We start from the raw sequence: 144,179 nt of genomic DNA, 5'->3' as shown, positions 1-144,179 counted from the left end.
CAACCACATACACATTATATGTATATATATATATATATATATATATATATATATATATATATATATATATATATATATATATATATATATATATCATATTACCATAGGTGAAAAGTAGACTATTTCCAAGGCAATGGCTTGAAAATAAAGTCGAAACCGGTCAGGACCTACACCCCACTTATTTTCCACCAATGGTAACGTGTGATAAGATGAATCAAGTCTAAACCGATTATATATATATATATATATATATATATATATATATATTTTATATATATATGTAATATATATAAATGAATCACATGTATATGATATATATGTATATATATATATATATATATATATATATATATATATGTATATATATATATATATATATATATATATATATATATATATATATATATATATATATATATATATATATATATATATATATAATCTGTCCATTAAATTCTAACCCTGAAAAATTCACATTCTTGCAAAAACAGAAAGTCACGCATTTCAGCTAAACTGATTACCCTTCCATCCGTCGTTCAGAAACAAGCAACCAACTCACATCTTTGTGGCTGGCGACAACGTATCCGTTCTCGAGATTGTTGCCGTAAGTGGACGAAGGTCCCAGCAACGTCGGGGGCCCGATCTCCAAACGGTGGTTGGGGTTGCTGAAGTGGTGGTGGTGGTGATACCCGTAGGGTATCGGCGGTTGTTCTATGAACCTGTTCCTGTTGGTGTACTCGATTGCGTTCCCTTCTTCGTCGGGATAGATGATAAATCTGGAACGATTAGAAATAAAGGGTTGTGGATATGATGGAGAAAGTGCAACAGTACTGGGGGCGGGGGGCGGTCTGCTTGCAACGATCCCAATTATAGTTAAGGATGCTTGTGTTAGGTTAGGCTATGCTGCACTTCATATATCTGGAATGATCAGAAGTAAAGGATTATGGATATGATGGGGAAACTGCAGCAGTGCTGCAGTTCTGTAACTTGGGGGAGAGGTCAGGGTGAGAAGGCAAATATAAAAAGGAACTAAAGACTCCCCTATTCTGCAGGAGCTACGATACTGACGAGAAAACACTGAATGACAATTACAACACATAAGAAGCACTTTATTTTGAGAACGTACAAGGGCCCGCCAGAGAGGGAATTATCTATGTGGAGGGCTGTACATAAAACCAAACAAAGTGAACAAAGGGAACCTAGCTGAGGATGCTTGGGTTAGGTGAGGCGAAGCTATACTAGATTCGGTCAAGTTATGGTGCTAATATAATACATAGTTACTCCTTTTTTGTAATACCTATATTTATGCTCCAGATAAAAGAGGAGGGTTGAGCACTGGTCAAAGCCTTACTCTTGGAAAAAGAAACTTGTTACTGGAGTTTACAGATCTTGGATCCTGCGTGCAACTATGAGCCACAGTGAGGCCTGCAAATACGCACTTTGAATCGCTAATAATCAACCACAGCTGGGACTTTCAATTTGTTCACTTTTGTTACAGACTGAAGGAATCACTGTGACTCAGTAATGAAACTTTCCAGAATCCCTTTCAACTGCCATGCTAGCAAACGTTACTATGTAAAACTCACACGGCTCTGTTCCCTCTCCCAATATGCTTTGGATTTTTTTCCTGCTATATAGGGATTTAGGGGAAGTGAAAGTTAAATGGTGTCACATTTGTCTTGTGCAGTGATCAAATCAACATGGATTTTGTAATAATAGTAATAATTGAGTGATATAAAATTTAGGCACTGGGGAACTTTCTGCCATTCAGCACTTAAGACGTGAAAAGAAGGAGTTGGGGCGGTTGGAGGATTGGATAGCAAGATAAAGGGATCCAGAAAATAAAAGATATGAAGTAAAAGGACCTAAAGGTGGAACTGGGAGAAAACTTCATAATTCTACTGAGAAGTAACAGTTAGAGGTGTTGGACAGCAAGAGTGAAGAAAGAAAGAGGGAGAGAAGGTTACGTAAAAGTATACTGCGTCATTTGAGATGCAATGGCGACGCCATCCCCCTACGGGATAAAAAATCTAATGACTACATAAATTACTTAGACAACTGAAGCAATCTTCAAGTCCACAATTGTCTGCTGGAAAAAACACAGACTCAAGAGAATTGTAATTTGTTACCGATATATTATATCAGTAACAATAAAACTACTGACAAACGAAATATTTATAGCCAGGCAAGGTAGAATCCAACGTACAGAGGACCTCGCCTAGAATATAACAATCATTATCCATCCTAAAGGTTAAAAACCATAGGACAGTACAAACCATGCTAAAATTTAGGTGATTATGTTTCGTAACAACAGCTAAGCTAATATATTTCACCTGTGGATAATTTGCATGCAGCAAAATTAATATCTGTGCACTTCGTAGATGTCCTGCATATTATTATTATTCTTATTATTATTATTATTATTATTATTATTATTATTATTATTATTATTCAAGCTACAGCAGCAGTTAGATAAGAGAATGCTACAAGCACAAGGGCTCCACACCCCAGTGCAGAAAAAAAATGTATAAGTCAATAAATATACGAAGAAAATATTGAATAACAATCTTTATAAAAATAAAACATCACGATTATACAGATAAACTATGAAATGAGACTCGTTTCAGGCTGCTCAACAAACAAAGCACTTGCACCCAGTTTAAACTTCCAATGATTCAACTACGTGAATAGGAAGACCATTCCAAAACTTTCAGAAAACTGGCATTGAACTTCGTAAAAGAAAAAGGATTTTCTTTTATGATGTTCAATGCCAGTTTTCTTAAAGTTTTGGAATGGTCTTCCTATTCACATAGTTGAATGCCCTTTTCTTTTATGAAGTTCAATGCCAGTTTTCTGAAAGTTTTGGAATGGTCTTCCTATTCACATAGTTGAATCATTGGAAATTTAAACTGGGTGCAAGTGTTTTGTTTGTTGAGCAGCCTGAAACGAGTCTCATTTCATAGTTTATTTGTATAATCTAAAAATTTTAGAACGAACTGCATATCGAGTACTACGATGTGCACGGTATAGCCAGGGAAAACTTGCAGCATTGCCCCTTGTACGACTCTGCCACAGATCGATGCTACGATCTAGAATAAGAAATTCAAGAGACCTCAAGTTCTTTATCCGAAGATTCAAGATGAGAATAAGCTCTTGGAGACAATAAGGAGAACACTTATTAATACGTGGCTGAATAAAGGAATAAAAAATATCCTCAGGATACACTGATCTTCAGAACTCTTCATAAACTTTCATAGTATAACGATTACCTTCCTTGATGATCTGACGGTATTTATGTCTGGACATCACAAATTGCCTGCCGATTTGACGATGTTTTAGATGTCACAATAAAAAAATCTTAATACTTGTTAAATTTTACACATGCTTGCATGTCTGGCTATCACAGATTGCTTGATGTCTCGTATATATTCTACGTCTGGATATCAAGGATTCCTTGTTATTTCGTCAATATTATCCGTGTCTGGATAACACTAATTAATCTGCTCGTTTTCCAGAGGCTCTGCCCATGCATAAATCAAACCTCCCTTTATAAACATCTGGCTACCACGGCTTCCTATTCAAAATGTCTGGATATCACGAACGGCAATGATAAAACCAGGGATATCGTCACGAATGCCGTGTAGGTTCGTGGATGTATTGCGCGGGAGAATTCTTTGATGTTCCGCGCGTTATGCGTGTCTGGATATCAGCCGAGCGCGACCGCGGAAGAAGAACTGTTACAAATTCGGGGAAATCTTAAGGGTTCTCCCTCGATCCACACGATCGGTTCAACGAAGGCGTTGCAGGTTCGCATTGTTTCGATCTGGGTTCTTCGTGGATAGGCTCAACCGAGGAATCAATTTTGCACTTGTTAACAAGACTGATTTAACTGGTGGATTCGCTGTTGAGAGGTAGGTTAATACGTAGCACATAGACATTAGCGAACACTCAAACGTAAACAAAACGCAATATAAAGACAATGCTAAGAAATATAATGTACATGCAATGCAGATAAATACTGTATACACATCATCAAACACAAGTCAAAGGAAGTATGTATATAGCTATTGAGAGAGAGAGAGAGAGAGAGAGAGAGAGAGAGAGAGAGAGAGAGAGAGAGAGAGAGAGAGAGAGAGAGAGAGTATTAACTAATCACCGTACTGGTGGCCCGAGTTAGTAGTTTTAACGAGCAAATGGTTAGAAAGTACTGAAATAGCAGACAGCGGAACCCAATCGCTACGCAACACGAGCAGTTATGCCATTGCCTTCCAGCATGCAAATTATCACACATTCCCACTTAGTACCAAAATCATTTATGTAGTTGCGTAATGGAGAACAAATATAGTTAACGACCTCTCTCTCTCTCTCTCTCTCTCTCTCTCTCTCTCTATCTTCATTACAAAAACGAAAGCAATCTCGTTTTAAAGAGAAGTTATGAGCAGATATCTTTCATAGGAAATTATGGGTGAGTCTACCGACTTTCCAGATACTGACCCAGACACAAACTTGTAAACATGACAAACAAGTGTTCTTTCCGTGGGAATTAAAGCCTAACAAAATCAAGGATGATTAAAGGGGTGCTACGACACGTAGAAGTTTGGATAAAAAAACACGATTCCACAGCTGTACAATAATTAATCTAATCCTTTGTGAAAGGAAACACGCGAGCCCCGAATCTAGTTAGGCTATACTGAGCAGGTATATACGCCACACCTCACCAAGTTCATCAAGATACTACCATTATTATTATTATTATTATTATTATTATTATTATTATTATTATTATTATTATTATTATTCAAAATACACACATTCGTACAGAACAAGCCCAAGCAATTTACTTGCTGTCTATAGCGGTATTTTCAAAAGAGAATGGCACGTATAAGAGAACAAAATCGAGCCAAAGACAAATGAAGGACTTAAAAATAAATATGAAATTACATGAACTGGCAAAAGAAGAAAATAAAAACCTAAGTCTGAATATTAGGCCGAATCTCGAAACGCTTCCCTACTTTGGAAAGGTTTCAAGGAAGGAACTAAATTATCTCTGTAATGTAACTCATAACGACCCCAGAAACTTGAATACGGATTGTCTGTAACTTTTTACTTTTTCTCGTCAGATAACTCGAGTTTCGGTACTGGAAATAGAGCGACAACCGTCCCGGAATCAAAATGTGAGCTCCTGGTATCGGAAGAGTAAGTCAAAATTCAAGCCGAAGATAGGAATCAAAAAGGAAACGGAAATTCGCAAAGTAGCCTCTCGTAAGGGAGATCTCAAACAAGCATCAGCCTTCACAAAATATCCTGCTATATCCAGATCATGGATAAATACTAATATACCACCATGCATAGAAGACCATAGTAGACTCACTAAGTACGCTAAGTAACTATTTGCTATGGTCTTCAAAAAAGTCTATTTCTAGCCAACACAAGGCCTCTTAAGTTTTTTCTCTATTGTCTGCTTTAGAAAGCCTTGGTAACTCTCATGCACGGTGATTACAGCACAGGGTGAAACACATTGTTTTCATACACCTTTAGCTGTTGCGCTAAAGGTGTAACCAGGTAGAAACGAGTCCCATGAAACGTCTAGGAGTTGCTGACACACCTGCTAACATCATATGCGAGATCTTCCATCTTTAGAAATAAAATCAAATTTAATTTCTTTAACATTCACAGAGAAAACTGCACAACCAAATGAATTACTTGCCAAGAAACAGAGTTAGTTATGAATACAATGAATAATACAAAATATGGTAATTTGAGGGGATAATTATAATGTAAAAGTAGAAATAAATTCCACAAATAGCAACTCCATATGAGAACTGGCTCCGTCTTGCTTATTCAAATGACAATGTTGTTTGGTATTTTGAAACTAATGAATGGAAATATCAGTTATTCTCACTTTTTGCATATATTGTTAAATGAAACTGAAAATGAGATTACTATACTTATTCGAAGTAATGAATAATTTCTTTCATAAAACATTTGAGACAAAAATTGGAACTCAATCTACAAAAAGTAGTATTTTATGAAGAATATTCAATGAAAAATATGTGAAATGACTACATTTCAAGAAGCGAGCAAACAACGTCGATTTGTTACATTTCTCATAATGGAAACGGTTCCGAATCTACCTACAAATACAAAACTAAAATTTAAACTAGAACAATAAGGAACCATATTCCTCGTTTTCAAATCCTTCCTTCGTCTGCATGTAAGTATACAATTATTCTTCCACCCAATTCGCTGGGCCAAGAGAGTGATATGCCTCTCACAGCACAGAATAAATCAAATTAGTAAAATAAATAAAAGCTCAACAGAGGCACGCGATAAAGACTTAGCAAACACTGGGAACAGAAGAGGATCTTCCCTCTTTATTTGCTGTGCAAATAATGGAGTACATCCTTCCCCATTTTCATTAAGTTTAATTCTCTCTCTCTCTCTCTGATACGAGCATTCACAGCTCAGAGCAAGAGTTGTGGTTTATAAATCATACAACGAATTTTCCTTGACAAAAGCATTCTTTAAAAGTTCTGGCTTAAAATTATAATTCGGTAAAAAAATATTGTTGCTTTAAATTATTTAACGATTTTAGTCACCACAATGTCAGGAGCTTGTCGAACAAAACGTATTTACAAGGTCTGTTATATTCTTTCAGTTGTCTTACTCTAAAATGAGTAAAACCATTTTACAAAGAATAATTAGCATCCAAATATAATGTTGAGTTTATGTATTACAAAATTATTTGTTTTCCAGCCCGTAAAGGATTCCACCAAACGAAAGAAAATGCAGTTTCACAAAAACGTCATCTAAAATTATAATTTTAACCACCAGCATCAGTACTACTACTATTAATATCACAATAAGCATAATTTCTCTTCTTGGCAAATTAAGTTCAGTTCCCAGATGTAAAGAATGAGATTTTCCCAAGAAGAAGAATCCAATTATCCTGATGTGGTAGAATCTAGGAACGAGTGAGGAAATTTCTAACCGTTACGGATTTAAGGATGCGTATCCTTGGCCAGTAGGTCATCCGTGTCTCCCTCCTTACGGGCAACAAAAGGAGTTGTGGGTAAACACTGACTTTTTTTTTAACTTCTAGTTTTGGGTGGAAATTGCTGGGAAATCGTATATCTATGACAATAACCCGCAAACACACAAAGAAAACACACACACACATAAATATACATATAGTGTGTGTTCTCTATTTTCTCTTAGCAAAAGAGGCGCCAGATTCCCTATTGTCTCTTAGCAAAAGAGGCTCCAGAAAGTGTAACCCTTCCAGCCAGAGTTTGTATATCTTACTGAAATAAAGTTACTATCCTCATGGCATATTTCACAAATAACGAGGGCTCTACGTGCCAAGGAGGTCGGTCTGGTATATCTTGGCGGTTACCGATCTAAGCAATTAGACCCAACTGTGCTTAATTTCGTATAGAGGCTCCCTAATGGGTTCCTTTTTTTTGTTTCTGTCCTAAATAATGGATAACCAACCGCATTCTGCATGCATCTACAAACAATGCACGGTAAATTTATAAGGAAGAATTTCACCATGATTGCAATGGTCAAAGCAGTCAGCCTAGTTATTACATACAAAGGTAATCAACAATCAACACTCATTCAGGATAAATTTCCAAAAAAAAAACGCCATTATTTGTAAGATAATGAGTGTCTCAGATGTAGCCGGTTTTGCAAAAGAAACGACACTTGATTATAAACTTAGGTCAAGATTTTAATAAAAGTTTTCCCTTATATGTGACTCGTCATCTCCCTCACACACAGAGCAAGCAGAACTGCATAACAACATCCATAATAATAATATAATCTAAGGTAGGCCTAGATCTGTCAGCAATTGGTCTAGATTTCAGCTTAACTTCAGGAGGTTTATTACCTATCATACTTTCTCTTTCCTTCCTATTTTCTATCAATTCAGTTTTGACGCCAAGTCATGAACTCTACCCATCTATTTCAACTGGGACGAAGCATAACTATACTAACAAAAAGAAAAACAGTCTGAGACCTTGGCACTTATCCCAATATATGTCAGAGTACAAAGAAATTCCTGATGAAAAAATTATAAATCTTCATGTGTTGACATACTTGTTGAATTACAGATTCCATTTTGCAAGTATTGTGAAATTTTCGAATGGTCAACCCAGGCAAAGGAAAACCCACAGTGACTTTACGATTCTCTCTCTCTCCCTATCACAAGAGAGCCCATCAGGGATAACGTCTGCACAACTGTCCTAATATTAATTACCATTCTATTTTTTTTATTTAAACTTCTGCTTACTGTAAATCTCAGTATTTTTACAAATTGTTTCCTTTCTCATCTGACCTAATGTAGCCATGGGTATCTTATCCGAAAAAAAAATCGTTTACCTTTTCAATGAATAGTGCAGATATCGTACCATTCTACATCTGAAGAGCTCTAAAACTTTCCTTATCACCTTTACCTGTCGACAAAGAAGACTCATGTGCCTTTTGACTAAAGTACCTATTAGAAAACCACGAAGAAATGCATCGGTAACCTTAAAGATATATAAGCTGTAGTAGCCATCGAGGATAAAGTAGCATCCTAAGTAAGACTATCCACCAGCTAGGCAAATGTTGGACCTACCTGGAGGCCTATGTCTAACAGGTTACAACTTAGGGTCACGTAAGGCACTAATATCTTGAAAAAAAATCCAAAGCACCATACTGGCGTTGCTAAAGCTCTCACGAGTCTGCATTTGGCAAAAAGAATGACAAAGCAATATGCAAATCATGGGAAGGTCTTCAGTTTTACAATTTGTTTCACAGGTAATGAGAAAAACAGAAATAAAAAGGTTCTGGTTCAAGTCATTCTCTATGTCACAGACAACTGATGGAGTAGAACTATGATACTTGAAGCATCACTTCGCACCCATAGGTCTATTGGAGATGTGGTGAGGCTCGCTGATTCACAGTCTTTAAATCATCCAAATCGAGATAGTCGATTTCAGCCTAAGAACACTAGCACTGGTGATGACAAAACGGAAATTTTCAGCTTTCTTCAAATCTTCAGTTGAAAACCCTTATGGATAGAGTCAACAGACCATAAACCCAAGAGGGCTCTAAAGGAAAATCAGCCTAAAGAGAGGAAAGTTATAGGAAATGGAGATAAATAAATAAGTATGAGGGAATAGGAAAATAAAACCGATGCACTTGAAATTAAAGACTTCAGCAGCGAGCAAGAATGAATTTGCTCTTCGGTTTCTTTGGAGATCAGAAGATTCCACAACCGCACAAGACAAACGTTTCCACATTCTAGTTGTGGCCATGATAAAACTCCTAGCAAACGCTACAATATGTCCTTAATGTCTCCAACTTGATGTTCAACTTCTTCTGTGTTACAGCTACCAAGAGACAAGGTCATGCTGTGTCTTTCAATTACATAATGTCATTAGAAATTCACAGTGAAAATTCAGTGAAATGGGACATTTTACTTAAAGGAAGCAAACGTTCAGCTATTAACAGGTAAAAGACATTTCCTGCAGAAAATTCGTTTTTAATACTAATGTATTCGTGTATTATTTATTTGAGTGGAGGATACGAGGATGTGAAATGTAAAAGAAAGGCAACTATGAGCAGGAACAAGTCAGTTTTTGGAGAGAGAGAGAGAGAGAGAGAGAGAGAGAGAGAGAGAGAGAGAGAATGATGAAATTAACGTGAATGGTTCCAAAACACAAATAGTTTCTTAGTTGGGGTAATTTCTTTTTATAACTGTGTTGATAATCATGATAGTGTACTAGTACACATTCTGAAGGAACACTCAGCACTCTCTCTCTCTCTCTCTCTCTCTCTCTCTCTCTCTCTCTCTCTCTCTCGATTTCGTGATCGGAACTCCCTGCACGACGAACAGAAGTGAAAACGTCTTGAACAAATAAGAGCATCCGCCTATAAGACCCTTTGTTCTCGGTCGTTTTCTAAATTTTCTGCACCGAAAGGAAATTCCTGTTCACGAGAAAAAAAAAAAAAAAACAACCGAAACGGGAGTTGGGAGAAAGTGTGACTCAGCCTCCAACAAAGGTACAGGTGATACCGACAAGAAAATTAATTTAACGCAAATTACATGCAGGAGTTCTCAGGTACATTATAAGCAAACAAACGTTCAAGAATTTCGTCAGCAACTTTAAAGTAGCCTGTTAATACTTATATAGGCTTTCCTATCACATGAATTCTTGTATTGCTGTTTACAATGATTGTGATGAAGACACAATCTGAGCTTCTTTTGCTGGTCTCGGTTCACCACAAGCAAAGCGATCTTTGAATGAATCGTATTTCACCAGTAGGCCAATGGTATAAGTCTATTCCAAACGTCCTGATTCACCCACAGGTATTACTGAAATCACGACTTGATTCTAGTTATAATAAAAATATCGGACTTATGAGACAAAAGAGCATCTATTAACCACAGAACAAGGAAAAAGACAAAAGAAAAAAGGTTAGATCAGAGGAAGTGACATGGGCGGGGAATAATGGAAGGAGTCTGAAGCAGAACGCTTCCTGTCCAAGGGAAAACGAGACACGGAGAGATAAGCATCGCTGGGATGCTCCGTCGTGTACTTTCTCACTGGGGAGGCGTTTCAAAGGAAAGTACCGACTACTGCTTGTACTAAGTCATTTCCGTTCTTTCGTGGCAAACACTGCAACGCCAGTTTCCGTAAATCAAGAAATAAATCACACAGAAATAATGTGAACTGCGTTACTTATTTTTAGCGTCTTAGCGTTGCTTAGAATTTGTTCAAATAATTAATTTTCATTTGTTTGTCAGATAAAAAGATTTGCTGGTTCTCTTGTTTAATCTACTGTTTTTGTTTGTTCGTTGTGTAGAACCATGCCACTCTGCTTCCCGTCGTAAGCTCAAAGAATTATAGTGTTATTATATTCCATTAAGATCATTTACTCTATGTTATTTCTGTCACAGACAAAAGGAGTTAGAGAGTACTAATACAGATTCTATAGTTGTTAATCCTACAACTGGAAAGTATGGACTCAAGTAGGAGAAAACGAGATAAAAACGAATAAAACTCAAAATCAAGAGAGAATTATCTATCTTTTCCGAAGTCATCTTGCAAGTTCTTCATGAGGTCTATGTTTAATAACTTACAGTATAAACTAGAGCCTGGTGTCTACTTAGAGTTGTAGGAGGATAGCCTGGTGGTTTAATAAAAAAATAATGTAGGAAAGAGTATGACAGATTATTTTAATCAATCACTTTGCAATTATACAAATCCTAGTCGGATTCAAAAAAGCGTTGCCTAGTTTTTGGCCTGATATGACAAGTACCATCAAAAACAGGAAAACAAAGTTTTTAAATGTTCGAGGTTTAGTAGAAGTAACAGGTTAATCAAGCATCAATTTTGTATGAAAAATGAAAGAACTTTGCTCAGGTTTAATTAACTGATTCCAGCTCCCTAACTGAGGGAGCAAATGTCAGCCAAGCCCTCCTACTGGGACAATAACTATCGCGGAAGCACTTCCTCGCTCCGTGCACTCGAAAACATGAAAGGAGGCGCGGCCCTGAACCCTAGCGATAGTTCAGACCAAGGACATCGTGACGCTAATGACTTCGTATGAAAAGCTCTCAAATTCAGGAAGGTATTTGACCGCCTCGCCCAAAAGAGCTCACGATTCTTTCCAAACATGAACTTCAATTGCCGTTTTGATAAATTTCCTTTTCATCACGCGGAAATATCCCAGTGAGTGTGGCAAATGTAACTATAATTGAACTTCAGTTATATCAGGATTGTGAGGTTATATAGATTATGGAAAAAAATCAGGGAATATAAAACCCATCAGTATAAGAGGATTCATCGCAACATTGAAAGTCGTTTAAAATACTACTAACGAAGAAGAGAACGGAACATTTTCTACCAAGCACCCATTTATTTCGGAGGTTTCGACAAAAGTTGTAGACATTATGGAAAATTGTCACTGTTACTTTTATACTATCATGCCACTACTGGGTATCTGAGGTGGTACAATCTACCGTATTAAAAATAAGCAAAAGAAAATAAAATTTTAAATAAACAAGCTTGCACACGAGTTCAAGTCTCCAAAGCAAGCCTGGAAAGAGACTTAAGGCTCCATGTATCTTGGCTTAATTTTTCCGTCATTTATTTCAAAAGTCCTGGTTATTTGCGCATGAATGACTGGCTACTAACTTGTTCATTCATATACGCTTCTGAATTTCACCTGCATTCAGCTTTACTTAGTAAAAAGCAAAGTGCACCCATTTACAATTTTACCCAGTCCACAGGAAAGACTCAGTCTAAACTTCATGTCCCTACCCTGCCTTATATTACCGTAGTCTTTTACTATATGGGTAACCTACACCAGTAATGATAATCATATTTATTATCATCAACATCATCATCATCCTCACCTTGCAAGATGCTAATTGCTACCATCAAGAGATTTATCAATAAGTATAATTCGTTCTAAAATGCCTATTACATATGGGAACACTTTCAAAAATCAGTTCCACAACTTTGTTGGGTTCTGGTCTTCTCGCGATCCTTTGCTGTTTGGCAAGTTTCTTAGTGTGGGATGAGATTTCTAGTCCTATGCCCATCTCCCAGCAGATGGTCACGGGAGCTTATTTACCAACAAAGTTGGTAAATAAGCTCCCATCCAAATACTGGCCACACCCAAAATAGCAAGCGTTCTGCTGCCTTCGAACTCATTACTGGAAAAGAACTAGAGACTACGCAACAAGGTGATTAGACCAGAGAGAATTCGGCGATTTCGTAAGTCACTGAAAAACTTAAAAGATTCCATGACGTAATTCAGGTCTCTTGGTCGGGGAGTTGTCTATTTTTCCCTTTCCGGTTCACGGGAAGATCACAACGAAAAGCGAAACCGGGAGAGGGAGGTCCATGCAAGGGGCAATAAACGTAACAGGGCTCCCACCAGCCTTCGATACAAAAAGACGGTGAAAGTGAGACTAAGAAGAAGAAGAGTTTGTTGTGATGACGTCACCCAGAGAAGCACAATGGACCTTACTTCCGCTGCTGATGACGGCCGTCCTTTGTACGAAATTAGTCATCGTGACGACAGTTCGGAGTCAAAGGTCTTTTTCTTAAAATTTCCCCGGCATTTTAGCCGTGAGAGGCGTGTTGCTCGGTGGCAGAGAAGACAAGAAAACCAGATGAACATCTAGCAGTTTATTTTGGTGTTCGTCAATGTGAAAATGCAATGAAACAACAGCTGTCAACCTTTTATTGCATAATGAAAATGTTTTCATGTTGAGTGTAATGAAAAGGACTACGCAAAATATAGCTAAATAAACATCAGAAGATCAGTCATAAGACACCTCAAAAGCAGCTAAAAGGCAGCAGAAAACCAAAGCAGGGAGAAAGTTCCCGTAAAGAAAATTCCCTAAAGGCTCATTCAGTGAAATGTAACTTATACTAAAATCCCTCTTTCAATAATTAATTGATTTTCCACTACTACTTGTCTTTTCTTAAACCAACCATGTATTTTTTGACGATTTATATATATATATATATATATATATATATCTCTACCAATATGTATTTTGGTAAATATATATATATTATATATATATATATATATATATATATATATATATATATTATATATATATATATTATATATATATATATATATATATATATATATATATATATATATATATATATATATATATATATATATATATATATATATATATATATATATATATATATATATATATATATATATTATATATATATATATATATATATATATATATTATATATATATATATATTATATATATATTATTATATATATATATATATATATATATATATATATATATATTATATATATATATATAATTATATATTGATTTTATCACTAATTTGTTTAAGTAATGAGCTAAAGAAATATCAAAAACTGTGCTATAGATCAAGGCCGAAATTAAATTACTGTACAATACAATGATAAGAGTAACCGTTGAAAGTTCTTCCACAGCTCAGAGATTATATCGAGAAGTTAGAACGCAAAGGGACCACCGGGTCTTTTTAATCCTTTTAAGAACAATTCATTAATCTCCTGTTAAGAATAATTAGATAATCGGTGATATTTTAAGTTGCATAATATGATTACCACTCTGAAGGAACAAAAACAGACCAAGGACCTAAATTACATCTGATTTTCGTTCAAAAGGTCAAAAGACAACGATTTTTAACGCAATTCCCCCAGTGAAAAAAAGCTATCGTCACATTGACGTGGACAAATAAAGCATTTTACAAAGCTTATTTAACAAACAAACAAAAATACTCTGCTTACGGCATACTCCTTCCAGTATCTTCCCGTGGCCTCTCCACTGGAACGGTCTTATAGCGGCCGATGTAGAATCTTGCTTCGACGCACAGAGGCAAGAGGATGAGCGCTTGTGACAGCATTGCAAACACCACATTTTGGTGGACTCGGAGCCACATGGCTATTAATCTGCCAGATCTGGAACAGAAGGATAAATAAATGAAACTGTAACTGGACAGCGGTTAGTCATGATGTTCTATTTGGTTTTGGAGGTTTAACTGCATTTAAATTGAAGATATGATAAGTTATGGGGAAATTCTTCGAACAAACACGGTATGAAATATGGATCACCCTTTGTTCGCTGACCTTCACAGATATTCATGAAGTGGAAAATACTTTGCACATTGACCAAACGCGCATAGTAAAGTTTGCGCACCGGTTACCTGCATCATTTATCTAACTTACCCTAAAGTACCGTGTCGTGGTCTGACCAGGCACCCAGGTTCTTGTTGCATATCATCGTAACTTGTAAGGCTGACTTAAAGTTTTGTCAATATAGTCAAGATCAAATTAGGTTTCTACTGTCTTTGAAACCAACACCTGCATCTGTTTCAGCAACAGCTCTCTCTCCATAACAAATTTATAAGCAAAAGGAATAAAAAAGGAGACAGAATCCCACCCTGGACTACAAAACTCATAACTTCAAATCGTTCAATTGTCCACCATTTATTACGTTACACAAATTACCTTCATACAACTCAATCGAAATATCTAAAAGCTTTGGAGGGAAGCTTAAAATCCCAAGAGACTGGGAATTTGGAAATTTTTTTTGCCTGTCTATGGACATAAGATTCTATTTTTCCCAAAAACTCTGGTTACAGAGGATTTAAGATGAGATGGAACAATAAGATCTGACTTTCTCCAGTTTTAGCTTGAAACGAAAAAGGTTTTTTTTTACTGTATTCTCAAAGCAAATTCCCATGGTTGGACCCCTCTTGCTATCCACCAGTAGAACCAGCTGTGGTTAGGCACCTGTGACAGCTAGTTGGTGGTAGGTTTAGATCAAACCAAGTTTTATGCCAACACGGGCCCTTGTCTAAAGGCGGACTGTGCGTGTGGCAAATTCGATAGAGCGTAAGAGACCTATTGAGGGCTTAAGCTCTGCCAAAACGACAAAGACGAAACTGACAGCTGGGAATAAAGTAAAGGCAGAAAAGCAAAGAACGATCATACTACTGCACAAAACTGCGGCTCCCGTGCACGTCCCCCATGGCCGTTCGATGGTCTTGAACCAACTTTGACTTAGGGCACAAAAAGCTATAAAAAACAAAAACAAAAAAGGAGATAAAATAATTGCGATGAATAATATAGAAGACCGACTATGCAAAAGGAGTTAACTTAGCTTCTTATGGTAAGCTGTAACCCTTAATTAAGATTTATCGTCTATGAAATCTCTGTCATGCTTGCAAATGGACGAATTTCTTCATAAATTCAAGCTGATGCAGATGCTTTGGTTCTATTGTACCTCTTGGAATAATATGAAAGATGAGCTATGCAGAGGGAAGAAGACTACCTCAATATATTATGCTGAGTCGCTTGATTAAAATTTTCTTGTGTAAGATCTTTGCCACGCGAAAAAATGGTTCAAAACAGATCTATGCTTTCAGAAGTCGTGAGGTTTCATTGGACTGAGTGCCACTGATTCATCATTTGAATTTTGCTGGCGTTTCAGGGTGGTGCGAGTGATTACCCAACAATAGTTCTTCCCTAAACACAAGCAGTGTCGCTAATGAATTCCCGACGCCGTTGGTACGCAAGATAGCTATCTCATCCCAAACACAAAACTTGGTAACGTGCAAAGAGCTTGGGGGTCTATTGTTAGTGTTAATGGGCCACAAAGAGTTTCAAAAACATGTGTTTTAGATTCAATATTAAGAAAAGAGATTAAAAGACTGTATTTGTAAACTGGACTAAACAAGTAAAAATGCGCCGAAGTTTCTTCGGCGCAATCGAGTTTTTTGTACAGCAGCTACAGCGTATAATTAAGACCACCGAAAATAGATATATCTTTCGGTGGCCTCGGTATAATGCTGTATGAACCGCGACCTATGAAACTTTAACCACTGCCCGGTGGTGGCCTATCCTATATCCAGAACCACGATCATGGCTAACTTTAACCTTAAATGAAATAAAAACTAATGAGGCTACAGGGCTGCAATTTAGTATGTTTGATGATTGGATAGTGGATGATCAACATACCAATTTGCAGCCCTCTAGCCTCAGTGGTTTTTAAGGTCTGAAGGCGAACAGAAAAAGTGCGGACAGAATAAAGTGCGGACGGACCGACAAAGCCGGCACAGTAGTTTTCTTCGACAGAAAACTAAAATGAAATAAAATAAAACTGAAATTATATCCACCTAACAAATTACATCATGGGCATATAAAACAATTTCAAATTCTTTCAAAATAAAGTTTCGGAAGTATAGCGCAGTATTAATATTAGACCACTTTTTCCCCAACAGAAAACCAACGAGTTTAAGGGAAACTTTGGGCTGAATGACCCCAAGTCCAGAGGGCTATTCAAAAATTATGTAACTCCCTCAGAGGCGTCTGGGGCGTTTCTCCTTGTGTTACAGGGTGTTATATAGTAATGGGGCGTCTTTTCAAGTGTTACACAAAAGATTTTCTGAGAGATCTGTGAACTGTTTTCGAAGAAATGTGGAAAAACATGTTACCAAACCTGGATAAACAAAGGGGGTTGGAGTCAGGAAGGGCATCCGTCCGTAAAACATCTACCATCTGTCAAAATGAAAACGTATTTCTTTTAAATACTGGGACAGTATTACATGCAACAACTTCACGGACGTGCTAAGAGGAAAATTCATTTATTCAGGAAAAATGAAGAGTAATTTAAAATGTGAACTTGGGCTAACAATCTCAACCGACAGGTAACATGAGGCTGCACATGTACCTTAACCTAAGTCATATTCTGGAGGTCTTTTGACTTTGGAAACGTCTACACATATTTTAATTTTTTTTAAGGAACAGAAAAATAGTGTCTCATCGAGCTGCATAATTCTACAGGGGGTCGTGTCTATTTTTTGCATGAAGTTACAAGGGGTGAGGTGTGTCAACATTTTGGAGCAATTTTTTTTTTTGTGCTAATGGTTAAAAATCTACAAGAAAAAATGTAGAACTAAACCACGTCTGTCCACAATAAAATAAACTATGGTGATTCATTCTTAGTCAAAAGGCGACACGTAACTGTCCTGGGAGTGAAAGCTAATTATACTCCGTTCCCAGAAGGCAAACGAAGCCTCCCCCATATAGGAATGGAATGGAATATAGAATTTTGGTCAAAGGCAAAGCGCTGGGACCTTTGAAGTCATTCAGCGCTGAAAGGAAAATTGGGAGTAGAAAGGTTTGAAAGGTGGAACTGGATGAAAACCTGGCATCGCACTATGAAACAATTGTTAGGAGACGGGTGGAAAGGAAGATGGAAGAAAGAGAATACGAACGGAGATACAGTTAAAGGAATGAAAGGGGTTGCAGCCAGGGTCCGAAGGGGTGCTGCAAAGAACCTTAAGTTATGCCTACAGTGCACCGCATGAGGTGTACTGACGGCACTACCCCCCTACGGGGCCTCCCCCATATAATTTTAAAGATGAAGAGTCACTTGAAAAAGCCTTTAACCAGCTGCAATATCATCTCAGAAGAGGTAATCTAAAACTGACAGATTGGACGTTTCGTATCAAAATCACGAAAACTTTCCGCCTAGAAAATACAATGATTTTGGATCCTCTGCTTGGATGAACACAAGCCTCATCATCAAGGTTCATACTCCTCTTCTGACTCACGTAAAGAGATGAAGGTTTTATCAGGGATGTAGTACTTAATTTCTCATTTAAGAAAGGATGAACAGGGAATATGTAACTGACTCATGAGGAGATTATTTACCAACTGATGTACTAAAACGTTCTTTAAATTGTTGCTTTGTTCTACTAATTATTACGAAGCCACTTACTCTTCTGTTACATGTGGGATAATTCTCAAATAAGCAATATTCATTTCTGATCATTATCTTACAATTAAAGCTATCATTATCTAAAATTAACATCATCTTACTGTGCCTCATATTTCTTACATCTGAAGCTTCTCCGTTCGTTTCGCTCTCGCACATAATATTCCTTTGTACGATCTCCGGAGCTCTGAGCAGGTTTCCTTACTGGATCTGTACCAAGTTTTCACTGTCACATACAAGATGGCCGTTGACAAACAAAGGATCAAAGGACAATTCTAAAATTCTTTGTTAACTTCGCACAAAGTTTCATCGTGCTATAAAAAGTAAGATAGGCTAATCACTCGGCAACATGGCGAACACTAGTCAAATATGCATGATCTAATATTGCGAAAAGGAGAGCCGGAATGCAAATTCCTGAGGTGTATGCCAGTATTGCACCAGCCCCAGTTTTTTTTTTTTTTGCCATGCCCCTAGATTACTACCTCTAGAGTAATTTGGGTGTGGGAATGAGATTATTTTCAAGAAAATTCTATGGTTAGTTTTTAAGATATGGCGTCCCGCTTTTTTCAGGGAAAGGTCCCAATACTCGGTTGCCTCTCGGGAAATTGCAGCCGGAATTCGACGCCATCTTGTCCCTTGTAGTAAGGAATGCAGTGCACTGCTCTTTATGTTCCGCGAATGTACCTCGTTATTATTAATACCTCATTATTATTAATACTAAAGTTATTATTAACGTTTTGTTATCGTGAAACAGTTCTTGCATGATTATGACTGTCCTCTGTTAGTCTTATAATGTTTTTTTTTTTAACTATTATTATGTAATACTTTATTACTGAGGGTTGGAAGAACGTTCAGAATGCATTAATCACATAATAAATTTTCTTTATTCTTATCACTGAGTGGCAAAAGACTATGTAGAATGCATTTAATTACACTGCAAAAAATCTAAATCACACTATAATTGCAGGAAAAGCGGTCAAAAAAGGCCAAAAGTTCCTATGACCCATTCGTAAAATGTTGACATTTTGTTCCTTTAGTACAAACCATATTGCTCTGGAACTTAAAATCACAAAAAAATTTAAAAACTCATTATCAACAATGAGTTTCCATCAATTTAAGCCTAAGTAAGTGAAGGTTCTAGCTTCAAAATGACCGTAGTTGTGGTTGTTGAAACTTTGCCAAACTATCTGGAACAGTTCAAATTTGGCGCGATTGTACCTCCTTTACAAGGGACGCCTCCGTGTATGTATACCAGACCTTGGTATACACATTAATTCTTTTGCTGATCAACCTGCTCTGCTTATCTGTTATTCTCCTACCTCTGTTTTCACTGTTTCATTTGTAAATATTCTGTTTCGAAGAATCTTGGTATGCAATAAAATGAAATTTTAGATTTGGTCCATAAAAATGACACACTGTGCATTAACAAAAACAATAATAATGACGACAGAAAACCCGTGCTAGCATAGGTCTAGCTCAGTGGTTCTCAAACTGGCGGTAATGAAGCCGTTTCTGTGGGGTAACGAGGCACTTCAATTCCAATTTGTAATAAAAATGAACAATGCTTTAATTTCAATTTTCTGTCAAAGGAATAATGTCTAAATTCTAAAATCTTTATTTCTTAAGACTTGAGTTAAAGTAAAATTAATTTCTTACATATAAAATGAATTAGAAATTAAGCATTCCAATGTTTTTCTTTCCTTTATATAGATAACTTCACTTAACTGAAGAGGAATGGGATAGGGATAATGGTAATCTATCACACCAATGCCGGGGGTAACGATACCAAAAAATTAAAGAACCGCTGGTCTAGCTTAATTTAATATTCACCATCACAATTTCTGATACTTTCCCCCGGGATTCTTCAACCGCAGAGTCCTCGGGAGGGGTGGAACCCGTTCTGGTACTTGGAGAGGCATCCACGAAACCAGTAAACCAGGTACGGAAAAGACTCATTAACTCTTCCCATCTATATCACCTACTTTGATAAGAGGAGCTGGTTTAATAGGTCTAAGCGCTGGGCTTAATCTCCTATGCTAATACAGGGGAATTTATCTATAAACAATCTAAAATGCTCTCTCTCTCTCATTCATATACTGTATATATATATATATATATATATATATATATATATATATATATATATATATATATATATATATATATATTTAATTATATATATAATGTATAAACAAAAGTCCACTTATTTATCTATGTTTTGTTCTATGTTGTACAGACCTAAATACTCGTTTTTTCCCTTGCAAACGTATATGCAAATATTCTATGGGATTAGATACACAGACAAACAAGTTTTCTTTTGCACTGGACATTCTAAAACTTCAAGAGAGCCAAATACAATGAATATTGTGTCCCTTCTAGCAAAGCCTTTCGCCTTAATCGCTTGAAAATTTTGCAAGGTGGTTTCTCGAGAGAATTTTCTCAATACTTCTGCCACTTATTTTCTTTCGGAGAGAGAGAGAGAGAGAGAGAGAGAGAGAGAGAGAGAGAGAGAGAGAGAGAGAGATCCCACGAACTGGTATACTGCATTTATAGAAAAATCCCACCAAGGATTACAAAAGCAGTAAATTATATTTAATAAAGTAGACTTATGAGAACAGGCTCTCACAAGGCACAGGTTGCAAAATACACAAAAAATATTAAAAGCCATAAGTTTCTTATCTGTGAAAATCAATGTAATTTTCTCATGAATTCAAATGCACGGACAATGGTTCTAGCTTGTGGACAAGAGTCTGTGAATGTACCTTTACGTGTGCACAAACTATCCATTTGAGAATAACTTTCGTAAAAAGCTGGAAGAAATTTTTGCATTGTTTGGGTCAAGAAATTTGATGCAAAAATATGCTATATCTGATTTTAAATGTAATGTCTGATCGTTAAGTTAATGACTTCCCAGACGACCCTAGCGGCCCATTTACACTGAAATTGCCTTTTACAGTCTGTTTGTGAAGTAGGGTGAGTCGCTTGGAATTTCTGAAGTTGCAGAACAGCCAGTTATTTTTTATTATTTTTAAGGTAGGAACCTTAGGAATGGTGACTTGAATACAGTTTAAAAAATAAAAAAATCTAAAGAGCCCACTGAATACTAAAAAAGGGTTGAATGAAGGATATGCAACTTCCTCCATAACTATACTTACACAAGAGATTTTACGAATCAAGGACACAGTGCAATAAATTCTAGAAATTACAAAATAGAGTTCAGAAGTACACTCAAAGGCATAGCTTTTGAGTCACCCGAGTCTTCCCACAGCTACACCTAACTTTTATCAAGTATCTCTGTAGACAGAATATATAATTTAGGCCGAAGGCCAAGCGCTGGGACCTATGAGGTCATTCAGGGCTGAAAGGAAAATTAACAGTAAGAGGGGTCTAAAAGTTTAACGGGAGGAAAACCTCGCAGTTGCACTATGAACCAATTGTTAGAAGAAGGTGGAAATTAAGATGGAAGAAAAAATATGAATGGAGGCACAGAATAAGGAGTACCCCGGTAAATACAGCAAGTGATGATACTAGATTCTCGTGGCTTCCCAGCCAGGTGATAAAAGAAACAGCAAATGTTTAGTGACGCAAAAAATCCAAAAACGTGACTACTGAACCAGTCTGTCACGCTTGCACCAGCGTCCGTTTACAAGTTTCACTCACAACACATTTAGTTAAGTCCTTTAAATTTGTTCGGTTGGTTGGTTTTTAAGCAGACCTTACGCCAGCACACGCCCTTGCGGGATAAGGTGTGAAAGAATCCAGGAGGCTTGGTGTGGGCCTTCAGACTCAGATGTTATGGAATCCTACATTCTGGCGGTCTCTTAACACACGTCAGGCTATTTCTTCCGACATAAACTCCATGAAAATTTGTAATCATCTTTGGATTACACATCTCGTTGGATTACACATCTCGGTGATTTTTTTTTTTCGTCTGCTGTCATGCTTTGGGATTCTCATCGCGCTTGTTTTCCTGACTTATTACAACATCCCTCCCTTTAAAAAGCAGGTCCATTATTGCTTCCGCAAATGAAGTCTTGCTATTCTTCCTTACAATCTTGTGCTCTCTGAACCGGAGCTAGAAAAGGGCATTTGAGTACTCGGTTTGCTAGGCTATTGGTCTAAATAAATTCTGAGGTACACTGTTCTTTCCGTTATCTTGGAACAGAGACCGATTCCCATAGCATCTTCCGAGTCCCGTTTTCCTGAATTTGACAAAACTATCAGGAACAACAGACGTGGAAAAACACGGGGGCAATACTTTCATAACAAAATTTTTTTACTAAAATCTAAATTCCAGGTAAAAGAATGCTGCCGTCACCATCCATCAACCGAGAGCGTATCTAAGCTAACCACCTAGCGGGATGCACCAAGCAGAAAAGACGAGGTTCTTCTCCTACTGTCGACGAAGACGACGATTTCTCGACACCCGCTAGCAATACGGACATGCAAAGAGACGATGTTATGGAATCCTCGGTAATACAGCTGACTTTTTTTTGGTTTCCCCAGCGGGTAGGCGTGTGAGAAGTGAACGACCCTCCCAGCCAGTATGTCATGCTCTGATACCCTCCCCTTTCCTTTGACAGATGCTATGCAAGGATAGATCGATAATCGCCAATGCATTGATTTTTCAAGCATATATTTTTTATCTTTAGTTTTCTTACATTATTTTGTATCTTTAATCTTGTTTTTACTGGTGTATGTCACTAAATGGGAATGTCCTTAGTCTCTTCTTAAGCATTAAATACTCTTACTGGATTCTTGCAGCAATTTATTGAACAATTTTGGTGCAGATTTCTACAAGCTCCTGAAAGCCCATATGCAAATTGCATTTGAAAATCGCCATCTTATACTGCTCAGACCTAAGCCTTAGTTGTATAACTTTTCTCAGTTTAAAGTCCTCTAACAAATTCCATATATATATACTGTATATATATATACATATAATATATACTGTGTGCATTTATATATATCCATGTATGCATGTATGTATGTGTGTATGTATGCATATATATATATATATATATATATATATATATATATATATATATATATATATATATATATATATATATATATATATATATATATGTGTGTGTGTGTGTGTGTGTGTGTGTGTGTGTGTGTGTGTGCATCTTGGTTTTTCTATATCTTTTTATTTTTGCCTTAATAGGTACCCAGTGCAATTCTGAATACCGGTGCTATTCTTTAATATGATGGGAGTCTTAATTAATTTTGCCGCTCTGTTCGTAATATTTCGTATTTTTTTGGTTGGCAATGTCGAAGGCCACAGTAAACCAGATTACATTAATCTAACACATCTCAGACAATTATGAAAGAGCCTTTTGAAACTACACTCGTCTGTTTATCTCTTCGTGCCTGCAATTATCCGCAGGTGATATCCCGTTACTTCACCAATTTATTGATCTGATTACTTGGACGCTGAGGCTCGAGACAGCCTCCCCCTCCCCCGCCCTACTTCATAAGCATACCCTTTTACCCAACCGTCAGACGTCTAGTCTCATCCCCATTTAATTTGAACAGTTTCATTTCCATCCATTACTTAAAATCGCCTATGATCGCATTCAGTTTTTTCTCTTTATAGCTTAAGTCAGAGAAAACTCTGAGTCGTCGGCAATAGGTTTATTTTGCCAGATAACAAAGGAGGAATAATGGACACAGAGAACGATACGGCTGTTGGCGGTGTTAAACGGTGTTGTTGCGGTCAATCCTGCACATCAGGTGCTCAAAAGGTGAGCTGAATGGGACTTTTGACTTCAAGCGCATTGCTCACGGTAAACTCCAAAGTGCACAGGAATTACTTCTTAAGTACTGAGAATTGCATTCGCCGTTCTCCAATACAGTTTTTCACGAGTTTTAAGGTTACTTTACAATAAAATTTGCAAACATGTTTGTTTAAATTTTAGTAAGTTTCACAGACATAACTCGTTTTGATGGACAATAATAAAGGAACAAGAAAAGACGAGGGGTGTCTTCACCCACATACACACACACAATATACATACACATAAACACACACACACACACACATATATATATATATATATATATATATACATATATACACATATATACATATATACATATATATATATATATATATATATATATATATATATATATATATATATATATATATATATATATATATATATTTCTGACTCACATCGGGACCGAACTCCGATCTTTCAAGTGAGAGTCCAGGGCGTTAGCAATTCATCCGCACACGTCGCATAAAAAACAGTAAAAAAGATTTTTAAACACGCTTTTCTTAAAATGCACTAAAAAGTGAAAAATAAATTTTTTGAGACAAGGATTTTCTTACATTTAATCATGTCTACAAAAATAAAAGCGTGGGTACCAAACATGGAAGGAAACGCTACAAGAAAATAAATATATATTTTTTTTCATTTTTGTAGCATTTCCTTCCATGTGTGGCGCCCAAGCTTTTATTTTTAAGGACGATTAAATGTAAGAAACTCCTTGTCTCAAAAATTTTATTTTGCACTTTTTAGTGCATTTTAATAAAAGCATGTTTAAAAGTGTTTTTTAATATTTTTTATGCGACGTGTGCGGATGAATTGCTAACGCCCTGGACTCTCACTTGAAAGATCGGAGTTCGGTCCCGATGTGAGTCAGAAATATATTTGTGTGTGTGTGTGTGTGTGTGTGTGTGTGTGTGTGTGTGTGTGTGTGTGTGTGTGTGTGTGGGTGAAGACACCCCTCGTCTTTTCTTGTTCCTTTTTTATGGCCCATCAAAACGAGTTATGTCTCTGAAACGTACTAAAATTTAAACATGCTTGCAAATATTATTGTGAAGTAATCTAAAAACTCGTGAAAAACTGTACTGGAGAACGGCGAATGCAATTCTCAGTACTTAAGAAGTAATTCCTGTAAGAAAATCCTGGTGTGCCTCATAAGAATTATTTTTCACTTTTTAGTGCATTTTAATAAAAGTGTTTAAATTTTTTTTAATATTTTTTTATTTTATACATTTCAGTTTTGACTGAAATTGTAACCAATTTATGATTGTAGCCAACATAATTGATATCCTGTCGAGCCAACGAAGGTTTGAAAAATCCGAAGTGTTATGTACCGAGTCAAAGAAGTTGTGAAAAATCCGAAGAGTTTCATACAAATCCTGAGATACTGGGAGAGGTCACTGTAGGGTCACTAAAGGTCACCGCTGACCTACTGATCATGTAAGGTTGTATTGTTACCGGGACTGAGTAACCATGCAAAATTTCAAGTCCATCAGACGAAGGGAACAGGTCGAAAAATTGAGTTGCAAGATTTGACGACAGACGCAAAGTCAAGTTAAATAAACGCTTGTATTAAAATACTACATACCTGTGCTTTTTCCCGGGCAGGCGCCTAGCACCCAACGTACCAGCGAATTTTACCCAACTTCCCGACCCAGCAGCGAGTGAACTGCTAGCATTTCATTCAACTTACGCCTTCTCCGTGAGATATGATGGAAATGAACACATGGGAACATGTTTCACAGAAATAAGTATCTGAATCACATCGGGACTTAACTCCGGATGAATTGCTAATGTGCTGGACTCTCACATGAAAGACCAGGGTTCGGTCCCAATGTAATTCAGAAATTTATTTCTGTGAAACACGTTCCCATGTGTTTATTTCCATATCTAACTATATATATATATATATATATATATATATATATATATATATATATATATATATACTGTATATATATATATATATATATATATATATATATATATATATATATATATATATATGTATGTGTGTGTGTACATATACATATACTGAGCCCGTTTCCTGATACCTTGTTGACATGAGCAGAAGATAAAGTACCTGGTAGTTAGTCGACTTTAGTGAGGCAAATCCAAAGTGAAAAAAAGCTTGGGACTAGCGACCTCACCCCAAACAGACATGCTGATAAATAAGAAAGGCTAACACACCATGAAGTCAATCTCTGAGAGGAAAAGGTGAGTGTGTGTGTGTGTGTGTCTGTGCGTGTGTATGTATATATATATATATATATATATATATAATGTATATGTATATATACATATAAGATGGGAATATACATATATAGTTTCCTTAAAGGAAATGCTTGCGGAATCATTAGCTTTCCACATAAAACATTGCATTTTCATAACAATGATAATGATATAGTACCACAGGTGCCCGACATGGAGGTCAACACAGTGTCTCAGCTAAACGAGTTGACAATGATCCTTGGAGACTGCTAAGATCGGTGTTGAAATACACAGAGGCAACAAAATGAATTTAGTTGTTTTGTAGTTTTAGTTTTCTGAAAAGAAAACTGTTGTACCGTCTTTGACTGTCCGTCCGCACTTTTTTCTGTCCGCCCTCAGATCTTAAAAACTACTGAGGCTAGAGGGCTGCAAATTGGTGTGTTGATCATCCGGCCACCAATCATCAAGCATACCAGATTACAGCTCTCTAGCCTCAGGAGTTTTTATTTTATTAAAGGTTAAAGTTAGCCATGATTGTGCTTCTGGCAACGCAACAACATAGGCCATCACGGTTGGCTGAGAGTTTCATGGCCGCGGCTCATACAGCATTAAACCGAGACCACCGAACGATAGATCTATTTTCGGTGGCCTTCATTATAAGCTGTACAGAAAACTCGATTGAGCATTTTTACTTGTTTACAATTACAACTAGGGTACCTTTCCCTGGGACTGTCAAGGTCTTCTGAAAATTGCGACTACAGAAACAAATGGACCGGCATTGAATCAAAGTTTAGTTATAATTGCACAAAACAATACTCTTATTTTCCTCATACTGGTATTGAATTCCGAGCGCTCGCAACAATAATCCAGTTTTGTTCCCCTCTGTTATTTTCCTCTTTTTATATCTCGTCTTAAAATAGATTACCACCAGCTGGGAGCACTAAGCCCTGATTACTTTAATGGCCGGAATGTAGCGCAGCATCATTATGATCTGAAAATATAGATATCCCGTAAACAAATAGGCCTAATTCATAGCCAGCCAACCGTTCGAAACTACTGGGTTTAGCCTATCGTAATCTATTCGGCCCACTCGGTGCTTTATCGTCTGCTCTATTCTAACTTCCTTTCAGTTACTTTTGCAGTTCCTTGTTTATTAACCGTAGAGTCACTTTAGAAATGTAATAAATGAGAATTCTTTTGAGCAAGAGTACTGTACCCAAGCGCCTAGCAGCGAAAGCGGAATGGCGTCAAAGGGAAAAGTTTATCCCGTCGATGTCCAGCCGAACACAGATCGTTTTATCCACTCCAAAATCTTGGAACTCTCTCTTGTGTTTTCTTTCAATTTAAGTAAAAAAAAAAGAAAAATTAGGCCGCCATTTAAATAAAATGCATAATGCTTCTACTGTAAACGTCCATTGATACTTGGTCTTAAGGAAAAATATAACACTTTTAGCAAAAGAGGCATCTTAAAAAATAATCCAAAGAATACCATGAGGACTTATCACATGACACAATGAACTCTGCTCAAAGGCTCGAGCACGAAAGAATATAGAAAAAACATGATATACATAACTAATAAATAATAAAACAACTACTTTTCCCTAAAACTACTTGGGATTTGTCAAGATACTGGGAGTTCTAGTTAGGTCTTGCGTAGGCCGAACCCTTAGATCTTGCCTTTACTAAGTAATAGGCGGATTTACACAGCGATACGAAAATCAAGACTGAATGCACAAATTGCAGTAAAGCCTCTGAAGAAGCAAATGCTCCTTTAACAAGTACACTTCTACAGGAACGAATGCTCAGATTACAAGGTCTGCTTCTATAGGAGCAAATGGTCCTATAAGTCTCATGCTCAAATTATAGGTACGCTCCTACAGAACATCCTGACGTTCACTCAGCTGTTTACAAAAATTACTTGGTTGATCATTTCATAGTCCATACATTCATATAATGCCAATTATTAGCCAGGGAAAGGAAAGCATCACCGGTTATTTGTTCTTGTTCCTGTTATCTCTACATGACAATCTTCAAGTATTCTTGTGCGCGTTCCCACAAAATAGAAATGGTCGCATTGCATTAGAATAATTTAAGAGATATCGGCTTTTGCAGAATGGAACAGAAGATAAAATTTTGGCCAAAGACCAAGATCTGGGACGTATGAGGTCATTCAGCGTTGAAACGGAAATTGAAAGCAAAAAGGTTTGAAAGGTGTAACAGGAGGAAAACCTAGCAGTTGCACTACGAATCAGTTGTTTAGAGTGGGTCGAAAGTAATAAGGAAGAAAGAGAATATGAACGGAGATAGTGTAAAAGGAATGAGAGGGGTTGCAGCTAGCGTCCGAAGGGACGCTGCAATGATCGGCTCCTGTAAAAATCTTGGTTTATTTTCATACATCTCTCTCTCTCTTTTAACTAGGTTAAATAGCAATGAGGTAAAAATCTAGGCCAGTGCTCGCCTCTGTATGTCACTTCGGACAGTGTAAGCGCCCTTTAGGCCAAGGGGCGTCGCCTCAACTTGTGGTTAAGGGAGCGAAGCTCCTCGTCCTTTGGGCCGAGACAAGGACCCTCCCAGATAACTGATCTCTTACAAGATTCCAGCGGCTTTAACGCCTCACTCTGACACACAGCCGTTCGCACCAGATACCTGTGGTGTGTTGAATATTTCCACGAAGATACATTTTTTGTATTCTGGACTCCCTTATAAAACTTACAGACTTTCAACAGCCAATCATTTTGATGCACTGCTGCTTGCACATGAGCCAGTTTCATTTATTTGTTTCTTATTTATTTATTTATATTTTGAAGGTAGAGGTGTTGACAAGTGATCAAATCTCTCATATACACGGATTTGGGACTAGGATGAGGGAAGGAGAGACTATCCTGTTCTTAACTTCCTCTCTCCCCACGTGAAAAAGAAGACTACCAGAATCTAACCTTTAAATGAGAGCTTTTTAAGTAGGAGGAAGTCTTTGTGATAAACGACAGCCTGCAGCAGGTAAGCTTTAGCTCAGCCCGCTAGACTAAAAACCAAAATTTCTAATGTATTTTTTGGTTTTATGTGACCGTCAATTCTAGAAAAAATGGTCCCTGCGGAAAACTGCAACTCACGCTATATAAAAGCAGATTTCTAATACTGTATATACCAAGTTAGAAGCAATCCAGATGGACAAAAATACAATAGCCATTTTTTGTGTAAACCGCTCCTCTTCGGTGAACTTCAGCGTAAAAGAGGTGCCCATTTTCGGCATGCCTTAAAGCAAGAAATACCCACAAGCAATGTAGCGCCGAAAAACCCTCAACGGACGGGAATTCTATTTACCAAAGAAAGAATTATTATTGATTTTCTTTTCGATATAGTCTATATCTTCTTGATAAACGCTAGTCTGAGTTTCATTTCAAATTTGAAACATTCATGTCCATTTGGAACCTGGATAGTGAAAAATGTTTAATTAAAATTCATCAGCATTACTGAGGAAAGGATAATAACTAAAACCATATGCTATACACGAACTTGTGGAATACATGCAACACAAAGTGGGACTAAACGCACCTAGCTTCAGCACACGAGGGATTAGGACACGAGAAGATAATAAAACTTGGTAAAGCGGCATAAATGTAAAAGGTTTCTGTAATCATGGCAGGGTGGTTTAATGGCTTAAATGCGCCCTTCCAGATGAAAAAGCCTCGTATGCGTTGTTATTGGTCCGGGTCTAACCATAACTCACTCCTACTCTGTTTAAAGACTCAAGAAGTGATTCGAAGTCGCAAATACAAAAAATAAGGTCATCAAAGGTGGCTGTACGAGGAACTCAGCTTTACATTAAACAAGTAAAAAATGCGGCCAAGTTTCTTCGGGGCAGTGGAGTTTTCTGTACAGCTGCTACAGCGTATAATCAAGACCACCCTAAACAGATCTATCTTTCGATGATCTCGGTATAATGCTGTATGAACTGCGGCCCATGAAACTTTAACCACGGCCCGGTGGTGGCCTATCCTATATCGTTGCCAGAAGCACGATTATGGCTAACTTTAACCTTAAATAAAATAAAAACTACTGAGGCTAGAGGGCTGCAATTTGTTATGTTTGATGATAGGAGGGTGGATGATCAACATACCAATTTGCAGCCTCTAGCCTCAGTGGTTTTTAAGATCTGAGGGTAGACAGAAAAAGTGCGTACAGAAAAAAGTGCGGACAGAAAAAATTGCGGACAGAATAACGTGCGGACGGACAGACAAAGCCGGCACAATAGTTTTCATTTACATAAAACTAAAATGAGGCAACGAAATTTAAATTAGAAGAGCATGGCAAGAGCTTAGCCGCACCCCCAAACCCTTGAGCTCGTCTTCACAACTGGGTTCTTTTAGGAATCGACGTTTGTTTATAAGATACTTATAAGCTGATTATGCGAGTGATGGGAATTTTAAAAGAATACAGACTTCCTAGAATGTTTTTACCAATTCAGATTTATAATGTTTCTTAAAACAACATATGAATTAATAATATTCCTAACGAATTATTATTTAGGATATAAATTAATACGCTTTAATCTTACCCTGTGCCATGTAAAGAGTTATGTGATTTTGTAATTTTGTAGATCCAATAGAGGGTATCAACCCGGTATGTATCCACCTCTGAAGTGCTAGTACTAAACATGGCGGAAGTTCAATGGGAAGCCGTGTTTAGTACTAGACCCTCGGGGATCAAGGATATCGTTTATTAATAAAACTTGTCGACCACACAATATAGAAATGGGTGTATACAATACTTTGATCCCTGAGGGGCTAGTACTAAACACGGCGTCCCAAGGAGCTTCCGCCATGTTTAGTACTAGCACCTCGAAGGTGGATACATACCGGGTTGATATCCCAATAGAGTACCTTGTATGGAGTGGGACCTGAGAAGAAGCCTTCTGTAAGTTACAAATGACTGTACAAATGCGTCTAAAAAACTAGTTGTGCCTTCTATAATACCATTTTTAAAGGTATAGCCTATCATATTCTTGGAACCTCTGTTGGAGGTCACTCTGTTATGAAAATCAGGGCAGGAGCTGTAAGGTCTATGCGCCAAGAAGGTTTATAAGCCAAAATAGAGTTGTTAGAAAATAGAAAAAAAAAAAGTCTTTTACTCAGTTTTATAGAATGCTGGTATCTCAACTTTTACTAATATTCATTTCCCTTGTTGGAAAACATGATTAAAAAAATATTAAAGTTGATTTTTAATGATTTAAAGCTGATTACTCGCACCACAACCAGGCAAGTCCGTTAAAACTTGCCTGGACAACAACAATTCATTTCTGCTGAATATACCAAGTTGCCAGCACAACCTGAAAACTCAAGTTCGATGGAGTCATTTAAATTGCCCAACACCAACTGACTTCTTTCATTTATATATAATATATATATCCATATATAATATATATATATATATATATATATATATATATATATATATATATATATATATATATATATCCATATATATATATATATATATCCATATATAATATATATATATAATATATATATATATATATATATATATATATATATATATATATATATATATATATATATATATATATATATATATATAAGCATATATAAGCACTATGCTCTCGGCAAGTAACTGCTAGGCATATCCATCATCAAATAACAACCTTTAACATGACAACTTATGACAAACATTCCAAGATAGTGGAGTGGGTAACTACAAAAAAATATGGGAAAAGTGCAAATGGTGATACAAGCATAAAACTTGGCTCAACTATTCTTCTTGTCTCTTGGTCTCATTATCAACCTCCGGCCACACAAAATTTTGCCATTTTCCAAGATGGCTGACAGGTTTTCAAAATGGCGTCCTGTGGATATTTGAATATTGGTATTTAATTGATTAATCACATTCAAATCCCTAAGTCACTCCCAGTTTATATTAAAATATTAAAAACAAGGCTTTATATATGTAGATACATCATTCCTCTGCATAGAAATATCCAAGATGGCTGTCACTATATCAAAAATGTATGCCAAATGCCAAAAACTGGTACTTAAGCTCATATATGAGGCTAAAGGTCGGGTAATACATGGATTTGGGGGTAACTTCAACCTGATCAGTTCATTTTTTGTAGATTAGAAATCAATTAATTCCCAGTTAATTGATTTTCATCCTCATTTAGAAAAAAAATGGGTAATAAGCTTAATGTAAAAGTGTAATAGTGTAGTGTCAGTGTACTACCAGGGCGCACTGGTTGACACTATAGCTGTGAAACTCAGCATGAGGTTCAGTGCTAGCTAATGGCAGAAATTTGTTATTAATTTCCCAAATGCTGTTTAGCTAGCCCCACTTCAAAGTTAAACAGCTGCACCTGAATTGACAGGATGTGCCAGCACGGGAGAGCCAAGCCAAGGAAGATGGGGCTTTGGTCTTCTAGATGGTGTACAGATCACACAGGAATTAAATAGCATTGGATGAATGATTGGGCTAGGGGTAGGATTATGACAAACCTGAGCCTAGTTGTATCCCATATCTGAAAGTGCATATATGTTATATAGGTGGTAAAAGGATAAACACTCGCCCAATAGAACAAAAGCAATGGCAGGACAATCTTGGAAATCAATGTCTTTCCTGAAGGGAGACAGTACGACTAACTGGAAGCTTTGTTGCTTGTGCCAAGAGGACACACGTGAAAGACTAGTTGATGCATCTGGTGCTGGGTATGTTACCCTTCCTACAAACATTCCTGAATTCTATAAGTTAAATGCAATGCCTATACCATTTCATCCCAAAAGGCTTGATGAAGGTGGTGGAATTCTGCAGACCTTTGAAAATAACAAAGCAACATATCAGGAATCATGTATGCTGAAGTTCAAAACAACAAAACTAGAAAGGAAAAGGAAGTCATTGTTTAAGACAAAAGAAGATGATGCCCCATCAACAAAATTCACACGTAGTAGCTAGAAGGCAGATGAAGAAGATGCAGAAGAATCTAAGACTGAGAAAGAAGGAATATGCCTTATTTGTGACCAACCAGCACCAATCAAAGGTTTACGACTGGCCATGACATTGCCTTTACATGAAAAGCTGCAACGATGTGCCACCAACCTACTAGATGAGAAACTTCTGGCCATCTTGTCTGACAGGGGTGTACAACAGGGAAAGGGCCTGGCTAAATTCCCAGAAAATTGGAGATGATTATGTGCAGTACAGACAAGAGGCATGTACCCATGCTTTTGCTGAGCTTAAGATGTACATAAGAGACAAGCAGTTGACTACAGGTGGGTGCTGCTATTTTACAATGGTAGAACTTTATGATTTGTACAAACAAAGACTGGAACAGCTAAACGTTGATGCTTCCTTTGTGCACTGAACACGGCTGAAAGAACAGATACTTGCCAGCATCCCAGAACTGGAGGACTTTAAAAAGAGAAATTTAGTTTGCCTACAAAAGGAAAGTGGGAGAAGCCCTAGCCATGGCATGTGACTACAATGATGCACTAATCGTGGATATTGAGGAAACAGGTGCTTGAACATGAGATAGAATTTGATGGAACCTTGACAGCAGACACTAGAAGAGAATCTGTGCCACCAAGTTTGTTGGAATTTGTAAGTGTGCTACAAAACGGTGGCGATATAAAATTCCAACTTAAATATGGAACATCACCTACTGATCTAGCTTTTGCACAACTTTTGCACTTCAACTGTCGAAAGAATCCAGCATCTTCAACATTCTCCAGACATTCCTAATCAAGAGAACCTCCATTTCCAATACATATTGGTCTCCTGGTCTTTGCAAAAACCAGGAAGCATCAATTAATTTATACATTCCATCACCATGGAATCAGCGTCAGCTATGAGAGGGTTCTGGAATTGACTAAAGGATTACGAGAAGCAGTTGTAACAAAGGCTGTGGAGGAAGAAGTAGTTTGTCCCACTACACTAAGAAAAGGGCTCTTTACAACTTGTGCTGTTGACAATCTGGACCATGATCCAAGTGCCACAACTGCACAAACATCCTTCCATGGGACAGGCATATCTTTGTTTCAGCATCCAAGCACTGATGAAAAGGGTGAGGACACCCACCTTCACCAAACTAAGTTCAACACCAGCAGCTATAGAAGATGAAGATCTGCAAATTATTGAAGGTAAATGAGGCTAGACTTCATCTCTTTGCAAGAAAGCAAAGAGTTTATGATTGCATTCCCCCTACTCTTAGAGAGCATTGCAAGAGAGCTGCCTTTCAAGCAGGGCACATTTGGTGCCAGTCTTTAGTATGTCATCAGTTTTGCCCAGTCCAAGACACTGGGGATGGCAACAGATTGATGGCACCTGGTTTCTGTATTGGACAGATTTGCCAGTAGTAGCAAAATCTTGCCAAGAACAGAATAAGTGTGGCAGCAAAAATGAATGCCATGGCAGATGCAAGTGCTACAAATCTGGATGTAGCTGCACAGCTCTCTGCAGCTGCACTTGCTAAAACTAATTGATACACAAAACATATTGGTTTCTCTCAGGAGATGCATACTTTTTTATCTTTGGCGGCCATTTTGGAAATTTGGTGTTCATATGGTGGCCATATTGGAAAGATGGGTTCACTTTATCTCTTCATGACAGTAAGAATGCCAAAATACAAATCAATCATTATATGGACAGTATGCAACTTTTATAGGCTTATGAAATGAAAATATTTGAAATATACAGCAAATTTGCCGCCATTCTGGAAAAGTGTCAGCCATCTTGGAAACAGCCAAATATTGAGGTGGCCGGAGGTTGATTTTGATTTATGGAGATAATAAGAGTTCTCATGCTAAATCTGTTGCTCGTATCACCATTTGCACTTTTTTCCCCACTATCCCGCTCCACTAAGAGATCTTCTACGAATGGAACTGCCTCCACGAAGCTCTTTAACAATAGGAATCACCCACTTGGTGGTTTAATAACGTCCTTAGCATATTTTTCTAAATATAAATCAGAAGTAGAAAGTTAAGTGCACCTCACTCTTCTCATTTTCCTAATCTATCATTGCCGTAAAAATTACACATAAGAGTGCTTGATCTCTAAAGCATAACTGCTTTGTATTCTGTGTTGTCATGGATCATGTCAAGATTAGCGAACCCACTCGCAGCAGGGTTCGCTATTCTTTACAAGAAGATTATTGGGTTCGTTATTCTTTACATGGGAATAATTGGTTTCGCTGTTCCACCTGATCCACCAGGGGCTATGGTACTAAACAACCCGAAATACATTTGACCCCCCAGGGGCTAGTGCTAAGCACGGGGAGAGTGAATCACTGTTTCGCCGTGTTTAGTACTACCCCTCATGTGGAACTGGAGTTCGGGCCGGAGAGGGTTTGCCATTCCTTACACGGGGATCACTGGGTTTGTAAAGTCACCACATCGGCGCCAGGATAGTGTTTCGGCGGCGCCATTAATTAAGTCTCCGCTGATCTTGTTTTCTTTGGTGACTTCCCATTTTCTTCAAGCTCAATTAGTCACGCCTAAAACGTGCCAGGTCACGCATTTTAATCATTTTTACTTTATGCGTATTTATACAAATGTCACACATTGTGTATCACATGTTTCTTCATTCACAGGCATCAAGACTGTATCCATATTGTAGCTCTGTATGTTTTGTATTGTAATTTGTACTCGTTCACTGCATATTATTGTTTATTGTTTCGACCTCAGGTCACAGTCAATTCCATTGTCTCTCGCGGCCCGGCGTCAGTCGGCCGCAATATAAACTGCCTGGATCTGTAATAAAGTAGCAGTAACTTTTACCTGCTCGTTTCTTTGACACCTTACAGTGGTGACCCCGGAGTATCCCAGAGCCATTAGCAGACTCACACGGCGACTTAGTCTTGGCTCCAGGATTTCTCCAAAACGCTCTTAGCGGCCTAAACACGGCGCTGTAACCAGCGTTTGAGCGTGCTGACTCTCGTCGGCGTACCCCACCAGCGTCACTAGAGGAACCACACGGCGCACGAAGTGCGTACGACGCGCAGTACCCCACTCCAGTAAGGGGTCAAAGGAGCGAGCATGGACGCCGGATATCCCCTCCTTCATGCAGTTAAACGTGGACCCCGCGGACTCGGAGGTTTACCTACCTCCCATCACACCCGCGCCTGCCCCGCGCCGAGGCCCTCCCGCAACTCCACACCAGCGCCCCGAACACACAACAGCCGGGCAACACAATCGCGGGCCGCCCTCACCGTAAAGCTGCCGCCGTTTACGCAGGGGGAACCCATCGATGTGGCTGCGCGGGGTGGAGAGCCACTTCAGAATCGCGGATCTGACGGACGAAATCCTACAGGCCGACACAGTGCTCAACGCCCTTCGGAGGACGTGTACAGAAAACTCATCTCGCGAGTACCGAAACACACACCCTCACATACAGCACCACAAAAAGTTCCTCCTCGAAGCTTGCTCTGCCCATCGCCTTGCCGGGCCGCCCGTGCTATTGACCTTGCCATAAACCCACGCCACGACCTCAATTCAAGAGACGCTTGGGGCATGGTCGTAGATCTCCTGTCACTACCAGACTTGGGTGGCACAAAAAGCGGCAGGAGATAAGCTTCACACGGAAAATCTACCTTCGCCAACTCCTCCCGGTACGCAACCAGATCGCTCACCCCTACACCATGCCTGTCGAGGACCTCGCAGAGACGGCGCAACACCTCACAGACTCCGTCAAGGCTTCACAGCGGCTAAAACCGGCCACACAGCCGGTCAGCTCCGTCCAGCCTGAAGAGGACCTAGAGCAGCCCGTCAACGCCATCGCCAACAGACGTCCACGAACCACAGCAGATGGAGGTCCCCGGGCTTCTGTCGCTACCACAAGTGGTTCGGAAAGGACGCCCGAAACTGCCTGCCGCCCTGCTCATTCGCCCGTTCAAAAAAGCGGGGGTGGCGACCAGCAGGACAGGCCGCCATGGCAGCCGAAGAACCCAGGGCCTCAAAAACAGTAGGTTTTACGTCCGCGACACCGTCTCCGGCAGGATGATGCTGGTCGACACAGGGCCTTTAAATCGGTCTTCCCAGCATCCAGAGGACCGCACCAGACACCAGACCGGCCGCTTTCCTGACGGCCGCCAACGGAACCCCATCCTCTCCTACGGCACCAGGCTCCTGTCGATCTCCATCCTTGGCCAGAGTTACTCCTGGGACTTCATCGTCAGCGGACGTAGGAACCCCCACTCCTGGGGGCCGATTTTCTGGCGCACTTTGGCCTGCTAGTCAACGTGGGGCGCAAGCGCCTCCTCGATACCGACTCCTGCCGGTCTCTCCCATTAACGGCGGGACCCAGACCCACCATCAGCGCCGTCGCCCCCCACCAGTATGCACACCTACTGTCGGAGTTCCCTGAGATATTTAAGCCTGAGCTTCGCCAAGTCCCCGGGGCCCCAGCCAAGCACGGCATATACCACCATATAGTGACTAAAGGGCCCCGACACATGCGAAAGTTCAGGCTTCCCCCTCAGCGCCTTCAGGAGGCAAAAAAGCATTCGCGGAAATGGAACAGATGGGCATCTGCAGGAAAGCCTCCAGTCCATGGGCCTCCCCTCCACATCCACATGGTGCAGAAACCGGACGGCTCCTGGAGACCCTGCGGCGACTACAGGCGGCTCAACATTGCAACATAGCCCGACCACTACCCTCTACCCAACATGCAAGACCTCACGGCCTCCTTTCACGGGGCCAAAATATTCACTAAATTGGACCTTCTTAAATCTTATTTCCAGGTACCTGTTGCGCCAGAGGACATACCAAAGACAGCCATCATCACGCCCGCCGGGTCCTATGTGTTCGCCTTCTCCACCTTCGGGCTGAGAACACCGGGCCACCTTCCAGCAGCTCATGGACAGCATCCTGGGGACCTAAAATTCTCGTCTGCTACGTCGACGACATTCTCATATTTTCCAGGTCTCACAGCGAACACCAGAGACTCATCAAAGCAGTCCTCCAGCGCCTCCAAGAGAACGGCCTCGTCGTCCGTTTCGACAAGTGTACCTTCGGCGTCCAGAAAGCAGAATTCCTGGGTCACGAGGTGTCTCCGACAGGCGTCTGCCCTCTTACATCGAAAGTAGCAGCCGTAGCCAAGTTCTGACACCCACCTCCATCAAGGCCGTCCAGGAGTTCCTTGGGATGGTAAACTTCTACAGGCGGTTCATCCCCGGGATCGCGCACACCACGGCCCCTGACGGCAGTCCTAAAGGCCAACCGAAGTCCCTGTCTTGGGGACCCAGCCAGCAGCAGGCCTTTTCCTTGATGAAGGCCGCCCTCACCAAGGCAACCGCCTTGGCACACCAGATCCCAAGGCCCCCTCCAGCTGACGACAGACGCCAGTAACGTCGCCTGCGGTGCTGTTCTGGAGCAAATCATCAACGGCGCCCCCCAGCCCATCGCCTTCTTCAGCAAGAAGTTCAGTCCCGCAGAGACCCGCTACAGCACCTTCGACAGGGAACTCTGCGCGATGTACCGCGCAGTTCGGCACTTCAAGTTCCTCCTGGAAGGGACGCCCTTCACAATCTTCACAGACCACCAGCCACTGGTTCACGCCTTCACGAAGCAGGGGGACGCATGGTCTTCCAGACAGCAGCGCCACCTCTCAGCCATAGCCGAATTTACCTGTTCCGTCAGGTACCTCCCCGGCAAGAAAAATCCCGTAGCAGACGCCCTCTCCAGAGTCGAGTTGAACGCAGTGCAGCTTGGTGTAGATTACCAGGACCTTGCCAGAGAACAGGCCGCTGACCCAGAAACCCCAGCATACCGCACCGCCATCACATCCCTCAAGTGGCGGGACGTGACCTCGACCCCGAAGGCCCCAGCCTGCTCTGTGACATCAGCACAGGTCAGCCCGCCCCTTTGGTTCCAGCCTCACGCCGCCGCCAGGTATTCGACATAATTCACGGCCTCTCACACCCCTCCGGCAGGACCACGGCCAAACTGCTTTCAAAAAGTTCGTCTGGCACGGGGTGCAAAAGGTCACCACGGCCTGGGCAAAACAGTGCCTGCAGTGCCAGACCAGTAAGGTGGGTCGTCTGCACCAGTCGGGGGTAGGCGAGTTCCCACAGCCAGGGCGCCGCTTCGGCCACATCCACATCGACGTCGTCGGGCCCCTTTCCCCATCAGGCGGATCCAGATACCTCCTGACGGTGGTAGACCGTTCGACGAGGTGGCCCGAAGCCACACCATGCAAGAAGCCACCGCCAGCGCGTGCGCCGAGGCCCTGCTCTCCAGTTGGGTTAGCCGCCCGGCGTCCCGGACCACATCACAACCGACATGGGGCCCCGCTTTCCTCCGAGTTGTGGTCTGCCTGGCTCAACTGCTGGGAACCACGCACCACACCATCACAGCGTACAACCCAGCGCCAACGGCCTGGTCGAACGGTTCCACAGGTCCCTAAAGTCATCCCTCATGGCCGCTGCACCGCCGAGGACTGGAAACATCAGCTGCCGTGGGTCCTCCTCGGGTTGAGGACCGCCCCAGAGCCGACGGCACCCCATCCGCAGCTGAACAAACCTATGGGGAACCCCTCGTGGTGCCGGAGAGCTCGTGACGGATGAACGCCACTCCCCATCACTGCAGAGGCTCCGCGACGTGGCGGCAAGTTCGCCCCCTTGCAGGCACTCATACATCGACAAAGCAACCACCTTCATGCCGCCACAGCTGTCATCCGCCACCCACGTCTTCGTCAGAGTCGACGCCGTCCGTCCACCACTAACTAAGCCCTACAGGGAACCCTTCCGCGTGCTGGAACGAAACAGCAAGGCGTTCCAGCTGGCACTCCCAGGCAAGGACGACTGGGTTTCCATAGACCGGTTAAAGCCCGCCTTCCTGTCGGAGAGTCCCGGCAGCGACGCAGCACCCCTTCCGCCCAACCGCACTCCAGCACGCCCTCACCCCCGCAGGCGCGGCCGCCCCAGGAAGGGACCGCCCAACCAGCAGCCTCACAGGCGGGAGGCCCCTCCGTTATCTTCAAGGAGCCGCAGCACCCTTCAGCGTCCCAGCAGATACAGGGGATTAGTCAGACGCGTCCCTCGTCTTGGGAGTATTTGTAAAAGTCACCACATCGGCGCCAGGATAGTGTTTCGTGGCGCCATTAATTAAGTCTCCGCTGATCTTGTTTTCTTTGGTGACTTCCCATTTTCTTCAAGCTCAATTAGTCACGCCTAAAACGTGCCAGGTCACGCATTTTAATCATTTTTACTTTATGCATATTTATACAAATGTCACACATTGTGTATCACATGTTTCTTCATTCACAGGCATCAAGACTGTATCCATATTGTAGCTCTGTATGTTTTGTATTGTAATTTGTACTCGTTCACTGCATATTATTGTTTATTGTTTCGACCTCAGGTCACAGTCAATTCCATTGTCTCTCGCGGCCCGGCGTCAGTCGGCCGCAATATAAGCTGCCTGGATCTGTAATAAAGTAGCAGTAACTTTTACCTGCTCGTTTCTTTGACACCTTACAGGTTCGCTGTTCTTGACAAAATGTTGGGTTCGCTAATCTCGACATGATTCGCTGTCATTCTTGAATGGAACTGGTATGTTATTTGTTTCTTATCTGTTAATTGTTTGTGTTATATTGGTTTTTGTCAATACTGTCGATTTTTTTTATAAGTTGCGGATTTTTGGTTGAAGGTTTTATATTTAGCGTTTCTTTGTTTCTGTGTATAGGGTTGAAGGTTTATTTCATACTTGAAGAAAATATAGAAGAAACGCTGCGGGGATTTGTACTTTCGTGGCAGGAAAATATCTGAAAGTGAGTTTGATATTTACATTGCGTAATGAAAAATGTATTTCTGCATCATTAAATATATTTTCATCTATTTTTCGAAGCTTTAACAGTATCTCTTATCTCTAATTCATACAGCAAAAAATGAAGACGTCACGTCTCGGCTGAAGATCAGAAATTGCTCTTTCTAATAATAATCTACGCTCATGCCGGTCTAAAGTCTGGATAAAGCGCGCAGAGTGCCTCAGATTTGTAGGAATAAAATATAGCGGGTAATAATTACACCCAAAATTTAACACGATAAATCAACAGTCATCGAACGGTAATCCTAAAGGAAATTACATTGCAAAACACAAGAAACCGTAGCGTCACTGCATTAAGTCTAATGAACGGTGCTTTCATAAACGCCCCATGTCATTCACATGGAACAAGCACTCTGGGGCCAGTGACTAGCAATTCAAGCTTCCGAAGAATATTGGTTCCAACTTCCCACCGCACACCCCACACTGCCTTAGCAGCTAATCATGATACAGAGCCAGTGATTTTTTACCTCCCTGGGGTAGACGCAAACCCACGACATCTGAGTGGTATGCCACGACAGTAACCACTATACCAGCGGACCAGCAAAATTCACAAAATCCGGCTCCTGATAACTTAATGTTCGTGAAAAATAATAGATCATGAAAAAAATATTAACAAATCACACTATATAGAAGGGGAATTCTAATGAATGGAACAGGACCGAAAACTTCCAAGACAACAAACCAAAGCTGTCTTCGACCTGATTTGGTTTCATGAACTTTAGGCTGACAAACCACGCACTGGTGCACTTTCGGCCTTTCAGCGCTTGTCCCCTTAGGGGAGTAGTGTCGTCAGGTTCTTTGCAACGTCCCTTCAGTCCCTATAGCTGCAAGCCGTCATTCCTTTTACTGTACCTAGTTCATACTTCCTTTCTTCCATCTTACTTTCCACCCTCTCCTAACAATATTCTTTTACAGTGCAACTGCGAGGTTTTGCTCCTGTCACATGTTTAAAATCTTTTTCCACTCAATTTACCTTTCAGCGCTGAGTAACCTCATAGGTCCCAGCGCTTGGTCTTTGGCCTAATTTTCCATTCCATTCCATTCAGAGCATAAGACGGTGAAAAGAGGGAGTTGGAGTGGTTTGACAGCAACATAAGAGATTCAAAGAATACAGGAGATGAAGCACAAGGACCTAAAAGTGGAACTGGGAGAAAATCCCACAATTGCACTAAAAAGTGCTTGTTAGAGAGGTTGGATAGCAAGACTGAAGAAAGGAAGCGGGAACAGAGGTAAACTAAAAGGCTAATTTTGTGTGGCTGGGTGCCGAATAAAATAGAACAGAATATAGAATTTAGATCCCAGGCCAAGCGCTGGGACCTATGAGGTCATTTGGGGCTGAAACGGAAACTGACAGTAAATAGGTTTGAAAGGTGTAACAGGAGGAAAACCTCGCAGTTGCACTATAAAAAAATATTGTTAGGGGAAGGTGGAAAGTAAGATGGAAGAAAGAGAATACGAATAGAGGTACAATAAAAGGAATGGAAGGGGTTGCAACTAGAGGCCGAAGGGGACGCTGCAAAGAACCTCAAATAATGCCTACAGTGCACCGCATGAGGTGCACTGATGGTACTAATCCCCTACGGAGGCTGGGTGCCGAAGGAATTCTGCGAGCTCCCTCTAGTAAATGACTCTGTACGAGGAAGATTATCTTCGACCTTCCCTGTCCAAGTTCACATTTTCCCTGTTTTTCTACACATTTCGGAAACTGGCTATCCTATATATTTTTTATTTTTTTATCTGGCATCGTTATATTTCATTTAAGGACTCGGTAATCCAGAGAAAGCTTATTTGACAACCTAAATTTCTCACTCAAATATATGTTACGCTTGTTAATAATGCTATCGAGTTGAGAGACTACGAGAAAATCTGTTCATGCGTCCAAAAGTAAGTGGCAAGGTCGCAGCAGTCACCGATTTTACGTTTTGAGTAGGATCTTATCCTTAAATATACAGCATTGATACTAATAAGTGAATATATATAACTTGAATTTAGTATCTTCATAAAGTAATGCCCTTAGCAGATGAGTTAAGTAAGATTTCATCTATAAAAAGTAGAATGTTCAAAACAAGATTTATATTGTAAAAGCGCTTGAGGATCAATGTCATTTATTTCTTACTAAAGAACATGTTCATCTCGAGAAATGGGAGTAACATTTATGTAGATGGCTTAGGTACGTAGATGTAAATGATGTATTAACCACATTGTGACAACTAACAAAAAAAGTATATGTGTATAATATAAAAATATATTTGTATAAAAGGTAACTATGTGCAAAGCTATGTATATTTTCTCAATAAAAGTAAAAAAAAAAAAAATCTTTAGTACATATTGATAATTACGTAATCCAGTATTTGGTATGGCTGTTCCAATCTATGATAAAGTGTATAGAAAATGCATACAAATTTCGGCTTGAAAAACTGTACTTCCGAAACACAAAGACATTGCCTTCGGCGACTTTGCTGTTTACTTCTGGATTTATGAACATATTTTTCAGTCTCTCAACAGCATTATTAACTAACATAAATTGCAAGCATTTATCAACATATATTTGAGGGGAGAAATTTAGGTTATCAAATAAGCTTTCATTCGGATCACCAAGTACTTATATGAAATATAACGATGTTATTCGGGCATGTTACATTCAACCAACCATCGCCAAGCTCCTGCCTATTTGCAGCGCATTATCGCCAGATTAAAAAAAAAAAAAAAAAAAAAAACAGAATGGGTTTAAAGCAAAGTTCATACCACGTTTTAGTCTCACAATTTGTTCAGAGCTTGAACCACAAACAGATTCACTGAAACAAGCCCCAATTGCATTTGTAACAAACAAAATGTCGAATTTACAGCCAATGCCAAAATCCCGAAAGGGGAAGGAGTCATATCCGGTTTGAGTTAAAAAAAAAAAAAAAAAAGTTTAGGCAAGAGAATTATATTTCTTGCCAAGATCAGACAAGCACATTTTCAAATGACTTTGGTACCAATGATAGTATCAGTTAATCTGCCTCTAAGTTTTCACACGGTATATATTTCCAAATTCTTACATGCGTGAAGACAAATAAATTTCGGTGCGTAAGTGACACCAGTAAAATCACGTTATGGCTGAAATAATTTAGTTCAACACAACGTTCTCTTCCTTGGATTAATCCCTCAAGTTCAATGCCACGAGATGGTCAATGCACATTTATTTATACTGATAAACAACGAATCGTTCAGAACTGCAATGAATAACGAGTATTAACACATATTCGAGTTCAACCGCAATTCATGACAAACCGCCCAATTCTCATTAAAGTCCTCTAGACTCATAACCATAGACTCAGACTCTAACGGTTACCGCCAACTCCATCACCACAGATTTCTCCTTTACCACATTTATAAATAAAGAGAATGGTTATGATTTGGAATGCCTTACTCATCACGACACGCTCTACCATTGTCTGCAGAGTTTACCATGTGATGCAGGGTTTAAATATTAGCTGTGCTGAAGTTTTATGCATTGAGTCCACGGAACTTTTTCGGTGAATTCAAATAATAGGACATACACGTGACGAGTTTCGTGAGAATTTAAAATCTAGTGCCGATATCCCAAGCTTCACTAGTGACAGTTCAATGACGTTTTTTTAATACATCACAGGGAGTGCATGGTAACCGCTCCACGCTTGTTAACTTGTTTGATATCTGTTCCACACGCGACAGACTTCTGTTACTCTTGCATAAAAATGTGTAAGAAAATATATATATATATTTCCAAGATTCAAGACTTAAACTGCTATTATTTTTATTTATTCAGCCATTCTAAGGCTATGTCAGCAATGGTATTTCCCCTTCCATCCATCAGACATTGCCAAGTTCTCCCACAACCTAAGAGAGAGAGAGAGACAGGCTATACAGTAAGCTTCATATTTCCCTACACACACAGAACGAAAGATAATTGTTTTTCATTTATTTAATTCCATGTCTTACGGCGTAAGTTCTTCATTCTGAGATCCCTTACCTCGTATATTAACAGTTTTCCCAACCCAGGATAAAACCGTGTGCTCAAAACTCCAGCACCTGTTCTGAGCCTTGACAAAACTTACAAAACATTTTTGTCCTCTCCTCCATAGTTTGTCTTGCTTAGGTCTATTAGCCTAGATGAAACCACCATGTTCTTGGCGTCTCTGTATACACAAACCACTTTGATATATATTATAGTATCGCATACGCAAAGAACGACCCTCTCCCTAACACTACATATTCCTTCTTTCGACTGTCCCTTTCCTTGCCTAACATACATATCGTATTTTGCTTTGTCGGTCCTGATTACCAAAGAACCTACCATAAACACGACGATACCGCGTTGAATTGACCGAAAGGGTGGAAAAAAAAAAAAAAAATTCACAAAACCTTTGTTTACGTTTCCTCCTAATATAAAAAAACTTAGGCTCAAGAGAAATTCACTTAGAGAGCTTTATAAAGTAGTCATTTACAACTGGTGACGATTGCTTACCAAAAATTCCCTAAACCTCGCCCTATTCTCATTTATACTTATGGTGTAGCTTGAAGCCAGCCATGAGGCGCAGAGCAAGGAAAGGGTGAATAAAAAGAGCTTTTTAAAGACGGGAGGCTATGGATGAAGGTTTGGGCCTCCAAATTGGCATATTGCAATTCAAATAAAGCTTAACCATGAGAATGTTTCAAGTTTTAACAGAAGATAATGGCCATTGTGCAATCCAATGGTTGTTTACGCAATACTTGTTGGTTGATTTTTTAATATTCCGAGGGCACTAACATGGCTTAATATAGCTTTTAAACAGGCACTATACTTTTTCAGTACTTTTGCAAAAACTTAACTTGCATATACTTTGGATTGTTTTATCAAATCTTATGTGAACTCTTCACGTCAAGTTCTATAATCCTCACGTGTCTGAAGAACACACACACACACACACACACACCTGACTGAGGTCTTCGACATGATTGGTCTTTTCAACAAAATATTCCTCCCAAGTCTGAATGATTTTAGAGAGAGAGAAGGAACGTTTTCTTTAGACAGTAAGAAAAAACACTTAAAACAAAAAATTTCTTTGCAGCAACCTTTCGGCCCGACCTTTTTGCCTTCCGAATTTTACTTTTCGTCAGTTCTCTTTAGTCTTGTCTTATGTACCTATCCTACCAATAATTTTATAAGAATTAAATTTCCATTCCTTACAAACAAACCGTAAGGGTGAGCCTGTAACTCTAGCAATGGAACTCACAAACTTTATGGTCCCTAAAATTGTGATCCTTTTATGACGTTGCTTGTGATCATTGACATAAAGCCATGGTTCTCTAATTTACTTTCTCAAACATAAAAAGTATGAAGTATATATTTTCCACACACCTCTTGACAAACAAAGGCGAATATTACTCTATTCTACAGCAGGTAGATAAAGAGAGAAACGGACAGTCTTTCAATATAACGGCTATTTGTTAAATGTCGAAAACCAGTCATGCCTTGCAGGCATCTGTCGTACTGCCGCCGACAATGACAATTCTCCAAGCGATCATTCGTTATTGACAAAACCAACAGCTGTGACCTTATTTTGGGAAAATTTCTTCCATTTCCAGAAAAATAAGATTTGTTCACAATTTTTAACCTCAACAGTTTGTTGTCTGGTCCTATGGTACTAACTATGGAGCGGGATTTTAAATGCGCCTCGCTAGGCCGACGAAACCCACACCATGGAAAATGACGCCGTTGTCATCGTAGTTGCAGTTTAAAGATGCCAGGAAACTTATTCATATAATCGTAAAAACGTTTGTGCAAAAATACTCTGGGGTTACAGTTAACTACATTCTGTTACAGACACCGTAACGGCAGAATTGCTTTATCGGCACTTGATATCACGTGACACATCACATAACAATATCGGGGTGACGCTGCCTTGCTTCCCAAAAACGCATTCAAAATTCTGACCCGTGAACCGAACGAAGCAGCTTACGGTTCATTTCCTCTGTGATATATTTGAAATAAGAAGTTCACATTGCTTCATATGACGAAGTCTGAACTGTTTAGAACAATGTATACTGATGATGTATCTCATGCCAATAAGATGAAGCCGAAAGACGAAATACTGACATAAAACCATTACTGTTTATGAAATATTCGAGTAGCGATCTTCTGTTTTCTTTATTTTTCAAAGTTTGGCAGTTTTCCCAAACTATTTTTTTCATTCTGCTTCAAAAGAGAATACGAATTAGGTTTTCATTACTGACTTAACTGCATTATTTTCTCAAGACCCATTTCACTGAGGTTAAACGTTAATGTCAAAAGCAGTCGTCTTAAACGTTAAATTTAAAATGCTTTCAAGTAAGAAATAGCCATAATTTCTTAATTAAAACATTTACAATAATCTCAGGATTTTTCAACTTGAGGATTCAGTTCTTGCACCCAATATAGGTGGTACTATAGGCTATTGCACGTTAGTACTAGTTAGTTAGAAAAAGCCTAATCGAACTTGAGCGAGCTTAGATAAGCATAAATAACTAAAAGGTTTTCTGTGGCATGATATCTTAAGATGCCCCGAAATGTGCTCGAATAACAGCTTCAAGGAAAATCAAAGACCCATAAAATGGGCCACATTTTGTCTCTTCAGCAGCACGGAAGATTGAGGTCTCACTATAACAGAGAAATGCCTATACAGGTGCTGCAGTTTTTACAAGAAAATTTCTTACCGTCAAAAAACATCAGGTTTCTGACATACATAATATTTTACGCTAAAATACAACCATTCGAGCACTCGAGTCACGAAAATGCTGAGAGAGAGAGAGAGAGAGAGAGAGAGAGAGAGAGAGAGAGAGAGAGAGAGAGAGAGAGAGAGAGAGTTTGAAAATAATAAATACTGCCTAATCATTGCTCAAGCAACCCTGCTAAATTTCATTACAAACATTGTAAAGACTTCTTTTTTCATTTTAAAGCTACCTCATTCGCCCTCTAACGGTTGCATTAATGATAAACCTTGTTGCACATCTTCCCAACCATTATGGAGTGCTCCATGAGCGTGAGCCCGAGTTGGCACAAGGTCAGTTTAATCTACAACAAGAACAACTCAAAGCACCTTCATGTTTCTAAACCACCATCCAGCTTCCATGGCATGTTCTGTGGCTCCCTCATCTAACATTCATATGCTCTTCCTGGGGATTTGGGCACCTCAGTCTACAGCTTTTGCAACTTAGTCAACTGAACACTTCCAAAGTCTCTCCTTTCCATCGGTCTCCATATATATATATATATATATATATATATATATATATATATATATATATATATATATATATATATGTGTGTGTGTGTGTGTGTGTGTGTGTGTGTGTGTGTGTGTGTGTGTGTGTGTGTGTATTATATATATATAATATATATATCTGCGCTTATTTCCGCACCTTTCTCGTTCATTCACTGTGACAAGGCACTTCACAATCATGACTAACTTGCCTCAAAGCTACGATGACCTTTTTAAGTGCATTGGCATATTTTCATGGAATAAAAAAATATACTTGAAAATGTTATAAAAAATTCATTCATATAAATGTCAAAACAAGGGATTCTTCATTACGAAGTGAAATCCATTCGTAAATGCAAGTAAGCTACTTCCCTATAACTGTACCGATTTGGCGAAAGGACGTGCAGATAATTGGACCAAATTAAAATGCATATTTACCTCGACAGTTATTCCCAAGTAAATGATGGGTGTAGTACCAGACCAATTAACAATTGAAGGCTTTCATTAAATGACTCAGAGTTTTTGTAAAGAAAGCATAACTAAGTTAAACAACGAAATTATCGCAAACGACGGCAATATCAGTATTAATTACGAACATTTTACAGAGTTCGTTACATTATATCGCAACAGAATTGTCCCATGCATACCAAATGAATCGATAATTAACGGTGATGCTTAAAGCGTGAAATCGTCTTTGATCGGCTTCATTTTTTTGAAAAGTTGATCAAGAAACTAGGAAGGCATGAATGACTCATCACAAACCTTCGAACATGACATCTGTTTAAGAACAGCCCAAGTTCTAGAGTCTAGACCGTGGCACAGTCATAAATTCGCTATTAGACAGTACAACAGTATTGTATTCTTCTGGCTCTGGAAATATTTCTATCACTATTCTTTTTTCTTTCTCTCACTTGAAAGTTGAATAACTTATTTGCAATGTCTGCCTATGAATTTCTGATAAAAAAATTCCAAGACTAGGCCTATATCGTTTTAATTCAAACAGCATTGTTTTAGTCCATAACAATCTTCTGTCGCACTACGGCATGGTTGTACAGAATCCAAGAATAAGATATGTGCAGTTACAAATCTTATAATACTAATGAAATTGGCAACTAAAACGTGATGTAACTTAAATACTAACAAGTGACAACAATACTTACTAAAGATCCTCGGCAGTACTTTAAGTTTCTTGACTTTATCGGAAAGGCCGTTTTTAAAACAGTTCCATTTAAAGTACGTCTAAATGATGGCCACGGTATTTTTCACGGTGTAATATACTTTAAGAAATCTGTCGAGAACACAATTTTTTTCCATATATCAAGATTCTACAATGCACAGAACTGGGCCAGAGGCAGTAAGTACTATAGTCACGGGATGACAGACTTTCAACTTTCCACGACGCAGTCCACGAAGTGACTGTCGCCAGTGACGGTGATACTTAACGAGTAACTCTCTCTCTCTCTCTCGCGCGCACGCGCGCGCGAGACATCTCCGGCTATGCTAAAACATTTCCGGAATCTTCATTTTTTTTTAATCATCCCAAGCGAATTGAACCTCTTTCGGTAAAGAAACAAGTGAAGCTTTTGAGTCTCTTGAACGTACTATTCGGTTATTGTACAAATGGGGTCGTTTTTTCCACAAGTTCATTTTATTTCAACGAATTTTGCTATGCAAGGTTATGACCTTTGTATTCATTTAGTAAAAACAACAATAAAAGTAAAAGCTAAAGCTCAGGTCGAGGCAAAGTGACCAAATTCATTTATTTGCTCTAGTAAAGAGGATATTGCAAGCGACACGAGTGGTCCTCTGGAACGTACCCTGCCCCACAAATTTCACTGTAACGTCGACTTTTTGAGGGCTGCATTTAAGCAAGAGCCCGTACTGGCACAAGACCAGCTAAATCAACATGAGCAAAAACAAAGTATGTCACCCCACCGTGTGAGGTTATCATGAGTATTTCATTGATTATAGATGAGACGCTGTGCGCACCACGCGATTTTATCTGGTGAAATTCTTCGACCAGAAAATTAAGGGTCTTATTCTGAACTGTGCTCCACGTACAAAAGTGCACTCACTGAAGGAGCTATTTAAATCAGACTGCGGTTTATATAATCTATATGTAACAAGAGCAACACGATAGCATTATTATTATTATTATTATTATTATTATTATTATTATTCTATGAAGAACAAGCCAAAGGTAATTGACTTGCCGAGCAAACTTCCAAAAGGTGCAATCCCCATATGTGTAAAGAGAGAAAACTTAGACAAGGTGAGTTAAAAACCAATGAAAATAATAAACGAACACATTAATACACTGAACATAATGAAAATAAATTATATATTAATGTAGATATGTATATATACAATATATATATATATATATATATATATATATATATATATATATATATATATATATATATATATATATATATATATATATATATATATATATATATATATATATAAGCCCTCCAGTTTTCAGCAAGTTACTATGGGGTAAGGTCGCTGGCCCTAACCTTTGTTCACCAAGACCCACAGCAGTTGTCTAACTAACAGGCAACCAATTCACTGCTTATATCAGCATAGGCGCTAACTCCAGTACCACAGGCACTCAAGACGACAGCTGAAATTTCCCTTTGGCATGAACTTACGAAAGAGTGCAGAGAAAAACAAGTAAAGAATGCACCGAAGATTCTTCGGCGCCATCGACTTTTCTGTACAGCATATAAGTTAGAGTATATCTTAGTTTAACCAGACCACTGAGCTGTTTAACAGCTCTCCTAGGGCTGGCCCGAAGGATTAGACTTATTTTACGTGGCTAAGAACCAATTGGTTACCTAGCAAGGGACCTACAGCTTATTGTGGCATCCGAACCACATTATAGCGAGAAATGAATTTCTATCACCAGAAATAAATTCCTCTAATTCTTCATTAGCCAGCCAGAGACTCGAACTCTGGCCTAGCGAGTGCTAGGCGACATCTCTACCGACTCTCCCAACAAGGAACTGTACAGCGTATAATGCTGTATGAAACTCTAAGCCACGGCCCATGAAACTTTCAGCCTCAGCCCGGTGGTGACCTGACGTGTTGTTAGCACCTACAGTGGTGCCAGACGCACGATCATGGCTAACTTTAACCTTAAATAAACTAAAAATTACTGAGGATAGAGGGCTGCAATTTGGTATGTTTGATGATTGGAGGGTGGATGATCAACATACCAATTTGTAGCTCTCTAGCCCCAGTAGTTTTTAAGATCTGAGGGCGGACGGAAAACTAAAAATTACACACTTTGCAAAAAAAAAGAAACGGATGGTTCGAGAACATATTTACTGGAGCGATGTATAACAATTCTTCACGTATCTATAATGCTCCCCTATCTCTCAGTACTTTTTATTGTTTCCTGATTTTTAATTGCCTTACATTTATGGCTAGTTCTTGGAAAGGATATTCATTCAACGACTTTCTTCTGTTTCTGTTAGTTGGAAAGTCAAGAGGTCCACTCCCTTTCACACCTTACCATCCTTACGTAAACATACATACATACATACGTATGTATGTATGTATGTATGTATGTATGTATGTATGTATGAATTAAAAATCGATACTAAACAAAACAAAATGAGGGCTGGATAGAATCCATTCTTTTCTGAATAATTATCATATTTTTAATATTTTCCATGTTTTCAATAACGGCATACTGCTTTTCCCACTAGTAAGACCACATTTCTGTGCGTATTCAAACATCTCGATGTTCACAATAGGATTACTTGAAATAAAATTTCCCGAGTTGATGCGAAGAGATGAGAATTTACTCGGCAAACCAGACGGCAGAGATTGTGTGCAGTTATCTCATTATTTATTAGCCGCACGACTGAAATTCAAAGATGTGCAGATCTCTGCGGTTTCAACTGATGCTCTTGTTGGAGCTAGCGTAAGTCAGCTTAATTTACACCAACCCACCTGCATACTAGTCTCACCCTTCGTCTTACTATAAGAGAACATTCAAAACGGTCTAAATAAGATACAGGCTTGACTATTGCCATAAATACCCCCTAAAAAATGGCGACTTTGCCTGATGGGATACGACAACCGATCCCAAACCTTGGGCTGAGCACCAGCCTCAGTGACCTTCCATACTCGGGCTGCACACGTCGTTTCAGTGTTTTACCTTTAGCTTATTCGTCACCAGTACCTATTTATTGTTATAGGTGAAATCATTTAATATCTATTCACTCCAATTCATTGCTTCTTCTTTGTTTTTTTTTACACTAATTTGTTTATAGGCCTATATATAATCATTCCATTCTGTGGTATATGCCAAGTTGTTAAGCAAGTTAATGTCCTCGTAGCTTATACGGTTTGTAAATAATGATGTAAGTACATTAAAAAAATCATTAAGGAAATGAACCGTATTTTAATAAAGGTATACAGGGCGTTCTATACATTTTGCGTTCTCATACGAAATTTTGTCAAGGCAAATTGGCACATCCGGAAAATCTTTCATTGTGAATATGTGAGTTTGAAGATGTACAGAAATTCTAACAAGTTGATGTAATAAGTTGACACGCCAGGCAATGCAAACCGAATGCCCAAGAACTTCCAGTGACTACAATATTATCGTTGCAATTAATTATAATATATAAAAGCACTTATTTGCAACAAAATACTAACCCATTTCACCAGAACCTACCACGCTTAATGGTTGTAACGAAACATGCGAAAAAGATCATTTTATCAACTTTGCGTATTACATTCGGAGGTATGCGTGACGAAGTAAAGTTACATCACAGGATAATGACGATACTTTTACAACCATCCCATCTCGTTCCTAAACTACCTAACGAGATTTTGGTCCAAATTACATTTAATTGCTAGAGGGCTATGGAATGCACCTCTGGCATAATTGAAAATGGCGTCACTTAGAGTAATTTCCTTATAAATATGCAAAATAAAGTAATCCCAGAATCTGCTCCTTTTACAGTCTCAATTCCTCCTTCCCAGATTAGTCTTCTTCACGGTAGAGGAAACATCCACGCAGCAGAGTGCGTCCCGCTTTTCCTTAGCCACCCGTCTCTCGGAAGGTAGACTTTCCCTCATTCATGTTCTTGTCACGGATGGGTTATCAATCCGACATTCTTCCCTTTCTTTCTCTCTCTTTCCCATTACCGTTACAAAACGACAACAATGCCGCTGAATAAATTAACTTTCTATCTCTCGATCCCCGGCTTCTTGACAGTCTTCCTCAGTAACAATTATGGCCATTAGATAAGAGATTAACGTAGACATTACCGTCGTGTTTGAATAAAAGAAAGAGAAATTCTCGGGTTCCGTAAGAAGAGTGTCTTGAGAAATAAGAGCTTTAATTGCGCCCCTGATTAAAAAGCATCCTTTTAAACATTACACAAGACCACAGAGTAGTAACTGTAACGAAGAAATTAGCACGTGGCTTTTTTTTTTATGACGTCTGAAAACGCAGTCTTGAAATAAATGCTACTTCGTAAGAAATTGCGTAAACGGGAGGACCACTAAACAGTAGATTGCTATAAATTATCTTCACAGTCATTGGTATTAAAATCACTTTCCAGAACAGTTGGTATTGCACCTGAAGGTATTCTATATCTTTATTACAGTTATTTCTCTCTTTATACCATTCAAGACGCTATATTTTGGATAGGGATTAGGTAACATAATAACTGACAAGAATTATTGACTAATTCTGTGTCAGCAGTTGTTTAATTAACTTTACTTACGCAAATTTATCATCCTTCAAGCTGGAACAAGTCAGCAGAAAACATAATGAAAATAATTGAAGGAATACCAAAGAAAGCCAAGTGATCAAGAGACTTATAGAAAACTACATCAATCAACACATTCCAACAAAGACAACGAACAAGGTGCTGATTGATGCAATAGGAAAACCATGCCTAAAGCATGCAACGAGAAATCGGATGAAGATATTCGGTGTTAGCTGCATTGCATTTACAGCAACAGTTACCTTGACTACTGGAAAAGACTACAATTCTTAAATTTATATAGTCTCGAAAGGAGAAGAGAACTACATGATAATCCAGGCATGGAAACATATAGAAGGAATTACCGAAAACATCATGGAGCTTTTCAGAAAGAGAAAAGTAGATTATTAGTGTAAGGCGCACATAATTAACTGCACCAGCATCGATTAGTGTCTATTCAATGCGCTACCAGCTCATCTGAGGAACATATCAGGAGTGAGCGTAATTTGTTTAAGAATAAGCTCGACAGATATCAGATGCATTCAAGACTGGAAGATGTACCGGGAGATGAATTCTCTTAGACATCAGAGGTGCCTCACACTGAGGGACCTGGGGCACCCTGAACGAACAAAGGTAAGGTAAGGTCTCTCTCTCTCTCTCTCTCTCTCTCTCTCTCTCTCTCTCTCTCTCTCTCTCTCTCTCTCTCTCTCTCTAAATATATGTACAAGTGCCTTTATCTACTTTGCCACGAAATCCATAATTTCCGTTACTCTTCCTTTGATAAAGCTAATGTGTTACGTTGGAATTTGTGAAAACCGTAGGCCTAACCAATAGGACTTATCAACAGGTTTTTATTTGTGTTATATAGTCTTATTAATAACAGAAACAAGTAAAAAATGCGCCGAATCGAATTTTCTGTACCTTAAATAAAATAAAAACTACTGAGGCTAGAGGGCTTTAATTTGGTATGTTTGATGATCAACATACCAATTTGCAGCCCTCTAGTCTCACTAGTTTTTAAGACCTGCGGGCGGACAGACAAAAGTACGGACAGACAGACAATAGTTTTCTTTCACAGAAAACTGAAATGAGTGCCAATCTTCGCGAGTCTAAATACTCGCAAATTTTTACTCATTCAGTTCTTACATTTAGAGACACAATCTCTGTAGCCTTGAACCACGGTCTAGAAATCTTTCTAGGCCGTGCCTTGAACCCATGTGATAATCTTGAAAACAGCGTGCGTTTCGGGTGCTTTTCATATTTACAAAATCGGCATTTGTTTTCTGATCTCTATTTCATTCTTCAAAGAAAAATTAGTTTTGTGTTGTAATGGGATATAAATTGAGTTTCTTCGGAGGAAAAGAAGAAAAATCGTATTAGAATGACATCTCGGCAGTTCTTGGTCAAATGTTGCTCCACAAAAATGCTTTGCAGTTACAAAGATGCATCCTTCTTTCGATTAATGCTTGTACTTGCTCAAGAACATTTCTGTGTAAAGGATGTTGGTCCTTTGTTATCCCTTGATCTCGGAAAAACAAGATGAAGAGGAAAAGGGAAAATTTGGCACCATCACGAAGGAGACCTCAGACATACCACTGGAGAGAGGGGAAATCACTAGAATTTGGGAAAACGGGAGCCTGGAAAGAATTCTAAAGCTTGGCTAAAACGAGCCAATCTTGACAGGATCTCGTTCCCTCTCCTTGAGGTCTCAGAAAACGACCGGTAGAAGTGTAGATTGAGGGAAACTCAATCAGGCAACTATATCAACCTTATTAAGGTTTATCGACTAATCCTTAACAAAATTCCGCGTCCGGTAGGATAGCTAGGACAAGTGTGACCAAGGTCAAACTACCCAGCTTTCACAGACCATAAGAAAATTGCGCAAAATTAATGGTAAAAACACCTTTCCAATTGTGTAGAGAAAGTTAATCTACCCGCCTGTTCACTTAACTACACACTCATTCAAACAACAGCGACTGAGAGCACATACTAAGTGATTGTTTATTTTTGCACTGGCATTGCCTCTCTAGATCACGATATTACCTTGACGAAAAGCTTGGATGTTTTGTCAAAATCTGGTAAACATCTTCAGAGAGAGAGAGAGAGAGAGAGAGAGAGAGAGAGAGAGAGAGAGAGAGAGAGAGAGAGAGAATGGAATATGAAATTTAGGCCAAGAGCCAACCGCTAGGACCTATGAAGTCATTCAGAACTTGAAGGGAAATTCCCAGTAAAAACGTTTGAAAGGTGTAACAGGAGGAAAACCTCGCAGTTGCACTATGTAACAAATGTTAGGAGAGAGTGGAAAGTAAGATGGAAGAAAGAGAATATGAAAGTTGGTATAGTACAAGGAATGAAAGGAGTTGCAGCTAGGGGCCGAAGGGACGCTGCAAAGAACCTAAGTATAATGCCTACAATGTACCACGTGAGGTGCACTGACGGCACTAACCCCCCTTAGAAAGAGAGAGAGAGAGAGAGAGAGAGAGAGAGAGAGAGAGAGAGAGAGAGAGAGAGAGAGAGATTTATACCACAAGCAAAACGGAAAAGGCAAAGATCCTTCACATCCAATTTCAAAAGTCAAGAAGAACAACACCGTCTTTCCTGAAGCGGCAGTTAACCAATCTCATCATACAAGATGGGTTGTTTTTTTTTATTAATAATGACACAATCTGATCTCATTCGAGATGAAATGATGTACAATTATAAGACAGGAGAAAGTGAAACCGGTCATTTGCACAGCAAACATTAACGACGTCAGCATTAAATACAACACCGAGATTCTGTTGCACATCTGCTTTCACATATAAACCAGAGAATTGTGTATATGGAAAACATTTAGAAAGAATGAAGTCCAAACAAAGAGATAATTTGCCATAAAAAACCTTCTGATATCTTCCCACGTCTGTGACTAACGAAATTAGTGGAAAATTTTTCATGCATCAGGCAGTTCAGATATCAACTCAGATTACAGAGACTTATTAGCTATCCCTTAGTACATACAAAAATACAAAGAAGAATGTTTTCAAGTCCAGCACGTTTCACTAACAAAGAAAAAATGAGAAATACAGCAATTGATTTTATCAAGCAAGAGATCTGTTATTATTCCGTGATAGGTTCTCCAAACGGATCCGTTAACATTTTTTTTTGCGTGATCCCAAACCGTCCCATTGAAGACATAAATAAACAACTTCCTCCACTGTTCTTGTGGCAGAGTGGAAGAAAGCCACTTTCTCTGTTTTATAAAAGGCCTAGATGAGAAGATTATTTCCGTCTTCCCGCCTCCAAAGTCTTCAGCGAAAGTGAATGTGCATTTTCTAAATCCCTCTCTCCTTCATTATCTCATTTACATACGGAACTTCCGTAATTTCCCTTATGGTATCATTTTTCACTCTATCCTGCCATCTGACTCCTTATAATCTTCTTAAAGCATTGTCCTTAAATCAACATGATTCATGTCCATATAGTGGAATGAAATGGAATGGAATATAGAGTTTAGGCCAAAGGCCAAGCATTAGGACCTACGAGGTCATTTAGCGCTGAAAGGGAGATTAAAAGTAAAAAGATTTTAAACATGTAGCAGGAGGAAAACCTCGCAGTTGCACTTGAAATAATTGTTAGGAGAGGTGGAAAGTAAGATGGAAGAAAGAGAACATGCATGGAGGTACAGTAAAAAGAACAAAAGGGGTTGCAGCTAGGGACCGAAGGGAAGTTGCAAAGAACCTTTAGTAATGCCTTCAGTGCACCAAGTGAATTGCACTGACGACATTAACCCCCACGGTGATGTCCTAATAGTGATACAGATTGTATTAGGCTAATTTACGGATTTACTTTTGTATTCAATTTCAGTTTGATTTTCAAACAGGGTTCAACGGCACGTTAGTTGATTGATCTTTTTTTTTTAATTCCATCTCGAGAGAGCCTGGATTGGGTATCATTGTTCTTAAATAATTGGAAGACACAACTTCATTAATCCTTTCTGCAGCTGGTGTTATTCCATCTCTTTGAACATACAGTACTCTCCCCGTATCTATTTTTCTAAGATTTAAACAATATCCCTTCCCAAGATATATGATCCATTCTTTTGGGTAACCTTCATTATTCTTGTGGTGTTTTGTTGACTAAAACAGTACCATATAGTGTATTCGAACTGTCACTTTCTCTCATGACTCTACATTAAACTTTCTCTTCCATCTCCAGCCACTTTTTTTCTTTTTACTGTAAAATTCAAGAAAAGGGTAAACAGCAAATGTATCATCCTACTACAGTATTTACTGCAAGATTATTCAGCTAAAATTCTCGAATATTAACATCATTCTTCCATGTGTCCTCCATTATGACTGTCTTCTGTTGCCTCTAAATACTGTGCTCAAGCATGGAAATCCTAATACTTCATTCAACATATCTGCCCTGTCCCTGTCCAGTAAGATGGGGTTTCACCATATAGTAGATATTAAACATCCTTAATGTTTTAAGATACCTGTTGAAGGATACAGAGCTGTAAAACTCTATGATTTTTATGGTGATGTACAGGACTTAACATCCATTTTCTTAGTTACTCAGATGCATGAAAATAGACTCATGGTACAACCTTTATTTAAATTACATACTGTACAATATTCAATATACGTCCTCTTTACCTGGTTGACTTGAGCCACAACTGATATTGAAATTGCAAAATCACACCTTCCTGAGCAGGGATAGGGCAAATATATTTTATGAAAGATTAGTATTTCCATGCAAGAGTCCAACATTTAGACACAATGGACAACAGTCGCTATATACTTGCTGAAGTAGATCTGTAGAGAGAATTTTCAGTAATTAGTTGGATGATCCATGGAAATCTTATGTTACCTATGGTGTTTAACTTTCTCATGATTTCATATTAAAAAAAAAAATTGGTTGGAGATGGAAGAAAATGTTTAGCTTGGAGTAACGATAAAAACTTGACAATTATTATACTGTACAATATAAAGTGCTATTTTAATGAAAAAAATACGATTTACGAAGCTTGCTTAACAGAAAGCATGTCATATCTACAGAAATGGGACTTTAGATAAATCTTGGAACCCAGAAATAAGGAAGAGAATACTGTATACACAAAAGGATGAAATAACACTCACTTGAAAAAGAATGAATTAGGTTGTCTTTCAAAAATTTAGGAACAATGCTATACAGTGAAGGTTCTCATGAGATGAAATTTGGTGGAAGAAAAAGGATCAGTCAACCACTGGGCAGACTGAATAAGATTTGGAAATCAAAGAGACTGATACTCCATACAAAAGTAACTTTATACTTTAGTCTAGTATGATTTATACTGTAATGTGGACATGAATCATGGTATGAAAATGAAAGTATATCTAAGATATCTGTCAATTTGGGGATACAACTTTAATAGGAATATTAGAAATGAGATGTCAGGACAAAGTAAGAAGTGTTATCATAAGGAGACATTATGGAAGTTTTCTCATAGATGAGATACCGATGAAAGAGAAATGGAGATGGCTTGAACATGACATCTGCACTACCCCTGGTGGAATAGTGCTTAACAATGTCAGCTGGGTTATTGTGGGCACCAAAAGAGTTGAAAATACCCAGGACTATTTGCATGAGGAATATGAGATGGGAGGCTGGAAATGAGCAGAGATTTGCAAAAGTGAAAGCACAGTAAAGACATGAATAACAAAATTTCACAGGGTCCTTTACCACATGCAAAATGGGGGTGATATTAAGATTATAAAAAACTTATATATGGAATGGAAGAAGTTGATTTGTAAAGGATTTAGGAGTAAATTTAATGGGTAAGGGTACAATGAAGAAAGGTGAATTACAGAACAGGTGAAGCAGGGAAGGCAGCAGTGTGTCTGCAATAGATCTGGAAGATAATTGGAGGTGTCTTTGACAAACAGAGGCAGAGGATGTATTAAGGGATTTTGACAAAGGAAAAATCTATTTATCATAATAAAAAGGCTGAAACTCTTAAGATAAATTGTTTGTGTGGCCTATATGGTGTAAGAACAACTAAAAGGGAAATTAATGTAGACTTACTTAGAAAAAGTGGTAAAAGGTTAGCACAGGTGAGAGGATGAATCAGAGTGTTTTGGGATGGTAAGCATAGGCAAGGAAGACTAAAGGTTGTCACTTCTGGTGAGAAGTTTAACACTGGTGTAAGTGTATGGAGAAAGGAGAGAAAGACCTAGAAAGTGCTGGATATATGACATAGAAGAGGTAGTTGTAAGGAAGGGCCTAATACCAAACAAGCACAAGAGTGCAAGAAAATTTTTGGTGAATGGTGCAGTGTGAGTAAGTGGGGTTATATACTGCTGATGAGCCTTCTGTGTAGAAAAAAAGAAGTGAATAATATTGTGACAGTTTACTGCTTTGAAGGTTCATCCATGGTTCAGCAGTGAAGAAAAAAAAATATATATATATGAAAAAATTTTCTTAAAATTGCTGATATTCTTCTAATTTATGAGAAACGTTTCAGCATGCAACAGCCATTATGCAAACAAAACCATCTCTGCATTACCCTGGCAGAGGGATGGCTTCAACTTGACTCTAGTTTGGGTGCAGTGCTTTGTGAAAAGAATGATGAAACCTTTAACCAATTACTCTTGCACACTGAGGTAAAGTGGCTTTCTAGGGGTCAGAGCTTGCAAAGACTTGTAGACTTATACGAATCAACTGTAGAGTTTCTACCAAATGTAGACCCATCATTTACGTGAAGAGTTAAGTAGTAAAAATGTTCGGTTTTATTTATTGGTAGAGAAACATCTGCAGCTGGACAATTCTACTGGGCTTTCAAGACAAACTATGCTTGTTTGGAGCTTCATTGGCACATAGAGATTTTCAGCATTTTTTTTAACTCACAACAGTTGGGAGAGTGACAACATTTTGGATGGTAACATAGAAACATACAGGGGTGTCATTTAAGGGGGGCAACTGCCCCCACGCCCCAAGAGTCAAGTTGCACCCCCCAAGCCTCAACTTGCCCCCTCACCCCTCCAAGCCCCAAGAAGTAACAGCAGCTGCTTTTCCATTATTCCTACCAAAATTCAAATGTGTCATCACATTAAGTTATATCTATCTGTGTTTTCCGTGTTAAAACATGTAAATAACTACCTGCGAACAACAACTGGGGATGACCGGCTATCTTACTTGTTGTTGATGGCCATAGAAAAACATATGGTTAAGTCATTTGATTTGGGAGAGCTAGTGGATGATTTTGCTCGCATGAGACACTGTCTGTACCCATTGGTATAATTCTATATAGGAATGTAATTAAAAAATCTTATATTATTCTATTTTGATTTTGGTACTCAAATTATCAACATTATTACTTTTATATTATTCTATTTTCATTATGGTATTCAAATTATCAACATTATTTCTTTTTATTTCATAACCATAATATAAATTCCATTACACTAATGATGCAGTTGTTTCATAATTTTAATTAATGCCTGGCATTGCCAGCCGATGGCACTATAATTTGATTTATAAAGTATATTTTCATTAAAATGTAAAAACAAAAGTCATGTTTTCTTTTTAAATGTGCAATCATAAATATATGAAATTTCTCAGAAATATTATGCTTCTTGATACTTGTCTGTCTACTAGCTACCAGTGATGAGATAAATAAACAGTAGTGGGAGTATATAATTTTTGCTGAAATACCTTACTCATGTGGTTTCAAAAAGCACATAAAATAGCTCAAAATCAAAAAACCCCCAGCTGATTACCGTCTTTGCCCCCCCCAACAAAAATCTGAAATGGCGCCCCTGCCTACACAAATTAATTTAAAGACTTTGAAGACCTGGAGCAAATGCACATAAGTCTGAAAGGATGCTTTCACTATCTAACTTGGAAATACAAAATGCAGACATTGACTAACAATTGCAGGAAGAATTCATTGACATGACTATGGATCTCTAACCAAGTGTATTGTTCAGACGGAAAAGCATCAGAGTTTTGAAGTAACGAAAATGTTGAACACCCTTAGCTTTGTTCACTAGTCAAGTTCAAATATAGTTGACAGTACTTTTAGTCATGCAAATGCAAGTAGAGGGCAGACTAAACCTGGAAGAGCATGGCAACCTATGGCTATAACTCACTTATCTCCATCCCAACATTAATGACCTTGCTGAAGCCTATCAGGTGCATCCTCTCCGTTGGGACTTTTGACATTGGGAATCTTTATAGGGCAGGGTCCGTGATTGTGACAATCTCACCCTTTACCATATACGACTCCATTTCTTTTGCTCGCTCTGGTAGGTAGTAACCCCAGCTTTACATTTAGCTTTTCTGGTATCTAGCAAAGGAATTACCTAAAATAAGTGCTGAATGGATTATTTCTTGTTGGTGACACGGGTGCCTCCTCAGAAATAGATTTTTCCTTTGTCAAAATCCTTTTTATAACTACTTATTCCCTTTAAGTATACTACAATTACTACTACTAACCATATAATTCCTCATATTAATTTTATCATAATATGTATGTATTACGTTTCTTTCTCATAACATTATTTTCATTTGAATGTTTGGGAGTTGACAAATAATTTGAATCATTATGGGATTGATAAGCTAAAGAATTTTGGAACCCTTGCTCTAGATAAAAGAAAAAATTATCAGAATAATTATTTAAGATAGGCGCAACAAGATATACGCAAAAAAGAGATGAGAGAAGAATGTACATTTTCCTTCAGTACACAGACATGCTGTACTACTAATCACATTTAACTTTTTTCCCTTAGGGCAAATATATATTTCTATTAATGATGTAAATTCATATTTGGCATGTGATCTAGCACTAATCCCAGTCATTAAAGCTTTTTTCTCTCTTAACTTGACAGGGCTGTTAAGGTTCATTTTTTTTTACCATCATCCCTCCCTTGCATATAAGGACCATTTTACTCACTGCTTCATTGTGTTTAAGAAATGGCTTCTAAAATGGGATCTCATATCACCCAGGAGGATGCTTGTTCCTGCATTTAACTCTGTGGGAATCTGTGGAATGAAATATAAAATTTAGGCCAAAGGCCAAGTGCCGTGACCTATGAGGTCACTGACTCATTCAGTGCTGAAAGGGAAACAAACTAAACATTTTTTCAAAGGTTTAACAGGAGGAAAACCTAGCAGTTGAACCATGAAACACCTATTAGAAATGGATAAAAAGTAAGATGGAAGAAAGAGAATATGAATGGAGGCACAGTAAATGGAATGAAAGGGTTGCAGCTAGGAGCTGAAGGGACTCTGCAGAGAACCTTAATTAATGCCTACAGGAGCTGTGGGAATCTGTAATCCTAAAGTTGCACAGTTCTATGACAAATTCCCCCTCTGCTGCTCGGATTTGGAATTTTTCATTTTTCATGTAAGGACCAGTTGACACTCTTTACAGTGTGGTCTGCAAGGACATACAAGTTTGCAGAATGAATGTTGTTTGATTTGAATGACACCCACAAAAGAAATGTTAAGTTATATATTTCTTTTCATTAACAGAAAGAAATCTTTTAATTCATAAACCATAAAAAATCACTACAATAAATATGGACTGTAATCACACAAGGGAGCAAGCACATATCACATAAAAGACTGAGTATAGACTTCATGTGGCACACCCGCATGACATATGACCTATCTTACATGCAGCCAATACTATCCTACAGCAAGCAAAGCTGTATTCAAATTCTAAAGTTTCCACAAGCTACCAAACAATGATGAATATATGGAAGAACAACATTTGTAATATATAAAACATAATAAGAAGCCCCGTAATGCATTTAACAAAGCTAATAAAAAACAAACAATGACTGAAAACAATGATAGGACTATTCCTTCTAGAAAAAAATCATTACTGTCTGGATTAAAGCCAAATTTGGAGACTGAAGTTAACAAACAGCTGGCACATAGCTGCAAAAGTTTATTTGTTCCATAATTTTGCACTTAGGGAAAAACTAAAAACACTACCAGCTCACTATAAACACTAAGAAGAGTCAACACTTGCTTTCTGAGCAAGGTTTTGAGGTTTATAAAAAAGGGGAAATCTTTCAAGTGTACCAAAAACATATTATTATTCTTGAAAATTTAAAGGGTAAGCACAATGTACCTAGGTGCTTTGCATTTTCAGGAACGTTGTACCTTAGGAAATACATGGACATCATCAAAACATCTGATGTCAAGTTTTTCATTTAACATATTCCACGCAGTCTATGGTTATCTACAACAGAAGCACATACCTGCATCATCTGTCAGTGTGACATCTTTGGAATTTCCAGTTGCCTAGGAATCTTTGATAAAAATCCATACCTTCAAACTCAGACTAATATATTACAGTTATTGAATCTTTGTGAATGTTTTGCTATTCATTCAAGACAATCTTAATTCACTACACAGATTCCTTTCTTACGTTCACCAGCCTTAACTTAATTTGTATTTACAGAATTTTACTGTAAATCTCTATACAGGATGTTTTCTCAACATTTTAATACTGTTTTAATACAGTATGTAATCAAATATATTAAATCATTCATAAAAACTTCAATTTAATGTTTACTGTATTTTTAACTTGGTTTCTACTTTTAACTTGTTATAATGAATGAAGGCTGCAGCACATCCAGTTCTCATACACTATGAAAAGAAATCTTAAGTTGCAATGTAGCACATTTTTCAAGAACAGAGTAGCATTTCATACTTCAATTGCCTTTAGTATCATGGAGTGAGGTCATCAATTTCCAGGTGTACTGTGAGGTATATTTCCATCAGATGACACTGTCAAACCCACTTCTTACATTTTTAATTCAAATTTATAGTAGTTAGAAGATCTATCTAAATCCTCTTGATTTACTGGTTTCAATTTCATAAAATATCTATGTAAAAACTGAATTTACAAATTCATAAAAGAGATGTGCTTACCCTTTAAGATGCTGACAATAATACTTATTACAAAACATACAATACAGCACTTACAGGTTACTATTAATGTCAAGATATAACTGAGGACTAAACTGTTGTACTGTATTATCACAATGCTGTTCAACCAGTCGCTACATAAAATTTCTACAATAAAAAGGATGGGATAAAGGATTTGTTCTTAAATGAATGGCAAAAATGGATCAAGGAGAGTTAAAGAAGTTGGATAGTGAAGTGGAAAGAAACAGAAGAGTAAAACAGAAAGCAATATACCTGCAATTCCAGGAAACATTATTTGTACTGCTGAATTGTGGAGAAAAACAAAAACTTGAAAACTGAATGAAATTAGAATCAAATGAAAAATTAAAATAAAATAGAAACACCAGGAAGGGAAAATAAATGGTAAAATAATAAAAAGGAAAACTTACAGTAACCATCAAAAGACAGTGTCATATGCCAGCCCTTACTACACAAATATGAAAAAAAATTTATTTACATGAATAAAATACTGTACAAACAAAAGATTCCCTATAAAAATGATGATGAAGGAAGGAATGAATGAACATGAAATAAGAAATACGGATTTCCAAAAGGCAGCAAGCAGTGATTCTGGGAGAGTTTCAGCATGATGCTGCTGACGCTACCAAGTCACAGTAAAGTTAGGGTGATGAGGGAGATGCGTATATGGGATCTTTTGTTCTGGAAACATGTTCAGTGTGACTTTCCTACATAAGAAACATGGTTTTCTAAAGCTAATCAACAATGATGACTGCATAAGTACAGATTTTCCTTCTCCGATTTTCAAAAAGAAGAAAAGAACAGACAAAGTATAAAATTTTCATGATGACCCCACACCGGTCTTATTCTATTGCTCAGTCAAGTGGCGGAGCTACTGGAGTTCCTGTGGCCACTTGAGGAACTGTTTGACCTTGAGGAAGATTTGTGGTTTTCTGCACAGTAGAACCAATACTCTTGCTTATCCTGTAGCACACAGCCCTTATGATTCCCATCCATACCACTACACTGATCTGTAAGCAAATGACTACATGTTAATAGCCATTTAGTAGCCATGCGACTCCATTTGCAACACAAATTCAAAATTATTTTCTTATGGAAGGACTTTACCTTCATCAACTTGGACTTCTGTCTAGTTGGACAAAATCTGCAATGGGGCTGATTTTTCAGGTAGCTCATTACAAAATAATTGGAAAGGTGGAAACTTGCATAAAAAATATATAAACATTAAATAATTCAAAACTCAACAATATTTATTTAAAAAGCCATCCAAAATTTAAGAAAATGATAACAAAACAAAATACAGGCAGTTCTCGGTTATCGGCGCGGATTCTGTTCTGAGGAAGTGATGATAACCGAAAATCACCACTAACCGAAAATCAGCGATTTTCGCGCTTTTTCAGTGAATTTCGGGGCTTATTAGCGCCAAAAAGTGCCGATTTTCGGTTATCGCCACCTCTGTTAAGTATGTATCAGCGCCGATAAGCGGAAATCAGTGATTTTCAGCACGAAAAAATGTAGATTTTTGTCGCTAGACAAGCGCCGTAAAACCGGATCGCCGTTAACCGAGCCCGCCATTAACAGGGGACTGCCTGTATAGGGCCTCAGCTTCAAATGGGCAACATGGCACACTAGAAAACGAGTTCTAAAGTTAAAAACTTGAAGTACAATCTAAAATATCATGCATACCACCTCAGGAACAATATTACTGCAATGTTAAGATAATACAGACATATAATACAAACAAATAAAAACTCCTTAAGTTGCTTATCACCTCTGTATTACTTAAAACATCCCACAGCATCCACAGAAAGAGGTGAAATAAAAGACTTTTTTTCATGGCAAATCAATTACTCTACTGCACTTGAAATTAGCCATTTTTTGGTCAAAATGAAATCCCAGATGTTTCAATCCCCTTACAAGGTATTCCAGTAGTAGTCACATGGTAGTAAATTGCACGCATGGGTAGATCCTCAGTTAGCCGAGTATACTGCTGGTCTCCTCTGGTATGAGTAGCTCTGCCTGACAGCACATGTAGCTCACTCAAACAACTCAAAGATATGAAGGCTAGCAGAAAAGCAGCTTTCAAAATTAACTGCTGAAGGGATGACTCTTGAAGTGGCTCATAGGGCATCATGGTAAGACTAAGGAGATTTAAAGAGAGATCAAACTTTGGAGGCTGGTTTAACCTGAGGACACTCCTCCAAGTGGTGGGAGAGGCTTTAATGCCACAGTACTCTTGAACTTGTAAGAGGGCTGCATGTAACTGTTTTACTATAGAGCCCAACAACTTCTGGCAATGCAAATGCAAGAAGTATGCCATCAATAGAACAAAAGTACTAATCAGGATGGTGTCCCTCTCACTGAACTATAAAACCTGTTCCATTTGATACAGGATGATGATAGAGATCTGGCAAGAATGGGTGATGGTTGCTGCTGCAATATCTGAAAAGCCCAGACCTCTGCAACCTTGCTTGATAATGATCAACCCCACAGTTGAAGTTACTCCTCTAAACAGTATAAGATGAAGGTTTGTATACTTCATCAGAACAAATACATTCTTTATGATCTGAGATTCATGATAATGGCCATCACTGACCACAATTTTTTTTTATTACAAAAAGTGAACTTAGACTAGTATGCTGCAGGTCCATGTTGATCTTGTGTGCCACTTCAGTTATGCAACTGGCCCTTGCCACAAACAGTGTAGGACTGCATAACTGAAAGGATACATATACAATCTTACTGATCACAATACATACCAACCCTTGGATGATAGGTATTGTAATTCTTGAAGCTTCAAAAATGTTTGATCTGTCGTTCATGTGAATTCTGGAGTGAATACTGTGACTGTGAGGCTGTATTCAAGTCCACTGAAGGCTAAGAAACGGTCTGCCAAGCATAGTGCAAGAGTGGTGCAGGTGCTGAAGCTGAATAAAATAAACAACAACTTGGTTCTTGTAGTGAAACTGAACGCTGCAAGGCATAGTCAAAAGAAACAGGTTGCCAATAGAATTTCTAAGGCACTGAGCCTGACCGATCGACCATACCTATAATCAGATGTCATCAAAGCAGGTGGCTCTGGCTTATGACGACAAAACTGTAGAATTCCAAGGTGAGAGGGAGAGAAGACTTTATGCAAATGACCCACATTTGGAAGATTGTAGTGAATATACAGTACAGTAATACCTCGATCTCACACACTGCGAATCGCGCAGATTCACATACACACAAACTTTTCATTAGAATCTAACTAATTGGCAAACGCAATTTTTTCGCAGACGCGACATTTGCAAAATCCTTGAGGAACCATGCAGAAGTAGTTATGTTTAATTTTTTAAGTAATTTATAAGTTTTCATGCTTTTATATGTTAAAATGGCATGAAAAAAATGTATTATTTTTATTTTTTTACATAAATACTGTATGACACTAGCATACTTTACAAAATCAATCAAAATCACAAAACAGCTGTCGATGTAAACACTCTCTCTCTCTTCCTGTCTTTCTCTCTAGGTATTTTAATATTAGCTTTGACTATGAGTTGTATTTTTGTTCTCTCTCTCTCTCTCTCTTTCTCTCTCTATCACTGAGGTAAGAGAGAGATTTTTTACACATTTGTAACATGTATGTTTATTTGTTTTGTAAACTGTAGTATTATAGATAAACGTGAAGTTACTTTGTTATTAATTTTCTCATATTTCCCATGCTATAATTACAACTTTTTGTATTTATATAGTAAATTATTTAAAACTTTAAAAGAATAAAATAGATTGCGAGTCTTTTCTCTGATGATTAGAGAGGGTGTGTAACCTAAACTGTCAATTATCTTGACATGTTGACATACTGACTGCGAAGGGTAAACAACGTTGCCCACTGATGGTCAGAAGGACATTGAAAAATCTCTCTCTCTTTCCTTCATAAATCATGAATTTTCATCTTTTGATATTTAACGTTAGAATAACTTTCTCTCTCTTTTTCCAAAAATATTCTCTCTTTCTCTGTCAAAATCATGAACAATTTCTCTCTCTCTCTCTCTCTCTCTCTCTGTACTGTAATGAAACATGGATGACAGTACGGTATTAAGCTAACTTTTAAATGAAATTAAAGTGCTTTGGGAGTATGATTTTGTAATATTTAGGGTGTAAACTCTACAAAAAAGCATTTACTGTATGTATTAGCATTTTTAGTGACCATACCAAACTTACGCGAATCGTCACCTTACATGAGGGGTTCTGGAACCTAACCTACTGTAGTACATTCTGAATATTACTATTCAAGGTCTGGCACCATTCCAAAAGCGGTCCTCTTTGTCTTCTCAATAGTCATATGCTCTCTCCCTATGGAAGTGGCTTTGTACCTCACTACCTGGTGTGTCCTGATTTTCTATTCACTGAGATCAAGGCTAGTCTTTGTTGGTTCTCCCATCAAGAGAGATTTAAGATCAAGCTCACTATCCCCTCTGCCCCTTTCCAGGTAGCTTACTATCTTTGAGGTTTTTGAAGAACAGGAATCCATCAGTGTGAAGCCTTGGGTTTTTGAAGATCTTTGCTTTAGCATCATCATGTTTTTCCCCAGTGCAGAGTCTCCTCCATAGTCTTGTCGGTTTGCCTGCATTTCTTATTTGGCTATTGCGTAAGGAGATGGTTCATTGGTTGCAATGTGGCCTCTGTGCTGTCAGATGTCTCGTTAAGGAGGTTTTGTTAGGGTCACTGAGATCCTTACAGCTTTTCCCATGTTCCAGGATTGTTGAGAGAAAAACTTGCCATTAACTTCATCTACTGGTCCTTCAACTACAGTATACGTTTTCATTTAGGAACAGTTGTGTCTGTATGGATATCTGTTCAACAGGGGTCATTATTGTTTCTGTTGACCAGAGAAATGTGTTCTCCTCGGTCCTTTTACCCATGCAAGTTCCGCCAGCCAAGTGACAATCCATGGGTATGCTTTTCAGAATAAGTCTGACACATCATTATCCTTCCTGTCATTTCTCCTGAGACAGTTTTGCACCACTTCTCACTTTGCTCCCTGCAGATTCAGATGGATTCTGGCTGAGAAGTTGCCTCAATTCCTCCTACCATTGTGATCCTAGATGGGTAACCTTTTCTATGTGATCTCCACTGATGGCGAATTATTGGACTCTAGTGCAAGGAGTCTCTCAGTTCCAGATCTCTCCATGCCTTCAATCACTCCAATGTTGGGACAAAAAGCCCACCTGGTGAGTACTCAGTTCCCAAGACCAAGTTTAGGTTTCTCTGACCCAATGATGGTCTTTTTGGTCTTTCCTTCTTGAATTGGCGACTGCCTCATCAATAAGTTGAGAATGGTGGCGTTACCTTTGTCTCTCCCTTTAATTCCAGAAGGGTAAGGACTGGATTTGCTCTATGTGCTGGCAGTGGGGATTTTAGCTTCTATGGAGAGTTTTTTGCCTCGGTTGTTTTGTGGTCTTACTATTTAAGATTGACTCCTATGTAGGTGTTTTCAAGTTTTCCAATTGGGATAGTCTCTTTCCTTGGACATCTGTGACTTGGTTATAGATTTGGAGAACTCCCTTCAGATCTGTTGCCAATTCACTGAGTGTTGAGCTTCCTCCGTGTTGTCTTGTCATTGGCCATGGCAGCTCAAACAGAGGATGTCATGCTTCAGCTTGGTCTGGCCACGACACCTACAGCTTTACCATTCCCTAAGTTAAAGCAGCTCCCATTGAGTTTTTGAGCTCTGTCCAACATCAGCAAAATTCTGTATTTTGGGGGGATGTTTAGTGTTAAATGAGTGTTCATTAAACACTTCTATGCTGCTGTGCTACACTATTCTTATTTCTATGGATTCTATATGTTTTACTGACTTTGTGTAGTATGTTTGCATAAAGTAGCCAAGGTTAGGCTAGGATTTTTGGGTAGTCTATCACAGAACAGAATATTTACTGCATATTATTCACTCCTGAAGAAATTTCTATTCCTTAAAGACCTACTTTTGAAAATGAAAGATGGTTTACTGACTTTAACTTCACCCTTAATTATCAATCCATCATCATATATTGAGGATTATGGTGAATGTTAAATAAATTAAATTAAGCTTTACAATATAAGGGTAGTGAATATACAAAAGGAATCTAAGTAGCTATACAGTTTAAGAATTCTTTCAATGGTTGGCAAAACATTAATTAAAATGTAGTGATTACTATTATAGATGTGTTAAAAGTTAAATATATTTTTATAATATTGTACAGTAAAATGTTATTAACATAAAACTACACCTTAACGGATGAACAAAGTTTTTTTATGGTAATCTAAAATCTCAAGCATAGTATTAGACTAGCCAAAAATTAAGAATGCAACCATGTCAATATATGATGAGTAAATGCCATCAAATGAACTGGTGTTTTGTTCACGATAAGCCATGTTACTTTTTTAGCTTGTTTTTTAAGGAACGCTGCTGTGACATCACAATGACAGATGGTGATATGAATTTTTTTAGCAGATGACAGACAATTTTACACAAAAATATAAATAAAACAAAACTACAATAAAAAGTGTTTAGTCAGTTGATATATATTTCTCAATGTACAACAGTTTTAAAAATGCAACTTAACCTTCAGGGTGGGTAAAAACAAGGCTTGCAATTTATGTAAACATCTGAATGCCAGCCAACACTTAAATGTCCTAGAAAATCCTATATCTTATTCTTCCTCTAAACAGTACACTAAAACACAGACTTTGAAAGTTATGAAAACAGCACTAAGCACTGTTTCAACAGACCCAAAGAACAGTTATTTTTGCAAGAGAGAGAGAAGAGGAGAAGTGGTATATCTTATCAAAGAAAGATAAAAGGATTGAAAAAGCACTGTACTATACAATTCTGTACAAAACATCCACTATTCAGCTAACGAGATGACCTGTAAGGATAATTTTCTTTATTCTGCCCAATTATTTTTTTATGAATATGACGCATGCTAAAATAAATGTAGCTCCTTTACATTGTACATGCTTTCCCTTCAACAGCAATGAGCTCAAAATAAGTATAATGGCCTTCAAAACATACAATACAGTGATGAATCCTAATAATCCACATTTGCACTTCGGTTTCCACGCCTCCAGAAAGATACTTCAACAATGCCTGTTAAAATCATCCCATAATTTATAAAGAAAATCCTGAGCTACAAAACAAAAACTATAAGCATACCTCTCCACTCTGGCAAGATGGGAATGCCAGCAAAGGTCCCAGAGGCCATACCAAATCATAGGGGAGAGCCACTACTGCATTTGACCGGTGCTCCCAAACTACCCATAAACACAATAGCGCGACGACTGCCCAGAGAACTCCAGTTATTCGTAAGCGAATATTCTGCTCTCCAATAAAGCGTTCCATCACTGTTAGGGGAAAATTAATATGTTCATAAGTGAGTACCAACCAAAAGTTTGTTTGTTTTTATTGCAAAATTGGGGAAGAGAACAATTACAATTATTTTGTTATCTAGGTATTTAATCAGCATTGAATGCTACCAGTAATGTAATGATAGTTCAGTGCAAGAATGAGCAAACTGAAAGAGACCATCATCAAACTTCCTAACTATTATACTGATCTTTGGTGCTGTGCTTTCTATGCTTCAAGAAAACCCCATTTACTTAGTTTCTGGCTATCTGAAAGTTAAATGCAGTCAGAACCAACATAAAAATAAAATATAAACTAAAAATTATTTACATTTACCATTATTATTATTATTATTATTATTATTACAACTGAGGAAAATAAAGGACAATCCCATTTTATAAAGTTCAACAAAACATACCCTTTTCTTGTGCGCAAATCTTGCTACATTGTTTCTAGGTTTCATGAGGACTAACAGAGAGAGAGAGAGAGAGAGAGAGAGAGAGAGAGAGAGAGAGAGAGAGAGAGAGAGAGAGAGAGAGAGAGAGAGAGAGAGAGAGAGAATAATCAAGTTACCCTATCACAGTAAATCAGAAGTCACCACAAATCTGGGATAATAAAGGAAGAGGAAAAAGAATGTACAAGTCATCAACTGTAACAATCACAATTTGGTATACATGGGAGACAGCATGAAATGTTGAAAAACATATCAGGGAGCATAAAACACCCATTAATGTTAATAACCAAAATGATGCAATAACCATGCATCATTAGTATTTCTACAAAAGAATGAATTTTAAGGATAGTAAACTTTTATATAGAAGCAATAAAGTACTGTAGTCTTGTGAAGGGGGGTCTTAAATAATTATACCGCCAGCACCTGGAAACATCTTTTAATGCTTTAGATAAGACCTTTTCCTACTTTACATAATATAAATGCCAGTCATGTTCTTATATAAACTACGCTCTCCAGATTTGTCACGGAAACTAATAACCTAAACTTATTCCTTAGACTGATGGAAAGACAAATACTTGACCATCACAACCCACACTAAGTATTAATTTCCCCACCTGAGCAGCATATGGGCAACACCACTGCAACTAACCAGAATGGTCAAGCAGACAATCGAGCAGCAGCCTAACAAAGTTGTCCTTGTAGAAATACTGAGCTAGTTTCCTTTTCTCTGACAATGAGGACTGTAGTCCTCATAAAGCTTAAGGATTTTAAGTGTATTTTTAACAATATACCAAGATTTACACAGAGAAAATAGGTCCTATTTTATACCAATTATTATTATTATTATTTTCATTATTAGGTCATTTTACCAGACCACTATGTTAAAAATCATAATTCTCACAGGTCTGGCCATAATATGTCTTCTATATAACAGGATAAACTGTAAATGAATACTCTGACTAAATTTCTTTAATCCATTTGTTCCCTGAACTTGCTATTCATTGCTGGACATAAACTTGAAACATGTTTAATTGTCAGAGATGACCTACATTCTTTGTATACAAGGGTTGGGTTACATGAGCTTTCACCAAATATTTATGGGTCAAACAAGTTGGACCATTCAAAGAATCCCACAATCCAATAATGGTTTGTTGTTTTAGGTAGTTACTACTGTATCGGATTCATTAATCCATGAAAACTCCCTTGTATTACTGAGGAAGCCAATCCTATGTGAGTTGAGCATTTAGGCTCTGTGGTCTGGTTAAACTTATAATGTTATTCAAGATGAAGAATTTCAGAGAAACTGAATAATCACAGCAGTTGTAGTCTTGGGTATTTCATAAGTATCTTTGGTTCCATGCATGAATACATGAGCTGGGATCCAGTATGTTTTCAGTATCTGCAACAGTTTCACATAATTTGTGGAATGAAAACAAAATTTCTTCCACGAGTGAACTCATAAGGAAACAGTTTTAAAGGGCTTCTATTGAACTTCTTGAGCCACTGAAAACTGCAACATTATTATAATTTTAACTCCCAAAATTTACTGCACACAATTCTGCTGTAAACACAGAAGTGATGTTTGGTAAGAAAACTTGACGTGTTTCATAGATACAGCATTAAATCCTACATCTGATAGAGATTTAAAAACACCAGTATAAATTCCTTTCCATCTTATATGTTCTACTGTGTGCTGTTCATATCACAAAGTAAAAGCAAAACTTCAAGATAAATAGTGAAAATGTGTGCATACATTTCCTTTCTTTACTGTCCAAGGGGCCAACAGTTCCTGCAATGTTGGAAATAATACCACTAAGAAGTCTCAATGAGTTGATTAGCTCTTTTTAGCAATGGAGAGACCATTAATGCAAATTTCTCTGATCAAATCATCTTCTGATGGAACCACTTGCTTGAATCTTTACTGTACTTCACATAATAACCAAGTCCTGATGCATGGAGAGTGGTGGTTCATTACATTAAATCTGTAATGAACTGGTTGCAGAAGATTTAAAAGCTCCCTAACATACTCTAAGCCCTTCAATATAGATTAGGCCAAGTGTCTTTAAAGTTGATTTAACATCCTTCATCTGTTATGGAGAAAACAGTTGCTTTACACATCAAAATTGATCAATCAGTATCTGTTGCAGTGTAAGAAAGTTTCCTAAGTTTAAAGAATTTTTTTTTTGCACAGGCTACATAATTTTTTCAATTCCAAAGAAGATCTAAAACTGAAGAAAAAATTTCACTGATTAGTAGATGGGGATAACTGTATCTCATTTTACAATAAACTAAAATTCACCAAGCTCTCATATCCCAATCTTTGTGTGCAGAGAATGTAGATAAACTCCAACAGTTAAACATGGTTTATGTGTCTGTCCCAACAGCAACCAGCAGTGAATATCAAGTTTTAGGAACACATGAAGTAAAGAAATTCAACCAGAGAATTCATCACATTCAGTTTATCCAGTTTCGTCAAGCCCTATGAGAATAAGGATTTTTAACTCGGTGACTTGGTTAAACTAGCTAGTTCTGACATCACGTGCCACCTGTAAACCTTTCATATGGTCATAAATGGTGGGGGCCACATAAATGAAACATACAAAATTAGCAGTTTATTATTCCTAGTTATCTAGTAAATTAACCTAAAATATATTTTAATGATAAAATAAAGTTTGTTCATACTTACCTGGCAGATATATATATAGCTGTATTCTCCGAATCCGACAGAATTTCAAAAACTTCGCGGCAATACGCCCAGTGTGGCAGGTGGTTATGCCCATTCCGCCGCTGGGAGGCAGGTATCGGGAACCATTCCCATTTTCTATTCAGATTTTCTAGTATCACTGTCTCCTGAGGGGAGTGTGGGTGGGCACTATGATTATATATCTGGCTAGGTAAGTATGGAACAAACTTATTTTATCATTAAAATATCATTTGTTCATGAGACTTACCTGTCAGATATATAGCTGGAATCCCACCATTGGAGGTGGAAGAGACAGAATAGGATTTAGGAAACAAATAAATGTAGGCGATTGACGCTTCTGGTTCCTACCTGTTAGCATAGCTGACTTCGTGGTTACTGTCACCCAAGCCTGTCGGCTTTTACCAGAGTGTCCAGCAAGGTAGTGACCTATATAGCTGGTGAGTTCTAGATGATCTGTCCACGGCATGACCACAAAGGACTAGATCATATGACCATACTGTAGAGGCAAAGGAGCAACGACTCAAACCACCTGACCAAGCCTATTTTAAGTCATTAAACCTAACATAGGTTAACGACAGACGCCCACCGTACAACCCAACAACCAAAAAAACACAAAAACAAGATTAAAAAATACTCTCCTAACCTCAAAGGATAGGATGAGTATTGCTCTCTGCCCCCAACATTGTGTCTGCGGAAACGTATGGTCCTAGCGAAGAGCAGTCTTCGTAAGTCGTCTTCACGTCCCGCAAGTAATGTGAAGCGAACACTGAATTGCTTCGCCAGAAGGTGGTACCCAGAAGATCGTTAAGGGACATGTTCTTCTGGAAAGCCACCTAAGTCGCAATGGCTCACTTCAGAGTCTTTTGACTTTCAGGAAGTCTCATGTCGCTGTCTTGGCAGGTAGAATGAGCTCTTTGATTGTATTTCTAAAAAGAATGCCAGGGCAGCATCTATGGACATCGTAAGGTCACAGTCTCTAACAGAACAACACAGATTGTCCAACGGGCCTCGACTTCTTTCGTCCTGTTCAGGGTAGAATTTGAGAGCGCCCTGACAGGGGCATAGGACTCTCTCTGACTCTTGCCCAAGAATTCTGTCATACCCTTGATCTCAAAACCTTGGGCCAAGGGTTTGAAGGATTTTCTTATTTCAAGCAGGAAACATAGGCTTAGGGAGCATACAGCATTGAGCCCTCTAAAGCCTATGTGCTTGCTGATGGCTTGAACTTCACTAACTCGCCGCCAGAGCAGCAGGGGAAAATAGCCTTCCTTGTCACATTCTTGAGATGCCGACTAAAGAGGCTCGAATGTACTTGACATTAGTAATTTCAGAACGCACATCCAGGTTCCAGGAAGGGCGCCCTGGGTTGAGGCACCTTTAAACAGTCTCAAAGGATCTCAATAGATCGTGAAGATCCTTGTTGTCGGCTAAGTCTAGACCTCTATGTCTGAAGACTGCCAACAGCATACTTCTATAGCCTTTAATTGTTGAGACTGCCAGCTTTTCCTTCTCTCGGAGATGAAGCAGGACGTCTACATTCAAGTGCACAGAGGTCGTGGGTTGAGGAAATCCCTTTGCTTCTGCAATTCATTTCCTGAAATTGGCCCACTTAGATTGGTACACCACATTGGAGTGAGGGTCTCCTGGCGTTGGCGATAGGCCCTGCCACTGTTTCCTAAACCCCCGCCTGCCAACTTTGTGATAGTCTGAATGCAAGTTAGACTCACAGCGGGAGTATTCTTAGGTACCTTTCTAAATGGGGCTGCCTGAGCAGATCTACTCTCTGAGGGAAAGCCCTTGGGAATTCCACCAGGAAGGCCAAGACCTCTGTGAACCATTCTGCCGCTGGCCAAAAGGGGGCGATCAACGTCATCCTCATCCCTTCCGATGCTGAGAACTTCCTGATTACCTCCCCAGAATCTTGAAGAGAGGAAAGGCATAGAGATCCAAACCCTTCCAGTCCCAGAGGAGGCATCTACTGCTATCAAGCTCCTGGATCTAGAACGGGAGAGCAGTATAGCTGGAGCCTCTTTGTCCTGGATCGTCGAAGAGATACACCGAGGGACGTCCCCATAACCTCCACAGCTCCTGACACACCTCCTCGTGAAGGGTCCACTTGGTCGGCAGAAGTTGACGCTGCCGACTGAGAAGGTCCGCACGGATATTCTCCACTCCTGCCACGAATCTCGTAAGGAACGTGATCCCCCGAGCATGGGCCCAAAGCAGGATTTCCTTCGCCAGGACGAACAGGGACCGGGAGCGAGTTCCTCCTTGTTTCTTGAGGTATGCCCGGGCTGTGGTGTTGTCTGAATTTACTTGTACCACTCGGCCTGATACTTGGCTTGAAGAATTGCAGGGCCAGCAGGATTGCCCCTAATTTCCTGAGAGATTGATGTGCCAGACCTGTTCCCCTCTCCAGGTGTGTCTGACACTTCTCCCCTCCTAGTGTTACCCTCATCCTCCCTGACGCTACCGGAAAACAACGCCAGGTCGGGGCTCTGAAGGCGAGAGAAACCCTTCAACCTCGAGGGGTCGAGCCACCACCAGGTGATCTGACAACAGGAGAGATCTTCAGGTCTCCTCTAGATCCTTCCTCTGTCTATCCAGTTTTTCCGCCAGGAAAACTGAGCGGTTCGAGATGAAGTCTTCCCAGGAAACAAACTTCCAGCGAGGAAATGGTCCTCAGCAGACTCATCCATTCCTCACCGAGCATGTTTCCTTCCCCAGAAGGATGAGACTTTTCTAAGCATTGAAGCTGACGCCTCTGGGATGGAAAAGCCGAAAAGCCACTGAATCCATCTGAATCTCCTCCAGATACACAAAATGGATCGCGCTGGATCAGATGGGACTTTTCTTCGCTCACTAGAAGTCCTAGGAACTTCGGCCAACTCAGTCGATTTCAGGTCCTCCAGACACTTTTGACTGTGAAGAGGCTTTCTGATGAGCCATCGTCCAGGTAAAGCAGATACTCTAATAATACCAGCCAGTGAAGCCATTCGCCACATTTCTCATGATAATCGTGAAGATCATGGGAGCTGTGCTTAGCCCGAAGCAAAGAGCTCTGAATTGAAACACTCTTCCCCCTAGTACAAACCTCAGGTACTTCCTCGACTGGGGATGTATGGGGACGTGAAAGTAAGCGTCCTGTAAGTCCAGAGAGACCATCCAATCTCTTGGTCTTAATGCTCCTAGAACAGATTGGGACGTCTCCATCGTGGAACTTTTCCTTCACTACGAATCGGTTCAGTCTGCTGACATCTAGGACTGGTCTCCATCCTCCCGACTGCTTCGGAACCTAGAACAGTCGGTTGTAGAATCCTGGGGAGTCTAGCTCCAGGACTTGCTCCACAGCTCTTTTTTCGAGCATTTGTCTATGCTCCTAACAGATCTGTTGCTTCTCTTGGATGGTGGGGAGGGCGACAGATCCTGGGCGACATGCAAAGGGGTGGCGCGCCGAGAAAGGGATCTGTATCCTCTCGAACTTCGAGACCAGGTCCGCCTCTGCTCTCCAGGCTCCCGCAAACAAAAGAAGCCTGCTCCCACCGTGTCTGGAGGCGCGCTGTAAATCACTTCTGCCCCTAGGTTTTGATGCTGGGGCCTGGCCTCTGGAAAAACTCCTTCCTCGTAGACGATTCGAGGAAGAAGCTCCTCCACTAAAGGGCTTCTTCTTTCTGGAGGTCGGACCCACGACGACGTCGGCGGGACTGCTGGGCGCCTTAACGAGTAGGCCAAGAGGTCTTGGAGGGCCTTCCTTCAAGCTAGCAGTGAGGTCCTTGATTAAAGACTGGGGAAGAGATGGCTCGACAAAGGGGCTTAACAGCAATTCTGCCTCTGTGACGGAGAAACTGACTTAGAAGTAGTTAGCAGTACAAGGCCCTCTTCTTCAAGAGGCCCAGATAAAAGTGGGGAAGCCAGTCTCTCTGAGCCATCCCCGACAGCTCATCCATGCAGTTCAACACGCTGACAGCTCCTCAGGCTGATCGAGTCGGGATTCTAAGCTTGACATCCAAAGCCCCAAACACCACGTCCAAGAAATTGAAGACTTCCATGGTACAGGAATAGTCCCTTCAAATGATGGTCCACTTTGTGACATAGTCCATGACACCTTGGCTGCAAACAGAGGACCTTCAGGTGCGCCGACTGCTGGCGAAATCTCCCTGGGACGACGAAGGAACTCTTGAGCCGACGCCCTTCTCCGGTTCAGACCACATACCTGCCTTGCCGCTTTTGGAAAGCTTGACGAGGCAGGGCAAAAGAAGTCTTTGCTCATGCCTCTTTCCTCCATCCAGGTGTTAACCTTCTTGAAGGCCTTCTTCAGCAAGAGACTTAGGTCATTTTAACAAACCCCGGCACTCTCCCTCGCCTTGGACTGGGTTAACGCGGCGAGGAGAGAGAGGAGCCATGGTTTGAACTTGTCACCACTGTCTCTAAGAAGACCGGCCAACACCTGGTAGTCGGTAGACGAAGAAGCAGGAGGTTGTTCAAGGTCTGCAGGCTCCGACTCGCCAGAGACTTCTCCCTCTACAATGGGAGAAACCAGAGAGTCTCCCAAGACCTTGGGAGAACGAAGGCCTTGCGGCCCAACACGCAGGAGGGATCTTCTCTTCCCCGCAGTCTTTGATTGCTCTGGAGCGTCACGGCGAGCAACCAAAGAGGCGTCCTGACGAGCCCAGCCGAGGCCCTGCATGGTAGCGAGAGGAGCCCTGACGAGCAGCTACTGAGGCTGCCCAGATAGCTGAGCGCGGAGCGTCACGCTGCAGACCGAACGTTACGATGGCCATCCAGCGAAAGGTGAGAACGGTAGGCTTATGCAGCAGGTGACGGAGACGCATTTAAAAGGCGCAGGAGGGGGACTTTCTGACCTCTGATAGGCAGCTCGAGTCCTTGGCGTCGACGACGCTGCTCTGCTTCCTCTCTGCAAGGAGAGAAGCCAATTGACTTGCATATCCAGCAGGATTTTCTTGAAGGGAGTAGGTCGCTTTCTCGGGAGAAGAGCGATCCTGGTGAGAAGACGAGCTTAGGGGATCGCCTCTTCCTCTCCTCACGGGAACTAAATGCCTCTCCTGAAAGCGACTGGGGCTAAAACGGCCCTCTGAAGACGCCCCAACCTCTCTTCTGTGGCGGAAAACGGCCAAACACCTCGATGACGGTGAACAATGCCTGAGAAAGAGGATCGTGAAGCGCCCCTTCTCTGAAGCTTCTCTTCAGCGGCGAGTCCTTCCGAGAGATCCAACCCTCGCGCCGAAAGACGCCCGGGAGGATCGAGAAGCAGTCCTGGCGATACGCATGCCAGTCCTTGGCAGCCTGGGAAGTGACAACAGGTCCTGCCGGCGGGACGGATCGGAAGCCCCCGCAACCCCCACGGCTTTCTCGACCTGGGCTCTCCCTGAGTCCCGGGAGTCCGGGCAGAGGTCCAGGCCTAGGAAGCGTTATGGGCCGATCTGGGACGCCCCCCTCCACAACACTAGGGACTACCAGCACTTCACTGCACTTGAAGTTTAATGTCACTTTTGGATTCCAGAGCACGGATGGTGTCTCCTACACTGGCCAGGGGCCATACCTCCGCAGACACAACCTCAGGGCCCAAGGCAAAACCACAGGGATAGGGTGAAACTATGTTCACAATTGGGTTATCAGGAGAGGAATTAGTACCTGACTCTACAAACACTCCTGGAGGAGGACCTCCTAGATCCTGTCAGTGCTCCAATCCTGCGAACATAGGAATCATTATAAACCTTCCAGCTTGCATCCGGACAAAGTCTCACACTCCTTGCAGCGATCATTAATCAAGCAAACATGCCCCCTACACCTTTACAAACAGAGTGAGGGTCTACCGAAGCTTTCGGTAGCCTCACCTTACACTCATTCACACAACAAACTCTCTAAAGCTAGCAGAATCCAGATCCAGACATCAATCCAAAGAGAGCAATCAAGAGCAAACTAAAACAGTCCACAAAAGCGTATGCCAATCCACAATCCAAAGTCAAAACCAAAAGTCAAAGAGAATACTTAAGTGGAAACAAAATCCAAAGATGGAGGTACTGAAAACAGATGTTGACAGTACCCGACAGAGAAAATCTGAATAGAAAATGGGAATGGTTCTCGACCACTAGCCTCCCAGCGCGGGAATGGGTACTGCTAAACCACCTGGCCACACTGCGTGTGCCGCGAGTTTTAAAATTCTGTCGGATTCGAGAATACAGCTATATATATATCTGACAGGTAAGTCTCATGAACAAAATGTACTTTCCCTGAGGCAAAGCTTTCTAACAGGCATAAGAATGATCACAAATTACAACAGTTCACAATTGTAAAACTTGGTGCTTTCAATACAGGCCAAAGGGGAATATATTTTTTAATCTATGATCACAGAGAGAAAGTCTTTGTTTGTACTGTGGTAAGTTTTCTGTTCTAACAGCTAGGTAGGTTCTATGTATTCTGTGGCTGAAGTCCACAGAATACCATTACCAAAAATTTATGAGCATATATTAGAATAAATGGCAAGGGAAAGCATAAAATTTTTAAGTTCCATCAGCACCAAGGATAACTATAGGACATACATGTTCCTGAACTTATTCATGCTGTTATAATAGCATAAAATAATGAGCAAACAATATTAGTAACACAAATATCACAGGACTAGAAAATTGCTTAAAAACACTCATGACAACTGATAAACCAAGAACAAGAAAATAGGTAAGGGTGAGTGACCATTACAGGAATAGAACAAATGGATGCTCAATACGCAACAGACTCACACATGAATGAAGCTGTTCACCTATGCATGTACCCATTGAAAAGGAAACCAATCAGCCATTTGGATACAGATTTCAATCTAAGTAAAAATATATGAGCTGGTATCTGTGTAAGAAAACATTTTTCTTCAGTTTCACTGCAGTGTTTCTAATCCACAAAAACAACATACCCCTATATAATTCTAAGTAGTAGAGTCTAAACAATAGTAATCTGAAATACATACCTTTATCTTTGTAATGCTGATTCAGCAAATTAATCTTGCGTTGAACTTTGGCATACGAAGCAAATTGGTCTACCATGCTGATGGTTTGGAGTTGCTGCCTCATTTTTGTCATTTCTTGCTTAATTTTCTGTTCAGCCACACTTTCACCGCCAACCACTTTCAGCAGCTAAATATAAATAACATCAAATTAAAAACTAGCAATAAATGCATTAAGTGGACTACTTCAGTGCACAGTACTACAATAAGTTTTCAATAATTTATTTCAAAACGAATTGAAAGGCAGCACAAACAGTAATGTTCTACAGTATGTACTTTGCAGAATGAAATGGAATAAAACATACTGTATAACAAAAACATATTTCTGTATTCTACAGCATACAGACCATGATTTGCAAAACATAGTTCATTTTTAGTGCTGAGTAGAAACAAAAAATGCTTAAAATGCTGAATTTCATAAAGTATTACACTGACTTCCATGTCAATCATAAGCAATTGGTTAATTTATGTATTACTGTACATCCCATGAAAAGAAAGCAATACTGTCCAGAGACCAACTGTCATACACATTGGTTGGCAAGATGAGCACAGATAATTCCAGTTTGAGGACCTTTGTCTCTAAAGAACATAGTACAGAATTTAGGCCAAAGGCCTAGTGCTGGGACCTATGAGGTCATTCAGCACTGAAACTGAAATTGACAGTAAAAAGGTTTGAAAGGTGTAACAGGAGGAAATTCTTGCTGTTGCACTATGAAACAACTGTTAGGAGAGGGTGGAAAGTAAGAAAAGAGAGAGATATTATGAATGGAGGTGCAGTAATATAATAATTAAAGGGGTTGCAGCTATGGGCTGAAGGGAGGCTGCAAAGAACCTTAAGTAAGGCCTACAATGCACCGTATGAGGTGCAATGATGGCACTACCCTGCTACAGGCTTTGCCTCTTAAGCTTTACAGTATCACAAGAGTATAAAGACAGCTAGGGTACAGCAGACCAAGATTGTCAGGAGGATTTTTTTTTTTGAAACATTCGATCATAAAGAAAATGGCAAGCTGGTATGACATATTACAAATATTTACTGGTCAATCATATTGGCTTATCATCTTCATCAAGATTATATTCAAATGGTACTCTTTCCATACTCAGTGCTATGCTAGCGATTTTATTAAAGCTGTGATAGTCAAGAATAACTGTAGCATAGCACTAGTAATGATGAGACTGATAAGGCACAACAATAAGAAAACGAGAACTTGTCCACAATACTATTTCAATTCAAACTGGCACAGAAGCAATTATGTGCAATAGGACTACCCATTAAAAAATGATTAGATATGCCACGACAGATATTTGAAATTTTCAGTGATGCTAGACGTGCTGTAGAAGTCCATCAAAACTTTATTCCAAAAGTACCCCTATATGACAAATTAAACCTTCCCTTCACAAATTATATATGAAGATGCTGAAAATGTAAAAAAAAAAAAATTGCTGATTCCTGCCCATGTACAAAGCTGGTAAAGCAGCCAGTGCTGTAACAACTCTAACAAAATCACAAGTAGATACTGTATTCCTATTAGCGATTATTCAGAATCTCTAAAACCCACTTTAACCAACAAATGGCAGAATATATAATATTCAGTAATGATCCTTAACAAATTAAAACAGACCAAGCCTGATGTTGGAACATAGAAATTCATATCAAAATGAAGCAACACACACAAGTAACTTTGACTCATCTTAGAACTGGTCACTCTTATCTGACCCATGGATAATTTGATGAGTAGCCCACATGATCTAGTCCCAACATGCAAAGAATATAAAGTGATCAATAATGATATAAATTTTTAAACAAATCAATTAAAGCAATTTTGTCAGACTGTCCATCATTCTCAATTAACCAAACTATAAACATTTTAAGCTGTAATTTATTACATCAAATTAATATTGCATCATTAATAAAGATAAATCCTTCAGGCCAGCCTTTTGAGAGCTAAATAATCTAGCTCAGTGGTCTGGTTGGTAAAAAATCCACGCTGATGTAAGTGTAAATATACATTTAAAAATATACTGTATATATAACAAGAGCTTTGGAGAACCTGCTTGACTCTCCTTAGAAGGAGAATCAAGGCAGGTTCCCAAAAGCTCTTGTTGTACATACATTTGTCCATATACATATAAATTTTTACAATCACATCAGTACGTATTTTTTCACCATTATTAACTCATGTGATTATGAGATTTGCCTACCAATAATAAAAATAATTCAGATCTGAAGAGCATACCATGCAGCTACAAGACATTTGTTTTACACCATATGAATATCATTTAATGCTCTACTGAATGAAGTGCAATACAGTACTTGTACTGTTTTATCGCCTAAGAGTTGACTGTTGTAACAAAGTCAAAAACAAAACCACAGCATATCCCATCCACTTCCCTGAGACGATGAACTAAAAGCTTTTAAAAAAATAAATGCAAAAAATTAGCAATGCTACAAGATCTCTGTGGAGGTTCTTGAATAACGCTAGAACCCAAACAATATAAGTGTAAACAAAAGATATAACTGTGCATCCAAGAGTGCTGACAATTATCCATAGATGGAAGAAATATAAACACCAAACTTTAACTGACAATGAAGAGTGCTGACATTACCCATAGAAGGAAGCACTATAAACACTAAACTTTAACTATCTTATTTTGGGAGGGAGCATTTTATTTTACCAAAGACAAAAATGAACTAGCACAATCTATTTAATGATAAGTTAAAAACTGATCACCTTTGCCGTGGCTACATCCACTGGAAAAAGATGAGCAGAAATCAATTAACAATAAAAACTTGCTGCATTGCTATAAAGCTTCTCCAACAGGGTGGTGTCTTTCACTAGTAACACTGGTCAATGAAAGGGTTGGAAGTCTTTTGGGTGGACTGACCAATGATAACAGCAATGGTTTCTATTTCCTAAGAACAAGCTGCAGCATGTGAAACAGCAATGAAGAAAAAAACACAAAAAAAACATGGATGTGATGAAGTATGCAACACCAAACCTAAAAGAGCTGTTCTCACTGAAGACAGAGTGAGGAGGCAAAGGCAACTTGAAGAATGAGTATAATAACACTACCATCTTTCTGCCTCATTTGCTAATTAACAAACTCTTCTAGCATGACAGTCAACATTAAGAAATCTATTTAACCAACCAACACAAGCAAAGACAAAAGCTTGTAAGGTTATAGAACATATTTCATAAACATGAAGTTTTCATAATAAAACTAATATTGTAATACTTACCTGAACACCTGAATTATCCCTGGTCACTGACCAGCCCGAACTATATCCCCATAATTTTACCCACAAAGTGGGCAATTAACTGTCAGCGTTACCAACGCTACAGGAAAAATCTTGTCAAATGAGTTATCTGGGGTACTGTTGACAAAGCTGCTGCAAATACCGGCCGACAGAGTCCGACATCCCCAACTGAGTCACTCACTATCAAAAATTGAAGTGGGGAGGAGGGTGGGAATCATTCAGGTGTTCAGGTAAGTATTACAATATTAGTTTTATTATGAAAACTTCATATTGCAATGCACTCCCTGAACACCTGAATTAGCCCAATTAACAAAATTTTAACTGTGGTGGGATCAATCTAATTCAACCTACTATTGGTAAATGTATGTGTATATGTATGTCACCATATCAATCAATGCTTTCAGTGAAGAGACATGCTGGAGGGAGACCCATCTAGGTTGCAGCACGCCCCCTTTTCACAACTGCAGAGATGGTAGCTCACTGATCTGCTCTGCATAGGATATCTGTTTATTCATACTCTCACCATATCAATCAATGCTTTCGGTGAAGAGAGATGCTGGAGAGTACTTTGATCGTCAGTCAGGTCAGTACTGTCTCGGTCCATCGACCTCCCATGCGGCTCTTCAGAAACTCTCATGTATGAAGGAGTACGATGAACCTCCCATGTGGCTATTCAGAGTCTCTCACGTATGGAGGAGTACGATGAACCTCCCATGTGGCTATTCAGAGCCTCTCATGTATGGAGAGGAAAGAAGCAGTGTACTGAGCCGCTGATCCTTCGGATAAGGCCAGACAATCGACGAGCAAAGAGGTATCTCAGCACCGACGAAAGAGCCTAGCCTACTAGAGAACCCCCTTGGACTCTCGTAGGGAAATTATCAGACTAAGATACTTAAAAATGTACTAAACTTAAGTTCATGTGATTATACTATTACAGCTGCCTAAGATTCTAAAGACTAAAAGGAAATCCTCTATCTGGTTAACCTAAGAACCTCCACGTTAAGAGAATACCACCTCAGCTAAATGGACGCACCCTAGATAATAGAGTTAGCCAACACACACAAACTAAGAGAATAACCCTCTGATGAGGCGAATTGAACATCTCTTAAGTAAAAGGAAGTAAACATTGAGACAGACTTCCAAGTAGCTGCCTTCAGAATAGAAGACACTGAACAATCCCTTAGAAAGGAAGATGAAGTGGCCATACTCCGAATACTGTGTGCTAGGGGTAGTACAGAGCTTGAAGATGACGAAGAAGAAACCTGAGAAGCCTGGGAAATCATCTCCCTCAGAAAGTAACTAATCACATTCTTTGACAGCGGACAGGAAGGATTCCGCGGAGAGACGAGAAGTGTACGCGGACAGAGTTTCTCAACCTTTGATAAATAGACTTTTAATGCCGCACCTGACATAAGGACATCTCTGCTGGATCACCGGTAACGAACTCTTGCCGATAAAGAACCCTAAATGAATGAGGTAGAAGGTTAACCTCTGACTCCGACTTCGCCACGAATTCCGGAAGAGACAAATACATGTCATTTCCATCCTAGGAAATAGCCTAGAAACTGCCTGAAGCCTGCCCACCTTTCTAGCTGTAGTTAAAGCCATACGAAAAAAAAAAAAATTCTTAATCAGTTGTCTTAACGTTAGAACTTCCAACAAATCCCACGGATGAACCCGAGTCAGCAAGACAGGACGTCTTAAAGGAACGTAATAAATCATGGATGATTTTACTACTAGAAATTTTTGGGAAGATGGAAACTAAATGTAATGCTAAGCGTTGAGCGGTAGCCAGCAACCGGTGAATAGGAAAGAAACTTGACTTTCTGAAGGAATAAAAGAAAATCAGCTATTTTGGCTATGGAAGGTCTAGAGATGGAATGACCTTCCTTACGACACCAACTTATATACATTGTCCGGCTGACCTGGTAAAGCTTATGGGTTGACTTTCTCAAGCTGAAAGAAAGCTGTCTAGACACAGCTTTACAGAGTCCGGACTGTCTAGCTGCTCGCTCGGCAGTCGCCTGCAACTAGGTTCAGCACGCAAGGGTTTGGATGATAATGGTGAAAAAGCGGTTGTCTGAGAAGATCTTCTGCATGGGAAGGAACATTGAAATTTCCGTAAGGAGCTTACGAGTTCCGGAAACCAAGGGCGTAGGGCCAGCAAGGAGCTATTAGAGTCACAGATGTCTTGACACTCTCCCGCAATTTCCTGACTACCTGATGAATGAGACCAAATGGTGGAAAGCATACACCTGCATATGATTCCAATTTTGTAACATCACAATGGTGACTATCGACATGGGGTCCACCACTGGTGAGAAATAAACCAGAAGACGGTGGTTTAATCTTGTCATGAAAAAGTCCACAGATGCTGGCCACTTCCGGAGAACCTGACATACTACTTCCTGAGCCAAGGTCCACTCTCCCCCCCCCAATACCTGACGAGAGCGACTTAACGAGTCGGCCAGTACGTTGAGACTCCCGATACAAGTTGGGGAAGAAGAGAAACTCCATTTTTCACACCATCTCAGGACTCTACGTGTTACAGTATACAGTTCTTGATCTCCTCAAGTTCTTCAGATACGACACGGAGTTACGTTGTCGCAAAACAGAGCCACTGCTCTGTTGCGCACTAAGGCTGAAAAAACACCTGAGGGCTTCCTTTACAGCCCTGAATTCCCAAAGATTTATTGACTCCTCTCATTCCCGATCCCTCCAGAGGCCTGTAGCCTGGTTTCCTCCAAGGTTGCTCCCCAGCCTTGACCTGAGGCATCTGAGTACAGGTGAACGTCGGGAAGAGAGGAGTCGATAGACCTTCCGGGTGTCAGATGCACTTCTGAACACCACAGAAGATCCGACAGGCAAGAATCGCTCCAGACTATAACTATGTTCTCATTGTGGAAGTTCCAGTGACTCCTGAGACATACCTGAAGAGAAACGCATCCGGAGACGAGACCCTAGAATTAAAAAGAGAGCGAAGACATTCTCCCTAAGGGGTGTCTCTAAACTGGTACCAGCTGTTCCCTGTCGGACAAGAACACCTCTACTTCCTGAAGGACCGACTGGATCCTCTCCAGGGTTGGGAAAAAAAAAAACCTCAAAGGAAGAGAGAGCATCCTCATCCCTGAAAGATTATAGATTATGTTGGGACCAGGCAACTCTTGGTGAAGATTAGACTCTCGGATTCTAAAGAGGAGGCAAGTAACCAATTGGCCGTAAAATAAGTCTAGATCCTTCAACATTCTGTTAATCAGCTCAGTGGTCTGGTAAAACATAACTTTTTCTAAAGAGGAGGCGGAGACATGGCTAGATAGCAACAACATTCTCATACTGGCCACATCACCCGACACCGGAGACATGAGTTGAGCAACAAAACAAATCGTAGCCTTCTGTGATGCTACTGCTGACAACAACAACACGAAATTGACCATGGAGGAGACATCCTCCTCTCTAAAAAGACTGTTGCAGAGTGCAAAAAGGCGCCCCCAACAGAACCCTCTTATGTATGTCTGGATAGTGAGGTGGAAGATTATTTAAAAAGAAGTCCCTCCTCTTCTTGCCAAAGACCATTGTACAGCCAGCCGAAATGTTAGCCTGGTATGCTAACCCCATTGAAACCGAAGTGATGAGGTTGTCAAACAGTACAGGATCGGAGGGAGTATATTCAACTTGTTTGAGAAACCCATCAATCCAGACAACATCCACAAAGAGTGGGACAAAGGCCTCAGACTGACTGTGAAAAGTGTCCTCCAAAATACAAGCCTCACGCGATGTAACTGCTACCAAATGATTCGACAAAGGAACCCGAGAGAGAAGAGCCTCAACAGATTCGTTGAAAGGAACTCTGACACCGGCAGAAGGGTTACCCGCTACCCTATAGAACCCCTTCCGATTATGACGCAAGGTTGAATCCTGTCTACCCGACCCGATAAGAGAAGCTAACCTAGAGTCCACCTCCCTCAACACCCGCCCAACTCAGCCAACCAGACTGGTTTACTTGATGTTTGGGAGACTACTGGTTTAGTTGCATACAACGATTCCAACATTGCTTGGTTTGGTTGTGTAGGTTCCTCAAGAGCCTGGACTGCGAACAGAGAGAATGAATAAAGTCCACCATCTGCTTATACTAGTTTCCATTCACTGGAGAAAAAACCTATATCTGGTACCGGCTCCTCTTCTTCAAAAGAGCATTCTCTATTAGACTGGTCCGACCAAACCGGGACAGGAAAAGAGACAGACTGACCACCCACAAGAGCTACACCCGACAACCTGGAACTCGCTACACCAGGATGTGCGAGACCAACACCTGACATACCTGACCCCATCATACCTGAGCCAACCATAACCTGGTTGCACAAACCCTGCACCAACTAAAGCTGATGACAAAACTCTTGAGTCAGACACACTTGACTGTGCAAACCCTGCACCACCCAGCGACAATGACGCAACACCTCAGCCGACCACACCTGGGTGATAAACGCCCACCCCTGCGAGCGGAGAGGCCAACACCCGATCCACCCAACGCCAGATGAACCAATGCCGCACCAGGGCAGGTATCCAGAGCTGAAGTCACACTGATTAAGGGAGAGGGAGGAAGAACTCCCTGATGACCCGGAACCAAAGCCGAACCCACATTGAACACCTTAGAAGGAGGAACAGAAACAGCCGCAGGAAAAGTTGAGAAAGAAGTAGAAGAAGGAGAGAAAAAGAAAGCAGCCACACTCGGAATAACCACCAGAGCACCTACCGCCGATGTTGGACAGGTGGAGAACATATCAACTGATCCAGTACTCAAAGGTGTTTCTCAGGACAAGCCACGAGCTGTGGAACCAATGGGGACCGAAGAAGGAAAACTACCACTTACTCTAGTGAAAATGAGAGGCTGAGGACACCGTCAGTACTGATACACTCAACAATGATGCAGACGATACGCCAAATGCTGTAGCATCCGCAAGAACCGCGGAGGACACATTACGTTTTAAACCCAGTAAAGGATGAAAATACGGAGTTGCGCAAGACTACGCACCATCTGTGAAGCATCTAGACCAGAAGCCTGAGAAAACTACAGGACCCGTGTAAGGAGCTAAAGAAAACAGCCCTGCCAAAGGCACACCTTACCTCAACCCTGAAGAGCGAGAGGGAGCCACTGAAAACTCCAACATTACAGGATTGAACCAATGAAAATCTTTGCTCTGCTGACCTAATGGCAAAGACAACAGGGTGAGCGAGAGAAGACTCCGAAGAGTGACCTGATAAAGAAGATTGTGTAAAGACACTGGAAGAAGGCTTACAAGAAATCAGGGAAAAAGGAAAACTCAGAAGCAACAGAAGAGGCCATAGTTTTTTTTTTTTTTTTTGGAGAAAGAAACTAGACCGGCTCTGTTCCCCCTTGATAATTTTGACAGACATCACTAGCAAACTCATGAAAATTCTTCACGACATGATCTTGAATATTGGAAAACCCAAAATTGAAAACATTGCCTAACTAGTAATCTATAACCCAGTGACAAACTCAACAATTCTGCATTATACTGAGCCAAATTGAAAACCCTATCACCAGAATTACCACCACCACAAGATGAACCAAACTCATCCAACGAAGGAAAAGGAACCTTTGAAGACGAAGGAACATTCTCCAACACTACAGAACCCGACAAACCCGAAACCACATCTGAACAACGAACCATGGACTTAGAAACCTTCTGTTGTAAAGAACCTGAAGCAGGAAATAAAACCGAAGATGGATCCAAGACGAAGAAGACTGTCCTTCCACTTCTCTTCCTGAAACCCTTCCTAACCTATTTTCCCTACTCATCTGTGTCTTACCTAACTTCATCAGAACTTACACCTGGGAAGGGGGAAACTCTGCCAACAACCTATTTTCCCATGGCCCCGCCACCCGTTGGGCTGGTTCTGGAACCTAACCGGGGCTAAAAAGAATGATTAGAATCAACTATGCTACTACTATCACTATCTCTATTCTCTGTTAACTTAATCATCAGGCTAGAAATAGGCTAGACATACTGCATGATAAACTGTCCTCTAACTTCTTGAATACCTCAGAATCTAACACTTCCTTATCTACTGATTGTAACCCTACAGCTGATCCTGACTTACGCTTACTCTTTGAGGCAAAGGATTTTCTGTGTTTCAAATAATCCTCCATCTGATCTCCTGACAAAGACCTATACTCGTCACATCTCTGACTGATACTACACTGAACCTTCCTGCATAAAATACAAACAAAATGTCGATCGTGTTTGAGGGTACTCATCCTACGCTTGCAAGATGTGCAGGACCGATGAGCGGCAGTATCTCCAGTTACTAGTAGAAGGCTTGGTCGTCGAAGATGTAGACGAAATGGAAACAGCGGCGCTAGCAGACGGTGACGTCTTCCAAAGTACCGATCCAAAGTTAAAACCGTGAGAGAAGTTCCAAATCCAGTCAGTAAAGTATAAATCCAGGAGAAAAGGTGTTGAAAACAGTCCAAAATCATAATCTGATGTCCAAATTCTTTAATTGGGGGTCGGGGTAAATGACCAAAAGTTCGCCTGACGTGGGACACACCCACACAGCACGGTGAACAAATAACAATTGGGGATGTTGGCCTCTGTCGGCTGGTATTTGCAGCAGCGTTGTCAACGGTACCTCAAGTAACTCATTTGACAAGATTTTTCCTGTAGCGTTGGTAACGCTGACAGTTAATTACCCACAAATGGGGATATACTGTAGTTCAAGCTGGTCAGTGACCAGGGCTAATTCAGGTGTTCAGGGAATGTATTGCAATATAACAATTACTGAAAAAGCATTTTGGTGTCTCCTCATCAGTAAATATAAAGGAGAGGCTGCATGAGATATTGTTGATTAATAAAACTTTATGACTAAACAATATAGAAATGGGTGTATGTAATACTGTACAGGAGAGGTGAGATAATTTGAGAAATTTACCTGGATAATGAGAAATTTGCAACCTTAGCTTTGTTTCTATTTGCATCCCTGAGGTGCTGGTACTATACATGGCCAAATTTCCGTAGGGAGCCATGTTTAGTACAAAAACAAAAACATCAACAACAGACAGCTGAATTTCCGTTACCTTGGTCAATTTCTTATCTCATCTGTACTAAATTATATATGCTCTTTCATATATCCTTGAGTTAAGGAATTATTATATAAATAATCGATATCTTCATTCGGCCGCCTACTTTATATTTACTCCACTACCTTATCCAAACACTTTTATACTTAAATGATCTGACAAACTAATATAATTTGTGTAGGCTATGCCAGGCTAAGCAGTTAGCTGAATAAGAATACACAAAATGAAAAACTTACAAACTGAATAAATCCTGGAATTAGCATTTCGGCAGAGCCAAGGAAAGTTGTTAACAATAGTAGATACATTTTCAATACTTTTTTCTTGTTTAAAACATTTTCAACTTATTCTTGCACCTACAGTAGTAGAACCCCCCTTAAGCCACTTCCACAGTTCACCACGTTTGATTTAGCTCTAGTTTTGGGATTCTCTGAAGTAAATACAATCTGCAATGAAAGAAAAGAAATGCAGTTCTCAGGTATTAGAGTTACCTTGGGTGGTCCAAGGGAGAAGAGAAAAGTGCCTAGATTAGGATAGGGTATTAAGGTAACGATACAACCATGTAATTGGTCTTGTAATATATCATTCTCTATACATTAATGTCTTTTGTGATAGCCTATGCTAGAAACTGGTAAGAAGCATGCACTGTCCAACTGCATCACTTGTGGTTTATGCATTTCACACCATTCCTGTTGGGGCAATTCACTCATTTTTGGTTCCCTGGTCCCAGTTGACCAACAAGATGCTAGGGGGATGCCACTTAGGGAAGACGGCAATATTATGCATTTGCAACATCAGTAACAGAACCAATATTTTCTCACTCATGTTTTAACTTATCCCCTAATAATCAATAGCAAATTATAAGAGACTTTTAAAAATTTATATTTGAAAAAATATTATTTGGATTAAAAAATATTTTCAAAAACCACTTTTCATTTTTCGAATGCTTCATACAATATTTTCTGATACAATTACAAATTTATCATTGACAATATTACTCCTTAGCTATTCAAGAAACACCTGAAAAAAGTAAAAAAAAATTATTAATTAGTTGAATGGGCATGTAAGTGCATGTATTTTAACAATCATATCCAGATTAACCTAAAAAAAAAAACTACTATCGTTACTCTCCTCGGAGTGATCTATCTCAAAATCACTATTTGATGAAAATAAATAAGTATTATCAAAAGAAGCCATTAACTCCAAAACTTACAAAAACAAAAATTTATAAAACTCTTCAAATGTTGCTCAACTTCAGGATACAAAGTCCGGCGGCCCCCGGCTTGACGGAAGGTTTATAGTTTTGTTATTTTTATACTTATGATTAAGAGAAATCTGGCATCTTTTATGTCCAAGAGTGAGCTGAATGGTTGGCGATACTGCTGACATCACTCAAGCAAAGCTAAGGGGATAAGACTAAATTCACAGCAGTCTTTGATAATAAAATGTCAATAATATTGTCGTCCTTAAGCAACATATAAATCATTGATTCTAGCAACATATAGCACCTTGTGGGTTAAAAAGTCCATTGGGGCTTCACATAACTGTTATATATAGGGGCTGGCAAAACAATGACATTTACTAGGATGCCATGTCCTGACCTAACCCGACCTTACCTTCCAAACCTGACTAAGGACACCGTGAACTGACTTAACCTGGGTAGGGAGCTTTGCCTACCCCTGGGCCCCCCCTCAAACACTCAGAGGTAGTGTTAGATCCTGCTCACATCGTCCTGAAACTACTCATTAAAAAAATGGTTTGGGTAATTCTAAGTACCAGCTTCATGCCTGTTTTTATCTTGGAAACTGGTTTTTTTCTATACTTTTAGGGCTTCTGATACTGGCAGTGAGTTTGTTTGTTGTCGGCCAAGTGTTATTTGCCCCCAGCTCTACTCAACATCAAAGGGAGACTGTGGGAATTCGGGGTTTTGGGTGGGGGAGAACACAGAAATGGAATGGACATGTTTACGTTGGGAGGTGCCCTCTGGAGGGGAAAAGCAACAGGGAGCCACTCGGCAACAGGATGGAGTTGAATGCATTTTGCCGTGTTTAGTACTGGCATCGGGGATGGAATGTCCCTTCGCCGTGTTTAGCAATGGCCCGGGGGTTACCCATACGTTAACAAGTTACTGCACTTGCCAGACGGGATATGAACCGTTCCAAACAGATGTACCCATGCTGTCTTGTGAAGATAGCATATGGAAACCCCTTGTTGGATGGACTTCAGGGGTTAATTACAGGTTCATTACATTTGTGCGACAAAAATTGAAGATAAATCCATAATTAGCAACCAAAAAACTGTACAAAAAGTCAAATTAGAAGGAAATTGCTGCCGCGGAGCTACTACTTAGATTTACCATGGTTTGCAACAAGAATAGTATAGAGGTTAGAAATACACCAAACACGAGATACACAGGTTACGCCAAAGCGTCCATGGTCAGGTTAGGTGAAGGTAAGCTGGGTAGCTTACAGCCTATTCCCTCTGAAATGCCTACAGTAGCCCTGACCTCCTCCTCTGCATTCGCTCCATCAAGGAGGCCAATACAGAAACTCTTGATGCCTTACGCGATAACCCCCAAAGAAAAACTACCCATAATGCTTCCTGCCGAAAATGGGTTTGGCCTGTGTCGCTGGCCCAGGCTACCATAATTAGCCTACTACGATTTCGGTGAAGTAGCAGCGATCGGTCTTCAAGATTAGTTAGTCACCACAAATGTTACAGCATCTATTATGTTTATTTGCTGGTCTAAATATGCATCAGACATGTTAATAGCATTCGGCAATAAAAAGGATAAAATGTTTGAATATGTAGGAAAGTTACTGACCTATCGGCAGCCAGGTGATCCTCTAATGACTTGTAGTAGTAGTGTAAGTATTATTACTTGAAACGGCTCCCATGCTCGCTCACAGTTTGGTTCTAGTTTTCCAGTGAATGTGCTTGTTTAAGTTTAGGTTGTTAATCCTTCTTGATCTTCTAGGCATGACTAATGCATATAAGTAAATCTTCTCCTAATATTCTTACTTACTAGAAAATAAGAAATTGTCTAAACTTTCATTTTCTCATTCATTTTTAATCATATTTCATTTTTCTTTTCCTTTGTGTAGTTCTACCAGCAATGGCCTAGGTTTTGTGTTTGGACACCGTCGTGCGCTATTCTACCTAGCTTACCACCTCATTTCCTTTCCCTTCCATTCAAAACTAATTAATCTCTGAAAACCTCTTTGCAACGTCCTCGTCTCTCTTACATTTTTCTTCAGTTTAGCCAGCCATACTTATTGGTAAATTGAATATTATCAAACTTTCAATTATACATTCTTTATCCTGGGCTTCTTGTGTTTCTTCCTGCAGCGTTTGACACAGATTGGTATAAAGCTCTTGTTTTATCTTGTTTGTTAAAATATCCATCACTGCTTTGATTTCAACCAGCTCACTGAAATTGGCCTATATTTAACTTTTGCTTTTGTCTTTTCTTTATTGCATCCCAAGTCTCATCTGATATCCAGGAATTATTTTCTTTCAGATTGATATACATTCCTTATGTCGGTCCAATCATTATCGATTGTCTGCGCTTCCTTATATATGGTTTATAAATCCGCAAATCTATTTGACTTTCAGAAAAGCAAAAAGACCCTCGATGTTCATCTTTAAGAAGCTGTCTTGTATTAAACCTAGATGCTCCGTAGCTCTTGACATTTCTCGGCGTCCTTTCGTTCGATTAATGGATATGTGATCTCACTGGTTTCTAAGATTGCAATCAAGAGACACCTAGGTATTTTATGAATGTCCTAATGTTGAAAAAGTTTACATCCACTTCCGAGATTATTTGCTACATAGAACCTACTAAATTTTATCCCGTTTTTGCTTGCAGTCACCCTTTTCCCATTACGTCCATTGTCCCAACAACTTTTGCATTCATATCACCAACTAAAACTCTCATATATCTTTCTGGAATTACATCAATAATATCTTAGATTTCTTTTATAACACTAATCTTCTATTTCTACAGGGAGTCCATTCGTTGGTACATAACTTACTATGATGCTTATATTGCATTATTTTTATTTAAATCTTATAGAACCAGTTTAATACCAACTATTCTCCAGTTAATCTTTTCTGTATTTGGCTTTAAGATCAGGACCTCTCTTCTTCTAACAATTTTAGTTGCTCTTCATGAATAAATATACGCATTAACCACAGTCAGTGTGTTTTTTTTAAACCAAGCATTTGCACAATTATTCTAAAGAACTAAGATTCTATTTCACGACTAACATTCTATTTCATTATAAATTATTTTTCTAGTTGTTGCATCTTTCCAATTTGGTTTAGGGGTTCTTACATTTCTATTTCATATATTTAGATGAACCTCAGTATTCGTAAACAGGGAGTCTTAGCACCATATATGCCCAGAAATCGAGACAATTCTAAAATTTGTTTATCTATTAATTTGACTAAATCTATAGAAGATTTATAGCTAAACATACCAAATGATAGCACGCCCCCTGTACCGAGCAGTTCCTTGCTGAATTAGGCCAATGACCCTTCACCAGATGTCCCGAGTTGAAGCCAAGGTGGAAAAGCAATCAATTCCTTAATCGTAGCCATCACACCGCTGCCAACGATTTCTGGTGCCCATGTTGAACGTGGCCACATTTATCTTTATTATTTTTTATGTGATCTGTCATTTACCTAAAAAGGTGTCAATCCGTAAGGCAGTTGGTGCTTGCACCCTGTCTCAGCTCGGTGCCAAAATCCGGGTACTGTACTATCAGGTGGGCCAGCTAGGCCTGGTGCTCATAAACAGTAAGAACGAAACTTCCTGAAGGCATTTTTATAGGATAGCCCAGATGCCCTGAAATGCACGCTTTCTTTTTATTGTGGCATATTGTTCGTTAGCGACGTCCACACAGTGTATGAAACCATTCATTTTATAGACATATCTCTGTTTCTCCGACAAAGGATGCATGTGTCGTTCAAAATGTGGTTAGACCTGAAGACCTATTTCGGCTATTGATTGTACTTATACTATACTGCTTTTTGTATCAGCCATTTGTCTAATTCTAATCCAAGGTTCATAGAGCTTTCTCCCCATGTGTCAACACCCCGTCACGGCATTTCTTCTGGTTTTTAAAATGTTTCTGCGGGAAAAATGTTACCATCCAATCTTCCTTTTTTAAATTAATGTGTTGAGTGATAAAACCGACATCTCCCAATATACTGAGTGGAGGTTATCCGTTAGGATATTCGACAATAGTTTACTAGGCAGGCAATGTTTTATTAGTACCAAACTATTAATACCCCACGACATCAGTCGATTACACTGCAAATACTGAACTATAGCCACAAAATTACACTAAAAATGGAATACATCAACTGCATTGAATTTTTACAAATTTGGCATAATTGTGTGCTGCAAGTTGTTATTTCTAATCGGTGATACTAAATTAAAGGCATCACACAATACTACAGTTAAGGTATCCGAAAGGTATAGTCAACTGGTACAACTGTAGCGCAAATGAACAGACAGGCTTAATACAGTAAGTACACTTTTAACCCTACCATGAAAAAAAAATAGACTATGAAAATTGCAATTCACTTTTGATTGGAATAACACAGAAACTCAGAAAAAGTCAACAATTATAATCCTTCCGTCTTCCTAAATAATCCGACCGAACAGTAGATCCAGACTCAGTCTTCAACATCTTAAGTTCTGTTCTCTCTACCCGCCGAATACACACCACGAATAGTTTCTCTACAGCACTGGAGAAAGTAATGACTACGATGACCGCTTATTATGTTGCTTAGATTGTTGCTTAGATGCCTAATGCAAATACTATAAACATATGAATAAATCTCCTGCAATAAGAACAGTATTTCACTGCCCACTTACATATTGATATAAAAATGCCTCTAAGAGGTTGCAAGTTAAAACCTTTTATCTGTAACTCACACACATATTATATATATATATATATATATATATATATATATATATATATATATATATATATATATATATATATATATATATATATGTGTGTGTGTGAATATATATATGTATATATACATATATTATATATATATATATATATATATATATATATATATATATACATATATTATATATATATATACATATATTATATATATATATATATATATATATATATATATATATATATATATATATATATATATATATATATATTATATCACACACACATACAAACACACACACACATATATACATATATATGCATACATAGAGAGAGAGAGAGAGAGAGAGAGAGAGAGAGAGAGAGAGAGAGAGAGAGAGAGATACATGACATGTCAAGAGTAGAACTCATTCAGAATGTCGTCGACTATTGAGTTACAGCAATCTGTATGGAAATGTACATCTTTTATGATGACGTGCCGAGATTCGTAGAAAAAAGTAAGAATCACTCAAGAATTCATTTCCTCCAAACCAGGATCGACTTGTGCTAGTTTTTTGCTCGTCAATTTCAAATAACTCAAATCAGATGCCTAACGGTGACATTCTGTGTTCAAGGTGCTAGATATTGCTCTAGTAGCCTCTTGAGTATTGGAATATTACGCAAAGATGATGATGATGATGATGATGATGATGAGAGAGAGAGAGAGAGAGAGAGAGAGAGAGAGAGAGAGAGAGAGAGAGAGAGAGAGAGAGACAGTCATTCAGTCTACTTTAAAGGTTGCAACCTCAGAGAAATAAACTGATAATCATATGACAGAACATCCTGATAGGACTGGCTAGGCTTTCTTAACTGTGGGTTGCCATCTTTTGCCATGATGTGTTTCCTCTGTTAGTTCCTATTGACCAGTTGCCCTACGCCTAATGTAATACTGAACGTTCATCAACTACACGATCATTTACGATAAATTGAATAACAGTTCATCGCAGTCCTTATAGTAAAAGAAACTAATTTTTTTTTCATTAAATTCTGGTGGAAATCCAACTGACCAAAATATTCCATCAGAAGATTATTAATTTGATTATTAAAGTTGCACCAGAGGTTAGATATTCAAGGGAATTATGGGCGAATGTTCTGAAAACAGCTGATACAATTTTTTATTAATCGTAAATTATTAAAGGTAAATATCCGCAGCTGATACCGCTACGCTAATCGGGATTGGCGGAAGTCATGTCCAGCACACCCACCCTTGGCTACAATGATATCATCTGTGGATATTTAACGTCAGTCACATTAGGAACAGTACACACACGCACACACAAACAGACTTTAACCCATTGCGTAAATTTCTCATATTCTGGCTAATTTGTCAGTAATGCCCTCATTTACGTTTTGAAGGTTTATTGTTCCATTATCGTTCCATCGGTACATAAGTGGTCTATATTGATGTTTAATTCACCTTTATTTCAGTTTTCTAAACAAACTGAATGGTCGGAATTTTAAATAATCACCACATAAGTTTCTTGACTATACGCCATTGCATGTTAGTAATTTATATGATAATATGTAAATACGGTTTACTCATCCTTACCATATAAAAAAAAGTATCCCATGTTATTTCCGGATTATAAGAAGAATGCGTGTATATTTGTCGTCTTCTCTGATAAAAAAACTCGAGTTATCCATGAAAAAACCATGCCGCTGGCATGTAATACAAACAGTAACATCTAGGACACTTGAAGATGATGTACCATGAGAGTTTTCATAAAAATCCCCCGCCTCACTCTGGAGAAAAACTAGATTCCAAGCCTTTTGAATGGTTCATGCATTCACGGTTTGTTTGCGAGTCTCTCTCTCTCTCTCTCTCTCTCTCTCTCTCTCTCTCTCTCTCTCTCTCTCTCTCTCTCTCTCTCTCTCTCTCATTAATTTCTTAGCAGAATTTAGACTTTGGACTCTTTCCAGCAAAAGGTACTTGGCGATTTTTCCTTTGAAGAGGGACTGTACATCAGTAGCGACACATGTATGCAACGAGCCATCATGTAATATTTTCTCAAGGATATACACATACATAATTCGGCTGAATGGCAGAATAAAAAAAAATATCCCAGAGAAAAACTGATTATGTGACGTCAGGCCCCAATCCGAAACGATCATCTTCGGCTCCTTCAGCTCGACGGTAATAAAATAATGGCATATTGCGAAGTGCCCTTAACACGGTAGACATTTCTCTGTCCTGGTCACTATTAGCAAATCGATGCTCTCTCTCTCTCTCTCTCTCTCTCTCTCTCTCTCTCTCTCTCTCTCTCTCTCTCTCTCTCTCGTGGTGTTCCTCTCTTTCAGAGTGTGTGTCTGTCCCTTCTCAGGAATAGAAGAGAAGGTAGCCTGGTAGTACTGCAGTGCAGTCCGGGCTGGATACACCTTCCTCAGTCCTTCATTATTCTTAGGACTGAAACCACACGGCCCTTACTGCGGCTGTGTTCGCTTGTACACATACACACACACACACGCAAACACACATACACACGAAGCAACCACCACAGTGGCCCACGACAATACGAAAGCAAGCAGCCTCCTGCCGAACTTCCAGTGCAATATACGATAGGCCACAGCACGTGTTTCTCTAGGGTCACATCAGCTGATCGAGGGATACTATTGACCACATCCCGCCCCGATATAAACAAAAGGAGACGGGGGCCATGTCCAGCCAGGATGGATTTGACAACCTCTTGACTGCCGTAGGATTCGGCAAGTGGCAGATTCCTTCGCTTTTAGTGACTGTTCTCGGTGAGTAGGATTTGGTGCATGACTGAAAAGGAATCTCATCTATTATAGACGAGGAAGCAGAGATATACATGGCTTACACATACAATATATGTATATACATGTATACATACATACCTATATATATATATATATATAATATATATATATATATATAATTTATATATATATATATATATAATTTATATATATATATATATATATATATATATATAATTTATATATAGATATGTGTGTATGTGTGTGTGTTATGTGTTTATGCGCCTGTGTATGCACTCTTATGTAGGTATATCAATGAGTGTTAAATGAATGCATAAACCCAAACGAAATTCTGAACTGGGGACCTAGCTCATGCATATAATATATATATATATATATATATATATATATATATATATATATATATATATATATATATATATATATATATATGCATACATATATATTATATATATAATATATATATATATATATAATTATATATATAATATATATATATATATATATATATATATATATATATATATATATATATATATATATATATATATATATATATATATATATATATATATATATATATAGTAAGTTGATGTGCATCTATATTCTTTACCAACACCTTAGTTACTCGAACAGCATAATTACATGCTAGTTTACATATTTAACAACCGATTTCCACTGCAAACAAAATCTCTAAGTAAAATAATTAAAGGCCTCATGACATTTCAAATGTTTTGAATTTTTCGTACTGCATCACACACGCTGATGAAACGAGTGTCACAGTCACTAGGGTAAGTTACCACACATACACACACTATATATATATATATATATATATATATATATATATATATATATATATATATATATATATATATATATATATGTATATATATATATGTATATGTATATATTATATATATATATATATATATATATATATATATATATATATATATATATATATATATATATATATGCAGTAAATATATGTGCAGGTCTTCCAGCTCCTTAAGCTTTCGGGATGAGGTTGCAAAACCATTCCATTTTCTACCTTGGTTGTAGTTAACTGCAGTCGAATAACTACCAGCTAATTCACTCATTCTGAAAGTTACCAAATGTTCGATGGGGTATTATAAAGTGCTAAAGTTCACTAGAAAATTCACTAGGAAACAGAATTCTTAACCTTTCGTCAGTGGTGGGACGATCAGTCTAACAATTGTACCACTTACCTATTTATGCACACATACACATATATATATATCCATATATATATATATATACATATACATATAAGATGCATACATAATATGTATATATGTACACAGTATATATTTATATATTATATATACATACATATATATATATATATATATATATATATTATATATATATATATATATATATATATATATGTATATATATATATATATATATATATATATATATATATATATATATATATATATATATATATATATATATAATGTACAGTAATATACTTGATTAGCAAAACGGAATGTATTTGTAAAAACATATACAAAGCTTGCAGCCTTCGTTCATCCCTCTATGGGTTTGATCCCTGTACTAAAATGAGACATACAACAACAGTGAGGGAGAACAACAAAATATAAAGAAAATGAAGTTGATAAACGAGGTTCAAACAAGCGAACTATGCTAATATGGTTATTGAGTCATATTTCTTGCCAGAATTCTAAGCGATCTTCAAGGCGGGATAGAATGCCGATCAATTGGAATTCTTGAAAGAAATATGACTCAGCAACTTTAGTAGTTTGCTGGTTCTTACCTTTTTTTTAATCGGTTTCATTTTGAATTTATTTTGTTGTCTTTTCTCACCATTGTTCTATGTCTCATTTAAGCTTAGTGATCAAGCTCACAGAAGGACGAACGAAAGAAGCTATATAATATATATATATATATATATATATATATATATATATATATATATATATATATATATATATATATATATATATATATATATATATATATATATATATATATATATATATATATATATATATATATACTGTATATATATATATATATATATATATATATATATATATTTTATATATATATATATACACATATACATATATACACACATACGCATAGAAGGATGGACTTAAACTATTAGCTACATAATTATTTTTACAAATACATTGGTGTTTTTTATATTTCATGTATGTATGTATATATTATATATATTTTATATTTATATATATATATATATATATATATATTACGATTAAAAAATCGATTAAAAATCACAGTAGATGCACGTGACTTTAGTGTATAAGCGAATCCCACAGTAAAATTGTGCCTAGACGATGCGTTAATAAACGTGCAAGCGCTTGGTACTGAACTTCTGCCTGTCATTTTCCTGTGGGATTCGCTTATATTATATTATATATACATAATATATATATATATATATATATATAATATATATATATACAAATAAATATATATATATAATATATATATATACAAATAAATATATATACATGCTTACATACACATGGTATATATACATATATATATATATATATATATATATATATATATATATATATATATATATATATATATATATATATATATATATATATACTATGTGTGTGTAAGCAGGTCAAGGGAGATTTGGATGATAAACTTAGTGTGCTTATTTAAACAAAGCAGAGGATAATATGCATTATAATACTGGTATAATCCATGTGTGCTGTCGCCACACGGTGGAAGTCTTTTTACGACAGTAATTATGCTTAAATAAACTGTTTTCAGGAAATTCAACTATTTGCCTACAATACAGTATTAATTATGTAAGATTGCTTCTTCGTGTTAATACAGGCCATGTGTACACTACTTTTATTTCATGTGTATCCTTTATATATATATATATATATATATATATATATATATATATATATATATATATATATATATATATATATATATATATATATATATATATATATATATATATATATATATATATATATATATATAAAATATATATATATATATATATATATATATATATATATATACAATTATATTTACATATAAATATATATATATATATATATATATATTATATATATAATATATATATATATATATATATACAATTATATTTACATTTATATATATACTGTATATACATATAATTTTTTATACATATATATATTTTTTTTCGCTTATTCACGAGTAACTTTTTATACTCACAAAATTAAATATTAAGCCACAAATATCGTTCAACACAGAATTCACTATACCTTGGGAGTAACTTACACCTAAGTGAATTTTAACTGATGATTGCTTCTTTGTCGGCCAGGATTCAAACTATGGTCTGGTTCAGAAACAACGACAGGCAGTGACCTTGCCCACTCGGCAACAAATGAGAATGTGATTTGAAAGATACATGATTCAGAAAGTAAAATGTTTACTTGAGTATAAACATGATGATGTGAGCTCTTATATTTTAAGAAATGAATTATTATTTTTTTTATTTCTGTTTAATACAGTTCTCAACAACCTGCCTTTTCTTGTCATCCCTTCGCTTCTGTGTTAATGCTGAATAAATTACAATGTTTACTTGAGTATTTACTTGAGTATAAACATCATATTATGAGGTCTTACATTTAAATAAATGAATGATTTTAATTTGCCTATTAAACAGAAAATACTGGGAAAAATTGAATTAAATGATCGTGCTCTCCAGAAGTTCTCAACAATCTGCAGTTTCTTGTCATCCCTTCGATTCTGTGTTTATTCCGGAGACACGGACAAATGACAGGGGCCTGTGATCAAGAGCTCCCGGGGTCCGGGGCGGCCCAGATCTGCCACACACACACGCACACACCCACACACAGAGTGCCATCCTCTTTAAGCGTCCGGACAGCTGTGTGGATTTGCTGTGGTCCATACACTGGAGCGTCAGTCCGCAACGTTGCTGCTTCTTTCTGCTTTCTTTGCTCTCTCTCTCTGTCGTCTTCTTTCGACACTTCTTATTTTAAGAAGAGCTGCTGCTCACGGACGATGGATGTGTACGCGGATCTTTTTTGTGGGGGAGGGAGAGCTGCTGGGTGTGGGAGGTGTGTCCATTACGCCCCACAATCAATAAATTCCTCTCGCATGCCAGGTAGTACCGTTTCTTTTTCTTCTTTTTCTTTTTCATTTTTCGAACCCTCGGACACGTTGCTTAGAGTCTGCTCGCTAACATTCATTCTTAACTTACAGCCCCGGCACTTCACGTCACGTAGTGTGACGTCAGAACTCTCACCCGAAAGTTAGCCCTAAATTAGTCCCCAACTGATCGAGAAGCGGAAAACACTGATTTTATAGCCCGCTTCAGTCCTTCTCTTTTTCTTTTATTTCCCGAGGGCGTTTCCGTGCGGGTTTGTCTGTCACATCGTTCTCGAAACACCTGCTCCATTTTTACTCAGGTCCCGAAATCCCTTCCCAGAATAGCGTGTTCCAGTTTCACGACAGCTTTGTACTAGATGAAATATATATGCAGCAAAAACAGCCAAGTTTACACACACACACACACACACACACACACACACACACACACACACACACACACACACATATATATATATATATATATATATATATATATATATATATATATATATATATATATATATATATATATGAATGGATGATGTGTGTGTGTGTTTGAGCATAACTCTGAATCGCATTGAGCAATTTCAACCAAACTTGGTATACATATGACTTGCTATCTAGAAAAGAATACTGTGTGGTTAAGACATCACTAGCACCAAAGGGCACCAAAGAGGTCGGGGTGAGTAGGGGGTGATACGTAAAAATAACTGAAAACGACGGTTATTAGTGTCTAATCCATAGTTTTTGAGGTCGCTGAGATGAATAAACTCCCGATGCCCTTTAAGTCCAAGTTCAGCCTCGATAGGAATGTGGGGTGAGAAGGGGTGAAATATAAAATGTCAAAAATGCTGGGCAATGTAACTGAAGCAACTATCTTAACAGAGAGAGAGAGAGAGAGAGAGAGAGAGAGAGAGAGAGAGAGAGAGAGAGAGAGAGAGAGAGAGAGAGTTACTCTGTTGTCATGCAGAGTTTTCCCAGGCAATGCCAGGTTGGTCAGCTAGTGTGTGTGTGTGTGTATATATATATATACATATATATATATATATATATATATATATATATATATATATATATATATATATATATATATATATATATGTGTGTGTGTGTGTGTGTGTGCAAGTAGTATGTATTTTTTCACTATAATCCTTTGCTCTTTTGGAAAGGGTAGTGCCAAAAGGATAAAACATTCTGGTTCTCATCACGCATTTAGGAATGAGGTAGCTAGCTGGCCCCTTGCCTTTATCTCGACCTCAGTTAATACTGGTACCAACTCACAGCTTGCTAAAATGTGGGGCGGCAGGTCAAAATTGAACAACAAATGTTGTAAATATGTACCCAGTGTTCCACCAGTGAGCTATAACACACATACACATATTTATATATGTAACTAAGTGGCTGAACAGGCTGTGTAAGGTATGTTTGGATGAGGTAAAGACTCCATTGCAGTTGGCGCGAGGAATAATTGTTAAATTGTCTAAGAGTAAATGTAATAGAGAACGCTATAATATAACTTAGTATATCAGGGAAGGTGTTTAGTAGGATTCTGATTGCAAAAGTAAGACAGATGACAGAAGGATTGATAGAAAAGAACAGTGTACATCTAGAGAAAGAAGAGATCCTTGTAGGCCAAATGATGGTTATGCAACAGTTAGGCGAGAAGTTTGAAAGAAGGAAAAGCTGCCTATGGCATGTGTGAACCTAGAATAAAAAGCTTGTGGAGTTGAGTGCGAAGAAGACTTTTTACGGTAAAATCAAAGCGTGAGTCAGAATATGTAAAGGCGGTCTGAGGCAAGAATGTGTCATGTCACCGTGCCTGTTCAATAATTTTATGAATGGTAGATGTACGTGGAAAGTCGTGGGATATGAAAATGAGTCGTGAAAGGAGTGCAAAATGGTTGATGTTTGATGCTGATACTGTGCTGATTGTGTAGAGAAACTTTAGTAGAAACTAGCATAAGAGTATGAAAGTTATTACAAAGTGAGAAATTTGAGAGCAAATGTCAGCAAGATTAAGGAAATAAAGGTAAACGGGAACCAGCAATGAATTTTAATATGAACAGCGGAAAATGGAAGCAATTGATTCTTATAGGTATTTGGCAGTATAAATAACGGATGATGGCTAATCACAAAATAGGCGAAGGAAGGAAGGTAGCCGGGTTTGTGCAAAAGATTAGGAAGATACTTGGATTGTTCATTCAAGCTAAATGGATGTGAATTGTGGATGTTGAATGCAAATGAAATACAAAAATGTTTGGAGTTCATCTGGTGAACTTTCTGAATAGTATATGTGGAATAAGAGAAGAACTGAAAGGACATGTGGAGGTAGGAGGAAGAGGTAAATAGGCTTACTAAAGTGAAAGGATGGATCAGGCATTTGGAGATGATTTAGTCTTTTGTGAGGTTTAAGCGGTACTAGACAAGAAGGGCATTAACTTCCAGGAAGAACGATAATACACGCAAGAGTGATGTGACAGGTGTAATATGATCAGGGAGATCTGTGGTACTTCTGTTGAACTTCTATGTAGGTGTAATAGGGGTATGAAGTGGCTTATGTTGTAGAAGTTTCTGAACAAGGCATCATCCACGATTCAACAGCTGAATAATGAATGTAGTTGCGACCAAATGTCTTTCTTTTCCTTTGGAACCAATCCTCTTTGGGTGTAAATTATTCTCAAGGTAAAGTGAATCCGATATCAGTGGGTTATCTGTGGACTGATAACTGGAAGTTAAAACTAGTGACACGTGTATATATATTATAAATATATGTATGCATAACTAGTGACACGTGTATATATATTTTATATGTATATATGTATGTATGTGCGTATGTGTATATAAAATTGCCCCAGAGTGCTACACACCCACAGTTAGTAAAGACATCAAAGTCACTCATAAATCAATGTGTCATTGACCACACTGTTCCATGGTGGAGTTCTCTGCTCTGAAAACCTGCTTGATTCCCGAAAGCTCTTTAGCTACAGGAAATATAATGAATGAATTTTTTTCCGAATACTTTGCTATTACTACCATTAGCTAACGTGTATAAACCTGCTTTTTAGATTAGATTTAAAAGGCCTTGCGTTACCTTGCAAAGAAAGTTTACACAGAACAGAACGTCGACTGTGAAAAGCGAGTAAGAGGTCGAAGACAACAAAAATAACAAACGGATAACGATGAACCAACAAAAATATCAATGTATATATAAATAAGTTAGCAGTAGTGAAAGTCAGGCAAAGGTTTGTAGGTCATACTTCAGTCGTAATCAATAGCGATTCGTTTGCATAACTCATGACGCAAAGAAAGATTCTGATATTTATAGCCCACTGACAAGGACTTTCATCAGTTATTTGATTAGGGAAGTCAAAATCGTTTATCTTTCTTAATTGGCTGCAATATGTTAACACCCACTGCGCCTCTGTTGACGTAACCAATGAATCTGTTACCTAACAGTTAGGTGACTGTGGCTCAAGAGGGAATTAGCCTCCCAGTTTCCAGCAATTCCTTTTGGAGTGACGAATGGAATATAAGAAGGAATATAAGCTCTTGGCCAAAGACCAAGCACTGGGATCTATGAGGTTATTCAGCGCTGAAAGGGAAATTGAAAGTAAAAAGGTCTGCAAGGTGTAACAGGAGGAAAACCTCTCAGTTGCACTGTGAAACAACTGTAGGGTGGAAAGTAAGATGGAAGAAAGAGAATTTGAAAGGAGATACAGTAAAAGGAAGTTTGATGATTGGAGGGTGGATTATCAACATACCAAATTGCAGCCCTCCAGCCTCGGTAGTTTTTAAGATCTGAGGGCAGGCAGAAAAAGTGCGGACTTAAAAAGTCCGAACAGAAAAAGTGCGGACGGACAGACAAAGCCATCTCAATAGTTTTCCTTTACAGAAAATTAAAATTACTTGGGTAATGTAAGCAGTCAATTATGTATTTTACAAATTACTAGGTATTTATACATGAATGCATCTGAGATAATAAACTAAAATTTTAAAATAATGTTTGAATTGGCGTACTGAATAGAGAAACAAATGGTCACGTATGTACGTATTATGAATATTTAGGCAGTTATTATAAATGGATTTATTATGGTCATACGTTTGGTGAATATAAGAATGGAATGGAATGTACAATTTAGGCCAGAGGCTAAGCGCTAGGACTTATGAGGTCATTCAGCTCTGAAACGGAAATTGCCAGTAAAAAGGTGTAAAAGGTGTAACAGGAGGAAAGCCTCGCAGTTGCACTATTAAAAATTGGTTAGAAGAGGATGGAAAGTAAGATAGGAGAAAGAGAATATGGACGGTGGTACAGTGAAAGAAACGAAATGGGTTGCAGCTAGAAGCCGAAGGGATGCTGCAAAGAACCTTAAGTAATGCCTACAGTGCACCATATGGGGTGTACTGACGGCATTAGCCCCCTATGGGGTTGGTGAATACATAAACATCACAGCCTTTTGCTGTTCTATGAAATCACTGAAATTTGGTAAATGGAAATAAGTGCTCTTAGCTCCAGCTGCTAAATTCTGCTTTAATGGTATATTTGCATAGATTTTATGTCTGTATATTAATGAATGAATGTTACAATTATTTAGACTGTACCGCCCTTAAGGTGATGGCCCTATTACTGTAACATTTACATATTATAGCCTTTATATTTGTACATTACTCTCCCTATTAAACACTATTAAATAAATGATTTTAATTAATCAATTAAACACTTAAATAAATGATTAATTGTTACAGGTTTGCTTCTTGTTACAGGTTTGTTTACACTAGCAATTTTCCTCTGACTGATATTACTTCAGTTTTTGAACTAATGACAAATGTCCAGTAACTTTACAAATGTCTTAATTCTAATGACACCAGAAATGAAAACAATTTTTCTTTAGTTTGTAAAACAGGATAGTAGCAGCAGCAAAACAAGCTACGGTTTCTATAGTGAGACAGAGAGGTCTCTTACGAACTCCAGAACTAACAGCTATGCGCCTATGCCTTTAAAACACTGGTGAGGGTTAATGTGAGAAATGCTATATGTAGGGTAAATGAAATTAAACGGTCGGTCAGAACTTAACGCAAAAAAAAAAGAAAATAATAAAATTTCGTCCACGAGAGGGACATTGGGAATACACGAACATATCATCAACACATAACAGAATAGAATAAACAGTCTTTATAAGTGACTTGTAGTAAGAGCCTCCATTGCCTTCAGAGGCGACTGAATAACAGTAATAGTAGTAGTAGTAGTCGGGGTTTGCCTTTGTAACGGCTCCAGTAACCGAAGATCGACGGAGAATATCAGTAGTAGCAGTAGCAGCCAGGACCTGCCTTTAAAACGGCTCAAATTTGTTTGTGTTAATCCCAACTTCTCTCTCCTTTGCAGCGATGTCTCAGTTCTCTGTACAGCTCCTCGGGTCACCTCTCCTGAGTGCACCTTTGCCTTTCCGGTGTTTTGCAGACCCCGCAGAATATATAAACAGGTACAGTTGAAAGCACATCTTAACGCGCCAGCTTTTTGTCCCTTTTCATGATGATTTTCTGCAACGCACTTGCCTTCCAGTATATATACTAACACCTTTTTCATAATTTACTCCCAAAAGGAGTCAGCTTTGTTTTTTTGTCTTTTAGATATTTCTCTTACGATCAAAGCTACAATGAAGGAGTAGTGGATTCAGTGGTAAGATAATGCTTGATTTAAACATCAAGGATAGAAGTATTTCATATCACACAAAATGTCCTTTCAAGCACACATTTGCTGTACATCCTTCACACACACACACACACACACACACATATATATATATATATATATATATATATATATATATATATATATATATATATATATAATAAGTAATGCCCTTTGTTTATGGAACAAAATTAAAGCCTTTTGATTATCCTTTATTTTTTGATTAATATAATATATTAACAAAATTAATATAATGCTTATTCGGTTTAATAATGTTCAATACAAATGATATTTCGGCTTTGCACTTGGGATGTTAAATTCAGCTGATAACAATCTTGCGGTTTCAGCACCATTTTTATTGTTTTGATAACAATTGAATTGCTTTTACTCTCTGTTCCTTTGTTAATCTCATGGTTGTATAAAATATCTGAAAAATGAAGATTTAGCAAACTAATTAAAGAAAATGATAAAGAAAAATATACATTATAAGATATAAATTAAAAAGGGCGTTACTTATGCCGCATTAAAATGCATTATATTAATTTTGTTAATATATTATATTAATCTATTTTTGTTCGAAAAATAAAGGATGATCAAAAGGCACCTTGTGTATACTGGGCTATAAAAACAGGTGTTCATAGGAAATTTCAAAAATTTAGATCATCAGTCACAGTTGGCAAACCTTTACCTGAAACACGACTAAAAGTAAGTTCCTTGCAGAATAGACCGCCAGTATGCGAATAGAAAACAGAGAAAATAACATATGAACAGCAAGAGAGATAAATTGAATTAAGTTAATAGAAGCAAGAATATTTGTAAAAGTAGACATACATATTTTCTAATGGTTGAATGGTTTGATCGAGGTAGTCCGAAAGTCAACTGGGGCCAATTGAGGCATCTTTGGGCAGCAGAATAAATGGGCATTCTTGCTGAGTGAGGAAATCATCTGGAGAAGCGGAATGAGCAGTTTGGCGTCTGGGATGGGTTAGGATTTCGGTGGTAGTATATGGCATTATTCTGCGAGAATAAATTAAGGTTATTAGGATAAATTTAATGCTGCTGGTGACCACTGAGTGTGATTAGAACATTTATTAATCGTAGTTGTCTAAAATTTGCTTACAATTGTATTTTTGCATTTGCGTATCTGTATTTTGAGTCATTTAAATTTATCACACGATTTAACATCATGAAACGATTAAACCAACGATCAGTAAGGTTCAGCACATTAAGGTCCGATCAATACATGGATGGTTAACCACCAAAGAATGCCAAGCTAAGTTAAGCTTCATTGGGTCTGATCAGTATTTAGATGGATACCCACACATGAGCCCCAAAGGCCTCCTGACTAGACTTCTAAAACCTGTAACAGAGCTGAGTTGTCTAAAGTAACTGGCCACAACGAGACCTGAGAAGTCCACAGGGTGAGCGAGAGTACTTTTTATTATGGGTCAAATTATTCAACTGTTTCACTTTCCAGTTTGGGAACCCAGCGATGGATGTGGCATTCTAAAAGATTACATCTTTGGGATAGTTTGCTTTGAGATTGGTGACTGAGACAACACCACACTGCTCACTGCTTTTATTTGCATTCTCTTAACACAAAATAAGACTACCATTGAAAAGATGTTCGATAAAATATAAAAGATAAATGCTGAGTCAGCATGACTTACTCTTAAGTACAATCTTGAACAAGGCTGGCAGACATATGGTTTATTGATAACCTTGAGTAAGGTTGCAAACAAAATGTCTAGTGTGTTATGTTGGTCGAATAACTGAGTACTGATTGTCCACAGCACTAAATATAAGGGTTTTGTTTTTTGAACATGAGAAATTGTCAACCATGGGGAATTTCATTTGTGAATGTAGGTCAATATACTGAGCTTCATAAAAATAACTTGAGATGGCAGTATGTGGATGGGTGAAGCAGATGATAAAGAATTAAGGTAATGCAGCATGACTGAGTTATGAAGCTCCTATGGGTTTCGAAATACCGTAGAAGTAGTACAGTACTTAGAATTAGAGGTAAAGAAAATTCAGTAGCATCAGTTGCTTACCAAAGTTAGCTTAGAACTCATGCAAGGTATCTGATGGTCTGTTTCAGATTGTCAGTACTTACAGATGCTCTTAATCTAAAATTGGTCCTGGGAGAGTCACCATATGAGCGTCAGTTGCAGTGAAATCCACCAGGGTAGATGGACCCTGCAGATTACTGTGCAGATTGAAAGAATCATGGCAGGAGACCATTTAGGACTGTCAAACTTTTGCAATGAACCTACCATCTCAAGTTTTCAGACAATACTGTTAACTGCAAGTGGTTTGCCATTCTGATATTAGTACCATTCACTTCCTCCTTTGAGTATAATGAATGATGGCTTGAAATCATAGGTCTAAATGAGTGACAGAAAATTTATTTGATAAACTGTGAACATTGCAATCGTAGCCATTAGGAGGAACAAAGAAGAATGTGTGAGCGTTACAAGCCCAGAACGGCTGGATGTAGTTCAAGTCCCTGTCACCAAAGAAATGACACGTGATAATGAAAGCTCTTCCCCCCTTTTTTCAGGCTCTCAAACCAGGTTTGTCAAACTTATCTTAGGTGTGACTTAGACTCAATCTGTGTTTACTGCATGAATGGTGACATGAAGAGGTCCTGAAGGTGTCAACTTAACTAGAGTATTTCGTAAATTTAGGGTTAGAATTCAGTAGTCTTTTGTCGTCTGTCAAACTTATCTTAGGCGTGACCTAGACTGTCTGTGTATTATTGCATGAATGATGACATTAAGAGGTCCTGAAGATGTCAAATAAACTAGATTACACTGTAAATCTAAGGTTAGAATTAAGTAGTCTTAGATCTTATATGTTAGATGGCTGTATAGTATTAGGGTTTCCAGCTCTTAACAGTTAACTTCTTGAGCGTTCATTTGTTGTGATTTTACGTTTCGTGAGAATGTAATAGACTTGTGTTTAGATTAAAAAGTTGCCCTTAAAAGGGTTGGTTCCTGAGGAAAAACAATGCAACCATCACTTCCGTATCCATACCTTAAATGCTGAATTGTGGAAGAACCCCTGTGCAGCTAGACTTCTACAACATTAGTCTACAACATTAGTCTCTTCATACACCGCACAGAAGGTTCATCAGCAGAACACTGAATCATCCTACACACACTGCACCATTCATCCCAGTCTTGTACACATTCTTGCACTTACTGGATAATACCCCTTTCCTTTACTATAACTCTTTTCTACCACCTGACCAACTCCTTCCCCATACAACTAGAACTGTATGCTCTTTACCAATCTGTACTAGTGCAAACTGTCCTCGTGGCCAAACCATCTCAAAATACTCTGATCCATCTTTACACCTACTCTAATTGTGTTACCATTTCTATGTCTCCAGACATCTCTTACCCTATCATTTTTATGCTGCTTAGACTATAGTCAAACCAAAATGACAATGAACATGTAATACGTGTTAGATGTTGCCACTTTTCTCAGATTTGGTTCATAAAATCTTGATCGAAGTTAGGACAGAGTGTAGATGTGGCAGACACGTTAGCACATCTCTATACCAGGTTAACTATTCTGCGACTCACCTCTTCACCCATTCTGACATCATCTGTTCTATTCACTCCCAAATACTTGATATATATATATATATATATATATATATATATATATATATATATATATATATATATATATATATATACATACATATATATTTATATAAGCTCCTAAGTCCCTGCTTTTTCTAAACTAGGATACTATGTCCGGTCAAGTCCAGTCAGAAGGTGTACGGAGATGCCTCACCTTTCCGAGAATGGACTACTGTTTTGTTTATTTCTTGATACTGACCTTAACTTCCGCATTCATTTGTACCTTTTCTACAATGACTTCTAACACACTAAACTTTAATATCAAAGCCCAAATGCCCCCTAAATTAGGTCTCTGTAATCACTAGCTCTCACATTTTTGTACGTCTACCCTCGGAAAAAACCAAGAGAACTAAGGGGTTGTTACTACATACCTCGACGTTAAAACTACCAGTGCCTTGTTATTATCACTAGCATTACTTGTAGTTTGATTGTTGATGGTGCATGACCTTGTGCACTGTAAGATAGTGATTCATGCTACATCAAACTGATAAAATCGTTCCCGTATCCCTTGAAAGTACTGACAATTAGCAGTTGAACTAAGACTTCAGTATTACTACATCAACTGATGATCGGCATTCAATGTGAATCTTGGTTTGAAAGGGTTATAACAATATCATTTTCGTTGGTCGTCACTGTACGTGAAGGGTCGTCCTTGGAAGAGCTATATTTGAGAGCTACAGTGAAATAAAAACGTTTGTGGATATTTTGTTCTCAGTGACAAAGGGAATATCTCAGGAGATTTAGGTGTTTCACCCTGGTCACATCCTGAATGCACACTGGATTGGTTCATCTTATCTCAATGAAGAACATCGATAAGGTTACGGAACCACCATCTGTTTACCTAATAGTTTGTATAATTTAAAGAGACTGAGAGGGCCAGTACTCCCAAATCAACCTGAGACACATAAGTAATGACAAAAGGCAGGAACGAAGGATGACACGAATCCCACTCCTAGCAATGAATGGCAATTAGGTCTCATCAAACCAGTGTCTAAAATGGCAAAAACTTGACACTTACCAATTCCTAAGGGGCCAAAGCTTTGTCAAAAGGCCTAATAGTTTTAAAAAAAGATCACATAAGTATGTAATCATTTGTGAACAATGCACTCTGTGCAGCGAATAGTTTATACTGTGTATGAGTACAGCAAAGTTTGAATGACTAACCTGAATCAGAAGAGGGTCAAGAGAAAGTGTAACTCTTATCAACAAAAATCTGACATTATGCAACATACACAGTAAGGGAATGTGCTTTAAAATGAGGGTTATTAAGAGAAAAATACATAAGTAAAAAAACCGCTGATGCACCCGATGTGGTGCACTGCTAGCATTAGTAAAGGTCGTTTGCAGCGCCCCTTTGGTCCCTCGATACACCAACTTTTTAGTCTGGTTTCACCTATATTCCCACTTCCTTTCTTTCTTCTTGCTGTCCAATCACCCCAACTCCCTCTTTTCACTGTCTTGAGAGCTGAATGGATGAAAGTTCCAGTGCTGGACTTTATAGCCAAATTTTCATAAATCAAATCAACATAAGAGAATGCACTTTCTACGGTTCTAAGGTCACCGCAGCACTGGAAGACTTGAGAAAGTTCTGGACACTGACTTGAGTATGCTAGTATATCCAAACCAAGCCTAAGAATATAAATCCCACAAGCGCAACTAGTTATTTTCAAATGACAATAATTAAAATGAAGACTTTTTTCTCTCATTCTTCCTGATTTTTTTGTCTTGTGAAGTTTTCAAAAAGAAATTTTAAGATGCACAGAAAGGAAATGTCTCTCTCGACTTCTGTTCAATAGCTGCGACTCCAAATTTGCGTTTACACTTAATTAAGAAGGATACTCCTTGTAGAGGTATATTGAATCAATACCTTCTTTTGAAACAGAAAGAATATAAGTGATCTAAAAACAGAACTGAATCGGGACTCAGCAAGATGGAGACATCTCGAGTAAAAAAAGGGTTCTCATTTTCTGCATTTATTCATAACTTGAGCTCTTTCGGTTAAGACTAAGACCAACTAGATCTACACGCATTCCTCTTCGCATTTTTGAGTTACCAGTAAATACGGTTTTCCTGTGTGTAACATAAGCATGCACCTTCACTAACCCTTGAAGTCTTAGTATGCCCAAGTTCCCTCTTAGCAGAAGAGTAAGTGTGCATGTGGTTGTCCGAATCACCAGTCTGACATACAGTGCATGGTAAAACAGGGGGTTTTAACCATAAAACTGACCTTTATCTTTGGTCTATTTTATGTATAGATTTGACTCGAACCCTCTGGTTTTGTGTCTTAAAATATCAGCTAAAAATGTTCCAAAGAAGAGTAGTTAATAATTAGGCAGATGTAAAATGGTAGGATTCACTGTCTATAGTCAGGCCCTTTAAGCATTTCCCAACCCCATTATAGATTAGATCCAGGTACTGAAAGGTAAAGTACTAAAAATGCAATGCATGTCAGTTTCTGTTCAATGTTTGTGAGACAAAGATGGCCAATTTGTTCAAATGATTCTGAAAGTTACACTTCAAGGCAGAAAAAAATATGGAGTCCTGATCGCTACAGTGAATAAAATATTTTCACAACACTGAAAGTAGCCTTTTCCTTACTGAAATATGGTGAACTGTATAGTAAAAACTCTTATGAAGTTCATGTGACTGACTTGTTGACTTTTATCTCTAGTTAAGGGTTCAAAGCAGTATTTATTTTAATCATATTTCTGCCATCAAAAATAGTTCTGATTTGATACTGTACTACTAAATAGTACCTCTAATACCTGTATTATTTTAAATTAGCAGTAACATCAGTATGGAGGGAAGTTCAGCCTATTACAACAGTGAGTGCTTGTCTCCATCCAACACCTCTACAACAGAGCCACTTGAAATTAATGTAACAAATTTGTATCCAGCTCAGCATATAACGAATATCCTTTCGTGTCCAGTTGTGGAGTACGATAGGTCCACCTTCACATCCACAATCATATCTCAGGTATGAGGATATATTGGGTAAGTAAAAGCCATTTCTGTTCATCTGAATATTCCCTCCAATTGTTGTTGTCAAAGTGTAGTGTCAAGATGTTAGAGCCTTTGAGCAGTAGAACCATTTCCTTTCAAATGAGGTTTCCCTGCGTGACTAACCCTTGACGGACCTCACTTACAGAGTATGTTGTAGCTCTCATTGTTGGCAGAGATGGAGATCCATATTTTTCGGCTAGTCTAACCCCCTTTTGCAGTGGGACCTCGTGTGTGAGCGCGCTGCCTTGAGACCAATATTCCAGACCCTCTTCACTCTCGGGGGCATTCTTGGGAGTCTCGTCGGGGGATACGTAGGAGACAGGTAGAGACAAGAGATACTGTCGAGTCTTTTCTTTCGCACACTGACTGATCTCACCATCAATCAGAGAAGGACTTCCTTGTGGCTTAGTTTTCATTTAGCTGTCTTTTGATTCTAAATTTTGCATAATAATTAGCTTTCACGACTTTTTTGTTACCATTTCTTCTTATACATTTCTTAATTAGTTGGTTCTTTGTCCTGTTCATTATATTGTTGAAATAACACATGAAGTTTAGATATTACTCACTTGTAACTTTGAGCACGCCAGACTGATCTGAACACTTCAAGACTCCATTTTAAACTGCTTTCCAATATTTTAACGTAGCAATGTACCCATTTATGCAGTGCCACAACAGCAGAAAAGTAGAACAACTACAATTGTTGCCTACATCCACAATATATTTTCAATCGCGCAGATGGGGCCGCAAGAGGGCTGTGCAGATTGGTTGTATAGTGAACATCCTTGTGGTCGCGGGGATGTTTTTCACACCTTTGTACGCTGTCGTCATGATCCTCCGCTTGGTTGCTGGATGTACAGTCATGGGGATGCTTGTTCCAGCCTGGAGTTTAGGTGAGGAAATAAAATTACAATTAAATCTCTGTTGCAACTCTACTTTGAGTTTCAAATCTGTAGTGTTTTAGATCCGTGGTAGGTCTTCAGTACAACTCTTAGACCCACAGGAAACAGATGAGGAATAGAGTCTAAGTCAAGAAAACCAAATTACATGAATCACTGTTGTATTTGTCTTAAGAATAACCAACAGAAATTGACTCTCACAAACTTAATCACTTTATGGCAAAATTTATGCTAGTGGCTTTTTTATATCAATCAAGTCTGATAAGTTGCTAAACCTGAGCAATCAGACATGGAACTCTTATACTCTCAAGTTGTGGACTTGATGGTCAAGCTATTCAGGTATCCTAATTTGTTCATCGATAATTTTTGCATTTTTCTTTATTCGATGTATGGCTGAATGGCGCCTACCATAAAATCCTTTCCTTCAGTTCTGTCTCTACACCTGGCCATATAGGCCGATCTTTTTCACTCCATTTTTTTAAACTTGGCCCAGTCAAGCCCATTAGGTTATTCACCCGTTAGCCTTCACATGGCAAAAGGTAGCTGCCTTGAGTGTCTTAATGATCACAAATAAGGGATTCATCCTACTCCTCTTTCACCCCAACAGTTCTGGAATCCACGCCAGCCAAACTGCGCAGCCGAGTGGGGATGCTCCTGGGCCTACCCTTCTCAGCCAGTACCATGGGGATGGCTCTCCTCGGATACTTCATCAGGACGTGGAAATATCTCTTGCTGGCCTGCGCCTCGCCGGTCCTCATCTTACTTCCTTTGTCCTTGTGAGATCTGCTGATGCATTTCAACACATTTCAAGTTTTTATCCATCGGTTTCGCTTTGTCATTTTCCAATAATTTTCAAAAATATATTCATTAGTCGCTGTAGCTTTTCCTAACTAGAATAATCCTTTATTTCAGAAGTTTATCAGTTTATAATAAAATGTGTTCATAATGAACCATCTATTCATCACTTATTCATCTGTTTTGCTTTATTCTTTTCCAACAATTTTCAAAATCTTTTCATGAGTTACTGTAGCTTTTACTCCTTTGTTTGAGTACAGAACAACTTACATGAATTATAACAAAACGTATTCATTATAAACCATTAATTCTTTATTTTTCTTGTTTCGTGTTATCCTTTCCGAATAATTTTCAGAGTCTTTCATGAGTCACTGTGGCTTCTACTCAATGCCACAATCTTATTTCAGTGCAAAACGACTTATCTGAATTATGACAAAATGTGTTCATAATAAACCATCTATTCTTTATTTATTCTTCTGCTTCGTTTTCTCCTTTTCCAACAATTTTCAGAATCTTTCATGAGTTACTGCAGCTTTTACCCACTGCCATAATCCTTTGTTTCAGTGTGGAACAACTTATCTGAATTATAACAAATTGTATTCATAATGATCCACTTACGCTTTGTTCTTTCGAAGTGTTAATAGATTTCTATCGATCTGCACAGCATCACAGACGAATCCCCTCGCTGGCTGCTGCAGAAGGGCCACGCGGACGAGGCCTCTTCCATACTGCAGAAGGCTCTGAGGGTCAACAACGTTCGGTTGTCCACTCCGTTGAATATCACCATCGATAAATTGATACAAGTAAGTCGAGAGGCGCGCTTGTGAATGCATTCGAGCTTTTCAGCAGCTATTTCTGTGCCATTCATTGATTCTGCTTTCTTTACTCCAAAAAGATGGGTTTGTTACACTGAGAGAAAATTGCTCTGAACCCGATTTGTGGCTATTAAAACTGGCGTTACAACATCTAGGTTATTGACGCCGACTGAACACGGGTGGCTGACCCACGAAAGATGTTTCATATTTAATGAATGGCAATGACTGAATATCTTTCAAGTGGAAATGAAAATAGAAATGAAAGATAAATAATAAAAGTTCTATTCCCCATATGGTTGATTTCTTACGTTTACCAATATTATTCAAGATAAAATCTGTTGTAATTTTCATTACATTCCAAGTTCTTCTTAATTAACAATCATAATTACTACTGAGAAGAAGAATGAATGGTGTAAAAAATCAATACCTGGTTATCATTAATGATTCGGGAGAAAAATAATTGGAAAAATTTTGGCTCAGAGATTCGCAGTTTTTCTGAATTAAATGAATTACCGCATATTTTCTAATCCCCATGTAGCGTTTCTGTCATCAAGAAACCCCGGAATTTAAAGTAATATCATTCATAGCATCGTCATTCAGCCACTGAAAATGATAACGCTTTGACAACTAGATTAGTTTTTCTTATTTTTTTACAATCTATGTTTTCCTGTCTGGCTAAGTTATTGTTAGTCATGCCTGCAATTTTTTTTAATATGCTGAATAAGGTCACTTTTACGCAGAGAAACTTTCTTCTACAAAATATAAATGACATTCGAATTTATCATGCCAAACCACACATTCATATCTAGCCTGGCGAAAACGTCAAGATGCCTCGAGAACAAAATTCGTTGTGAAATTTAATGGCACTTACCCGAAACTCTTCTTTCGATAAACTGATGTTTTTTTAAATGAACTATGATGTAACACCCTCGAACGACCATTGCACATACAATGACGAAAGTAGCAGCAGAGTCACATCTCCGATATAGTACTTGGTTACCATTCATTGCATCAGACGAACAGAACAGAATGTAGCGCTTAAACGGAAATTGACAGCAAAAAGGTTTGAAAGGTGTAACAGGAGGAAAACCTTGCGGTTGCACCACTACGATTCAATTGTTAGGAGAGGGTTGAGGAAAATAAGAAGGAAGAAAGAGAATGTGAACGAAGGTACAGTAAAAGAAATGAAAGGGGTTGCAGCTAGGGGCCGAAGGGACGCCGCAAAGATTTTCAAGTCATGCCTCCAGTGCACCGCATGAAGTACACTAACTGCGCTACCCCCCTACCGGGTAAATACTATATATCTTGAAGTTTTTTATCGCCGCAATGACGTCACGTTGCCCTATCCCATATTCTTGAAGAATTAAATCCCATTTCATTAAATGAGGGGTCATTGCCTCTTAAATACAATGAAAGTGGAGGTTGGGGGCGGTTTGTACATTCGAAGCCTTTGTAAGTGGCTTATATAACATTATTTTTCGAGCACCATAAAGACAGCCAGTCTCAGTTTAGCTTCAAATTACTGTTAGTACGATCGTTCTCTCAGAAGTCCCTCGTTTTCGCCTACATGAAAAGTCAACAGTCGTGTCTCGGTATATGACATTGAATATATAAGTTATTCAAGATATTCGTACACATATCTGTTTCTGCTCGTCATTGTCCTTTGCATTTCATAATACTTGTATTTTCTTTTAATCCCTGTTTTGTTCTCTTTTCACAAATAAAAGGTTTGCTAGCAAAATCACAAAGAAATGGTGAGCCCGTTGTCTCATCCAGTAAAAATGTGTGTACATTATCAACTACTATATATATATATATATATATATATATATATATATATATATATATATATATATATACACACACATAAATTATATATATATATACATATATATACATATATATATGTATATATATATATATATATATATACATTTATATATTCATATATATATATATATTTATCTTTATATATATATATGTATATATACATGTGTGTATGTGCGTGTCTGTGTATATATATACTATATTATATAAGACCGGCAAACCAAAGAAGAAGAAAGGTCTATAGAGTATCACTGTCTGAAGAACCCTCAACCATTTCTTCAATTGAGAAGATTGAGTCTGGATCTCTTTAGCAAGAGACTCCCCGCTGCTAGCAGAAGAAGGAGGAGGATCGCTGGGTTTGACAACGCAAAAAATGGGTCGAGAGAGAGAGAGAGAGAGAGAGAGAGAGAGACCGGCCATTGGCCAACCGCCTTGGTTATTAAGCTAATGATGAAAGAGTTCGTACGAACCGAAGGCTCCAACTTCAACCTGAAAAAAGGAGTTTATTCCACAAGTCTTCGCCTTTTGTTTATCTATAAATTCATAGTCTTTGGCAACGTACGCAAATGTTAATACTATATTACGTTTTACAGCAAAAGGCTCGTTAGCCTTAGATAGCGGTAACAAGTGAACTATTTTCTTGATAACTTTTTGCAAAGATTTGTAAGGAAGATACTGAACCAGTCCGCCATCGTTGCAAGACCTCTTCAAATGGATTAAAACTGGAAAATGCCAGCGATTAAGAGGCTCCTGAAATACTCTCAAGGTCGACACATTCTCTTCGCAATTCAGTGACTGATCTGACATTTAAAAACGCTCACCACGGTAGTAGGGCTTATCGATTGATTTTGCGACCCAACCTGTGACGTAACCCGTTGAATTCTTAGGCCTCATTGAGGCTGGTACGCCCATGACCTTTGCTGTTGATAGGCCCATGACCCTTGTTACGGTATCAGGCAACCATTAATGGTCACCCATCTAAGCACTGACCAAACCCAGCAGTGTGGTCAAAGTGTTATTGCATGATACTACTATTGGTCGCTCACCCAATATAGCATTCTTTAATTTCACTGACCAAAATACCACTGCGTGGCATTCACTGAGTGCCGCAGTGTTTGTGGCCTTTTTTCTGTGACGTTAGGGAAACTGCAATCTATAAATCAATTACAAGCGGTCACTCAGCTATGCAATTCAAAATTAATATGAGGTTTCGTGTGATGTTCAGGGATGAATGATTTGTTTAGATGAAGCTGGCCTTGTGCCAGCACAAGCTCTTGCCAAAAGACAGCCTATAAGTGGAATAAGGCCTGATATGGACCTTTGGACTCCCCAAACCAACCGAAACGAGGTATAGTATATCAACTTTGTTTACAAAATATTTTCGCCCTTTGATGAATACCCAAACAGCTTCATTTCAGGTCCTCAGATGCTAGGCTAAGAAGTTTATCGCCCCGAGTACTTATGACAGGGGTCGTTCCACTATGTGACTCAACCCTTTTGGGCGTCCTGCATATGTATCTTTACTAATGCTACACCTCTCACAGGATGGGAGGGGGTGTCCAACAAACTAGGCTCTCACGAGGCACACATTAAAAAAAATCCTTGTATTTGTTTACGTTCTTAATCACTTCCTTCAGTCCATAAATCACGGAATAGGCCTACTCCAACCCTCTGACATTTGGCTCAGAAGTTTATCCCATTTCCTATTTGTTACGTTCTCAATCACTTCCTTCAGCCCATAATTCAAGTCCTCAGACCTTTGACTTAAAAGTTTATCCTCTCTCGTATTTGTTTACGTTCTTAATCACTTCATTCAGCCTATAATTCATGAGATAGGTCTACTCAAGTCCTCAGACGCTTGACTCAAAAGTTTACCCCCCCCCTCCTATTTACTGACGTTCTTAATCACTTCCTTCAGCGTATAATTCATGAGATAGGTCTACTCAAGTCCTCAGACGTTTGGCTCAGACGTTTATCCCCTCCCCTATTTATTGACGTTCTTAATCACTTCCTTCAGCCCATAATTCATGAGATAGGCCTACTCATTCCCCGTCTCCATCTTCCACAGACGATTGACGACGAGGCCGAGAGCGCCGAGGAGAGGGTTTCCCTCATCACCCCCCATCCGGGAGGCCCTGAGACAGGTGTGCTCCTACCTGCGCTCTCCCGCCATGCGAATCATTATCCTGGTGACTCCTGTCATCTGGTTCCTGCAGAGCTGCCTCTACCTGGGAGTGGTCATCAATGCCAACAACTTCACCAGGTAACCGAGCAGGGCAAAATAATGATGTATACATCTCCCAAGACTTCTTTACGATATTGGTTATCTAGAACATCAGTCGTAGACGCATAATCCATTACAAAGACGTAAGCGTATGTTTGTGAAAAAATTGTGTATATATATATATATATATATATATATATATATATATATATATATATATAATCTTTCCTAGTGCCCCAAGGGTTATAACCTGTTATGTATCCACCTTTGTGGCGTGTTTAGCACAAGCCCGTTGGGGATTACTGCAACAAACAAAAGACTGTAAATATCATAAAGATAATGACCCCCAAGAAATATTAGTCCTAGATAACGACTCCCGGAAACCCTTTGGGGTCACTATCTAGGAGAAATCTATATATATATATATATATATATATATATATATATATATATATATATATATATATATATATATATATATATATATATATATATATGCAAATGCGTGTGTCGAAGACTGTTCAAAGAAAATCATTGCTAATGCAGTGAGCAATTAAAGTCGGTCCTACTTTTCTATGATAACCCAGTAAGAAACATCGTACTAAGGTTTTGCTGGCATTATGCGAAGATCAGTTCGCGAAACGAATGCAGAAATCGTGATCGCAGCGCCACGCAACGAGACGGCTGTCACTGTAACAATAGTGTCACGCGCATTCTGGTTAACTCAATCAATAGCAACGTGCAACGGGAATTAGCCCAGATCACGCGAGGCGGGACAGTTGTAACGGATCTGAGATGAGCACGTGATTATAATTGCATTCTTACACATGATTATAATTGGATTCTTACACATGATTATAATTGCATTTTTACACATGATTATAATTGCATTCTTACACATGATTATAATTGTATTCTTACACATGATTATAATTGTATTCTTACACATGATTATAATTGCATTCTTACACATGATTATAATTGCATTTTTACACATGATTATAATTGCATTCTTATACATGATTATAATTGGATTCTTATACATGATTATAGTTGCATTCTTACGTATGATTATAATTGCATTCTTACACATGACTATAATTGCATTCTAAATGTACAAGCAATGACAAGTTCCTCAGTAAATAGCCCTGGTAATGGTAGAGCCTGCTTTGAAATGGAATGGAATATAAAATGTAGGCCAAAGGCTAAGCGCTGGGACCTATAAGGTCACTGAGCGCTGAAAGGGAAACTGAGGGTAAAAAGTTTTTAAAATTGTTAACAGGAGGAAAACCTCACAGGTGCTCTATGAAACAACTGTTAGGAGAGGGTGACAAGTAAGATGGAATGAAGATATGAGCGGAGGTACAGTAAAAGGAAAGAATAGGGTTGCAGCTCGGGGCCGAAGGGACGCTGCAAAGAACCTTAAGTAATGCCTACTGTGCACCGCGTGGGGTGCACTGATGGCACTGCCCTCTCGCATGCGTAGAGCCGGCTTTGCTCTCAAGGTATATCTTTTGAAGAGTAGCCGTTATGAGACACTGGTTCCTAGATATGCTGCCTTTACGGTTAATGATGTTCAGGTTGATACCTAACTCAAAAAACACACACACACACACATAGAGAGAGAGAGAGAGAGAGAGAGAGAGAGAGAGAGAGAGAGAGAGAGAGAGAGAGAGAGAGAGATGACTCTTCTTTTCTTTTCATAAGAGGATTAGCATATAGGAGCAGAAGAAGGATTTTCGTAAACAATGGCCTCAAGTTCGCTATATCCAGATCCCAGACATGATTTGCTCAGTGGCCATTGTTCATCTTAAACACACACGGAGACTCTGTTCTTCCATTCAGAGACTGGGTGTTCGTCTGAGCTCTTCCTGTTGGAGAGAGAGAGAGAGAGAGAGAGAGAGAGAGAGAGAGAGAGAGAGAGAGAGAGAGAGAGACGGTCACTAATGGGTTGCGGATTTTAATTAGATAGAAAGGGCAGTGGCGCTAACTTCACATATAAACTGTTACATGACCCTCTTAACCAAACATGTAATTTAATCATGAAAGTCACTGGGCCAGAATGGAGCATTTGTGTGACTTCCCATTCCAATTTATATGCTGAATTCAACAAAAATCACGCAATTTCAGACCATTGCAGGATCAGTTGAAAAAATCAGTCCGCAATGGATCAGTTCGGAGAAAACTGTGAATCAACACTGAATTTTACAATAAATGACGACCCTGGAGCGTTAGGAGCAATACTGAATTTGTACGTCAAACTGACTTATCAAGATGCTACAATACATTCCCCACTCCGCATTTTAGCTACAAGACTGGTTTGAAACAGCTTGTAAAGGGCAAAACAGATCTTAAGACAAAAGTATCTGAATGAAGACATGCCTTGTAGAATACAGGAAAGGTAAAACACTGGAGATGAACCAAGATTACAAGACAATCTGAGTTCATACTGAACAACAATTGTGGAAATCATCCTAAGGTTGTTTTGAACAAATCCTTCGTTCTCCATTTCGCATAAGGCAATTCTGTTTTTCGAAACGAATATTAATCCTTCGACAAAGACAAGACAAGCGTTTTTCTAGTAACCTTCGAGTCAGAGTAATTAACATATAAAATTTAATCAGACCGTGCTAGTAGCCTTAAATTCATAATTTTCTTAATGTAAAATTTATATCTAATTCATTTTCAACCTCCATCCTGTAAACAGGACACTTGATATTTTGCTTTCTTTCGACAGCACAGACCCTTTCCTGTACCTGGCGCTGTCTGGCGTAATGGAAGGATCAGCCATATTGATCATCACGCCTCTCACGACGAAAATAGGAAGAAGGATCATGGTGTGGGCGGGGCTGGCCCTGGGGGGACTGCTGCTCCTCCTGGAATTGCTTGTTCCCTTCAGTAAGTTATATAATTATGTTAAATATTAAGCAGTTTTCACTAACCTGAGATGGCTCAAAAAAAAAAAAAAAAAAAAAAAAAGACACTGGTTACTACCCAAATTTTAAGTGAACTGTGGGTGAATCCCGTGTGCAGAAAACTTACAAGACAGTTAAGTTAAGTATACCTTAGTTTTACCAGACCACTGAGCTGATTAACAGCTCTCCTAGAGAGGGCTGGCCCGAAGGATTAGACTTATTTTACGTGGCTAAGAACCAATTGGTTACTTAGCAACGGGACCTACAGTTTATTGTGGAATCCGAACCACATTATAGCGAGAAATGAATTTCTAAGTAGTCACTTCACACACCCAACAGAAGGCTCACTGACACATTATCTTACGCTTCCTGGATATATTAAATTAAGGCCTTTTCTTTCGAATTCCTCTTAAATTCCATCTATCCAGAGCTTTCTAGTTCTTCTACTCCTCTCACTCCTAACATTCCCAAGTCATATACTCTTTTTCCTCAACCTATCACCGCCCATTCACTCCACATGACCAAACCATCAAAGATTTTTCACCTCCGCCAACCATGTTACCATGTCTACATGCTTCCACTTTTCTCCGCCCATCAGCTCTTACTTGAAAAAACAGCTCTTCTCAACAGTGTCAATCTTTTTGTATGTCATAAAAATTTAGCATCCACTTTAATTTGTTAAATTCTGTTCCTAAATAAATATTTATTTCTCACATGTGTCTTCCTTTTCATCATCTTTTTACACATGTCACTACTCCAGCTTTCATTAAGCATTATATTTTGTTTTAATTTTCTTAACATTATCTATCTTAGCCTTCATATGCGTCAATTCACATTGGTGAATGTCAAGGTCTATAATTCAAGTCTCTGTATGGCTTTACCCCGTTTTCAGGACCTGATAATCGAATTTGGAAGTTCCCAAAACTACACAAATAAACCTCAGGGAAAATAAGATCATACATTACTTAGTCTTTGTGTGCACTATTCAAAGTTTCGAAAAATGATAACTGTAGATACGGGTGCATAAATCCTTACAAGAAACCTAGATCTTCTATCAAGAATTTTTGCTAAATGTATCGAGTTATGGGGAAAAGTACGGTATTATTGCCTCGATTAATGGCTTCTTTCTTCCACAGAATATTACTGGGCCAAATGGGTCCTGGTGATGGTAGGATTCCTGCTGGTTGCCGGATCATATCAGGTTTGTGGTTCAGCTTTATTAACTTCTATCGTGCAAAAAAGTAAATTTTAACATTTGCAACCCTTACTGTGATGACTTATGAATTTATATATACATGTCGGAAGGAGAATATGAGGCACTCATTGTCTCGCGAAGAGCCAAAAAGTACTATTTTCATATGAAACAAGTACTATGCAATGACCGTCTACCGACTCCTCGGAGTATATATTACCTTAAGATGTCACAGTTGAAAAGTTGAAGGGTCTTTCTTTATTTAGGTGGATTAAGGCTTAATTTACTAGCGCCTTTTAATTCATCTTTAACCTCTACAAGGTCACCGTTAGACAATCTGATCTCCACTTTACACAGAGCATAAAAAAACCAAGTTCCTGCTAGCAGTACCCTTTCTAAAGCGTCTTGAAAAACTTAAGTGGACGTTCAGATACCAGTAAGAGTTTGTTGGACTGTCCAGTAGTGGCATGACGTTCAAGATGCGCACTGAATAGTGCGCACCAGATTCACTGTATTTTTCATTTTAATTTTTGAAAGAGATTCTCATTTCAAGATGACTGGGTCAGGCAACTAAAGGAAATCATATCTGAGGGTTGCCTTAGTACTTGAATACTGACCTCGTAGGGTCGACAGCGAGTTCTAATGTCAGGGGTGTTAGGGGCTATGTGAAAAAATTATCTCTTATCATCATAAACGAGATCCAACAGAAGGAAATGTAATGAGAGGTAGAGGGGGGGAGATATCACGACTCTCCAAATCACGAAGTCTCTTGATGTCATCTGGAATTCATCACAGAAAACAGAAGGCGATGAGCCTTATTAATTACGAACAGGAATCCCTAATATGGAACGGCCCTTCCTGAAATCCAGTCTTTTTGGCGTGAGTTTTCCTCAAGTGTAAGAATATTTTCAACAAGTAGCTCTTCGGCTTCACAATCAGAATAAGCGTTCTATCAGTTATGGATTTTAAATAGTGTAAAATCTATATATTTTAATTCGCTCTTCAGGAGAAATACTGTTTTAATTGTCTCTCTTCTCCGAGTTTTATAGTTAGAGAGTTAATTACATGAAAAGCACTACCGTCCTTTGAATGTCGCATGCTTTATTTTACGAAAAACCTGTCATTCAGAATGCAAATAACTTTGCCGAATCCTTTCCAGGTTAATTACATGTATGCACCCGAACTTTTTCCAACGGAGGCTCGAGCGAGAGGTTTCGCCTTCGTGACAGTCATGGGGAGCATCGGGTTTTCCTGTGCGCCGCTCATCACCGACGTTTTAGTAAGTAGGAATTCCAATTATCTGTCATTGTTTTTAACAAAATACAAGATAATTTACATCGCACCATGATAATCACAGTCACGCAGAGATGAATGAAGACTTTAGAGGGACTTAACATATTCTTCAGAGATGGCACTCTGAATTGAACTGAGCTGAATATAGAATTTAGGCCACAGGCCAAGCATTGGGACCTATGAGGTCATTCAGCACCGAAACTGAAATTGACAGTAAAAGGTCTGAAAGGTGTAACAGGAGGAAAACCTCGAAGTTGAACTATGAATCACCTGTTAGGAGAGATGTAAGAAAGAGAACATGAGAGGAGGTACAGTAAAAGAAACGAAATGGGTTGCAGCTAGGGTCGAAGGCACGCTGCAAAGAACCTAAAGCGACATAAAATGTAAAACTTTAAAGTCAAGCGACATAAAACGTAAATCTTTAAAGTCTGCTAGTGTTGAGATTTTAAATTACTATTACGGTGCAACACTGAGTACGGCTCAAAATAATTTACTTTTAGTGACAAATTCCTCTCGTGCACTCGTCTGAAATCTCGAAAGTTCCAAAGGTCACCACTAAATTTGTTAATATATATGCTTTTAGAAGTTCCAAGACATTTCGCCTCACACATCATAAATTCACCGGCTGGAGATCTTATTTTTTCATTCAGTAAACCCACCCATTAAAATCAATATTCTTTGGGGTGAATATTAAGTTTTTGCATATCTATCTTATCATCCTTTTGAGTGGACCAGTATAAATCGACAAACGGTGGGTCGAGTCCGTTACATATCTTTGTCACATTTTTTTTACATAACCTGTGCCCACGCTCTAGGTCTAGACCGTGCCTGTACCCACTTACACGGATACGCCACAACATTAACATCACTCGGAGATACGCATACAAATCAAGCCACTCGGTGCAACATTCGGACACAAGCATTTTCAATTTTTCAAAATCGGTATCACCATGCTATTGATTCTTGAGCGATGATGAATTCTATTAAGTTTACATGAAAAAGCGGAAGAATTTGTTTGAGAATTCCAACTTGCAATTAAGTAGTAGAATCAGGTCCAAGATAGTTTTATTCGGATGTCAGTCAGACAGCCGTTTTAAAGAGCAATAAACTAGTCACTGAACCCGAATCCAGTGAAGAGCAAAATGAGTTGGAAGTCACTCAAACAGCGAGGAACCATGTTATTTCATTAAAAAACGAGCTAACATTCAAAATCTGAAAGGCCACAATCTTACAAAATAAACTTCCAAAGAACAGAAAATAACGAATAAGAGCAAATGGACAGAAGAACATAACAGAAGAACAGCAAAAAAAAAAAAAAGTCAGCAAATATGTGAGCTGCTAGATCCTGGAGTTACGTAAACCGAGCAGCACGAAATTAGAATAATCCTTTTAGGAGAGTGGCAATAAAGAACTCACTAGATAGCATCTGTGTCCATCTACATTCTACAGGGCTACAACCCTTCCCACTTTGGGGGTGGGGGTGGCTATCGCAGTGATACATTATTTAAAACTCCAATTTTACTCTTTCCTTGGCATCCATTTCAATACGATTGAGTGTGGCAATATTTTCAGAACTGGATTCTGTATAGCTGTTGTTTGTGTAATGCGTAAGCCTTTAATTAAAGTTCAGCTTTACCTTACTTTCTAAATTAATTTATTTGTGTCTGCTCTTAATTCACAGTCGCAGCACAGTTCTTGGGCCGTTGGAGTAACGTTCGGATCGTCAGGTATACTCGGGGGACTCCTAGTCCCACTGCTACCGGAGACGCGAAACACCCCTTTGCCAGAGACACTCCAGGACGTCGAGGACAGAAGAAACGCCACCATATCAAAAGCCAAGAGGAAGAAGAAAGAGCGCAAGAAGAACGGACGAGACTCGATGAGGAGCGAGCAGTATTACATAGACGACGAAGAGCTGGGGACAGAATTAAGCGAAACTTCCACCGTCAGGGAAAACTCGACCGTCATTTCAAACAGTGACTTTCCCTCCATAAGTGCTGGCGTGAGACAATAGCTCAATTTATATCGTATCGTAATATCACATTCAGGTTCCTTATCACATTTACTGCTTATATTTATGCAAGTTGTTGGGCTAATCTACATTATTTTTCCTTGTACTAAGCTTTAATTATAAAATTAGAGACTATTTTTTTGTTAATTTTAAGCCTGATGTTAGTCATAAGAAATACATTGGCTGTTTTATGTCCATAAATAAGGCACCTATGCCTACCAGTGCTCAACTGCCACAAACATGAATGAATGGCCTTCTTTCTTCACATTATTTGTTTTTGTCTGTAAAGATGAAAATTCTGCAACCAGGCCTCATTGAGCTCATGCTTTTATATTCTTTATACTTTTTCAGTTTGTTTTCATTACATCTTTAAAACTTTTGCAAAAATGGTTCAGATATGAACACAAAGACAGAGAATATAAATGCAATTAACAATTTAGAACTCCCACAAAGTATGAGAATTAAAATCTGATTACATTTTTCAGTACTGAAAAATTACCTAAGTGCCCGGTATTTTCATCTATTCTTGACATACTTCAGTAGAATGATAAAGCCAAAAATAATTCAAGGACAGAGAGCTATCAAAAAATAGTCCTTAAAAGAACAAGTTGACTTGACTACAACGGCTCCCATATAATGGAATAAAATGGTATCTACAGGGGACCCACTACAACTTAACGGGTTAAATAAATTCACATATACAACACGCATTAATTTCATTCACACCTTCCATAAAACTTCCATAAGCTCAGCTATTTCATACACCTAGACAGATCTCTCATCCGAAGAATGTCTAGGCCTCCCTCTCCATTTGAATTTAAACACTACCGAATCGTGTACACTTTTCACCAACCTGTCGTCTCCACACATCACACTAAAAGGTCGCCGTATAAGGGCCAGGGTAAAAGAACAAGTAGATTTTGCCGCAGTGGGAAACAAAAATATTTACCAAACTGTGCAAACGAGGATCACTCATTTTCACGTAGGAAATGTAGAAGGTGGGATCAGAAGGGCATCAGTTCGTAAAACATCTGCCATCTGAGTGCTCCAATGCTAGGACGTCGCCCGAAAGCGACCACAGACTAGGCTAATCGCCCCAAATCTGTGGCCATGCAAGGGCTACCGCACCAAAATCTGGCGCAGCTGAAGAAGAAAGCTCAACCTTTGACACTTGGGACGGTAAACTTAAGCATAATGACAAGGAGGGGACTTGCGATTGCAGGTCTAAGGAAAATTTGTTGTGTGTGCAGGAGATTCACTAATCGTTCGTTTTAGATTAAAGCAGCATTGTCCTGGCGCGGGCTTTTGATCTAAGACAACCTTTAAAGGGACTCGTTGGTAGGATGATAAAGCAAAGGAACTAGGTACATGAAAAAAACGAAAGAATCATGAGGATAAAGCTATGTACGGGGGAATGCAGACTTAATATTATGAGTGTGCATGGTCCTTAAATCGTACGACATGAGGAGGAGAATGATAGTTTCTGGAGGGGACCTAAACAGGCACATCGATCGAAGTAACGCTGCTAAGTCCCTTCCATAGAGGACATGGCTACGAGACCAAAATAAAGAAGGGGGAAAGGATAATTAACTTTGCGGTATCATTTGACATGGAAATAGCAAACACATTCTTTGTTAAAAGAGCGCAGCAACATCTAGTTCAGTACACTACGTCTTGTTAAGATGAGACCTGGTGGAAGTGAAGAACGACTAAGTCATCCCTAGCAACCGTGTAGCTGCCCAACATCGGTTGGTAGCTGTGAACTTGCTACTGAGAATTAAAGTAGCTGAGGGGAAAATGCAATATCCAAAAAATTAAGTGGTTCAAGCTAAATGAGCCCGACCTTGGAAGCCAATCTGAAGAAAGGGTATTAGAAGATCGTTCGACAGATGAACAACGTCAGTGAATAATAACGTCAGTGAATGGTGGTGGAACCAAACGGTGGAAATCAGGGGACACGAAGGAGAGGAAAGCCTAAGAGATATAGAGAGAGCATTCGAGAGGGCAGAAGACAAGTTTGAAAACCTTTAAAGGCTCATTAAAAGCAGTGCCCCTGGCTAGGGATTAAGCTGAAAAGAAGATACGTAGGAGAAATATGCCTGATGCAGGTAATGGGGCCAGAGCTGTTAATCAGCTCAGTGGTCTGGTAAAACTAAGGTATACTTAACTTAACCCTCTCGGGAAGCAGGAGAACGGACTCTCTCCCAAACTCAACGGAACCATAACTGAAATGGCAATTATACTGTATATATGAGAGCTAATGGAGTAGCCTTGACTGTGGGAAAATGAATGTTGCTTATAATTAAAAAAAAGTCTTTAAATCAATACTAACGAGAGTTGGGTGGGGTGGAAGCACCCAAAATATAAGAATACACCAAAGGAAAACAGCTAAGGCCAAAGCAGTTTCTTTAACCAAACTAAGAAAAGGATTTAACGCATCTAAACGGAATATCTGATTTGTTTGAAGTAAATTTAGCAAAATGAACTCGGTGTTCACTGCCTGGCATTTTCTAAGTAACATGGATATTAGAGGGGTTCATTTCTCAATTAGTTCCTCATTGGACGGGTTGGTATCGTTCTCGGCTAGCACTCTGCTGGGCCCGCGTTCGATTCTCCGACAGGCCAATGAAGAATTAGAGAAATTTATGTCTGGTGATAGAAATTCATTTCTCGTTATAATGTGGCTTGGATTCCACAATAGGCTGTAGGTCCCGTTGCTAGGTAACCAATTGGTTCTTAGCCACGTAAAATAAATCTAATCCTTAGGGCCAGCCCTATAGGAGAGCTGTTAATCATCTCAGTGGCCTGGTTAAACTAAAGAATGCTTAACTTTCCATCAAACAGATTAATAAAGTTGGATGGGAGCGAAGATAGGATTGGGCAGTGATTTTGTCTTGGAGAAGCTAAACTTCTGCTAATTCATGGGATCCCAGTAGACAGACACTCAATAAAGCGAGATTTGATAGGTGTGGAAAAGTTCGACTGAATATGAATGTAAAACATTTGTGGGCTGGGAGGCGAAGTGGGTAAAAATAAGGAGGCAGACGGAAAACGGTCACTTGTGTAGCAAGTGGTGAAAGAACGGAACCCTGGGGAATACAACCAGAAGAGATAAATGGAGCTTATCGTGACAGGTCAGCAACTAAAAAAATAAAACAAAAAAAACTTGAATTAAGTTTGCAAACGGAAGGTGTAAGTCATACGCAGCAACTCTGGCTAACAGGCTTGTGCTAGACTGTTAGAAGCCTTGGAAATATCAAGAGTGATGCGAAAGAGTCCAAGAACTCTGAAGAAAGTTAGATTTGAGTAATGTTTCAAAATAATATATGTTAAAGGAACAGGATTTTCCTTCAAAGGAACTTATCATCTTTTTTGGAATCTGACTATGTTCCTGGAAGGAATGTCAAGAGCACAATTTAACAGTTAGACAATAAATAAATAAATTAATTAACTTATTAAATAAATAAAATCAATAATAAATAAATAAATATATAAAGCAAGGCACGTGAACCAGTTCGTTGGCAAACTCATTAAAATATCATTTTGGAAAACAATCAGTGCTTGATACCTTGTATATCTTAATAAATCACGAACTTTACCTGCAGATAACACTGAGGAGAGTATAGGATTACAAAGGGTTAGGTTAGGAGAATCAAGAGCACTGAAATTATTGACCGAACAGTCAACTAACAATGAGAGCCAAAAACTGACGGCCTTTTCACTGGAAAGACGAGTTCTTACTGGATCCAAGGTTTAAAGACATTGGCTAGATCCCTATCAAGAACTGACGGAAATTTGCCCAGAAGTTAGGAATTTTAATGGCAAAGGACCAGAATTGTTTTTCGTTAGGGTCTTAGGACAGGATACCCGTTTAATCACAGCACAAGAAACGGAAAAGTTTCACTTTGACCTCACGAAAAAAGATTATAAATTTGTAATTGTTGTAGGAGATGCTCAAGAATGATTCCAATTTCCAAAGCTGTCTAACGTGTAGAACTTTCGAAGTATCCGAATGAATCGAAAATTATAAATATACTTCAAAATCTTGTCCACGAGGAGTACCACAAGGTATCGTCCTTAGAACGACCTCATTTATAGTAAAAGTTTATTACTGCGAGCCTGTAAAAAGTACAAGTACAATCACTACTGAATTATCATGAATTATGAAAAAAAAATTAAGTGGTGTAATTATTTTTGCAAATGATACGTACTTTTACCTCGTTATAAAAAAAAACGCTCAAGATATGAACAAAACAGGGAACATGACAAAAGAACAGGAAAGCTGAAAAGCATTAAAAGTATGTTAATGAGACAACAATAACCCTAAAAAAAAAAAAAACCTTGACGTTGGAAGCTGAATCAGTCTAGAAATGCAAACGCTAAATACAATGAGGAACATAAGAGTATTATCTGATAAACATCTATGACAGATCAGATGTCAAGCACTGAAAATAGGACAATACCACCAAAGATATACAGTATAACCACTACAAAGTGATGAAAATAATACGACACATTAAAAATGTTTGTACAGGCATTGCCAAACAACTGACGACAATCGCTCGCGTAGCACGCTGTATATGAAATAATAATAATAAAAAAAGTCTACTAAGTATTGGGTGTCGGAAGCCTTTCGAATTTGACTGCACATAACTGTAATCACAAGGACAAGCTTCTGTGACAGTCTCTATGAATATACGATATATCTTAACGTACGTAGCGATAAAGAATAATAAAAAAATCTCCAACAGAAACATTTCACCACAAGCATTAATATACGTAAGGGCATGGATACATGTGCAGTGGCGAAGTCAAGATGCAACAGATACCGAAAAATATGAGTGCCATATGTTTGCTTCGAACGTTCTTTTCGCTAGCAACTTAGTAGTTTAAGAGATATTGGATCCCCCCCCCCAACCCCACTATCCTACAATTATGGGAGACCACAGTGGGTAAGTTTTTGGCTGGGGGAATACACAAAATGAGAGAAATACAAGGAAGTAGTTAATCTAACCTAACCCAGGGTCCTAACAGGGTTGCGTCTTTACCTAACCACTCCTAAGCTAGCCTAACCTAATGCTCCAGGTAATTACCTGGCCGGAGAAAGGGGTAGGGGAGCTTCACACCCCTGGAACCCGGCACCTAACCTAATATTAACATTTTGCGACCTAACCCAACCTGGACCCTAGGTCTGCAGGTCCTTACCCAGTGCTGGTGTCACTTTGAAAAAAAGTCTTATAAACCTCACCTTAATCAGAATCACATTTTGTACAAGTATCATGGGGATGTTTTAGAATATATTCTTGCATTTCACTCTTTTGTATTTCCCACTAAGGCCCTCCATGATTAATGGTTATATGGGGTTACATCATCTTTAAGCAATGAATTGTTATTCAAATTAAAGTTGGAAAAGTTCAAAGAATATTTAAAAAAATAATCTTAACCAAAATAATCCGGAGAACAAAAGTCACGCATTGCACCTAAAGGTAAGGAACCATGACTAAGAACTGAAGCCTCTTTCTTTTTTAAGCACTGTATTAATTCCAAAGTTCCATTTAATTGGTGAAACTTAGAACAAAGGAACCAGTCAACTTTCTGCACTGTTCGCATACCTGTGTATCTCCGTAACGGTAATTCTGCGACTGATTTTAGTATCATTTTCATGTTATGCATATTGATTATACTTAATTACAAAGCAAAAAATTCAAATATGTAGAATTTGTATTAAAGTAAAAATGGTAATCGTACAGTTTAGGGGTCCAAATTCACTGCATTACGTAAAGTCGAGATCAGCACACACAATTATCAAATATTTATTGAATCATGGGAAACAATGAACAAGTTAGCAGTTTATCTGCTTACAGAAGCAAAAATTGTAAAAAAAAAAAACACACACACAAAGGGATAAAGGTGAACGTAAATAAATTAAAAAAATGTCTAAAGGGGTACGGACCCATAGAATTTTGAGAAAATAGTAAATCTCTGCTTCTGCAAGCAGATAAACTGCTCATTTTTTCAGATTTATAAAAAAATGACTGCTGAAGAGCAAGAGTCTGTGCCAGGTTCCTACCTGGCCCCTGGTTCCTAAGAGATCACTCCACAAACACACTATTCGCGTGAGGTGCAGAGCTTTACTCCCTTGATTTTTTTTTACAGTCTCTGCTTCTGTAAGCAGATAAACTGCTAATTTTTTAGCAAGTGTACTTCTGTTTGCAGATCTGTCGAAAGAAGAAGCTGAAAATAGGAAAGTAAACTTAAACAAACACACACACAAGGGAGCAGTGAATTTGGACCCCTAAGCTGTAGGATTACTGTAAAAATATCATATATATATATATATATATATATATATATATATATATATATATATATATATATATATATATACTGAATCTATAGATAACATTGATAGTCGGCTGACTCAACCATTATCTATGTGGTTTGAATCCTGGCTGGGCCGGATGCTCTTATCAGTTATAATTTAATTCCCTTTGAGTATGCTGTAAGTTATCCCCAAGGTCTAGTGAACTCGATGTTAAGTGGTAATTATGGTTTAATAGCTATATGTTTGCCTCCATTATCTTCCGATGCCCATCAAAGATATCGTGAATTTCACCAGACAATTAAATGTCTTCTAAAAAAAATTATTTGCATCAGTAGGCTCTGGTAACTAGCTTCGCCTACTGATCCCCTCAGATCTGGCGCACGCAGCATGCTGGCACAATCCTAATAAATAATCCACTATATACTGATCTCTTGGAAATCATTAGCATGTGGCTGTCATCTAATAATATGAATTACCTTATTAGTTCATAAAACTGCAAACAATTCTTATGGGTGACTTACTTGAAAGGACGTCCAGGTAGCCAAAATCCTCACTCTAGGATAAGTTGGGGTTGTAAGGTGTCAAAGAAACGAGCAGGTAAAGGTTACTGCTGATTTATTACAGATCCAGGCGGCTTATATTGCGGCCGACTGACGCCGGGCCGTGAGAGACAATGGAATTGACTGTGACCTGAGGTCGAAACAATAAACAATAATATGCAGTGAACGAGTACGAATTACAATACGAAACATACAGAGACACAATATAGATACAGTCTTGATGCCTGTGAATGAAGAAACATGTGATACACAATGTGTGACATTCGTATAAATACCATAAAGTAAAAATGATTAAAATGCGTGACCTGGCACGTTTTAGGCGTGACTAATTTAGCTTGAAGAAAACGGGAAGTCACCAAAGAAAACAAGCTCAGCGGAGACTTAATTAATGGCGCCGCCGAAACACTATCCTGGCGCCGAATTGGTGACTTTACAAATACTCCCCCCCCAAGACGAGGGGACGCCTGATTAATCCCTGTACCTGGTGGGACGCTGAAGGGTGCCGCGGCTCCTTGAGGATAACTGAGGGCCTCCCGCCTGTGAGGCTGCTGTTTGGGCGGTCCTTCCTGGGGCGGCCGCGCCTGCGGTGGTGAGGGCGTGCTGGAGTGCGTTTGGGCGGAAGGGGTGCTGCGACGCTGCCGGGACTCTCCGACAGGAAGGCGGGCTTTAGCCGGTCTATGGAAACCCAGTCGTTCCTGCCTGGAAGTGCCAGCCGGAACGCCTTGCTGTTCCGTTCCAGCACGCGGAAGGGTCCCCTGTAGGGCTTAGTTAGTGGTGGACGGACGGCGTCGACTCTGACGAAGACGTGGGTGGCGGATGACAGCTGTGGCGGCACGAAGGTGGTTGCTCTGTCGATGTATGAGCGCCTGCAAGGGGCGAACTTGCCGGCCACGTCGCGGAGCCTCTGCAGAGATGGGGAGTGGCGATCATCCGTCACGAGCTCTCCCGGCACCACGAGGGGTTCCCCATAGGTTTGTTCAGCTGCGGATGGGGTGCCGTCGGCTCTGGGGGCGGTCCTCAACCCGAGGAGGACCCACGGCAGCTGATGTTTCCAGTCCTCGGCGGTGCAGCGGGCCATGAGGGATGACTTTAAGGACCTGTGGAACCGTTCAACCAGGCCGTTGGCCGCTGGGTTGTACGCTGTGGTGGTGTGGTGCGTGGTTCCCAGCAGTTGAGCCAGGGCAGACCACAGCTCGGAGAGGAAAGCGGGCCCCTGTCGGTTGTGATGTGGTCCGGGGCCCGGCGGCTAACCCAACTGGAGAGCAGGGCCTCGGCGCGCCGCGCTGGCGGTGGCTTCTTGCATGGGCGTGGCTTCGGGCCACCTCGTTGAACGGTCTACCACCGTGAGGAGGTATCTGGATCCGCCTGATGGGGAAGGGCCCGGCGACGCCGATGTGGATGTGGCGGCGGCGCCTGGCTGTGGGAACTCGCCTACCCCCGACTGCGTGTGACGACCCACTTTACTGGTCTGGCACTGCAGGCACTGTTTTGCCCAGGCTGTGGCGTCCTTTTGCACCCCGTGCCAGACGAACTTTTTGAAAGCAGTTTGGCGTGGTCCTGCCGGAGGGTGTGAGAGGCCGTGGATGATGTCAAATACCTGGCGGCGGCGTGAGGCTGGAACCAAGGGCGGGGCTGGCCTGTGCTGATGTCACAGAGCAGACTGGGGCCTCCGGGGCGAGGGTCACGTCCGCCACTTGAGGGATGTGATGGCGGTGCGGTATGCTGGGGTTTCTGGGTCAGCGGCCTGTTCTCTGGCAAGGTCCTGGTAATCTACACCAAGCTGCACTGCGTTCAACTCGACTCTGGAGAGGGCGTCTGCTACGGGATTTTTCTTGCCGGGAGGTACCTGACGGAACAGGTAAATTCGGCTATGGCTGAGAGGTGGCGCTGCTGTCTGGAAGACCATGCGTCCCCTTGCTTCGTGAAAGCGTGAACCAGTGGCTGGTGGTCTGTGAAGATTGTGAAGGGCGTCCCCTCCAGGAGGAACTTGAAGTGCCGAACTGCGCGGTACATCGCGCAGAGTTCCCTGTCGAAGGTGCTGTATCGGGACTCTGCGGGATTGAACTTCTTGCTGAAGAAGGCGATGGGCTGGGGCGCCGTTGATGATTTGCTCCAGAACAGCACCGCAGGCAACGTTACTGGCGTCTGTCGTCAGCTGGAGGGGAGCCTTGGGATCCTGGTGTGCCAAGGCGGTTGCCTTGGTGAGGGCGGCCTTCGTCCGGGAAAAGGCCTGCTGCTGGCTGGGTCCCCAAGACAGGGACTTGGTTGACCTTTTAGGACTTCCGTCAGGGGGCCGTGGTGTCGCGATCCCGGGATGAAGCGCCTGTAGAAGTTTACCATCCCAAGGAACTCCTGGACGGCCTTGATGGAGGTGGGTGTCGGGAACTTTGCCACGGCTGCCACTTTCGATGTAAGAGGGCGGACGCCTGTCGGAGATACCTCGTGACCCAGGAACTCTGCTTTCTGGACGCCGAATGTACACTTGTCAAAACGGGACGACGAGGCCGTTTTCTTGGAGGCGCTGGAGGACTGCTTTGATGTGCCTTTGGTGTTCGCTGTGAGACCTGGAAAATATGAGAATGTCGTCGACGTAGCAGACGCAGAATTTTAGGTCCCCAGGATGCTGTCCATGAGCCGCTGGAAGGTGGCCCGGCGTTCCTCAGCCCGAAGGTGGAGAAGGCGAACACATAGGACCCGAAGGGCGTGATGATGGCTGTCTTTGGTATGTCCTCTGGCGCAACAGGTACCTGAAAATAAGATTTAAGAAGGTCCAATTTAGTGAATATTTTGGCCCCGTGAAAGGAGGCCGTGGTCTTGCATATTGGGCAGAGGGTAGTGGTCGGGCTCCGTTGCAATGTTGAGCCGTCTGTAGTTGCCGCAGGGTCTCCAGGAGCCGTCCGGTTTCTGCACCATGTGGAGGGGGAGGACCATGGACTGGAGGCTTTCCTGCAGATGCCCATCCGTTCCATCTCCGCGAATGCTTTTTCGCCTCCTGAAGGCGCTGAGGGGGAAGCCTGCGGAACCGCATGTGTCGGGGCCCTTTAGTCACTATGTGGTGGTATATGCCGTGCTTGGCTGGGGCCCCGGGGACTTGGCGAAGCTCGGGCTTAAACACCTCAGGGAACTCCGACAGAAGGTGTGCATACTGGTGGGGGGCGACGGCGCTGATGGTGGGTCTGGGTCCCGCCGTTAACGGGAGAGACCGGCAGGAGTCGGTATCGAGGAGGCGCTTGCGCCCCACGTCGACTAGCAGGCCGAAGTGCGCCAGAAAATCGGCCCCAGGAGTGGGGTTCCCACGTCCGCGACGATGAAGTCCCAGGAGTAACTCTGGCCAAGGATGGAGATCGACAGGAGCCTGGTGCCGTAGGAGAGGATGGGGGTTCCGTTGGCGGCCGTCAGGAAGGCGGCCGGGTCTGGTGTCTGGTTGCGGTCCTCTCTGGATGCTGGGAAGACCGACTTAAAGGCTCCTGTGTCGACCAGCATCATCCTGCCGGAGACGGTGTCGCGGACGTAGAAACCTACTGTTTTGAGGCCCTGGGTTCTTCGGCTGCCATGGCGGCCTGTCCTGCTGGCCGCCGCCACCCCGTTTTTGAGCGGTTGAACGAGCAGGGCGGCAGGCAGTTTCGGGCGTCCTTTCCGAACCACTTGTGATAGCGACAGAAGCCCGGGACCACCGTCTACTGTGGTTCGGTGGACGTCTGTTGGCGATGGCGTTGACGGGCTGCTCTCACGTCCTCTTCAGGCTGGACGGAGCTGACCGGCTGAGTGGCCGGTTTTAGCCGCTGTGAAGCCTTGACGGAGTCTGTGAGGTGTTGTGCCGCCTCTGAGGTCCTCGACAGGCATGGTGTGGGTGCGCGATCTGGTTGCGTACTTCCGGAGGAGTTGGCGAAGGAAAATTTCCCGTCTGAAGCTTATCTCCTGCCGCTTGTTCGTGCCACCCGAGACTGGTGTTGACAGGAGATCTACGACCATGCCCCAAGCGTCTCTTGGTTCGAGGTCGTGGCGTGGATTATTGGCAAGGTCGATAGCACGGGCGGCCCGCTCGGCGATGGGCAGGGAGCAAGCTTCGAGGAGGAACTTTTTTGTGGTGCTGTATGTGAGGGTGAGTGTTTCGGGTACCCGCGAGATGAGTTTGTTGTACACGTCCTCCGGAAGGGCGTTGAGCACTGTGTCGGCCTGTAGGATTTTCGTCCGTGAGGTCCGCGATTCTGAAGTGGCTCTCCACCCTGCGCAGCCACCTCGATGGGTTGCCCTGCGTAAACGGCGGCAGCCTTAGGTGAGGGCGGCCCGCGATTGTGTTGCCCGGCCGTCGTGTGTTCGGGCGCTGGTGTGGAGTTGCGGGAGGGCCTCGATGCGGGGGGGGCGCGGCTGCGATGGGAGGTAGGTAAACCTCGGAGTCCGCGGGGTCCGCGTTTAACTGCATGAAGGAGGGGATATCCGTGTCCATGCTCGCTCCTTTGACCCCTTACTGGAGTAGGATACTCGCGCGTCAGTACGCACTTTGCGCCGCGCCGTGGTTCCGCTAGTGACGCTGGTGGGGTGCGCCGACGAGTCAGCACGCTCAAACGCTGGTTACAGCGCCGTGTTTAGGCCGCTAAGAGCGTTTTTGGAGAAATCCTGGAGCCAAGACTGAGTCGCCGTGTGAGTCCGCTAATGGCTCCGGGATACTCGGGGTCACCACTGTAAGGTGTCAAAGAAACGAGCAGGTAAAGGTTACTGCTGATTTATTACAGATCCAGGCGGCTTATATTGCGGCCGACTGACGCCGGGCCGTGAGAGACAATGGAATTGACTGTGACCTGAGGTCGAAACAATAAACAATAATATGCAGTGAACGAGTACGAATTACAATACAAAACATACAGAGACACAATATAGATACAGTCTTGATGCCTGTGAATGAAGAAACATGTGATACACAATGTGTGACATTCGTATAAATACCATAAAGTAAAAATGATTAAAATGCGTGACCTGGCACGTTTTAGGCGTGACTAATTTAGCTTGAAGAAAACGGGAAGTCACCAAAGAAAACAAGCTCAGCGGAGACTTAATTAATGGCGCCGCCGAAACACTATCCTGGCGCCGAATTGGTGACTTTACAGGGTCAGCAGTGCGATTAAGTCGTATATCCGTCGATCTGCTATCAACTATCGCACGCATTTTGGCACGTATTCACATTGCTGACGAT

General features: G+C 39.2%; 3 protein-coding genes across 3 annotated transcripts in view; 1 reads left to right on the top strand and 2 right to left on the bottom strand.

Moving 5' to 3' along the window:
* LOC136835018 (uncharacterized) overlaps positions 1-49,832 on the bottom strand; it is a 56,180-nt gene extending 6,348 nt beyond the window's left edge. Inside the window, exons 1-3 of the mRNA XM_067098055.1 lie at positions 49,533-49,832; positions 14,325-14,495; positions 560-776 (exon numbers count right to left, since the gene is read on the bottom strand). Of these exons, the coding sequence (XP_066954156.1) occupies positions 560-776; positions 14,325-14,476 (369 nt within the window). The 5' untranslated portion in view covers positions 14,477-14,495; positions 49,533-49,832. The remainder of the gene's footprint in view (positions 1-559; positions 777-14,324; positions 14,496-49,532) is intronic.
* Positions 49,833-63,567: 13,735 nt separating this feature from the next.
* On the bottom strand, positions 63,568-95,881 carry LOC136835017 (guided entry of tail-anchored proteins factor 1-like). The gene is made up of 5 exons (XM_067098053.1): positions 95,749-95,881; positions 93,164-93,370; positions 82,534-82,699; positions 72,208-72,395; positions 63,568-66,040 (listed from the first exon to the last, which is right to left on the bottom strand). Exons 2-5 carry the CDS (start codon positions 93,230-93,232, stop codon positions 65,885-65,887), a joined length of 579 nt encoding a protein of 192 aa, XP_066954154.1. The 5' UTR covers positions 93,233-93,370; positions 95,749-95,881; the 3' UTR covers positions 63,568-65,884.
* A 5,339-nt stretch (positions 95,882-101,220) lies between these two features.
* Positions 101,221-132,238, top strand: LOC136835013 (solute carrier family 22 member 20-like). Its single transcript, XM_067098042.1, is given in 13 exon segments — positions 101,221-101,638; positions 111,171-111,267; positions 117,917-118,109; positions 118,354-118,457; positions 118,871-119,025; positions 119,639-119,807; positions 120,491-120,629; positions 124,537-124,706; positions 124,708-124,731; positions 127,430-127,590; positions 128,744-128,808; positions 129,959-130,078; positions 131,774-132,238. Coding segments are annotated over 13 exon segments (1,818 nt in total). The 5' UTR covers positions 101,221-101,550; the 3' UTR covers positions 132,107-132,238.
* The last annotated feature ends 11,941 nt before the right edge of the window (positions 132,239-144,179 follow it).

The sequence above is a fragment of the Macrobrachium rosenbergii genome, chromosome 54 (assembly GCF_040412425.1).
Source record: "Macrobrachium rosenbergii isolate ZJJX-2024 chromosome 54, ASM4041242v1, whole genome shotgun sequence".
NCBI lineage: Eukaryota > Metazoa > Arthropoda > Malacostraca > Decapoda > Palaemonidae > Macrobrachium > Macrobrachium rosenbergii.
This window is presented reverse-complemented; position numbering and strand designations above follow the sequence as displayed.

Bases quoted from the DNA above. Each gene is read 5' to 3' on its own strand.
- LOC136835017 (XM_067098053.1), bottom strand. From the start codon at position 93,232: ATGTATCTACTATTGTTAACAACTTTCCTTGGCTCTGCCGAAATGCTA. The intron at 72,396-82,533 runs GTATGTATTTCA...TTCCCCTAACAG, and splicing joins TCAGCATTACAAAGATAAAG to TGATGGAACGCTTTATTGGA. The intron at 66,041-72,207 runs GTATGCTTATAG...ATTTGCTTACAG, and splicing joins CATCTTGCCAGAGTGGAGAG to ATCAGTGTAGTGGTATGGAT.